Below are 144179 nucleotides of genomic sequence, written 5' to 3'. Positions count from 1 at the left end.
TCTGTGAAATGGTCTATTTTTTGAATTAAATGTATGATCCAGATATTGGTTCTATACTTAGTAGACTATTTATGAAAAGAAGTCAGCAGTGATACACACTTTTCCTAATTAACGAATACCTACATAGATAGTCAACTGTTACTCATATAAATTTAAATTCTTCAGGTGGAGAAAGTCAATGAAGTACAATTTAGATCACTGAAAAAAGTTCCGACATCTGGGGAAAAGGGAACATTTTTTCCACTCTCTCCGCAATACTCTAATGCAGTGTTCTCAACCTTGGCAACTTGGGAATTGAAATCCGGACATCTTCAAGTCGCCAAGGTTGAGAAACACTGCTCTAATGGGTCATATTGCATATCTGCAACCTGGAAATCAATGAAAATGTTGCCTTCTGAAAGGGAAAACTATGACCAAATCAACGCATGTTATTCAGAGAAAGATCTTAATAGGAATAGGCAAACATAGAAATGCATTAAACTAATCAAGAGGCACATTGAGCACATGCTGAGCACTTGGCAGTGGCCTGCCACGTCTTGCAGTCACAGGGCCACATTTTCTGTTGTTTTACTGCAAAAATGGCCCAGTCACAGTTGTTTAACCACCACCTCAAAAGAGACATGTATACAGCCACATGGTGACCTGCTTTATAACTATGACAAGTTACAAACATAATGAGCAGGTTCCATTACGGTTGTAAGTTGAGTACTGCCTGTCGGTCTATGATATATTTATGATAGCTTTGTATAGAAAACTTACCCTTGTGCTCAGCTATAGAAATTAATATTAGCCATTTGCTATAATTCTGGAGCATGGTTTTCTGTATTAATATTGTATCACCAGGTGAATAAATTTATTGTTCTAAAGCAGGAGTGTCGAAGACCTGGGGGCCGGATTCGGCCCGCAAGGTGCTTAGATCTGGCTCGTGAGGTTGCCCTGGAAACAGAGAAGGACCAGCCCGCCGTGCCTCTGCCAGTGAAAATGGAGCTCACGAGGGCTATTCCCGAGCTCCATTTTTGCTGGCAGAGGGTGGAGAAGGGATTGTATGGGGTACAGTTTCCATAATTCTTAGGGTGGCCAAATTTAGTACTGCTTTGGTGACTTATGACTGGTTCTCACACTTAACAACCAGTGCAGCATTCCCATAGTCACATGATCAAAATTTGGGCACTGGGCAACTGGCATGTTTTTATAATAGTTGCACTGTCCTGCAGTCAGGTGATCACCTTATGTAACGTTCCCTGCTGGCTTTCCCATAAGCAAAGTCAATGGGAAAGCCAGATTTACTTAACAAGATTCACTTAACAACTGCAATGATTGACTTAAAAACTGTGGCAAAAAGACTGCAAAATGGGGCAAAACTCACAGAAATGTTGCAAAGCAAGACTATCTGTAGTTAGATTTAGATGTAAGTGCAGATTCCACTATGGAACAATGTTGAATACATTGAATTAAAAAAAAAATCCTTCCTAAAATAAATTTTATTTCATTGCTTTTAAATTATCTTATTCTGGATAGTCATAAATTGAGATCCTGTGACTCAGTTTTGTTCTGGTAAAAACACGTGCATTACTTTAAAGCTTTCTGATCTTTGACAATTTCCAAATATGTGAATGTTAAGTTTCACAATTCCTGCAATTCTATAATTTATTTATTTTTTGCAAATAAATAGCAATAGCAGTTAGACTTATTTACCACTTCATAGGCCTTTCAGCCCTCTCTAAGCGGTTTACAGAGTCAGCATATTGCCCCTCAACAACAATCCCGGTCCTCATTAATAGCAATAGCAGTTAGACTTATATACCGCTTCATAGGGCTTTCAGCCCTCTCTAAGCGGTTTACAGAGTCAGCATATTGCCCCAACAATCCGGGTCCTCATTTTACCCACCTCGGAAGGATGGAAGGCTGAGTCAACCCTGAGCCGGTGAGATTTGAACAGCTGAACTGCAGAACTGCAGTCAGCTGAAGTGGCCTGCAGTGCTGCATTTAACCACTGCGCCACCTCGGCTCTATAAATAAATATTAATAATAATTATTAATATTAATAATAATATTAATAAATTCTGGAGCTTGAATTTCAGGCTCCAGGTGGAGATCACTTTCGAAGAATATTGTTTCTAACCAGATCATTGGTACATAAAAAGTTAAAAACACAAGGTTTTCTCAGTTTTAGAATTTTAGCTGAAATTCTACTGACCATCAATATATCCTGCTTCTTAAGCTGTGGTTCCTCTAAGCAACATTTTAATATTATTTTTATATCTTTCCAGCTTTTAGAAATTAACTGGACAGGACTGACCAATCTTCTGGATATTCCAGGACTCAAGTAAGCTGAAATTGAATGAATTTATTTCTATAGATATGTACAACTTATATGCAACATATGTGTTTGTCAGATTTTTGCAAAAAGTTACATGCATATCTTCCATCGGTGATCATTCAAACTTACGATGGTGCAGCAGCAGAACAAATGGTGTTCATGAGCAGTCTTCTGGCAGTCTCAAATCCCTGCAGTCATGTGACCTGGGCCCCGGACAGTTGGTTTGCAGTGTTAACAGTGTTATTCGTTATTGTTTGCAACTTTAACTGTCAATTTCCGGAAAGTAGGTAGAGGACGTTGCTATGCCTCCTTTACGCTCTCTCCCACAATCTGGCATTCCAAATTCTGAGGGCTATATAATGCTGCCCTGGGTTATCACCGGAAGGGTAGAAGTTTTGTTTGAGTTGGGAGTAAGGTTAATATCAACGCTTGGTCAGTTAGATGAGTATAGTATCTGATTTTGACCAAAGATGCTTTCTCAAGAGGCAATGGGACTTTCTGTTTTTTTCTTTAAAGACATTTCGCTTCTCATCCAAGAAGCTTTTTCAGTTCTGGGCTGAAACATCTTCAAAGAAAAACCAGAAAGTCCAGTTGCCTTTTGAAAAAAACATCTTTGGAACAACTGTGACCTGGATGATCTCCATGGATTTTAACTTGGAACACAAATGAAAAGCCTGCAGTTTCTAAAAGGATTAAACGGTACAATATGTAGGTGGTCCTCAACTTACAACCACAATAGAGCCCAACATTTCTGTTGTTAAGTGAAACTTTTAAGTGAATTTTGCCCCATCTTACGATTTTTCTTGCCACAGTTGTTAAGTGAACCACTGCAGTTATTACATTAGTAATGTGGTTGTTAAGTGAATCTGGTTTCCTCATTGATTTTGCTTATTAGAAGGTTGCAAAAGGGGTTCGTATGACCCCAGGACACTGCAAACGTCATAAATATGAGTCAGTTGTCAAGGGTCTGAGTTTTGATCAGGTGACTGTGGACATGCTGCAACAGTTGTAAGTGACTTTTTTCCATTGTAACTTTGATTGATCAGTAAACGAACTGTTGTATGTTGAGGATTATTTGAATAGGATTGTGAATGGCATTTTTAATTTATTAAGTCATTTTACAAGCTGCAGACTAATGGATAGATTGGGTTTTAGTTTTAGACTGTTGAAAAATATTTATTGGGGAAAGGTTTATATAATTATCAGTAACAAAATTAGATTTCCAAACTGTTCAGTTTTCTGGATGAATCAGCCTCTGCTGTCATCTTTAATACTGTAACATGCAGAAGAAAACAACATGTTTTTATGCATGAAAAGCTATTTTCATTTTAGCTGTCGTGTTCTAGTTGGGTCATGCTTTCAAAGAAAGACAGTAAGTCATTCCAGCTTGCGCTGCAATCAAACGATTTTAGACCTGAAGTTAAGGTTAAGTGATGAAGCCATTCTATACAATTGATGTGTACATTTCCACATACCTTAACAAAATGAGCAGCATTTAATATGTTGCAGCATGTTGCAGATATTTAATTAGGCTGAAATATTTCAGCTTCATCTTCTGCTTTAATCTGACCATTGACAGTACACAAAAAACAGAAGTTAAGCTTCCTAAATAAATGTGTAGCAACAATTCCATTGCTAATTCTGATGGTATATTTATAGGATTATATTTTTTGTTGTATTTGTAGTCATCTGCATATATAAGGTCAACGATGAATTCCACACTTGTGAAAATGTTTCTTATGGTGACATAAATTATAGATAGTCCTCAACTTACAGCTGCCCGTTTAGTGACCATTTGAAGCTAGAGTGGCACTGAAAAATAATGACACACACGAGTCCTCACATTTATGACTTTCATAGCATCCCAAGAGTCACATGATCAAAATTCTAGTGCTTGGCTACCGGTATGTATTTATGATGGAGGCATCATGATGGAGCATCCAGAGGCCGCATGATCATCATTTGCAAACTTCCCTGCCAGACAATCTAATTAGCAAAGTCAATCAGGAAGCTAGATTTGCTTAAGGACCATGTACTTCACTTAACAGCTAGAGTGATTCATTTAACCACATCCAAAAAGGACATATAATTGATGTAACCTGTTTAACAAACAGCCTTGCTTAGCAATGGAAATTCTGGTCCCAGTTGTGGTTATAAACCGTGACCCTTTTGTTCACTCATACCACTATTGCTACTATATGGAGCTGAATCATGGATGCTTAGCCAGAAATCTAAAACCTGGAAACCTTCCAAATGCACTTTCTCTGTAGGATACTTGGCATCACACTGATAGACTGAGCAAAAAAATGAAACCGTCAATCAGCAAAGCTGCAATCGGCCAACCGCAGCTGATGAAATCCAAAAACAGTGACTGACTTTATTTGATGCACCCTTAATAGAGATATAAGCATCTGCACAATTGTCTTCATAATTACACACTGGCCCTTTTCATCACCCTTACAATAAAAAGTGTCTGCTGTGGTCTCTTGTTTGGCCACTGGCCTCTTTTGAATTATCAGTGAGATGTAGTATCCAAAGCACCTGTTGATGATCTAATAATGTTTGACTGCATACAGAATTGCACTGCTTCTGGTAGCTGGCTTAATCTGATGAGTTGTGGCAACTAGAAGTGGCATGTGTTAACCTAAAGTAAAGCTTTTCCTGCTATGGGGGGGGATATAAATATTTTTATTTATTAAATTTAATTCACCCACAAGTAAGCTGGCTTCGTGGAGCTATCCTTCCTGATCCACCCAGAGATTTTTTACTTCAAAGGAGATGGATTGTTTCAGCAACTATTTGTAGTTTACATAAGGAAAATATCAATTTCAACACATTTTGTGTGTGAGAGAGATTAGGACAAAGCAGGCAGGCAGGTTTATACGATCACAATGAAGTTTAATTAGTCTTCATTGTTGACAGCTGCTCTGATGTACCAGATATTGTTTAAAATTTGTCAGTATGCATTAATTTAGAAGCGATTTGAAAGTAACTAAGGGCAGTCTGCAGGCATATTTTACAATTAAACAAACTAGCTGCATTTCATGTAAACAATTTAAATCCCATGGTACTTGCTGCTCTTTGATCTGAGCTGAAACCCAGCCAGATCAGAGCATTGTTTTCTTTAACTGAGATTTTGCTATAAACATGTATCTTGCAAATCCAGGGGAGCTCCAGAAACAGAGTTGGTGGATTCATGTTAATGAGAGTGCAGTATTGGCTATTTTCTTTCATCTGTTCCCATCCCTGTTGTCAATAATCTCTCTTTTATATTATACCTGATGTACATCTGCACACCGTCTGCTCTCTGCATTCCATTTCTTTGCAGCCAGCATATTATGTTGGATAGATACTGGAGGGCTTGTGTTTTTCCTAGCCTTTTTTTTAAATTGTTTTACTTCCTGGCTTGATACAGGACAACAGAAGTCTATGGACAGTATTTATGGGCAGGGAAGGAGATGACTCAGTCTTCATGTTTCATACCAATTCTATAAAAAGATATCCTAATTAGAATTAATGGATTGACTTCATTATTTCCTAATTCGTCATATGGAGACACTTCATTACATTCTTATTTCTCTCCCCCATGCCTTTCTCCAAAAAAGGTGATGGGGAAAATATACATAGTTGCATGCCCATATATTAATATAATTTCATAATGTTTGTTAATTTAACTTTATAGTATTTCCCACAATGAACTTTGTAATATTTATTTCTAAGCATAATTTTTAATAATTTTAATGTCTGTTTTAATCTTTTAATTATTTTTCATTTGGTTTTATAGTGTGTAAGCTATCTAGAGTCACCTTGCAGGGGAGATGGGCAATGTAGAAATGTAATAAATAAATTTTGTTAAGGTTAGGATTAGGGCAGGCCAAATTTAATTTTTAAATTAATTTAATTTTGTAATATTTGCCGTAATTAATTTAACTTCATAGTATTTGTTGTAAACAAGATGAAAGTCCTAAGGGAGCAGATTGACATTATTTCCAGGCATGCAGGAAGGCAATAAAGCAGTCAAACTGACAAGCCTGTTTTATTTGCTGGTTTGCTTGGCTTTTAAAAACAAAACAATAGCTTTTATATATGGTGAATATTAAACTATCGCTGCTTCATCTATTTGCACTGTAAGAAACAAAAATGCAGAATAAGGAACCTTTTGAGCTAATCAGTAAAACCTTCATATATCATGATGAAAGATAATGCAGGAAGGAAAGAATAAGGTTTATACAGACATAATAAGGCCATCTGTCTTCTTCTAAACAGCTGTTTCCATCTTGTGGTGATCAAAGGTATTGATGAAATTCTTACATGCTTTGGGGCTTACTTCCATTTTTGGATCGTTTGTGAAAGCAAATCATCGTCATTGCTTAAAGGGAATAGGGCTGTGCAAAAATTTATTTCTCTCCTGAAAATGTTCTGCAAGAAAGGGAGATGGGCAGGATTGTTCCTTATCCACATGATTCAATTTAATAAGCTGGTTGTTTGCTTGTTATTTTCCTTCCTAAATAATAGAGACAATCCATAATCTTTTTTAAATGAAAAAATTGAATGCCATATAAACTAAATCACAGAGGCCTGTAAAAGATGATGATAAGTCATGGAAGACAAAGACGGGATGTTTTCATATGTAGGCCTGTTGTAAAGTTTGTAAATTGTATAGCTGGTTTGTGAAATGGAAGATGAAAATGTATTGAAGAAGGAATATATTGATGGTGCGATATCCCAGACAATTCCCCTCGCAAATAGAAATCAGATTGAGCAGAAGACTAGACTGAAATAGAGAATTTCAACTGGTATATTTATTTTACGTATTAGAAGTGCAGCTTGTATGTAATTGTTTTCATAATGGCAGCATATGTAATTAATGCTAACCTTAAAATAACTTCGTTGACTTTTTTCCCTTTTAGTGGATTATCTGACACTATAATACTAGATATAATATCTAATTATCTAGTACTTCCAAATCGAATCACTGTTCCTTTTGTCAGTGATGTGCAGATTGCTCAATTGCGGTTCCCCATACCAAGGTAAGGTTTTTTTTAACATAAATTTTGACATAACAAAATGTTTATCAGAGTGTTTGCAGAACAATCTTGGACAATAATGGTTATAAAAGAGCTTAAAATCTGGATACTGAACAAATAATACATTTCTAGCAGCTAGGTAACAATTCTCCGAATGTGACTTTTAAGCTATTGTTGGACCATTAAATTTCAAAACAGCAGAAAACCTCTTTTCTGCACCATCGGGATATTGTCTGGACACCGTGAATTGTAACCAGTTGAATTCTTCCAGTTCATTTAAGAATGCTAATCTCCATCCAGAGATTTCCATGGCAGCATGAAAGAAACTCTGGGGAAGAGACACTTTTCTGAATACTTGTAACATGCAAAGTATTTGGTTTTGTTGGTCTCTGTAGTTGAGTTTTCAGATACATCTAAACATTGTTGGGTTTTTTCCGCTCCGAACCCATTTCCTACTATTAAAATTATGACATAGATGTATGTAATAACATAAAATTAATGACAACTTATCTCTGTGATGTTTTTTCTCCTTTATCCTAGTCTCAACAATGTCCACAAGGCAAAGGCGGGCACGGGGGCATCCTAAAAGTAAAAATGGAGATTACAATGTTGTGCTTAAGACCCCACTCTCTTAGTGCATATGCTGATGTCACACATCTGTACAAAGAGTGGGGGAGAACTTCAGTTCCACTGCTGTATCTTGATGCTTTACACACAGACACACAGACCTACTGTTACTTACTGTGCATCTTTATTAAAAGTGCAAAGATACAATTAGGAGGAAATGTGCCTTTATTTATTTTATTTACTCACTACCTACATAGGTTAACAATGCATAGTTACTATGTCTAGTCTCCAAAATAATTTTTAAAAATCAATTCAATACTGCTATGACTAGCCTCCATAAAAATTAAGTTAAAGAACCAATTTAGTTTTTAATCTAGAGAATTCATTAGGTCATAAACATTCAGTTATGCTGATGATACCTTACCGCTGAATGTTGTATGATGGTCAACTTTTCTTACCTCTTCTCAGGGTGTACTAAGAATACACTTCCTTGAAGCTCAGGATCTTGAGGGAAAAGATACTTACTTAAAGGGACTTGTTAAGGGAAAGTCTGATCCTTATGGAATCATTCAACTGGGAAATCAAATTTTCCGAAGCAAAGTTATCAAAGAAAATCTTAATCCAAAGTGGAATGAAGTTTATGAGGTATGAAACTACTGCCTGGTATTAGTTTTGAAAAATGTGTTTAAGAGTTTAGAACCTTCAAGACGGATATCATATAATTCTATTATAAATACATTGATCTGAAATGATTTTTTTAACTGTTGGAGAAAAATTGATATTGCACTTCAGTAGAACAGTTCAGATAAAATACCAAGCTATGTTTAGTATAAAAATGAGCCTTAGGGTTCGTATATGTTCTTCTTTCTCACCTTGTCTCTGATTTCTTCAACTGTGATTTACTAACAAATTGCAATTTCATCTATACCATAAAAACTGTGGAAATGGCAGTAAATGAATGGTTTGGAGTGAATACTATAACTAATAATACTAGACTGAGGCAAGAGAGACTCCAATTAAAGATCCTGCTTACTCATGGACATTATTGAATGATTTGGGGCTGAAATAGAATAACTAACACAATCTACCTTTAAAAGTTTTATAAGATAAAGAGGAGGATAAAAACCCTTGTGTGCTGCCCTGGGCTCACAGAGGAAAAGGCTTCCTAAATTTTTAATCAGATAAACAAATCAGAGAAAACATTGTATATTTGACAATCATCTGTTAATGTTTTTATCTAATTTAAAAACCTCGTAATCTAAGTCATACTTTTAGCTGAATTGGCTATCTTGTTATATTTCCAGGCCTTAGTCTATGAACATCCAGGACAAGACTTGGAGATTGAACTCTTTGATGAAGATCCAGACAAGGATGACTTTCTAGGAAAGTAAGTATCAAGCCATTTGCATGCCTTTTTTAAAAAAAAAAATTGAAATCCTATCCTGGAATCTACTATCCAGATCAGTCAATAAATGAAAGAGTAAAGGTAAGCTCAAAGAGTCAGAAAGAAGCTAGCAGACAAATATATTTCCAATGTATTTCTATTATTACTTGTGTGCATGCAAAATTCTGTGCCTTCAAAAAGTTAATACTTTTGGTAGAAACATTTTTTAAAAATACCATATGAAAAGAAAGCAAAGCAATAATGATTATAGTAGAAATAGCAATTCACAGCTCTAATTAATGCACACAGTTTCTTTTTCATTTTGAATATACAGTACGTTTGGCCTTTACTACGTAAGGAATAGACAACCACAAAACTGTTTATCCTTGCTTCTCTTCTCCCTCTCTCCCAACATCTTGTTCTGCTTCAAAGACCTAAAGTTTTCGGCAGCAGGTCCTACCATCTTATTCACAATTCTTAAAACAATATAAGCTTTATTTCATACCTCAATCACATGTCCTGTTTTTGTTCAGAATTGCTTTTTCAGGTTTTTTTTTCTAGTGTATTCACCATTTTGCTGCTACAAAATTCCAGCTTCAGGTTCTGTAGTTCAGATAATGGTCTTCTAATGCATTGCATTGTGTTTTTTTAGCCTGACGATAGACTTAATTGAAGTTGAAAAGGAACGCCACATAGATGAGGTAAATCTCTATTCAGCCTGGGGAAGACAGTGACAAGGAAGGTTGATAAAATAAATCTGCAGTGCCTATATTGAATCTGGATTGCAATTTCAGCAAAGGCTTCAGATTTCCTTAAATAGATTTTCTTAGTTTGATTATAGCATTTTGTGTTAACAAGTGAAATTGAAGGCAAAAGCCATGGGAGTGGAATACAAGCAGTCCTCATCTTATGGTCATAAGGAGCCTGTCCATCATGGTCATAAAACATGACAATCATAAAAAAGGTCAGTCATGTGGACCACCTTCATTTTATTACCTTTTTGCAGTGGGCATTAATCAAATCTCTGCTGTTGTTAAATGAATCCATGGTCATTGAACAAATAGCAATAGCAGTAGCATTTAGACTTATATACCACTTCAGAGTGCTTTACAACCCTCTCTAAGCGATTTACAGTCAGTATATTGCTCCCAACAATCTGGGTCCTCATTTTGCCGACCTCAGAAGGATGGAAGGCTGAGTCAAACTTGAGCAGGGGTGTCAAACTGAAGGCCCACGGGGTGATAAATTCTGGCCCTTGATGCTCAAATGCTTTTCGTTCATTTAGCTAGCCCACTGCCAGCGAAAATGGAGGCCAGGGATTCCCCATAGCCCCATTTTTGGCCCGGACAGCTTCCTGGCAAAAATGTGTTTACCCCCCTTCCTGGCTCTGTTTTGCTGGCAGAGGACTTCAGGAGGCTGTCCAGACCAAAAATGGAGCCCAGGGGGAGCATCCCCCCCCAATCCATTTTCGTTGGCAGAGGGCTAGCAAAACAAACTAAACGCATTTGAGCATCAAGAAGGGACAGGAAAAGAGAAAGGGGAAAAGGAAAGAAAAAAAAGAAGGAAAGATGGGAAGAGAGCATGATAGGAAAAAGAAGGAAAGGAGAAGAAAGACAAAAGGAGAATGAAGAGGCAAGGAAGGAAGAAAAGGAAGGAAGGAAAGGAAGGAAGGAAGGAAGGAAGGAAGGAAGGAAGGAAGGAAGGAAGGAAGGACGGAGGGAAGGAAGGATTTGGCCACAATAGACAGCAAGACTCCTCTGGAGTTCAAGGGTTTGGCACACTCCCTGGTCTTGCCTTCCTCCACTGGAGACAATGGAGTCCCCCAGCCCCACCTGGGCCACCATAGGTGCTCCTGACATGAGTGATGTTGAGCTGGCCATACCCACCCTAGTCATGCCCCCCCAGGTCAAACCCAACCCTGATGCGGCCCTCAATTAAATCGAGTTTGACACCCCTGACTTTGAGCGTGGTGGGACTCGAACTCCAGGCAATGAGCTGAATTAACCTTCAATATTGCATTCTAGCCACTATGGCACCACAAATGCTGTGGTTAAGCAAATCAATGGTTTGCTATGGACATGATTTTGGCAAACACTAAAAATAAGGACCAGTTTTTGGCAAAACAATCATAAAATGTGGTCATATGATTGCAGGATGCTGCAAACTTCTGTAAAAGTTCCTGTTAAATGTGTTTTGAGGTGTCCTAAGCTAAATATTCAGATGCTTAATTCTAAAAAGTCATTGTATGTATTTTATTATGAAATAATTTTACTATAGTTTTCTGGGTGAAATGCAGGAAACAGTACAATTCTTGCCTGTTTGATAAAATGTTTTTATTCTGTCAGCTACAATGCCTTTAGCTGTTTTCATATGAAATGTCCTTAGTTGGCTTCGCCCAGGAATTTGTATGTAATGTTGGTAAAATTTTTGCAGCAAATGGCTTTGGTTCTTACTGTACTTTATAAACTTTCCTTACAGTGGTTTTCTTTGGATGAAGTCTCCAAAGGAAAATTGCACTTAAAACTCGAATGGCTCACATTGAAGCCTACTGTTGAAAATCTTGACCAGGTATATTTTTCTATTCTTTTTTTTTTTGCATTTGAAGAGGCTGTCATTAAAAATGTGTCTTTAAATGTGTGGTTGTCCACATTCATTTAAATATGCTCTATTTCTAGAAGAACACAGAATAAAAAAACCCAAAGATTTATTTTGGCACAAAAATCCAAAGTTATTTTAGCAAGTCAAAAATAAGGGGTTTCATTAGGAAGTGTTTCTTTTCGACCTCTGGGTAAGACATGGCAGAGTGAAAACTGCTTTGCAAAAAACAGAGCCAATGACTGTGGCAAATGAGGAGACAGGGAGTAGACTGGCTCTTTGATAATTCCTCTCTGGACAAGGAGAAGACTTGAGGTTGCCCACAGATACTCCACTCAGCTGCTCCTCATGAGGAGACTGCAAGATGGTGGTCTTTGGTCTATTTGGAGCTGTGGGAGATGAGGGAACAGCCATCTTGGCAGCTTTGAAAGAATACTAAATTTGCATATTTTTCTAATCACTTTTGAAAATTGTGTGTTAATTGGTTTTCATCTATTAAAAATCTTTGAATCGACAAGTTTTATAGCACTGGGTGAGTTTTGACTTCAAGTTTAAGAACTTTTTTTTTATAAACAGCAAGAGTGATTAAAACTTTGATTTTAGAAAGTTACAAATGAACTAAGGATTTAGATAAATTTGAAGTAAGATTTTATTTTTACTTACTAAATCCATATGCTGTTCTCTCGCCTATAAGAAATTTATTTGGGAAAATAATTATAAGAAACCTTCCTCTGGGAAAGTGCTTTTGTCCATTTTTTAAATGTTTTATTTTTTAAAAAAAATTCAAAAGATAAAAATTTAAAATTAGACGCTAGAAGGAACTAAATGCTACAATTAAAGAAGAAGAACATTCCAACTAGACTTAAAGAATGAAGCAAAATATTTTACTACTGGACATACCGAAGGATACTTTTGAACAATGGACCCAGAAGCTACTGTATACATACATATGATATGAAAAGCAAAGTGAATACTGAAATCCTTGAATACACTTGCAAGTGTTAAGAAACACACTCAACTGGGAAAGTAAATGGCATAAAACATGAATTTGCGGAATTTATTACATTTGTGGAATGTTATCTAGAATCAGTGAATTTTTTTCAGTTCCAGGACACTTGCGTACTTGAGTTTCTTAAGTTTCTCTTTCCATAATGTTTTATAGACATAATCTATGTATATCATTTCTCATATGTAGAATAGTTAATATTGAAAAATAATTCCATGGACTTTTAGAAATAGCATTAGCAGCAAGAATAATGCGTAATTTCTTTTCAGATAAAGGTTTTTTTCATTCAAATCTAGTTTGGTTATGTTTGGAAATAATTAAATTATTTTACTTTAGGATAAATGTTGGCTACCTTGTTCTTTGATGAGGTATAGTAATACTTAATTTTAAATTATTATGTATAGCTACACTTTTATTTTCTAGTTTGCATGTTATAACTTGCTTTCTTTTTAGTTAGCGATAAAGCACGAAACTACAGGTTTTAATCATATTTTTATGATTTTAGGTGCTAAAAAGCATTAGAGCTGATAAAGATCAAGCCGACGATGGGCTTTCATCAGCGGTGCTTATTCTTTATTTGGATTCAGCAAGAAATCTGCCAGTAAGTTTTAGGTGACAATGAAGCTTCTCTTGAGTGATTCCTAATTTTCTTCAGTCACACATTGCTTACTACTGTGCCACTTTGCCTCACAAATCACGTTATGTTTTAATTACTTTTCCTCATGCATTCCATTACATTGATAATTTTTTATGATAAACATACCTCACGGCTGAATTTATTTTGCAGGATCAGTAATCTAATCACGTTTATAGAACAATGTCATTTTAATTTACAATAAATTTGCAGCATTTATTAATGTGGTAATCTTACGATTTAGTGGACACTTTCTGAAAGGAAAAATAGATAATTGGTGAATTCCAGCTTCAAATGAATGAGTACGCTTCTAAATCTGGAGCTATGGTGCTGTAGAACATGTGCCTGTATATTTGCTTTCAAATGGTGCTCTTTTTTTCTGTGAATGGAAACTCATTTAGGGTAAAATATTTAAAATCCAAACAATATATTGGGATGATCTGAGCAAGGAAGAATCCTGCTTCATTGTGGCAAATCAAAAGAGATAACTGAAAGCCAGCTTCTGATATGAATTGCTAATGAACATGACTTTTTTTCGTTTGCTATTCTAGACTATTTTTCATATACATAAATGTTTGACCAGGGTTGGTGTGAATGCTTTCCCACATAGGCTTGCAAGCTTATAATTAAAAGATCTGTTTACTGTCTCCAAATAGCAGTTCCAAGAATAGCTGTGGAAACACCTTTCACTTTGTAAAAATAAAATGTGCCCACACACACTGTCCCAGTTATACAGATTTTTCATTTCTGTGCAGAGAGAGAACCCAAATATGTATAATTGGAGTGCTTCTCAGAAAATTCCATATATTTAAACTGTAAATCATGGTATGTCTTTTAATTCCCTTTTATCCAGGATTAAATCAAAAATAATGAATGGTCCCCAAATAAACCCAAGGATGTGATGTTTATAACGAAGCATACATTTGCCTTCTTCATCTAGCCTTTAGGAAGGAAACTCGTAATGAAGTTTACTAATGTGACTTGAAGATAAAATATTAGACAAGGATCAATGGTCGTTATGAAGTTTTCTAATTATGATTTTGCCATTTCAAAAACAGAATTCCTCCTGAATACTAGATGAAGTTGGTAACAACGATAATAGCGTATATATAGGAAGTTGATTGGTAATATTATTAAAAACTTATTCTGGTAAAGCTTTTCTATTCTTTTCTTTGATAAAAACAACAACAGTGAATAATTATGTACAGGTAGTTCTTGACTTACAGTGATCCATTTAGTAACTGTTCAAAGTTACAATGGCACTCAAGAAAGTGACATGATTGGGTAAGTAGGTAGATAGGTAGGCGACAGACAGACAGACAGACAGAATAACTTTATTGTCATTTTGAATGTACACTAATCGGCATTCATTAAAATGAAATTTCATTGTATACAGCTCTCAAAGGGTCACCACCTCCAATATGCACTACATGACTGACTGACTGACTGACAAACAGACTCACTGAATGAATGAATACATACATACATACATACATACATACATACATACATACATACATACATACATATACCCACATATATTATATGACACAGAGAAACAACTTGGTCTAGTTTGGATTTATACATGTCCATGGCGAGAGAAATGATTCTTGCGAGTTTATCGGGTGGATGGTCTAGGGAACAAAACTGTTACCGAATCTGGAAGTCCTGCTAGAAATACTTCGAAACCTCCTCCCAGAGGGGAGCAACAGAAAAAGACCGTGAAGTGGGTGTGTGGGGTCTCTAGCAATGCTTCCAGCTCTAAACACTCAGCGTTTATAAGCAGCATTCTGAATGCTGGAAGTGCGCTTCCTGTAATCTCCTTGGCTGTCCTTATCACTCTCTATCTGAGGAATTGCTGCCACCAAACTAAAGAGTGATGCAGTTTGTTAAAAAAACTCTCAGTTTGCCTCTGTAAAAAGTGGCCAGGACAGAAGGAGAAAGATGTGCTTGCCTCATCCGACACAGATGCTGCTTTGCACATTTCACTAAGAATGACGTGGAGAAACCATATTATTTTTCATATGACCATTGCAGCATCCCTATGGATGCTTTATAACTGGAATGTATTTATGACAGTTGCAGGGGTCATGTGATCACTTTTTGAGATTTTTTTGACAAAGTCAATGGAAATTTTGGGCTCAATTTATTGGAGTATTTTATTCAAGACTGGCATAAATTAAGCCCAGTCCTTCAGGACAGTCATATCCTTGTCTTAAGTCCCTTGTGGCCTCCAAACCAGAAAAAGAGAGACATGTTAAATAATGAAGTGGCAACTCCTGTTTGCCTGGGATTAATCTCCCAGTTATGAAAAGTGGAAGGATGTGTTTTAATCCTTATGCCAATAAAAATGTTAGTATATCTTTGGCAAGACTTGTGATGGACATGAGGCAAAATCTTGGATTTGTTATTTTGTTTGTGTTAGTTTTATTTTCATTTTATGTCCTGGAACTCTTGAATAGAATACTTTTTCAAAAAAAATGTCAAGAAACAGTATGTAATAATGGGTCTCATTGTATCCTAATCATCTGATAGTATAATATAATTAAAATTTAAGAGAAATGACGTTTTTTTTCCCTTTGTCAAGAATGAATACAGATTAAGAGTACAACTTCTATATATTCAGAAAATCTCTCTCTTTTTTCATTTACAATGATAGCAACCGTATTGGTATAAAAAGATGGTGCATGAGTTCACTAAAAAGCTATCATTGAAAAGTGTGATTTTGTTATGCAAGTGGTGTCTGTAGCTAAAATACACCCAATTGCAGTAGTAGAAGAAAAAAAATTGCCTAGAAATGTCGATAAAACTAGATCAATAATGGAAAAATGTGCTATTGGTTTATCCTTTCTTTGTATGATTTTTAGTACTTAAGTTTTCTGTATCTATGCTAATGATAAAGCTGCTTGAGCCCCTTAGGCTGCCAGAATCCTATGACTTTCTGCTTTCTCCTTCCCTTTGCATTTTTCTAAAGAGTATCTACGAGGGAAAATTTGAGTGTGGATACTTAAAAGAGAGGAGAGCATCGGGACTAGTCTTTTGTGAAAATACTACCTCAGTCTATAGAGCACTATTTGTGAGTTTTCAGGTTTACGTGTTCTGTTGTTTAAAAAAAAAATAACTTTTTTTTAAACCTTGGTGTTCATAAACCCACTTTGCCCTAACATTGGAATGGAGGAGCATGCAATACTTTGTTTTTTAAGTGCATGGTTTTAGAAGTTTATATTGTTTTGGCTACATTTTCAGTGGTGTGATTAGTTTAGCTTCCAGCTAAATTTTCTAATTTTTTCAGAGACTAGCATGCTCAATTACCTACTTGAAAAAATGTGACGCTTGCAGAGAAATGAAATGGTCATGAATTGTAAAAATCAACATACTTTGTAATTGTTTTGGAAAGTAAATGCAAGTATTGTATGTGGCATATGTGAAGGCCCAGAAGGTCTTTAATTTGGTTCAAGTTGCATAATTAAAATTGGAATAATATGTGTTACAGAAAAAATACACTTCTTTGTGCAGTCATTAAAATATGGACCCATAAGTTAGCCGTTTCCATTTGAGCATATTGAAGTAGATTTTGCTGAGAGATAACAGCTAGTACAAAGACAGCCATTAAATTGCACAGTCAAGTAGAAATTTGAAACAGTTCTAAACATAAAATAAAATAGGGGTTGTGAATTCACATTGCATAATCATTTTAAGCTTGCAAGCCACCTACGTTCCTATTTTGTGGCATCTCATTATTGGGTTTACTTTGAGAATCTTGATTGTCTTGAGTTTCTGAAATCAGTGTAAAAACAGGCCTGGTTGCGTGTTTGATTCAAGTTGGAAAGTTTCAAATGTAATACCAAAACAGTATGTTACAATTAAATTCTCATATATTCTTACTTTGCTATCAGTCCTCTGGTTCCAGTGCATTGTTAAAACTTCCAACTCTATTAAGGCAGTTGAAACGATGTGTTACAGAAGTGAAGGTTGGTCAGAAAAAGAAACTTTTAACAGCAACTTGACCCAAATTAAACTTCACCTTGTCTTTTTTTTCTTTCTTTATGGAACTGGAATAGTTCCTTCTCTTTTTATAGCTTAAAGATTCCTTAATAAGCATTATGGCATTTGCATGACAGTGGCATGCAAGCCGCAAGCATCTCTGTCATCTGCTATTTTTACTCTGATACATTGGCTCCTCTTCATCAAAAGCAGCTATGGTGTTCATCCTAAATCAAGGAGAATTTTTTTAAAAAAATACAGCGTGAGGCAAAATTTCATGGCAGTCTTTAATGTGTCTGTTATATGTGTATAGCAAGAACAATTAGGAACTGAAAATTAAATGCTAATAAACTACATGGGGGAAGAAGAAAGAGAAGACTTTTTCCAGTCTAGGCAAATAGACATTTGGCATAAAACTACTACTAGCCCAAAGCTTTTGGAAACATAGAGAAAGGGAACTATTTGTAAAGTACATTGTGCTGCATCAAGTTGTTACAATACTTAATAGCCAATCAAACAGAGGATAAAATGAGCATACCTGATTTACTTTTTTAAATAAACCTAAGGATAAATTTAGAGAATAATACAAGGAGTCCTTGAGTTACCGCCGTAATGAAACCTACCTAACAACCATGGTTGTGACAGTCATAAAATAGATAACTCATGTGACTTTATACATTTTATTTGTGGTGGCAGTTAAACAAATACTACAGTGATTAAGCAAATCAATTATTCATTAAGAAGTTTTGCCCAAAAAAAAAAAAGAAAGAAAGAAAGTAAATGGCGGTTTTCAGCAAAATCGGTTTAAAATGCAGTGAAATGTTTGCAGGACCCTGCAGGTGGCTGTAAATGCATCACTGTGGCTGAATGCCCAAAATGCGGTCATGCGACTGTAGAGGGGGCTGATCATTGGAAGTGTGAATCTGGATCATAAGTACTCAGTACCCCTAGTTGATCTGTCAAAACGTTGATTGCTAAGTCAAGGACTGGCTGTATACAGTACCTTTATTTAAAAACGAGTATCCATAAATTTATAGTACTGCATTTTTTCCTGCCCATCTGATCTTATTATTATTTTTTAGAATTGTTTAATTAGAGAAAATGGGGAGCTGGTGCATCCCAAGGCAAAAGTGCCAGCCTTTAGTTCATCTTTACAACAACAATGTTCTCAAATAAACAGCCCGCATAAAGTTTCTTGAGGTAAATACTAGGTAGGAGCTTTATTTGGAAGTGTGGCTTCCTGACAAGAAGACAAGCAGAAATTTTGTTAAAAATGTCTACTCTAAATCTAAAAATATATAGAGAGAACTTTGGTGATTAAACGGAGTAAAACAATCTAGAAGCAAAGTCATTCTTAGTTTAAAAAAAACTTAAGTTAGTGCTCAACAACTCTTCAGTTTATCAGACATAAACTTTCTGTCAATTTTTGGTATAATGTTTCTGTGGCATGATGTATAATATTGAGACACATGTAGAAGTTTTTATAACATTTTTTCCCATTGAAAACAAGATTCACAGCAGACAAACTTTAAACAGTTATTCTGGAGGACAGAGAATTCCCTTTCCTGTTTTGAATTAGCTAGCATGCTTTGCCTAGCAATTTAGCTTAAAGCTGGATTTAACTATGTATTTATTCCATCTCAGAAATGTTGAGACAAAATGAAATTCTAGAATCCCTCTCCCACCCACCCCTCTCTCTCTTTTTAAGTGGTGTTGTTTTAATTCATTATAATTTGCCTGCTTTACCCTCAGGACGGTGCCGTTTTTCTGAAATAAAATTAGCAATTGTTAATGAAAATTATCAGCTGGTTAGACCTCTACTCCATTTTTGTATCCATATTATCAAATCCAATGCAATGGACTATTATTGATGGGGTGGGGGAGCTACTGCCAATAGGAGAATCTTAGCCTGTCTGGAAAAAGTCAGTGAAATATTGTAATTAAAAACAGAATAAGAAGGGAAAAAAAGGGTATATCAAGTTATTTTATAGTAATTAATGTTCAAGCATTTTTCTCTTCTGAGAATGTTTGTTTGGTCTGCCGTTGTTGTCCTGTCCTTAATTAACCAATTGGAACTGCTTTGTTGCATGTCATATTAACCCTCCGTCTGTTCATTTTCTTCTGGTTTAAAAGCATAATCCTTTAGATTATAATCCAGAAGCCTTGAAGAAGTCTGCTGTTCAGAAAGTCTTAAAGGTAAAAGTGATACAATTTTCCATTTAAAACCACACAATTAAATGAAGATTCTGGCTGCCAGTTTGGTCTATTGGTGAAGATACAATACTACACAAGTGCCTATGAGTTAGGCATGAGAGCCGTCTTTGGGCCAATCACTCACTCTCAGCTCAACCCATCTCACAGGGTTGTTGTTATGGGGACAATAGGAGGAGGAAAAAAAGATTAGATACGTTTGTCACCTTGAGTTATTTATAAAAATTATAAAGGCAGTCTTAAAATAATGGAAAATATTTTCAAATATTTTGAATTCCAGGAGATCTAAGCTTAGTGTCACAAAGTTTGAGCAGGACGCGATAACATTAATTTGTCTGTGAGTGGAAGGCACATTCCATCAGTGGTTGCATTACATAAATTATAGAAACAAATAATCTTTAATTTTAATCAATTATTTTTAAAAAGTTTGCATTAGAGAGTCAGCTGTATTATTACTATTAAACAAATTATTTAATTCTTCTAAAATGGTACTGAATATCCAATATATTTTCAAAAGCATGATTTTATTAAACCTGTTGATGCTTTTTTTTAATCCAGAGAATTTCTAAATTTCTTGATCCCTTTTTAATACATTTACTGAACTTGGAATGTAACTGCATATTGGCAATCAAAATATTCATAACAAAACTAATGTAAGGGCCACTAAGTCATCATGAAGCACAAACCCCATGTAGCCTTATTAATTCCATCCCTTTTGCTTCAGGATCACCACTTATAGATACAAACATGGAATTAATAAGACAAATTGCTAGTGGAAAACTAAATTTAGTCCTGCCACTAATGTGGAAAGTAGGGGCAGTGCTTTTTTGAAGATGCTGACAGCGCAGAATAGCTTGTTCATAAATTGTGCAGAGATACACAGCTCAGAATTGCTGGTTAAACTGAAAGGCTAGCTGTAAGCAAATATATAGACACTACATATCTGTTTCTCCTTACCTGTAGAAACTTAATTGGTAGCACATATAAAAAAGAAATGTGCCTCCCTGTTTCCTGAGGCAAGAAGTAAGACTTGAATCTTACTTCTATTATGGTTAGAAACAACTCTGGTTATATTAAAGGGATAGTGTATTATTTTCTGAGAGGTTTTTTGCCTGTCCCATCAGTTTTGCCATTCAGTAGTAAATAAATTGTCTAAATTTTACGTAAGCATTTTGAAAACCAGAAATCGATAAAGTTAAGAAAAACATAAATAAGAAGAATAAGTATCTGAACAGTCAATATCCAAACAGGCTAAACATTCAATAAACAATACATTTTATCAAATGAAGACATGATTGAGACCCTCTTGTATACATATCCAAAAATATGTCATATAAGGGAGGATGATATTGATGAAGATCCCTATGGCTCATATTTTGCCCTTGAAGATAATTTTCAGAAATGGAACTAATCTGGGAGAAAATCTGAATGAATTTTGTGCCAATTAAAAAATTTTCACAGCGAGAAATAATTAAAAGCGTATTGCTAGGTAAATCAAACTAAATACGTCTCCCCCTTTAAAAATTCAAAACAATATGTGTTGAGATAAGAATGCCCATGTCTTTAGTCTGCTATTTTTGTCTTAACATTGTTTTAACTTCCTTTTTAATCATGTTACTTTTTGGAGTTCCAGTTTATAAATTAATTATTAATAATTTAATTACTGTATTAACAGCATTGGTAGATGCTTCAGATTAACTTCTGTAATTCCTTTTTAACAAAAAGTATTTAACTGAGACATTGCTAGGGAGTCTATTAACAGACATTCATAATTTGAGTTCTTTAAAATTACTTTTGTAGTTTTAGTAAGAAAACTGGGTAAACTTACAATAGAAGCCATAGCATATCATTTCTTTTGTTACCCTCCAAATGTTTTATGATTCTGACATTCTGCTTAATCATTCCATATATGTAAGATTAGCTTTCTAAGCTTGCATTTTCTCCATATGCTCCTTTTGCTTCCTGACCGCAACATTCATTTATTTGTTGTGATGTTGCTTCATTAATTTGGGGAGGGGAGGGAATGAAATGCTTATTTAAAGATGAAACATTGAGCACCTTAAACCAATTCATTCAAAAACACAATACTTGTAAGGAGGTTGGAAACCTCAGTAATTTCTATGTGCAAATCTTTCAAGGTAAGTTATGCAGTTCCTTTATCTTATATATGTTTGTGACACAGAATAGATGGAAGGAAGATAAGAGTAATAGAATTATTGTTTTTTACATTTTCAGTCAGGGAAGAAAATGAACAGTAATCCAAATCCCCTTGTCTTAATGACAATTGGACATAACTCACAAGAAAGCAAGGTAAGTCTTAACCACTTTTGTCCTTTTCTGTAAAGCAACACGGTTCATACCATCCTAATTTTTCCAGGTTTTGTATATACAGGATCACATCAATCTGTGTAACATTTTCTTTCAAAGCTAATAGAATCCCTTACTCCCATCCCCTAAGCAATTTGCAGGCACTTGGATCTGAATTAGCATTGGGTATCATGATTTTTCTCAAAGGACATACTGCTGTGAGCTTCTTTGGATAAGAAGTACTGTACTTGTAAGCTGCTCTAAGAGGACAATATCCTTCACATTACTCTCTACCCCTAACTCATATTTCTGATCTGGATTGGGAGTGCAAGTGAAATAGAAGGTTAAATCTACTCTGTTGCCCATTCCAGAAATCTAATCAGGGGGAAAAAATCCTGATATCTGTAATTTGTATTGCGGGACAAAGCCCATTGTACAGTGTGAAGTACGGACTCACAAACCACTTTGATGTTTTTATGTATTTATTTGCATTTGTATGTTGAATATCCAGCTCTGTGATTTCCATTGTTGTCCAGTTCCCTTAATACAGGGGTCAGCAACCTGCGGCTCTGGAGCTACATGTGGCTCTTTCCTCCCACTGCTGCAGCTCCCTGTTGCTGGTCAGCTCCACAATTGATAGGGCTTTTGGTTAGGACAGGTAGAAGTAAAAAGGAGGCCGTGTTAGGAGGAGGCTCTATGGTAGGGGAACTGGACTGCCAGTCGGTTCCAAAATTGAATGGGGGGGGCTTCTGGTTCAGACCTTTGTGGCTCTTTGAGTGTTTAAGGTTGCTGACCCCTGCCTTAATATATTACCCAAGCACATGCAATTCTTGGAGCAAAGGGAGAAGAATGCCTGTGTATCTGTATAAGTAGGCTTTGTTTTTTGACATATATGTTAATAAAGAATCCTGCATTTGAATAGATCCGCTATAAGACCAATGAACCTGTTTGGGAAGAGCATTTCACTTTTTTTGTTCATAATCCTCGACGACAAGAGCTAGAAGTTGAGGTAGGTCATTCTTGTTATTGCCTGATCTGAGGTATCTTTTGAGGGCAGAGTGCCAGAATGGCTGCAGCATTGGGAGAATTACAGCAAAAAATGTTGTATTCTTGATATTTGCAAATGTTTTGCTGAATAGACAAGGGATCCTATCTTGGAAATAGTTGTAGTTCTGCCTATGCTGAATTGTTTGCTTAGTAAATTTGAGGCAGGTAATTAGAAAATGTTTTAATTATTTTGGTAATATATATGTAATATAGTGTAAAGCTTTATACTGAATAAAGCATAAATGTAATATCAAATTTGGCTTTCTCTAATGCTGGATTTAAGTGTGTAAGTGAGAAAAATTACAATACATCAAAATTCAGATTATAGGAAACAAAGATTCTAAGCTGATTAAGTTTATTAATGGGTCAAGAATCAGGTTAATTGAATAAAATTAAGGACTTAGTAATTTGTTAACTTTTTTTAATACAGGTTTTCATTTAACTGTAATAATTCTTTTTCCTTCTTCTATAGGTCAAGGATGAACAACATCAGTGCTCCTTGGGAAATTTTAAGCTTCCTCTTAACCAACTCCTTGCAAGTGAAGATCTAACTATGCATCAGAGATTTCATCTTAATAATTCTGGTCCAAACAGCACTGTATACATGAAGATTGCACTCAGGGTATATTACAACAGTTCCCTAAAATTTATTTAAAAATTAAGCATGTAATAATTGTGGTAATGGTAGTGATATGCAAATTATGTTTTAAGAAAGAAAGTCAGGAAAAGATTTTAAAAGGTGTGGTTGCTTGGGAATGAGAAGTTGTAAACTTGGTTACTTGATGGACACATTAAAAATTATTGACACCAAAGCTGCAGGCTGTGGTAAAAGTGTCAATATATTGCATAAAGTGAGTCTGTATTTCAGTGAAGGAGCATAATGTTTTGAATGCACGAGTTCAGTTACTGCCATGCTTCCCTTTTTTTGTCGAAAAGCAAAAGTGATTAAGACGACCTGCCTAATTTTTGGATAGTTTTCTCCCATCAAGTTAAGAAGTAATGCCCAGAGCTCTAATTTTAATGTGAAACAATTCCCTTTCTTATACCTGCTTAATCTAAAGGAAGATCTGCATTTGAAATGAGTAAAAATAACTATAATCATCCTTACGTCAAGATCCCTTTAAAATGGCAAGATTAAGAGGTTTTTTTTTTCAAATGTGCCATACTTCTAAGTGTGTGCATGTCTTTTTTAAAAAATAGTTTTATTGAACATTTTAATCTTTAAAAACAGAAAGAAAAACCCAACAAGAAAAAACAAAACACAAAACATACGTAATAATGTAAAGCAATTATACAGTCTTCTGTATTGGCTTTCATATTTAGCCTTTCTAGTTCTCCATTCTGCATTGCCTTCCTATTGCTTTTACTTTGTCCTATAATATAACAAGATTAAGAGTTAAAAACGACACACAGCATCATAATTAATTATAATCTTTATAAGAGACTGTAAATAAGGATATTTTCTGATGAGATAGAACCAATAGCAACAGCATAGCAATAGCATTTAGGCGTATATATTGTCCCATAGTGTTTTAGAGAACTCTTTGGGTGGTTTACACCGGGAGCATTGTTTGTATATTGCCCCTTACAATCTGAGTTCTCATTTTACTGACCTCGGAAAGATGGAAGGGTGAGTCAAGTTTGAGTCCCATTAGGATCGAAATCCTAGCTGTGGGTAGAGTTTGCCTGCAGTACTACACTTCAATCATTCACCACCAGGGTTCCTTTCATATATTACATCATATGCACCAGGAAAGGGTAATCTGGTGTCTCTCAGATATTTTGGATTGCCCTTCTATAAATACCAGCCATTATACCCAATAATCAGGGATTCTAGGGAATTGTATCCAAAACATCTGGAAATGCCAGATTTGTTACACAGTATATGTGTACTGCGTGTGTATGACAACAGATAATACCCCATATCATGCTATTCTCATACCTGACGTTATGCTCCGTGTAGCATCTTGCAGTCTCAATATTTTAGATGCTCCTTTTGTTTATCTTCCCCTCAATGTGTGAAATTAGGCGTTTTATAGAATGCCTAGGAAATCTATACAGTGCCAAAAATGGGATGTCAAAGTACGAAATGCTTAATATTTCATGCTTCCCAGGCATTCTATGCAATGCCAAAAGGGAAACTGGTAAAGTATAAAATAATTCGTTGAAAATGTCATCCTAGCCTTTCTTGTAGGTCAATGCTTTGTCTTTTTCTCTCTCTTTTTCAGTAAGAAAGTCCTGTACTTTATTTTATATTTCTTCTTTCATTTCCGTATATGTCCTAACCGTTTACCTAACCCTTTACATGACTTTCTTACTATGCTGCATAATGCCTAGGGAGATTATATAGCATATTAAAATAATGAAGGCATTTCATACTTCGCCTAAAAATGCCATGCTTTCTATAGATTCACTAGGCATTCTATACAATGCAAGCTTTTTACACATTCTTTTCAGGGATTAAATCCAGGGGAGATTGTAAAAGATTCTGAAAAAAACTTGATAGCAAAAATCTTTTAACTCTTATTGAGAGGAATATCAAGGTTGCCAGTGCTTAACAAATGGAAGAGGCTGGACTAGTGTGTATTTTTAATTCTCCACAGCCACAAAATGGAAACTTCCACCAAGTGAGATGTATAGATGTCCCATTGAAAGCTTTCCTTTTTGTAAAACGTAAGAGGAGAATACAGACAATCTTTGATTTAGGAATATAACAGGATCTGCCCTTTGTAGTCATAACTCATGAAAGTTTAAAAGCAGGTCATCATGTGATCAGTCAGATTTTATTACCTTTTTTATGGTGGGTGTTAAGCAAACCCATTGTTTGCTATGGCATGTTGATGATGAAAACCAGGGGAAAAAAACACTAATTTTCAGCAAAAATATAAATTGTTGTCACATTACCATGGGATGCTGCAAATGCAGGTCGATTGCCAATTGTCCGAAATGTGGACACATGATCAGGGGAAGTGGCTATTGGAACTTTTGCCGTAGGAATGTACGATTTAGGGGTCTGTCATAATAGACTCTGTGCTGGAAATAAGTTGAGGGCTATTTGTATTTCCTATCAATTAAGTTTCATTCAGGCAAACTTTTCTTTTTCTCATCATGGTGGAGATTAAGGGCAAACATTCTAGTTAGGCATAACTCTCCGGTAAATTACATACTACATGAGATTTTCCAGGCATGTTTTTATATAGAGCAATTGGAGAGAGGAAAAAATAGTCTCAAAGATAACTCTTCTAGGTTTGCTTTAGTTCTCTTTGTAATCTGTTCATTGTACTAAAGCTCCTTCCCCAATGTTGGGTTTTGCAACCTTTGAAACTCCATTCATTGATGTAGGCAATTTTTTTTCCTGAACTGTAAGAAGGAACGAAAGTGATCTTCTTGTTTGTTTTGTGACTATTAGATCCTTTCTCTTGAAAACCAAGAGAGAGCTCCAGATTACCAATATACGTCCAAAGTGAAGAGGCCTTCTGTTTCCAAAGATGGGAGGAAGGGTACTTTCAAGCCTCAGGTGCCCCCCTCTCCAGCAGCTGATGTGAGCAAAGCCCTAAGTTCTACACCTGTAGATGCCAATAAAAGGATTGACGGGATGGAAGCAGGCCTCCCCTCCAACCCTCACCCTCAATGGCCAGCAGATCTCAGCAGAAGTTCCTCCAGTCTTCTGACCTCCAATTTGAGTGGTTCTCCCAGCCACCTTTCAGTCAAAGAGCCTACTCCAAGTATAGCTTCAGACATCTCTCTTCCCATCGCCACGCAGGAGCTAAGGCAACGTCTGAGGCAACTTGAAAAGTACAGTCCCAAATTCTTTTTCATATTGTATCTATTCTTACATTGGCATTTTTACTTTAAGTTCTTTTCCTAATGATTCTAAGCACGATAATCTGCATTTTGTTTACAGTATCTGGGCATCGAGTTGACATTTTCATGACGTCTCCACCTTGACTCAGATATTTATTTACAATTTTAAAAAGCACCAGCCTCAGCACCCCACAATTTATTTATTGCCAGTATTCCCCCCCCTCCCCAATTTTCTGCACAATAAGCAGCTCTTGTTTTATATTGTTACTTCTCAAAACCAAAACATGTCTTCACAAATCAACAATTACTTAATATTAGTAATGCTATATTTTAATTGTGTCTGGAAAACCAGAATGTATTGTAAATTGTACGTACAGAACCTCATTAGGATTGTCTTATGTATGCAGGTGGGTTAGAATAGTAGTTTAGGGTTCTTATTGAAGTATTTATTTCATATTTTTTGTTACCTTTGGGATATAATATATCCCCAAAATCACAAAAGAAAGAATTGTTTTTGTGTCATTGTGGAAGCTCAATGCTGATAGTTTGTATTATCTTGATTTTTGTAGTGGAGCAACGTTGGGACAGTCACCATTGGGCCAGATTCAGTTAACAATTCGTCACAGTTCACAGAGAAACAAACTTATGGTGGTTGTGCATACATGCAGGTGATCGTATTATATATTTCTTGCATTTATCAGTTTATCTGTAAGGTACGGTAGCTGTGCTGGAGAACTGGGAAGGCTCTGCTTTCTTCTCTCCCATCTCGTCAAAAATGCTGAGTTTTATTCCTCCAGTCAAATCTCCCCATTTAACTGTGACTTTGACTTACCTGGATTCTCTTGGGAATCCAGGCTAAGGGCTTGTATCTAGGCAGATGGAAAAAAGAGATCAGCGAATCCTGGAGAAAGGGGTACTGACCAAGCATTGTCAAAATTTGCAGATGTGCTGCTTTATTAACTATTTCTGATCTGGATATTTTGTATTATTTCATTGTAGAAATCTAATCGCCTTTTCAGAAGAAGGTTCCGACCCTTATGTTCGAATATATTTATTGCCTGACAAGAGGAGATCAGGAAGAAGAAAAACAAGTGTTTCAAAGAAGAATTTAAATCCAGTGTTTGATCAGGCGTATGTTGCAATCTGATTCCTAATTTTACTGCATAAAGTTGTGAAATTGTTAAAATTTCTTTCTTTGCACTGAAATGTTACTTCTATTGATTTTTAAGAAGGCATCTAGAAAGTGGTTAATAATTCACTGTTACTAGAAGTGCAATGCAGGGAGATAAAGATAAATGCAGATTAGCACCTCTTGGTTTATTTTGTTACCATATCTATAAATAAAATTATTTAAAAATGAGTCTTATTAGTACGATCACAATATTTTTCTATAAAAAATAAGTTGTCAAAGCCTAGTCAGTTGGGTATTAATTGCTATAAAAATTTTAATTTAGCAAAGAAGAATTTGAAGCTAGGCCTTGGGGTAATATAGATATTAAAATGAGCATTAAAAAGTGGAAGGCAAATAATTTTGCAGAGGGAAATGTTCCTTATGTAATAGATATGACTTGAACAGTTGCAACCTCAAAAATCTCACTGATTTTCAGGGCTCCTTAGCCAAATATTCTGAAGCCACTGATCTCCTGATTTCAAAGTACTTTGGTTATATTCTGTCTGAAACATTTTTTCCTTCTCAGTTTTGATTTCAGCGTTCCGTTGTCTGATCTACAGAGAAGAACTTTAGATGTTGCAGTGAAGAACAGTGGAGGGTTCTTGTCTAAAGATAAAGGTCTGCTTGGTAAGGTGAGTATCACAGATGTAAAAAAAGCAGTGCTTGGATAATGTGGCAAATAAATGTGAATTGAAGTATTGTAGAATATCAACTAGTTCTTTTTTTTTTTTTTACAATTTATTTATTTATTTAATTTATATGCCACACGTCTCACTATCCAGGTGACTCTGGGCAGCTAACAAGACAGTAAAAGGAAGAGCATGCAAACATAATGTCAACTCATAAAACATTTGCATGTCTGTTATCAAATTGCCATGGTGCATACCTTCAGCTAGAGTCGGTGCTCAGATTACTACAGCAGGCTTGTGAGATGTGCACCTCATTGGAATATGTGATTTATGACACAGATCGAGGGGAGGGGAGAAATGGGCAAAGTTCAGTCATAATTTAAATGACGTCAGATCTGACTGCAATGGGGTATTGCTGAAATGGTGTTCCTAATAAATGACTGGATTTCTTTTGAAACTTGGCTCGAGGCTCATGAATTAATTAGGGCATCTTTCGGAAACCTGACACATTAAAAATATTAAAATTAACAGGAATTAGATAAAACTGGGAACCAAGTGCATGAGCAATATGGAGGTGGGATCTTCTTTTGTAATCTATTGGCCATCACAACCCCCATTGGGGCCCTATGCCAATTGGCAGAGTCATGTTCTGAGGCCTTTACAGAAAGCCAAGAAGGTGGTGATGGATTATGGGCATAATCCCATAAACCTTACATATAGCTGATTCTGAAACAGAATTACTTATCTCCCCCCCCCCCATCCCATGCATTCTGTAGCAAAATCTCATTGAGCTGATGTGTAAAGATTTGAATTGGAAAAAAAACAACAGACGTTACCTTTACCTTGTGCGATGTATCTCTTATAAGGATTTAAGATCCATGGATTTGGAGGGGAAGCTGTGAAACATATCCATAAAATAGAGCCATCTGTTGAATAGGTTAACTTTGTAATGGAATCACGGTTCAGATTTCACATTTGTAAGCAATGACTTTGTGCATACAGGAGGTTAGGAGTCAAAGCCAGAATCTAGGATGGCTTTCCACAGAAGCAAAGCATGTAGAATCTTGTGTCATAATTTAGTTTTTGTTCCCACAGGTATTGATACCACTGGCTTCAGAAGCACTTTCCAAAAATTGTACTCAGTGGTAAGTACAGCCATAGGATGCCTTTTCAATTTTACCTCATTGAGAATTTGGGGAAGAGTTCATTGTTTCTTTTTTCTTCTGTTTGTTTCGTAGGTATGACTTGACAGAAGATGGGACAAGAATTAACGTTGCACCTTAGGCAGCTTTGGATTCCAAAAGCTCCTGTTAGCATATTTTTGCCAATCTTTATGTTTTTTATTATCATTGTACCAATATTACTTTTTATAACTCTTAGTTACTTGGCCCATCACCCCAACCGTTTTATAATATCTTGAGATTTTGCTGTAGGCTTAAATCAGCTTACTTATAAACAGGTTTTTTTTTACCCATTTGTTACAGCAATTTTAATGTGCAATAGGGTTTATAGAATAAACATTTGTTTCATTAGGTCCTGTTATGGCATTTCTGTCCTTAAGAAAAATGGGCTATATTTCATTTTTTTTTACCTTATTTTTGTCTCATCAAGATATCTGCCATGTAAATAGATACTATTTTTTCAACTGCATTATCCTCAGAGGTGTGAATGCAGAAAAAAATGTCAAAGAAAACTATTTTCTTTGAAAAAAGGATGATATAAAAATCTTAAAACAAATTTGAGAATAGCATAGCTAGAAAAATGGACTTAATCTTACTAATATTGTGGATTTAAGAGTTTCTTATTTTTTAAAAAAATGAAAACTATTGATGTAATGATGTATGATTAAAGATTTGCAAAAAAGGGAAATACAAAATATTAACCTTTAATATTTATATTGAAAAATGTATTCTTTTGTTCAGATAATGCATATAATTCACAAATGCATATATTATATATGTGAAAATGAAGATTTATATAGTACAGTACTGTGTTTTTTTCCATTCACTGCTTCTTATTAAAAGTTTATTTGTCCTATCCATAATGCAGGGAAAATGCCTATGCAACAGAATGCTCAAGCTATATAACAAATTAGGATTTGGCAGCCACCCTGATACAAATTGCGATGTCACATTGATTGCTACCGATAGGAAACAGTTTATAACTGAGTTTTAAAGCATGTTTACAATTGTATGTGGAATACCAGCAAATAATGAGCTCAAACTGTAGAGACTTCTGAATTTCTGCTTGATTCTTTCACAGTTGTTTCAGTACTGTCAGCATTGGTGCCTTGAGCGAGTTTTTTATTTTTATTTTTGGATCAATGCATGTAGTAACCACATAGCACTGCATTCTTTATGAAAGTACAAGTTCCAAAGTTGATTCATTCACACATTATCAATAAGGAATATGACAGTACAGAATGGGAGGACAGAGTGTGCAAAAACAGCATTGAAGCTGATCCACAGTGCTTCTGTATAACAATAATGCAGGAAAAAAAATACTTCCAGTGAATCATTTAAAATCAAATATATCTTCTAATCAGTATAGCTTTTTTTTCCATTTGATTTTGTCACGCCCAGGAAATGCAAGAACAGTTTGCGAAAATGGGCTTGGTTATTTGAGTGTGAACATTTTATTCACTGTTGCTTTCAGAATAGAACCCGGGAAGGGGGAGCATTAATTATATTTATTCAAATATTTTTGAAAGCTTTCTCAGATGGTTTTAACAATGACACATTTTTTTGTATTTTAATCCAAGAAATGGCATAGTTCCATGGAAATTAGTAGCTACACATCATCTTGAATATATATGCAATGCCTTTCTAAGAATAATACAATAGTATAAAATAATAAAATGTTATCAGACTTTTGAAAGTCTTAGAAAGTTCTCTGGCCAAATGATTTCTATGGGTGAATAAACTTTAAGGATATTAGCTTTATAATAAAACTTACAAAATCTTAACTCTGGCTTAGACAATTTTGAAGAAATTCTCCAAGAGGAGCAGTCTTCACTGAAGCTTGAAGAGATCTTCCCATTGTGCCCTATAAATAACTAGACTATTAAGGATACCAAAGTGCCTGTAATATATGTAGCAGATTGTCTATATCATGTTTTGAGAATCAGTTGTCTATATTTCAGTGTGATGTACCTGCACACGGGCATGTATGCTTCTCCTGTGTTTTATTATGAATGTGCCTCATTAAGGTCGACTTTATAATATCATTCAGACATTGGCTTCATACAGAATAGCATGAGTAACTCTTATCACAACATAGCTTAGGTTAGCAGTCCTCACTTCCTTTTAAATGACAGAAATGCATTTACTGCATGGCAAGTTTCAGGGAAATCTAAAAAAGGGATGATATGCAAGAGGATGATTCAGCCATTAAATAGAGTTATGACAGGAAAACATATAAATAAATAAACCCATAATTTGAAATTTTACTGAAGAAAATCAATATTTCTTCTAACCTTTGTATTCTGTTGTGGCTTAAAGTGACATCAGTGAGTAAGAGTACTGTATGGTGGCTTTGCTTAAGTGGTAATTTATAAAGTTATATTTTAATTCTACTAACAAGGGGTAGCCTGGTGAGAAGAGGAGGCTCATAATATCAATAAATATATGCAGAATGATCTAGCACTTTGGGCTTCTTTTTTGCAATTAAAACTAAAATTAGCAAAAGGAATAAAAAAATGAGGAAAAACAAAGGCCCACTAATAAGTTGAAATAAGCCTTTTAGTTTGATGTTAAGATACACAAAGCAATGTTTTCTTCCTTATTCATCTTCTCTGTTCTTTCTAATAAGGCCACATCTCTTGAATTGATGCAATGCAAAATATATTGAAAATAGCTCTGCAGTAAAGAGATGGAGAAATTTTGGACCAAAATCTGAATGATGATTAAAACATTTTTTTTGCCTTTGAGACATAGAAACCGAGTGCATGAATAAATATGCTGTTCACAATTTAATGGTTCACTGAAGAATGATGAGGATTGATGAGATTCCAATTAGCAATTCTATATCTGAGTACCATCAGATTAGATTTCTGTTTTTTTTTCTATTCTGTGCCTTAAAAGAAAGCTTAAATATTTCATGTAATGAAAGCCAAGCTTTGTTCTCTGTATTTACCCATCTTTATGTGCTATTGAAACTGGTGCAGTTTTTTGCTGCATTTTGTATTTAGAGCTGCTGTAATCTAATCACCAATGAAGCTGTTATTTGACTTAGGGATTTAACATTCTTTCCTGTTTCAAACTCTCTATTATGATGCAGCAACTGGGGAAAAGAAGAGAGTAGTTTGACTACAGATTGAATTTTTTCGCTGATCTAATTTTGCTATTGCATGTATTTATTCAGTAAATGATTCATATGGAACTCACTGCCTCTTTTCATTCATTCAAAGACCATCTGCTGGGTTTACCTGACATAATTAGCAGCTTTTACTGCCCTCAGTTCACTTCCTAAAGCATTGTATCACATACAGATACACCAAAATAAAGAAGAACAGATACAAAATGATTGCATTTTTTAAAGAATCACAGCTTTTTTGTTGCAATTTGCAGTCCATCCATTGAGTGGGTTCTTAAGACTTTGATGAAAGTGTTCAAAAAGAAGAAAAATTACTTGACAAGTGTTGCTATGCATGTGAATTAAATTTTGCTTCTTCTTCTCTGTAGTTGATGCTACCTTTCCTTTCTTCCAACATTAGTTTTAGAATAGGTGGCCAATTAAAAAAAATATGTTTGCAACATTATGTATCCTTAATACCTGTAGATTCCTACTTGAAAAAATCCATTGTGCAAATTGTGACATTTAACTGAATGTGAATATTGTTTACTCATAACCAATCAGAATCTCAGAATCTAATTCTTTCATCCTCTAGACAATTAGTAATATAGACCACACTTCTAAAAACATAAGGGGACAAGACGGATATATAAATAAATAAATGTTCTGCTTTATAAACCCTTGGTAAGACCAGAACTGGAATACCTCATCCAGTTTTTGGTCACCACATTACAAAAAAGATGTTAAGACTTTGAAAAAAAAAGTGCAGAGAAGAGCAACTAAGATAATTAAAGGCCTGCAATTAAAATATATGAAGGATGGTTGCAGGAATTGGTCTTGACTAGTCTAGAGAAAAGGATTAGGGATGACATGATAGCAGTATTCCAATATTTGAGGGGCTGCCACAAAGAATAAAGAGTCAACTTATTTTCCAAAGCACCAGAAGGCAAGACAGGAAACTAATTAAGGGCAGAAGCAGCCTGTAATTAAGGAGAAACTTCCTAACAACAATTAACTAGTGGAACAGCTTGCCTTCAGAAGTTGTGGGTGCTTTCCACTTTTTTTAAAAAAAAACTGACAGCTATTTGTTTGGTTCTCCTGCTTGAACGGGGTTGGATTAGAAGACCACTAAGGTCCCTTCTCTATTCTGATTAATTTAAATACAATGATACAGTTCTGTGCAAACATACAAAAGGATCACACTTTTAATTATAAACTATTCACTACAGCATGGAATACTTAAGAGAATTCGTTGCCACTTAAAATCTGGATCATTTCACAGTCTACAATAAATGAATAAATTGAACCTAGGAAATTTCTATTATGTCTAGAACGGTGCAGCTGAACATTTCAATGAAAAATCTAATGTTAAAGGATGCAGAAACTATTTAAATACTCAAATCATTTTTGGAAATCAAGCCATTTTTCAGAATAATGTGCTGAAAAGTAACAACTATTAGAAAGTTTAAAATATCAACAATTCATCAGAGGGAATTGAATATTTTAACAATTTTAATAAGCCACCATAATCCATATACAGAAATCATTAATTCAAAACATAACATTGAGCTTGCTGCAGCATTTTGATGACTTACAAGTTCTTAAGTTGTCTCCAAGGGAGGACCCAGATTGTTGGGGGCAATATGCTGACTCTCTGTAAACCGCTTAGAGAGGCCTGAAAGGCCTATGAAGCGGTATATACCGTATTTATCGGCGTATAACACGCACCGGCGTATAACACGCACCCCCCATTTTAACACAAAAATTTGAGTAAAATTTTTTTTCATTAAAAATAAATGACTTGGAAGCTCGGAACTTAATGTTGGATTAAAATTTATAACATTAGAACATGAATTATAACATTAACTCCTCTTAAAAGGCAAATATGAAATGAAAAAACACCTCTTTGAGCAAAAAAACTTAATCAGAATCACTGCTTTTTGGAAAACCAAAAACCTCTTCCTCATCTTCACTCTCTCCCTCTTTTTTCCCTTCCTTCCCCCTTCCTCTTGCCTATCAACTTCATCCTCTTTGTCTTTCTGCTCTTTCCCTCTCTTCCCCTTTTCTTCCTACCTCCTTCCTTCTCCCTCCCTTCTTCTTTTTCTTCCTTTCTTCTTCCATCTTCCTCCTTCTCCTTCCATTCTTTCTCCTTCCATCCATCTTTTCTCCTTCCATCTTCTCCCCCCCTCCCTTCTTCTTTTCCTCCCCCCTCCCTCCTTCCTTCCTCTCCTTCCCTTTCTCACACACAGGAAGGGGAGGGGGGCTATCTAGTCGCTTTCACAGCATAATTTCTTTATCTAACTTTTAAAAAACAGTGTGCAAATCAAACGAGATTTTCGTAACCTGCGAAGCACCAAGTTATATTATGTTGTTACAAATTCGCAGCTACTCCATTCTTTCTGATAGGGAACTACATTTCCCAAGATGCCTCAGGTCCTCAAAGCGCTGAACGCAGCTTTGCAATTGACTCCAGCGAGGCCTGGCAGCCGCCGGCTAGGGTGGTTGTCAGGGCAATGCGGAGCGGACGCGCCGTTTGTTACTGCTTCCAGCAATCAAGACGGACAAGGGAAGCGACTGAAACGGACGCTGGCCGCAGGAGAGCGAGGCTGCTGCCAGCCGTTTCACCTTGCGCAGCGAATTTGACTGGGTCCCGGGGCTTCTGCCGGGTGGCAGAAGCCCGGGACCCAGTCAAATTCGCTGCGCAAAGTGAAACGGCCGGCAGCAGCCTCGCTCTCCTGCTGCGGCTTCTGTTTCAGTAGGGAAGAAAACTTCCTTTCGCTTCCCGAATTTGACTGGGTCCCGGGGCTTCTGCCGGGCGGCAGAAGCCCGGGAAGCGAAAGGAAGTTTTCTTCCCTATTGAAACAGAAGCCGCAGCAGGAGAGCAGGGCTGCTGCCGGCCGTTTCACCTTGCGCAGCGAATTTGACTGGGTCCCGGGCTTCTGCCACCCGGAGTATCGGCGTATAACACGCAGGCAGGGTTTAAGCTTGCAATTTTAGTTTTAAAACTGCGTGTTATACGCCGATAAATACGGTAAGTCTACTGCTATTGCTATTGCTATTGTCCCGTATAGAATGCGTCACAGTAGTCTAATCTAGCAGTCATCAAATGTTTTATTTATTTTATTTGTTTTCAACTTCAAGGCATTCTGGTCACGGTAGAATAGTAACTGGCCCTTGATCCAAAAATACCTCCTGCTCACAGTTTCTGCCTGCTATTTCATCAGGAATGGAGACTTCAAGAAGACCTTCCGAGTCATGAAACAAGATTTTTCAAGAGAAACACAAACTTGTCAAGAAGTGGGAGGGGGTTTATATTATTGACCAATATTTATTGACTTACACTAATTTCATCCTGGATGTTGTCCAATCCAGACCTTTACAGACTCACCTCCAGGACATTTTCATCTCAGCCTGAGGTGGCAGTCCATTGTTATCTGCTTCTGGATAACTCCTCATCTCAAGCCAATGGGGGAGAAAACCATGGGGAGAGAATCAAGACCACATCTCATTGCATAAGATCAGACCACATCTTATTGCATCCCCATGATCATCATGTGGAGTCCCTCACTCAGAAAGCAGAACCCCCACCCCCTCAGACAGTGTCGAACTGACTGCAAAGGATACCATGACTGATGTTATTGAGGGCTAGCAAATACACAAAACATGCATTCTCTCTACTGACATCCAGATGTGGCTCCTCTACCAGAGTGATCAGTGTATTCTCTTTCCCATGAGTAGGCTGAATCCTGGGATCAGATCCTTACCTAAACCACCATTGTTTCTTAATGTCCAGCTGAAAGCCTCTGCCCAGCATTAATCTTGTTCAAATAAGACATCTACAGCATTAGTTAAAGTGTGTTTATATTTAACATGCCACTAAGCCTGCATCTCAATTAATCTATATTGAATGGCAGCTTTAAGCCAGACAGATGGGGTCAACCTATTTTCTCCAAAGCACCTGAAGGCAGGCCAAGAAGCAATGGATGGAAAATAATCAAGAAGAGAACCAACCTATAACTAAGGAGAAATGTACTGACGGAACAATTAATCGGTAGAACAATTTGCCTCCAGAAGTTGTAGGTGCTCCAAACCTGGAGGTTTTTAAGGAGGGATTGGACAACCATTTGTCTGAAATGGTATAGGGCTTCCTGCCTGAGCAGGGGGTTGGACTAGAAAACCTACAAGGTCCCTTCCATCTCTGTTATTCTGTAGATCTATCATTCATATATTATCATCATCATCATGTCCTGTGCTAAGCACATTGCACTACAAATGTACTCCGCCTTCTGCCAATTACCTCCCTGCGACCAATTAGATCTCACAGATTGGGCCTCCTCCGAATTCCATCTGCCAGCCAGTGCCGGCTGGCAACTACAAGGAGGAGAGCCTTTTCAGTAGTAGCTCCGACCCTTTGGAATGATCTCCCCGTGGAGATTCGTACTCTCACCACCGTCCAGGCCTTCCGCATAGCCCTTAAGACCTGGCTAGCCCGTCAGGCCTGGGGACAAAGATAATCGCCCCTCCCGAATGATGAATGAATGTTGCTCATTATTTTACTCTATGTTTGTCTACGTTATTGTTTGTATTTCCCTCCCCTGATCTTATGTAAGCCGCCCTGAGTCCCCTCAGGGAAAAGGGCGGCCTATAAATGTTAATAAACCTCTAAACCTCTAAACTCCACAATTTTCACTCCGCAGCTACAGTCTCTGCATTCTTCCATTTAAGTTTGATTCTTTTCAGACCTTCCTCAAATAATTGGCATCAGGGTTGTTGTTGTTTTTGCTTTCCTCTTTTTCTCTGATTATCTAGTGCAGGGGTGTCAAACTCACATTGTCATGGCAGCTTGACATATCACAACTTTTTGCCCCCTTTGCTAAACAGAGCAAGGCCATGGCCAGCGAATGATACATCTGGCCCATGGGCTGTGAGTTTGATACCCCTGATCCAGTGGTATCCTGTTGATTGTGGTTTTCATTGTACATTGCTCACTTATGCAGAGCAAAGAGCATTCTCCATTCTGTCAGTATCTCAGTGAGTGTTTGGGAATTACTTATTGGTAGAATTTCATTGTTTGTGCCATAGTCCTGATATGAGATACACTATATTGCCAAAAGTATTCACTCACCTGCCTTTACTCGCATATGAACTTTCTGTAAGTGACATCCCATTCCTAATCCATAGGGTTCAATATGACATCGGTCCACCCTTTGCAGCTATAACAGCTTCAACTCTTCTGGGAAGGCTGTCCACAAGGTTCAGGAGTGTGTTTATGGGAATTTTTGATCATTCTTCCAGAAGCGCATTTGTGAGGTCACACACTGATGTTGGATGAGTTTACGTGGCCTACCACTTCGTGGCTGAGTTGCTGTCATTCCCAAACACTTCCACGTTCTTATAATACAGCTGACAGTTTACTGTGGAATATTTAGGAACAAGGAAATTTCACGACTGGATTTGTTGCACAGGTGGCATCTTATCACAGTTCCACGCTGGAATTCACTGAGCTCCTGAGAGAGACCCATTCTTTCACAAACGTTTGTAAAAACAGTCTGCATGCCTAGATACTTGATTTTATACACCTGTGGCCATGGAAATGATTGGAACACCTGAATCTGATTATTTGGATGAGCGAATACTTTTGGCAATATAGTGTATGAAGAATCTTTCTGAAACAACGTTGTTGGAAGATATTGACCTTATGAATAATTCTTGTTATAGATTTTCAGGTTTCATTGGTATAGATGGCCGTCGGTATGACAATGGCATTAAATAATCTGATCTTGGTTGCTGTGCTTATAGTGGAGGTGGTCCATATTGAGTGTTATTTGTTGGAAGACAGCAGTTGTTCTTTAGCTATTCAGCATTTCACATCTGCTTCTGTTCTCCTATCTTTATCCATGACGCAATCAAATTGTTTCACAAATTGTCTTACTAATGTTATTGGAATGTTCTCTTGAACATTGCCAGCTTGCATTAGATGGTCTTCAATAATTTTTAAGCCCACTTTACTTGCCTCTGCTTCAATTGATAGTTCTTATGCCATCAGCCAAATCTAGGTCATTTGCCTTGTTTATTCCACGAAATGCCAAAATCCAACTTATTCATTACCTGTTTCATGGCATGGTCCATGATAATCAGAAATAAAAATGGAGATAGGATACAACTCCCTCTTACACCAATATTAATTGCAAAGGAGTCAGTATTGCCATTTTCAGTTTTTACATAGCATCTAGTGCTGTTGGAAAAGATTTTTAAAAAAGATGTTAACACATCTTTTAAGGATACTATGTTAGTAATGTGTTTCATAATGATTCTCTATTGACAGAGTCAAATGCTTTTTTAAAATCAATAAAGTTAATTATCACTTGCTTTTAGTATTCTTTGCTCGGTTCAATGATATTTTGCAGTGAATGATTTTGCAGTTCACTGCATGAGTGACTGTCTGAATTCGGTTTGTTCTTCATGCATATATTGTTCAATCTTGTTTGGGAGTCATGTGAGTAAGAAAGAAGAAGGTGACAAGTAACAGGGAGAAAGCAGAACTATTTAACTAATTTTTTGCATCTGTCTTTACACAAAGGGATAAAACAGTCCAACCTATCAAAAACAACACCACAAAAATCAGATTAGGAACACAAGTTGAAATAGGGAAGGAAATGGTAAGTGAGCACCTGTCTACCCTAGACGGGTTCAAATCACCAGGACCGGATGGATTACACCCCAGGGTTCTGAAGGAACTGGCAGACAAGATCTCAGAACCACTGAACTATATCTTTCAGAGATCCTGGAGAATCGGGGAACTGCCAGAGGACTGGAAAAGAGCTGATGTGGTTCCCATCTTCAAAAAAGGGGGGAAAAATAGATATAGGAAACTATAGACCTATCAGCCTGACATCAATGTGTGTTGCCCGGCGGTGGGGGAGGCGAGGCCACGCTGAGAACGGCGGTAGCGTACTTCGGCGTCTTTCTCTGGCGGCGACGTCCCTCAGCGTTTTTTAAAGGTTTCGGTGTCCTCGTGTTGCTAGCTGCACCTCCTGGGGACTTTCTCTGTTTACCATCGCCCCGGAGTGTAAGCGGACGGACGGAGGAATTATTGGAACTGTTGGCAGCGCTTTCTGGGGGCTCTGCTCGGCCGCCATTATCTCGGAGAGAGAGCGGACTAATAAGAACATTGCTGAGGGTGAGCGTGTTGGCTGTGTCTCTTGGGGGCTTTGCCGGACTATTGCTGCTTCGGAGGGAGAGTGGACAGTCAGAACTACTGTTGGGACTGAGGAAGCTGGGCGGCTGGCTTTGCCTGGTGCCGTGGCAGTCCCTCCGGATGGCTCTCCCCCCCGTTTGGCTTCGTCTTCGCCCCGTCTCTGCCCCCCCTCCTCCGCTCCTGCCTGGTCAGGTGGCCCCACAGAAGCGATTCCATCTTTGCCTGCCCCCACTGTTGTGAGGCTTCCCCCTGTGGACTATCTCTTATTGTGGCATTCCAACATCCGGCCTTTTTCTGCCACGGCCTCTGGATTCCTAGGCTTGTTGGCACATTTCCATCTGGCCTGGATTATTGTCACTATTACTACTTTCTGTGGCTACCCTTGTGGCATCGCCCTGGACAGTGCCTGCACAAGAAAACCCTTTACCATCTTGGACTGTTCCGGCCGGTTGAACCTTTATAAATTTACAGAAGAAGAGGGGGGATATAAGATACTCCCCCATATACTTTATCTGAACTGTAACTGGTCTCCAGCCACTTCAACCACCTTGAACACTGAGAGCCAGTTATGTTATCTGATCTCGCATTTTTAATCAACTGCGCAATTTATTTTCTTTTCCTCCTTTTCTTTCATCTTTTTTCTTCTCTTTGTATGGGATATGCATGGGATACGTATGAGATGAATGAATGTCCCACTTTTTACTATTATATTGTTGTAATTTTTGTGTTTTAACTCTTACGTGGGGATTGCTTGGGGGAGTGCATGGGTATGTATGATTCGGAGGACCTGCCGGGGGATGCGGGGGCCATGGGGGTGGTTGAGGGGACCAGAGACACGGGAGAGGGTCGGAGTATCATGGTCGTAACAGGGAGGGGCAGATATGGCGGGGACTTTAGGGCAGGCCATTACCGGGGAAGGAGGGTTCGCTACATTACAGAGATCCCTCCTTCCGGCCCTATGAGTCCCACTCCGAGACCAGATGGCGCAAGTAATCAGGACCCTGGACTCAGGCTGCTGTCGCTAAATGCCAGGTCTGTAGTACATAAAGCTCCTCTCGTCCGGGACTTAATTTTAGACGAGAGGGCAGACCTGGCATGTATTACTGAAACCTGGCTGGGCCCAGAGGGAGGAGTCCCCCTCGTAGAGATGTGCCCAGAAGGATTTCAGGTGCTGCACCAGCCGAGAGCCCAGGGAAGGGGTGGGGGTGTGGCTATTGTTATCCGGGAGTCATTAGTTCCTCGTAGGGTCCCTGCTCCGGAGCTTGTTGGGTGTGAGTCTCTGCTGGTAAAGTTGGACCTCAAGGGTCAAGTGGGTCTGCTGTTAACGTACCTGCCTCCCAACAGCGTTGCAGCAGCCCTCCCCTCGCTCCTCGAGTCGGTAGCCGAGCTGGCAATTGAGTTCCCTAGGCTGATGGTCCTGGGGGACTTCAATTTGCCGTCGCTCGGTGAACACTCTGATGGAGCGCAGGAGTTCATGGCTTCCATGACGGCCATGGGCTTGACCCAAGTAATCCGGGGCCCAACCCATTCAGCGGGTCACATGCTCGACCTCGTATTTCTCTCGGAGCAGTGGATTTGTGATCTTGGTCTGAGGGGTAACGACATCATACCCCTGTCGTGGTCAGACCACTGCCTACTGAGGCTTGACTTCCGGAGACCAAACCCCCACTGTAGGGAGGAGGAACCGACCAGGTGGTTCCGCCCCAGGCGACTTATGGAGCCGTTAAGGTTCCAGACGGAGCTTGGGGTCATCCCTGATACTTTCGCCCACAGTCCGGTAGAGACTCTGGTTGCTGCCTGGCACTCGGAGGCATCGGAGACCCTTGACCGGATTGCGCCACTACGGCCCCTCCGAGGCGGCGGATCCCGGAGACCTCCTTGGTTCACCGAGGAACTCCGGGAGATGAAGCGCCGGAGGAGATGCCTAGAGCACCTATGGAGGTCCGATAAGTCCGAATCGAACCGAGCAATGGTAACCATCAGCACCAAGGAATACACCAGGGCACTTAGGGCAGCGAAAAGATCTCATATAGCCACCTTGGTTGCGTCCGCTGAGTCCCGCCCAGCCGCCCTGTTTAGGATAACCCGCTCCCTACTAAATAGGAGGGAAGCGGGGGAACCCTTACAGGGCAGAGCTGAGGATTATGCCCAATTCTTAGCGGACAAAATTGCTCGGTTTCAGTCGGACTTGGACTCCATCTCTGCAGTTCCAGCCGAGGCACAAGAGGATGAAGTAGACCACCTCTGGGTTGAGTTTCAGGATGTTGCCCCTGGGGATGTGGACAAGGCCATTAGGGCTGTAAGTGCCTCCACCTGTGTACTGGACCCGTGTCCCTCATGGCTGTTGTTAACAGCAGTGAGGTGACACGAGGCTGGATCCAGGCGGTTGTTACCGCCTCTCTTCAGGAGGGGAACTTCCCCGCCGCGCTAAAAGCGGCGGTGGTGAGACCCCTCCTGAAAAAGCCATCCTTGGATCCAGCTGTTCTTAACAACTACCGTCCAGTCTCCAACCTTCCCTTTCTTGGGAAGGTTGTTGAGAAGGTGGTGGCCTTCCAGATTCAGCGGTCCTTGGAGGAAGCAAGTTATCTCGACCCCTTCCAGTCAGGCTTCAGACCCGGTTACAGCACAGAAACCGCTTTGGTCGCATTGACCGATGATCTTTGGAGAGCCAGAGATGGAGGTCATCCCTCCATCCTGGTTCTCCTTGACCTCTCCGCCGCTTTCGATACCATCGACCATGGTATCCTTCTGCGACGACTGCGGGAGGTGGGAGTGGGAGGCACTGTGCTGCGGTGGTTCTCCTCCTACCTCTCGGACAGGTCGCAGTCGGTGTTAGTGGGGGGGCAGAGATCGACCCCTAGGCCCCTAACATATGGGGTGCCGCAGGGTTCGGTCTTATCCCCCCTACTATTCAACATCTACATGAAACCGCTGGGTGAGATAGCAATAGCAGTAGACTTATATACCGCTTCATAGGCCTTTCAGGCCTCTCTAAGCGGTTTACAGAGAGTCAGCATATTGCCCCCAACAATCTGCGAGATCATTCACAGGCACGGGATAAGATACCATCAATATGCGGACGATACCCAGTTGTATCTGTCCGCCCCGTGCCAACTCAATGAAGCGGTGGACGTGATGAACCGAGGCCTTGAGGCTGTTATGGACTGGATGAGGGCTAACAAGCTTGTACTCAACCCGGAAAAGACCGAGTGGCTGTTGTGCTTCCCTCCCAACAATTCGACCAGTACTCCATCGCTCAGGCTGGGGGGTCAAATTCTACACCCCTCAGAGAGGGTTCGCAACTTGGGAGTCCTCCTGGATCCACAGCTGTCCTTTGACCACCATCTGACGGCTGTGACCAGGGGGGCATTTGCCCAGGTTCGCCTGGTGCGCCAGTTGCGACCCTACCTGAATCGGGAGGCCCTCACAACAGTCACTCGGGCCCTTGTGACCTCTAGGCTGGAATACTGCAATGTGCTCTACATGGGGCTGCCCTTGAAGAGCATCCGGCGACTTCAGCTAGTCCAGAACGCGGCCGCGCGAGTGATCGTGGGTGCACCTCGGTTCACCCACATAACACCTATCGTCCGCGAGCTGCGCTGGCTACCTGTTGATCTCCGGGTGCGCTTCAAGGTGCTACTAGTCACCCACAAAGCCCTCCATGGTAGTGGGTCTGCGTACTTGAGAGACCGCCTTCTGCCAATTACCTCCCTGCGACCAATTAGATCTCATAGATTGGGCCTCCTCCGAGTTCCATCTGCCAGCCAGTGCCGGCTGGCAATTACAAGGAGGAGAGCCTTCTCAGTAGTAGCTCCGACCCTTTGGAACGATCTCCCCGTGGAGATTCGTACTCTCACCACCGTCCAGGCCTTCCGCATAGCCCTTAAGACCTGGCTAGCCCATCAGGCCTGGGGACAAAGATAATTGCCCCTCCCGAATGATGAATGAATGTTGCTCATTATTTTATTCTATGTTTGTCTACGTTATTGTTTGTATATCCCTCCCTTGATTTTATGTAAGCCGCCCTGAGTCCCCTCAGGGAAAAGGGCGGCCTATAAATGTTAATAATAATAAATAAATAAATAAATAATACCAGGAAAGATTCTGGAAAAGATAATTAAGCAACAAATTAGTGAACACCTAGAAGTAAACAAAGTAATAGCCTAAAGCCAACATGGATTTGTCAAAAACAGATCATGCCAAACTAATCTTATTGCATTCTTTGACAAAGTGACAAAATTAGTGGACCAGAGGAATGCCATCGATATAGTTTACTTGGACTTCAGTAAGGCATTTGATAAGGTAGACCATAACCTACTACTAGATAAAGTAGAAGAATGTGGGTTAGACAGATCCACCAGATGGATTTGTAACTGGCTGACCAACTGCACTCAATGTGTAGTCCTCAATGGAACTGCATCTACATGGAGGGAGGTATGCAGTGGAGTACCCCAAGGCTCTGTTTTAGGCTCAGTACTCTTTAACATCTTCATCAATGATTTGGATGAGGGAATAAATGGGGAACTCATCAAATTTGCAGATGACACCAAGCTGGCAGGAATAGTCAACACTCCAGAAGACAGGCTTAAGATACAGAAGGATCTTGACAAACTTGAACATTGGGCACTATCTAATAAAATGAAATTCAATTGTGAAAAGAGTAAGGTTCTACATTTAGGCAAGAAAAACAAAATGCCAGGTACAATATAGGTGGTACCTTGCTCAATAGTAGTAACTGTGAGAGGGATCTTGGAGTCCTAGTGGACAACCATTTAAAGATGAGCCAGCAGTGTGCAGCAGCTGCCAAAAAAGCCAACACGGTTCTAGGCTACATAAACAGAAGGATAGAATCAAGACCACGTGACGTGTTAACATTACTTTATAATGCCTTGGTGAGGCCACACTTGGAATACTGCATTCAGTTTTGATCACCACGATGTAGAAAAGTGTGCAGAGAAGAGCAACAAAATATGATCAGGGGACTGGAGACTAAAACATATGAAGAACGGTTTCAGAAACTGGGTATGTCTAGTTTAATGAAAAGAAAGACAAGAGGAGACACGATAGCAGTGTTCCAATATCTCAGGGATTGTCGCAAAGAACAGAGAGTCAAACTATTCTCCAGGGAGCCTGAGGGTAGAACAAGAAGCAATGGGTGGAAACTAATCAAGGAGAGAAGCAACTTAGAACTGAGGAGAAATTTCCTGACAGTTAGAACAATTAATCAGTGGAACAACTTGATTCCAGAAGTTGTGAATGCCCCAACATTGGAAGTCTTTAAGAAGATGTTGGATAGCCATTTGTCTGAAATGGTATAGGGTTTCCTGCGTAGGCAGGGGGTTGGACTAGAAGACCTCCAAGGTCCCTTCCAAATCTGCTATTGTGTGTGTGTGTGTGTGTGTGTGTATACACTGCAAAAATCTTCATTCCCTCCCCATTCCTGGGGGATTGATATTGCAAAATCTCCATCTCCATCCGACTCGGGCCAGCCAGAGATGATATTTGCCGGTTCTCCAAACTACTCAAAATTTCCGCTACTGGTTGTACAGAACCTGTGAGAACCTGCTGAATTTCACTCCTGGTCCAGGTGTTTTATTGTTCTTCAGTGCTCATATTGTTTTCTCAGTTCTGTTTTGGTCCCATATCTACAGATCAGTGGGAGGTGGGCTGCTAAAATTACACATCGGAATCATCACAATTATAACAAATTTTGTTGTATTTAATTGTACAATGAAAATAAAAGGTATGCTATATACCTTAAAATCAGTGGCTGATTCAATGTCTCTTTGAAATATCTCTATTCCCATGCATAGGAAACTGACTCCGCATCCTTGTAAAAGATATATTTTAATCTATGAAAATATTTTAAATACAAAAGAAAAAAATTCTTCCTAATGGATGGTCAGTATATGGTTTAAGTGTTAGATTTTGCTTCATATTTGATTGCACATAATGCTTGACACTGCATTTGGAAATGGAGAATTTCTTCTGTCACTTGAGTAATTCAAATATAGCACTAGATGGCGCTGCAGGGTGTAGTAAATAACAATTATCCCCATGAACATAGAGGAGAAAAGTTTTAGCTAATGAATGATTTTCTGTCTTTAATTTGGGCTGCGGATGTGACATCTATTGTCAACACTGAATCTACAAAAATAGTTTCTCCCTCAAAAGACAGCACAAATGTAAACCAGCCATACTTTCCAGCTTAAATTACTACCAAACAAATAAATAAAAAAGAAAGGAGGGAATCTTGACATTTTTTCATAAATTAGATATTATTTTCATCTATGCATCAGCCAATTTTAGGTCAACAGTCCTGACACATAATCCTTCAGGGCTGTCCATCCGCTATTCAAAGCTGATGAATCATGTTTTGAACTAACGTTATTGCAATTAAAAAAAAAAGAAAACACAGATGAATCATGCAATATTCCCAGAAGGGAAAATTATACTTTTCAAAAGCTATGTAGAGCACAATGACATTGGGTAAGTTTAATTACTCTGACACTTTAAAAGAAAAGAAATTTAAAATAGAAGTAGAGAAAAAGAATCAGCACAGTACATGCTGAAAACAAAACAAACGTAGTACCAAAATAAGAACATTTCCACAGAGGAAATAAAAACTTAGCAGTGATGTAAACAAACCTATTTTCCCAACCAGCCTTCTTGTTACAGGTAGTACTTGACTTAAAACCATAGTTGGAATTAAAGTTTCTGTTACTATGCAATGCAGTTAAGTGAATTTTGTCCAATTTTATGACTTTTTTTTGCCACAGTTAAGCAAATCATTGCAGTTACTGTATATACTCAAGTATAAGCCTAGTTTTTCAGCCCACTTTTTGGGCTGAAAAAAGCCGACTCGGCTTATACTCGAGTCAGTGAAAAATTTGCCCGAAATGGAGGAGAAAAAGGGGCGGGGCCATGCCGCTGGGTGAGGCTCGTGAATGGCCCGGCGCCCCTGTGAGTTTCCCCTCCCTCTGTGTCAGTTTGCCGCGCAGCGCGCACCGCACCATCCCCCTCCTCACGTTCTAATGTAATGCAGGGCTGTCTTATGATTCCCCTTCCTCCCCCTCCTGCCGCTCTGCAACGATGTCCCACCTCCTCCTTGTTATGGCAAGCAGCCACATAGCGATGTCCCACCTCCTCTGGTACAGTGATCCAATGATAGGAATCACTGTGCCGTGTGTCATAGGAGGCGGGACATCGCTCCCGCGGCTGCACGGGACATCATCATCACAGCGGGACATCAGCATCATGAGGTGAGTGAAGTATTTCATTGAATACACCGCTAGTTTACTGTTTTTCTTTGAAATAAATATTCAAAAACATTATTGGTATCTATTTTTATTTTTGAAATTTACCGGTAGCTGCTGCATTTCCCACCCTAGGCTTATACTCGAGTCAAAAACTTTTCCAGTTTTTTGTGGTAAAATTAGGTGCCTCGGCTTATATTCGGGTCGGCCTATACTCGAGTATATACGGTAAGTGAATTATGAGGCCAGTAAGGGAATCCAACTTTTTCCATTGACTTTGCTTTTTGGAAGCCAGCTGGGAAGAATGCAAATGGTAGATCACATGGAACGTGGCAATTGTCCTGGTTGATAAGTACCTGAATTTTGACCATGGGACTTTGGGAATGCTGTTGAAGGTTGTAAGTGTGAGGACTTTTTACAGTGCCATTGTAACTTTGAAAGGTTGCTAAATAAATAGTAAGTTGTGGACTATCTGTGGTTGGTATAATCCAGGGCAGTCAAACTCCCAGTCCATGGGCTGGATGCGTCACATACTGGCCACGCCGATGCCCAGTTTAGTGAAGGAGAAAAAGTCCTGATACGTCATGTGATGCTGCCGTGATGACATGAGTTTGACATGCCTAGTATAATCAAATGACTTCAGCTGTTATCTAATGTCACAATGGCAATATTTTAATTTTATTCCCAATTATTAAATCCTCACAACACAGAGACAAGTCTGGTTCACAATTCAGAAAGGTTTATTTACAGAAAAATAAAAAGCGTTTGCAAAGGTGGCCTCCAAGTCTCTTCCCAAGTGGATTGAGTACAAGGAGAACAAAGTATAGCATTCAAATAATACATTTTATAGACTCTACTCGTAAGAAACTTCTCCCCTTCTTGCTCATTCATTTATATCATTTCTTTCATCATTCCATATTCTAAAGGGTCAATTGACAATTTCTTGAGCGGCCCCTATCTCTTATTTGTTTTTTCTGGTGCCTTTCGTCTGAGCAGATGGCTTCCTATCTAACTTGTACATAAGCACCTGTAAACGGCTTGGAATAACAAAGGTTATCTTGTCCTGTTTATTGAACACATTTTGTGGTTAGCAAAAACACAATAATGTATTACACATTTTAGGCAAGAATATAATGGCTTATGCATTTCACATTGTAAAAGAATACAAAAGCAACCTTTTAACATTTTATAAAAGAGTAACTTAATATCATTTCCTTTACTAGAAGCTGTGAATGATATACAAAATCACAAAGTTTACCCCCTACACTGTTCTGAGGTGTTTTAACCTCATTGTGAACTAGGAAGAGAACTTGGTTAAGGAAACGAAAAAGAGGGATTGATGGCCTGCAAGCAAAAATGCATCTGTGGTTTTTCGGCAACCTTTGTGAGAATGGAACTCAAAAGACTACTTTCACTAGATTTGATAGGAGCCAGATAGGAAGGGTGAGATTCATCTAAAAGCCACTCATAATTCCAAACAACGTGAAAAATGGAAGACTGCAAAATTGTTGATGTACATGGACACATTATAAAAACTGATGCTTGGATAGTAAGTTCATGAAGCATTGTATCATGCTGTTTCTGCAAACACCATGCAGAAAAATCATTCTGGCCATTATCTCTTCATATCTGATTTTTACCCAACAGGCATACTGCTGATAGCTGCTTTCCAGACAAAATACACATTCTTGGATCTCCTGGTGGGAGAGCTTGTGTGTGTGTGTGTGTGTGCGCGTATGTGTAGCTTAATACATAAAGAAAATCAGTTTTGCAGCTCCTTAAATATTATACCTTTTCAGACATTATATTTTGTTGTCTTTGTGCTTGGGCATTTTGCAGTGGTTTGCCTGAATGGATAGGATTAGTGCTCACATATCCCGCTAAGACAAAAACTTATAAGATTGCAGTTTAATTTATGCCATCATTAATTTGCTACTTGTTTTGCTAAACAAATATTTTCCAATCCAACAGAAATTGGCAAGAAAGGAAGTAAAAGGACTTAGGACTCTTTTGCAGGGGTATCTGTGGAGTGTCAAAAAAAATATATCAAGATATCCCTGCTATCTGTCCATCCGTTTGATAGAAAAAAGCAGAAGAGGACAAATGTGTCCCACTCGGGAGGGAGGGAAGAAGCAGGCTTAGAAAGGAGTGACCAGCAACATTCCATGTTCCTGTCCAACAGTGCTCCCATTGGGTTAGACAGGGGGAATAAGTAGTCCTCATTTAGTGACCACAATTTAGACTGGCATGTGGTCATTAAGCAAGGTAATCACTTCTGTGCTTATGATCTCCCTTTCCTTTGCTGAACAGACTTGCAAAATTCATACATCTGATCATCACTGTCATAACAGCAAGTGGTCATTATCTGAGGCAGTCACTAAACAGAGATGAATTTTTCTACTCAGCTCCTAGCTGTATCTGGCTCATTTTCATCTGATTTGATCCTATGATGTTCTTTACAAAGAATGTCCTGCTGATGGGACAGATAGACAGACACACAAAGACAAACCGAGCCAACACCTTTACGTAATTGATTTTCAACTATCCACTGATTTACCAAGAATGCATTATTTGAGCAAAACCTCATTCTGCAAATATTGTACAATTCAGATTGGAGGTTTTGGAGGTTTCTACATTGGAAGATACCAACATAGGTGTCTAGTTGTCATCCTTCTGTTGATAAGACTTTGTCATATTGTCTGCCACACGTTATTTACCAGTATAAAATAAGCTAAAAGTGGGAATCTGGCCTGAGTCACAAATCAATTTATCAATCCCTGGCGCTGTCTTTATTGACCAGAATCACCACGGACAGTGTTGAGATCTATTTTTTTTAAAAAGCAAAAGAAAAAATAGAAGTGCAGTCTGGGGAACTTAACTGAGGAATTCTGGGAGCTGAAGTCCGCCCGTCTTAAAGTTGCCAAAGTTGAGCAAAGCGTTGATACATGGCACAATTCGTCCCAAATTAATAGTGCAGGTTTTTTTCTTTCTTATTGTTGTACATTTCTGGCTTGCATTCCAGCATGGGGATCATAGGAGTTGTAATCCATCCCATCCGGAGGGCCCTGATCGTGGGGAAGGCAGGCTTAAGCAATAAAACGTCATCTGCAACAGCGCCCGGCAAAAATAAGGCAAGTAAGTAAGTAAATAAATAAATAACAATAAATACCCAAGTGCGCATGCGCAGAAAGCCTTCGCTTGCCCTCTTGCAGGGCAGTAGAGTCAAGTTGTGCGCGCATGCTCAGTAAGAGTCATTTACCGGTGCCAGCCGCGGGAGAATTTGAATCTGGCTTCGGAAGCGCCAAATCGAATCGATGACTGTAAAGCCGAGAAGTGAGCCAGCCAGCCTCTGTCCATCGGAAAATATCGTATGTTTGAACGGACGCCAGAGGTGGCTGGGGTAAGGAGCGTCTCTCTCGAGATCCTGCAAATAAAAGGCGCTCAAGTTTCTAGGCTTCAAGAACCTGCAACGCGAAGCAGGAAAGCGGGTGAGTGTGCTTGAGTTTACTACTACGGCAGGCATGTGAAGGTCTCGGATTATGGGTATTGATATAGGAGAGGGGGAGACGGAGAAGAGTTTCGTGGTGCCTGGGATGTGAATTTAACGTCTCCCCAGTGTGATTCAGTTCCCTGATCATCTTTTATTATTTCTTTTCCATACAGTTTGATTGGTGACACTGTCTCAAATCACATCAGGAAGAGGTTTCTGTCAGATAGTGATCCACTGGATCTCCACGGCAGATGATTCTGTCTATATAGAACCCCAGATCCCATTATCCTCAAAACTTGCAAAATTTTGAAGTGCAATCCCAAGAAGTTGCTTCCTTCTTCACTTAGCATATGGTAAGTGCTAGTTACACAGTATTTGGTGGGTTGTTGTTGTTGTTGTTTTTTGAAAACTAGTGGCTGTCTTGGATGGAGCCAATACTATGAGTTTTATTTTTATCTTTTGGTAGAGCCATTCTTAACCTTGGCTTCTTCCTGATATATGAATTTCATCTTCCAATATTGATGATGGAAATGATGATGGTGATGCTGACGATGGTATCTGGTTGACTAATGCAAGAAAACAATCAAAGAGAATGAAGGACTCCATCACATTTATATGGCCGCCCATTTCAAAATGCGGCTCTGGGATGCATATAATAAAATGTTAAATTTAAAAAAAAATCAGTATTATGATTAAAAGGGAAAGAGAGGGCAGCAGTAACAGATTTCTTGGCAACTCACCAATTCCAGGCTTAATGACATAAACCTTTTTTTTTAGGTATTTGTGGAAAATTTCCAGGGATTGTTAGGAATTCTGCCAATTACCTCCCACAGACCCATTAGATTTCACAGGGTTGGCCTCCTCCAGGTTCCATCTACTAGCCAATGCCATCTGGCTACTACCCGGGGGAGGGCCTTCTCTGTGGCAGCTCCGGCCCTCTGGAATGAACTCCCTGCAGGGATTTGGACCCTCACCTCTCTCCAAGCTTCCAAAAAGCCGTCAAAACCTGGCTTTGCCGGCAGGCTTGGGGGTGATGAGTTCCCTCCCCTCCCGACTTGTATGATTGTGTGACTCTTGCTTATTTTAATTATTTGTATTCGTTTTATGTTCCCCTTTTTCCCCTTTTGAATTGTTCGCCGCCCTGAGTCCTCCCGGAGAAAGGCGGCATATAAATAATAAAATTCAATTCAATTCAATTAAAATCCATTTGTCTGAAGGCTGACCAGCTGGCTGTTTACTAAATTTAATACTCAAAAGTTATTTAAATTCATTTTGAGGTGTATTTTCACAACCTTAGAACTGAAATCTTGATCTGGTAATAAACTTTGTGTCCTATGAAATTAGAAATTTGGTTGAATTGCAATTCATTTAATTGTGCTATTGTTTGTTACAATATTTCCCCCCCTAGACGTCTGTGAACTGCAAATAGTATACCATGACAAAACGTGAGGCTTTCCTAAAGGCTGTGCATAACGATTCCATAGAAGAGTTTTTGCATTTCATCCAACTTCATGTAAGTAAATATGGCCAAACGTTTTGTGTCCAGAATTGGAGGGGAGAAGAAAGTCAACCTTGTTTACCCATATAAAAAATAACAGGTGGAGTTTTGATCACCATTGTGGCAACACCTTGACTTTTTTGCCCATATCCTACTGGCACCTCAGGTCTTTTAGCCTTTCCTGTCCCTATCCTTCATCATTTTTCCTTCTTCCTTCAGAATTTTCTCCTCCTACATGTTATATTAGAGCAGTGTTTCTCAACCTTGTCAACTTGAAGATGTCTGGACTTCAACTCCCAGAATTCTCCAGCCAGCGAATGCTGGGGAATTCTGGGAGTTGAAGTCCAGACATCTTCAAGTTGACAAGGTTGAGAAACGCTGCATTAGAGTTAAGGGCTAAAAAGTCTTTCCCAATGCTCCAGTTTTTTTTTAAACTTCTCTAGAGTTTTAAGATCAGAACACCCCCTTTTTGCAACCATCTTTTCTTTTTGATCTTTGGCCAGCCATACTTTGTAATTGCTTTTGAATCTTATTTGTACTTAAGTTAGGCTTTTTTCCAGCTTACCCTTAAATCTGAAGACCAAAGAAACCATCCTATAAAAACATAAACGGTTTTGCAAATCGATAATTTATAGGTAATAAAATAGCCATTGGGGAAAATCATTTCTCCCCTCCCCGTGTGTTTTATTGAAGTTCATAATAACAAAATACAATGAAAATAAATATTAAGAAAAAATAGGATCATTACTTGATTTAAGTGTATATTTAGATTTAAGTTGCTGATAGGCTTATATTCAATAGAAAAGATCAACCAAACAAATTAGTTGATGTTATTTTAGAAAAAGAAAGCTGCTACTGAAGAATGCTTTTTGGCATAAGTGATGATTTCCTGAAATGATTTTTTTCTAGATATTATACTTTTGTTGTTCAAAAAGAAGCATTTCCATTCAATCTTCTTTTTGTTAGGATTTTATTTTATCATTAATCATATTCATCCAGATAGCATTGATAGACAAAGTAACAACTTCAGCAGATAGTTATATTTCTTTTGGTCTTTTCTAAGACACTAAGTTGTCAATCAGAAGGTCTGCAGTTGAGAGGTTCGAATCCTTAGCGCCGTGTAATGCAGTAAGCTCCTGTTATTTCTGGAGCTTATGCAAGTAGAAAAATAGGAACCACCTTTGGTGGGAAGGTAACAGCGTTCCGTGCGCATTTGGAATTTAGTCATGCTGAAGAGTGCTGGCGCTTTGGTTTTGAAATGGAGACGACCCCCTAGAGTCAGGAACAACTAGCGAGGGGAACCTTTACCTTTTAGTATTGCTTTGTTAAGACCCAGTTTTGTTGTCTTTCATCTTTCCATCTTATGCAGGTGGTCCTCAGAATAATAGAGTTGGAAGGGACCTTGGAGGCCTTTAATCTAACCTCCTGCTCAAGCAGGAGACTCTATAGTATTTGTCTATACTATTTCAGACAAATAAATGGTTGTCCAATCTCTTAAACACCTTCAGGGTTAGAAGACCCACAACTTCTGAAAGCAAACAATTCCCTGATTAATTGTTCCAACCGTCAGGAAATTTCTCCTTAGTTCTAGGTTGTTCTGCTCCTTGATTAGTTCCTATCCATTGCTTCTTTTTCCTGCCCTCACGTGCTTTGGATAATAAGTTGATCCCCTCTTCTTTATGGCAGCCCCTTAGATATTGGAACACCACTATCATGTTCACCGCAGTTCTTTTAAATTAGACATACCCAGTTCTTGCAACCTGTATTTTTTAGCCTCCAGTTCCCTAATCATCTTTGTTGATCTTCTCGGCACTCTTTTAGAGCCTCAACATCTTTTTTTATATTGTATGACCAAAACTAGATGCAATTTTCCAAGTGTGGTCTTACCAAAGCATTATAAAGTAATCTTAACGGTTCACGTGATCTTGATTTTATCCCTCTGTTTATTCAGCCTAGGACTGCTTTGGCTTTTTTGGCAGCTGCAGTACAGTACTGGCACATTTTTAAGTGATTGTCTCTCTTTCAGTTACTATTATTGAGCCAGATACCACCTGCTGTCATCTCTGAAGCGAACCTGGCTGAAGCCATCTTGTGCTGCCATGAAGCCTGAGAGAGGGAAGGGAGTGGGGAAGTGGGTAGCCCAGCTTACAGTCAAAATAAAAAGTTTTCCTGTGGGAACCAAGGTCATAATAACAGATGGCTGGTGAAGGACGAGAGGAGCCTGCTAGCTATATTCATTGGACCATGTGACTGATGACATTGGGGAGGGGGTAAAGTTTTACTCTTTTAATTAGGTGAAAACCGTGGGGACTTTCAGAGTTGGTTTTTACCGGTTGTGCTGATATGATGTATTCAATTAGCATGTCCTTTGAGGAACCTACCTGCCTTGGGGTTCTGATTTTAATGGGTGCATTGCTTGGAACTCTGACATTAAACCAAGTCTAAATTTGAATTCATTGTTTTTGTTAGTTGCGAAGTTGTGTCCGACCCATTGCAACCCCTTGGACAATGTTCCTCCAGGCCTTCCTGTCCTCTACCATCCTCTGGAGTCCATTTAAGCTCATGCTGACTGCTTCGGTGACTCCATCCAGCCACCTCCTCTGCCGTCCCCTTCTTCTTTTGCCCTCTGTCTTTCCCAGCATGAGGCTCTTCTCCACAAAGTCCTTCCTTCTCATTAGGTGGCCACGGTATTTGAGTTTCATCTTCAGGATCTGGCCTTCTAAAGAGCAATCAAGGTTGATTTCCTCTACGACTGACCTGCTTGATCGCCTTGCAGTCCAAGGGACTCGCAAGAGTTTTCTCCTGCACCATAGTTCAGAGACCTCAGCTATTTGGCGCTCAGCCTCCCTTAAGATCCAACTTTCACAGCCATACATTGCAACTGGAAAAACCATAGCCTTGACTATATGCACTTTTGTTGGCTGGGTGAGGTCTCTGATTTTTAGTATGCTGTCTAGATTTGCCATAGCTTTCCTCCCCAGGAGCAAGCATCTTTTAATTTCTTGGCTGCAGTCCCCATCTGCAGTGATCCCAGTGGAGCCCAGCAGCTGACACCTATTCTATACCTGTGAATTTGGTTTTTCTTTCCGAAATGTAGAACTTCACTTTTGTTGCCATTGAATTTCATTTTGTTAGATCGACCCAGTCTTCAAGTCCGTCAAAATCTTTCTATATCTTGAGCCTATCTTCTGGAGTGTTGGCTATTCCCGCCAGCTTAGTGTTGTCTGCAAATTTGATGAGTTCACCTTCTATCCTCTGGTCTAAATTATTAATGAAAATATTGAAGAGTACTAGGCCTAAGACAGAGGCTTCAGATACTCCACTGCATATTTCTCTCCATGTAGATGCAGTTCCATTAAGGAGTGGATGTTGATTGTGATTGGTCAGAGACTTACGAATCCATCTGTTGGCGATGCTGTCTAGAAATCGCTCAAACTTACAACCGCAGTGAAAAAAGATACTTATAATTGGTCCTTGCATTTATAACCACTGCAGCATTCCCTTTGATCAAAATTTGGATAATTGGGAATGGACAGGTATTTATTATTGTTGCAGTATCCCTGGGGTCATGTGATCAGCATTTGTAACCTTCCCAGCCAGCTTCTAACAAGCAACGTGGGGGGATCTGGATTCACTTAATAACTGCAGTGATTCGCTTAACAACCATGGTGAGATTACAAAATTAGGTGCAATTCGCTTAACAACCATCTGGCCTAACAATGGAAATTCTGATCCTGGTTGTGTCAAAGATTGTCTGCAAGAGAGATCATCCAAGTGGACGTTTGTAATTGTAGGGATGAACCATATTTTTCGGAGTATAAGACGCACCGGAGTATAAGACGCACCAAGGTAGAGGGATAGAGAGGGAGAGAAAGAGAGAGAAATACAGTAGGTAGGGAGAGCGAGAGAAAGAATAGGTAGGTATGTAGGTACGTAGGTAGCTAGAGGGGGGAGAGAGAAATACAGTAGGTATTAGGGAGAGAGTGGGAGAGAGTAGGTACGTAGGTAGATGTTTCCAGGTGTATTTATCCATGTGCTGGAAAAGGAAATTGCTGACAATCTGCAGCACCTAAGACTTTGTTTCTGCTGGCACAGCACTTGATCAATGTAAATCTCATCAATCAGTTAAAGAGCTTTCCAAAAGGGAAGAAAAAGGTTTTGCACTCTGCAAACCTCCCAAAAACGGCTTATTTTTTGTGAAAACGGGCCTGTTTTTTTAAAAGGCGTGAATAGCCTTGGGGGGGAGCTTGCACAGAGTGCTCCTGGAGGGGTGCAAAAACAAGCAAAAAATGGTCCGTTTCTGCCCTCCCAGCCCCTGAAAGGCTCCATAAGAATATGCACAGCCATTTTGGTGAAGGGGTGGGGCTTTGGGAGGCAAAAAATGCTGTATTCGATGTATAAGACGCACCCAGATTTTCAGCCTCTTTTGAGGAAAAAAGGTGCATCTCATACTCCGAAAAATATGGTAATTTTAAATCCTCAAAATTAAGGTTTTTTTGTTTTTTTTAAGAGTTTCTATTATTTTTAAATATATTTTTTTTAATTGGTGCTTTTTAAAGCCCAAACTTGATTTTACAATATAGTGTATGTGTTGTATGAAATAATCTATTCTTTGGCCTATATTTTTAGAATGATGCGTCAGATTCCTTTGATCTACATGAACTCGTTCAAGAGCTATCAAGAAAGCAAAAGGAAACGTTGTGGAATAGATTAAAGGACTTGTTAGCCAAGGTTTTGCTGGATAATCCCATAGAAGAATGGCAAAGCATGGTGGATGACAGCATGGAAACTGAAGAAAATGCAGCACTGGTAATTTGTCCTGAATATACTAGTTACTATACATTTGGGTGCACGTGTCCTTTTAAAAGTAGGATTATTTTGGTGTAGTAGTGAAGATACTAGCCTAGAAACCAGCAGACTGTGAATTCTAGTCCTGCCTTAGGTGTGAAACTCAGTTGGGTGACTTTAGATCAGTCTCTCTTTTGACCCAACCCTCCTCACAGGGGTATTGTTGTGGGGAAAAATAGGAGAAGGAAGGAGGATTATGTATTTTCACATTATAATTAATATGGGATTTAAAAAAAACCTAAAAATATATATATACTGGACCATATTCTGGATTTTAGATATTGCCCAAGCAATCTGCGAGACCGCCTCCTGCTACATACCTCCCAACGGCCGATAAGAACTCACAGGCTGGGCCTCCTCCGGGTGCCGTCGACCAGACAATGCCGGCTGGCAGCCCCTCGGGGGAGAGCCTTTTCTGTAGCTGCTCCGGCCTTGTGGAACTATCTACCCGCAGAGATCCGGACCCTTTCCACTCTCGCGGCCTTCCAAAAAGCCACCAAAACCTGGCTGTTCCGGCAGGCCTGGGGCTGCTGACCCATGAATGAGGTCCATCCCCCAGCTTAGTCGAATGTATGGTGTGTTCCTTTTAAATTGTTCTCGTCTTTCCCCTATTTTGTTTTTGTTTTATCTTTGATTTGTAAGCCGCCCGGAGTCCTACGGGATTGGGTGGCATATAAGTTTATTAAATTACGAATTACTTTTTTCCCCCTTATAATATGACTGTACTGATTTACTTTGGATTGGAACAGTGATTTAGCTAATTATTGCCCATTTAAATTAGACATTCCCTTGATTTTCTTCCTAGAGGTATTTAATTTATATTTATATTCATTTATTTAAATTTATTATAGCTACCCAACTCTGGTGGATTTTGAAGCAATATTCATCCTCACACACAAACACCCTCCATAAAAACAGGAAGTATAAAATGACAAAGATAATCTGGATCTGAATTTATTTTATTGAATATTTATTGACCATACAGGACACACCTAGATATTTTTTTTAACATAAATGAATTTATATCCAAATAACACCAAGCCAAGAATTCTTTCAAAATCTTATTTGCTAGATATTTTACAAAAATGTGTTTGTTAGATCTTTTGAGCAGCTTCTCTTTTTTTAAAATATGTTTTTGTATCTTTTTAAAGTCTATATCTCTCTTTTTAATTGTCTCTGAATTTTCAGAAGCAAACTACAGCTGTGATTCAAGGTGTAGCAACTATAGTTACTGCATCCATTCCTACATTAGATGAAGATACTGACATCAAAACCCTTTTAGAATGTGCTGTGATATTAAATGGTATGTATTGTGGGTATGATGAATATAGATATGCCTCTGGCAATAGTCCTGGACTGATGCTTGTAGTTTTCCCCCCATGGAATTGCATATTTTCTTAAACTACTTTTAATTTATTGAGGTTGTGCTTCAGTGGTGCAATTTAGAATGATTGTATATTCTTCATAAATGCTTAGCTCTTGTTGTTTTGAAGATTCTCATAATAACAAGTAGTAATCTAAAATGTTGACGTAAATACTGAATCTGCTGATGAGTTTATCACTTGAATCTTTGAGTAGGGGCCTGATTTTCAAGCTTAATGTTCCTTTGATTGAATGAGTTTCAGATTGGAAAACATTATGGTTAATTTTTCAGAATCAAGGAGATTTGGTTGGACACCAATCTATCCAGAACTGCATTAATCTTGCATGATGAACCATGCTATTTCTTAAGGAATATGTAAATCTAGCTACATTCATTCTAACACTAAAATAACTTTCTAAATATGTTTTTTTACAACAGGCATAGTGATGTCTCAGATGTTAATGACTATCTAAACATATCTTAATTCTGCTATAACATATGCAAAATGCAGTCCTGATTGATCAATATGCTCAATTAATTCTACGATTTGTTTTTACTTTCACACATACAGATAAACACACACAAACTATTATAGCAATAGCACTTAGATTTATATACCACTTCACGGGCTTTTACAGCCCTCTCTAAGTGGTTTACAGAGTCAGCCTATTGCCCCCAACAATCTGGGTCCTCATTTTACCCATCTCGGAAGGATGGAAGGCTGAGTCAACCTTGAGCCTGGTGAGATTCGATCTGCCAAAATGCTGGCAGCCAGTGATTAGCAGAAGTAACCTGCAGTACTGCACTTTAACCACTGTACCACCACGGCTCAAATTATGACCATAAGTTGTTGTCTTGATAAGTCATTGCATCCACTTGACTGGAAGTATTTTTTTTTTTTTTTGGTGGCAGTCATTAGACAAACACTGTAGTTGTTAAGTAAACCCATTTATTTGAATGGATGGGGTTTATTTTGCAAAAGATGCAGCAAACTGGCCAGAATCATTGTAAATTGCAGTCATGTGACAGTGAAAATTAATAAGTGTTCCTGAAGCTGACTCGCCCGCTCCCGACATGTAGTCATACGGGTAGGGATAGCATGATCATTTACAGTGGCCAGGATTGCTTCACTGGCTCTAAAACACTCATTCCATTGCTGTCACAACTTTAAATCAGGGGTCATCAACCCTTCGGACCTCAGGGACCGCTAAATTCATAATTTTAAATCCCGTGGACCACTAATATGAATTAGTGAGGGGATGAGGTCCTTCAGGCACTTAGCTTGGCCGCCTGTTAAGTGGAGAGGAGTGCCCAGGGTCAACCCCAGGTTTGCTGTCCGTTGCAGCTAGGAATCTCAAATACAGCAAAGAATGAATCTTTGTCTTGTAGGCAGCCGGGGCACTAGATTGGCCCCCTGCAAACTCTGCCTTTTGAGGAGCTCGGTTGAAGTTTCACACACCTCTCACTGAAGTACCTGGACTCCCAGGGAAGGAGGTAGGGAAAGCCTGGAGCTACTAAACAGGCAGCCAACTAAGTGCCTGAAGGACCCCCATCCCTTCAGTGAGCGGGAGTAATTGCTTCGGCAGTCCATATCTGGCCCAGGGGCATAGTTTGAGGATCTCTAATTTAGTGCAATATAAAAAATGCATAAATGCAACAATTTTTCTGCAGACCACCAACATTTTCTCACGGACCACCAGTTGGTGACCACTGCTTTGAACAGTTGCGAAACAAGGGCTACTTTCATGAGCTGTACACCATAATCATCACAATTATGACAAATCATGGCTTGAACTATCTTGCTTTGCATGTAATGAGTCTTATCTCATATATTAGTTTTACCTTTTAAGTTGCATTACTGAAATAAATGAACTTTTGCACGATATTCTAATTTTTCGAGTTTCACCTGTAGAGATTCATCATGAACTGGTCTTTGACTATCATAAAGAGACTTGATTTCTAAGAGCCAGAGGAAAACTTTAGAGGCATATGAAGATTACACTCTAACTCTGTTACAGGGATTCTTTCGGTACTACCGGATTCTGAAAAATCTCTGTTGGAAGCAATTCAGCGCCTTTCAGAATGCTGGTGGGGTAAGGGATTAGAAGAAAAAGAACAATTTGGGAAAACTGCTTTTTTGGTGCTTCTGAGGAAGAGTCTGGGGAATAAAATTGTTCCGGTAAGCAATATATGTTCAGTGTCTAAATTTATATGTATATGTTTGAGATAGATCTCTTGAGTGCCACTTTTGTATTTCAATGTATACCGCAAATCATTTGCAGAGGATTAATTTTCTTTCCTCTGGATAAATCTGAGGGAAGTCAAATGCTTTTAGAAACATTGGCAGGAATGGATGCGTAGATAATAAACGGTATCTCTCTTGGGTTGAATAATTATATGCCAGGGTAGTGTAACAAAGCATCCAGGCTCCAAAATTTGCAATGCCAGCAAGAAGCTGTTCAGTGTCAACTCATGGGAACTTTCCACGGGGTCAGCTCCCAAACCAGAGCTTATGCGTGAGTATTGTGAGTATCACTGGTGATCACAACACTTGGCATTCCTCCTCCTTGTACTTTCTGCAGATTTACGTCTCTTGCCTCATCAGTGACATGAAATAATCTTACTCATCTCCTTTAGGGGGAAGTTTTGACCAGCCTATGTTGCCTTCACCGGGTTCTACTGTGTTTTGATTATGACTCAGACGAGAGTAATGAAATTAAAGATTTGTTACTTCGGTGCTTTATGAGCCAAGGCTACATTAAAAAAGAAGAGGTACGAATCTGGTTTTTTTTAAAAATGCGCATGAACTTCTTATGTGTGCACCAAAACGGTGTACTCGTTGGGTAAAATTGGCTGATATTTTATGCTGTGTTGTGTTATTTGTATTTTTAATTATTGGCTGCATTTTTGTTGTTTTTATTTTGCTGTTAATTGTTGGCCACTAAGAGTTATGTAATCAAAATGGGTGGCCTTATAAATGTATTAAATAAATTAAGTACCTGCAATGCAGATATATCTGAAAAATAAACTTTAAAGGAGGTGTGAGATTTAATATAGTTTAAATATGTTATCAAAAGTCGGAATAATGCAAGATAGGGTTCCCTGCCTTCTTGAAAAAAGAAGAGAAAGCTGCCGTATTTTTCGGAGTATAAGACACACCTTTTTCCCTCAAAAAGAAGCTGAAAATATGGATGCATCTTATAGACTAAATACAGCATTTTTTGCCTCCCACAAACTTCCCCACCCTTCACCAAAATGGCCATGCATAGCCTTTAGGTGGCTTTTAGTGTGTTCATGGGGGCTGAGGAGGGCAGAAATGAATGGAAAACAAGCCGTTTTTTGCTCAATTTTGCCCACCCCAGCCCCCAGGAGCACTCTATAAGCCTCCTAAAGGCTTTGCATGCCATTTTTGTAAAAAAAAAAAACAGGCTCATTTTCACGAAAAACGGGCCATTTTTGCTCGTTTTTGGGGGGGCCCATCCCCCAGGAGCACTCTACAAACCTTTTCGTGTTTGCGAAAAATGGGCCATTTTTGAGAGGTCTGCAGAGTGCAAAAACTTTTCAAAATTTGCCTTTTCAAAATCTTGGTGCGTCTTATACTCCGGTGCATCTTATATTCTGAAAAATATGGTAACTTTTTAGGTGCTTACTTTTTTATTTGCTTAATGTTCTTTAGAAACTTCTTTAATTATGCACTTCATTGTGAGCATATTTAAAAGTTTTCTACAGCATGTTGTACAATGTAATCCTACAGGTAGTTCTTGGTTATGACCATAACTGGGCCCAGAATTATGGTTATAAGTTGTGCTGATTGTTAAACGGGTCATCACATGGCTATGCTTAATTTTACAACCTATTCTTGGCAGTTTTAAAACAAATGTTTTAAGTGAACGCTAAGGTTGTTAAGTGAACCTATAATTTACAATGGATATTTTTTGCTTGAAACTGGAAGTAAACACTGGTCTCCAACCAAAAAATGTTATAAGATTATGGTCATGTGACTGCAGGATGCTGTAAACGTCCATAATTGCGGTCTGGTTCCAAAGCACCCAAAAAGCAATCATATAACCACAGACAACCCAGCGTGTGCATTTCCTGTGTCGGATGAGAAGAACACGTGTTTCTCCTTCTATCTTGGCCATTTTTTACAGAGGCACTATAGAGAGCGTTCTAACAAACTGCATTCCTCATTGGTTTGGTGACTGCAATGCCTCAGAGAGAAAGTCTCAGAGAGAGTGGTAAGGACAGCTGAGAAGATTATAGGAAGCTCATTCAGGAAACTGGTTATAAATGCTATGTGCTTAGAGCTCAAAGCATTGTTAGAGACCCCACACACCTACTTCATGGTCTGTTTCTGTTGCTCCCCTCTGGGAAGAGGTTTCGAAGTATTTCTAGCAGGACTATCAGATTCCGTAACAGCTTTGTCCCTATGCCATCCCTCTGCTAAGCTTGCAAGATTCGTTTTTCTCACCGTGTACATGTATGCATCCAAATTAGACTATGTTATTTCTCCATGTCATATAATATATGTGGGTGTATCCACAAATTTGGTATTTATTTATGAAAGTCCAGCCATTGGAACTTCAAACCCAGTTCATAAGTAGCCTGGGAGGAATAGAGTAGAATAGAATGGAATAGAATAGAATAGAATAGAATAGAATGCGAGGGGCCTAAATATTTTCACGGCCCTCTTTTTGATTCGTGCAGTGTACAGGTCCTCAATGGAAAGCAGGTTGGTCACAATTGTTTTTTCTGCAGTTCTGATTATCCTCTGAAGTCTGTGTCTGTCTTGCTGGGTCGCAGAACCAAACCAGACAGTTATGGAGGTGCAGATGACAGACTCAATGATTCCTCTGTAGAACTGAATCAGCAACTCCTTGGGCAGTTTGAGCTGCCTGAGCTGGTGCAAAACATTATTTGTTGGGCTTTTTTGATGACGTTTTTGATGTTAGGTGTCCATTTTAGGTCTTGAGATATGATCCATCATAAATTCAAATAGTTGTCAAACAACTGGTTGTAAATTAAGGATACTTGTATTAATAATATTCACTGAAGAATGAAATCCAATGACAATGATCCATATGTCCCCTTCCTTAATATGTAGGATTCTAGCCTTAGGTAAACAGAAGCAGTATGAACACTACAGTGTAGGAAATAGTCCTTGACCTATGACCACAACTGAGCCCAAAATTTATGTTGCTAAGCAAGGCAATTGATAATAATTGTGCCTCATTTTATAATTTTTTGGTGACACAGTTGTTAAACGAATTACTGCAGTTGTTAAGTGAATCATGTGGATATTAGTTGAATTTGGCTTCCCCGTTGACTTTGCTTGTTGGAAGTCAGCTGGAAAGGTTAAAAATAGTGATCACATGGCCTCTGGACAGTGCAATTGTCATAAATGCATATCAGTTGCCAAACACCCGAATTTTGACCACATGACCATGGGGATGCTGCAGTAGTCGTAAGTCTGAAAAATGGTCATAGGTTACTTTTTTCAGTTGTAACTTTGGTCACTTAAACAAATGGTTGTAAGTCGAGGACTACCTGTGCTGAGTTTAAAAGAGTTCGTATCTACTTAAGTGATGTTGTCTGGCTACTTTTTCAGGGAAGAAGATTCTTGAGCTTTCTTTTTACATGGAATGTAGATTTCATTAAGCTGATACATGGGACTATTAAAAATCAACTCCTATGTTTTCCTAGGTAAGTTTCTCATATACCAATAAAGTGAGTTGGGGTTTCCCAAATTCTGGTGTCTCAGCTGTAGGCAAGTCCTGCAATCTGTATAATGCCCGTCTTTGCTTACCAATTTGAAACACTAATAACTTTGCAGTAGTGGCAAATATCTGTGGCTCAAGTGTAGGGAGAGGGTGAAGGTTCTTTCTCTGAGCTTATGGATTGGTTTCCGAATGTTTTGTTACCGGGCTAGGTAACATCTTCAGCAGAGTTTAGGGGATGTCAGTGTCAGTGTTCTTCTGGGTGTGTCAAGTGAGGGTCTTCGATTGGAGCAACACAAAAATAATCGGCCATGGCACCATCCACCACGTTTGTGAGGTCATCAAAGCCTGGCACTCCACAAGCAATTCCATCAACAGACATTGTTGACCCACATTAATAGACACATTGACCTACAACCAGCCTACGAACCTTTCAGAATCCAAATCAACCACACTCAACCAGAGGCAGCTCTGACCCTCAACCAACCCACACAAGACCTCCCCCACCCACTAACAGTTCATCTCCCAATGACATGATGTCCTTATCACAAGGCTCATTGAAGACTCACAGCTCACCCATCACTTGACACACCCACACCTTAAAAACAAGAAAACTGACATCCCCTAAACTGCTGAAGATGTGACCTAGCTGGGTGACAAGATGTTGGGAAACCAACCCACACGCTCGGAGAACGAACCTCCACTAAAAAACTTGCAGAAAAATGCTTAGTATTCTATCTCCACAGAGATTCGCTTTACGTGTTTGGGTGCTTAAAATGGCGAAGGTATGAAGGTAACAAATGCTTCTTTAGACGTAGCTCTTTCTTTAGGAGCCTTGCAAGATATTTCCAGGGTTTATCTCAGTGGTGGGATAAGACCGGTATGTCTCGGAACGGGTGTACTGATGCCTGCTGGGAGCAACCAGGTACTGTTCTGGTACGGTGCTCCAGAGGGCTCGCCCGCGCCTTACCTGTATTTGAGCTGTTCAGGGCTTCTGCCCATGCACACAGAGCATATGGCGCCTGGGCGATGCTCTGCCGAGCAGCTGGAGTGTCACAGAGTTTTGTGGGTGGTAAGTACGCATGCGTGTGCTGAGCATGTTCATGTGGTGGCCGCCTGGCCCCATTGCACCATACCGGTTGCAATGGGATCCGGAACCCACCACTGGTTTACCTCAACTGTGAGTAGGAAGAAGAGCTAAAATTTTGGAAGCATGTGTTCACAAATACTAGAAAATATTAATCTAGTGCTATTAAATGTGTTATTAGAAGATGCAGAGTGAGATGTTGAACAGACTTGAACTTATAGCATTTTTAGTTTTAATGGCCATAGGGAATATAATAAAAAACTGAGGCTTAAGCCAAACTGTTTTATATTTTCTACCAGATTTCAAAAGTACTGAACTAGAATTTTAACTTAGGGGAGAAATTGGAAAAGACCTGGATGCCTTCTGAATCTAAATAAGTGTCTTTAAAGTTCACTGTACTATGACTTTTATTTTACTGATCCAGGTCCTTGATGAACCATGTCGCTGAGGTTTACTTCAGAGCTTGGAAGAAGAGTTCAGGTGAAATACTAGAGGTATAATGTTTCAGAATGATTATAATAATTACAAAATGGATTTAAGGAAAAATAAAAGAAACAATTATACATGTTTTTACCTCCATGGTCATGGGATCAAAATTGAGCAAATGTGATCGCTGCAGTGCCCAGGGTCAAAACAACTGAAGTAATTCACTTGACAACCTTAGCAAAATAGTTGTAAAATTGAGCATGATTCACTTATTTATTTATTTATTTGTTAAATTTATAGGCCGCCCAATCCCGGAGGAGTCCGGGCGGCTTACAAAGAAAGAGAAAAAAGAAAAGCAAAATAAAAGAATAATTTAAAAATTCCCAACACGCATACATTTGTGATCGGGGCTGGACCTTAACAATAAGGTTAACAGCCCCAGGCCTGCTGGAACAGCCAGGTTTTAACAGCTTTTCTGAAGGCCATGAGAGTGGGTAAGGTCCGGACCCCTGAGGTAGCTGGTTCCACAGGGTCAGAGCAGCCACAGAGAAGGCTCTCCTCCGGGAGCCCGCCAGCTGACATTGTCCGGCTGACGGCATCTGAAGGAGGCCCACCTGTGGGATCTTATCGGCCGTTGGGAGGTGTGTGGCAGTAGGCGGTCTCGCAGATATGCTGGTCCTGAGCAATGTAGGGCTTTAAAGGTGATAACCAACACTTAAAAACCACCGCTGTTGCTTAGCAACAGAAATTCTTCTAATTGTGGCTGTTGGTTGAGAACTACCTACCACGTATGCCTTTATAACACAGGTGTCAAGCCCAAGGCCCGGGGACCAGATCCGGCTTGCGGAGTGCTTAGATCTGGCCCGCGGTGCCTCTGCCATCAAAAACGGAGCTCGTGAGAGCCGCTTGTTGCCCCTCCCCCCAGCCCCCATAGCTCTGTTTTTCATGGCAGAGGGTTGCAGGAGGCTGTCCCAGCCATAAATGGAGATTGGGAGCCCATGTTTTCTGGCAGAGCATTCAGGCCACCACAGGTGCTCCCCCCACCCCAAACACAAGTGATGTCATGCTGGCCACACTCATCCTGACCATGCCCTCCTCGGCACCCCCTCGGTCAAACACAATCCTGATGCGGCCCTCAATGAAATAGAGTTTGACCCCCCCCTGCTTTATAGGTATGTCACAGTGGGAAATAGCTGGATTCATGTGACATGCATTTGAGTGGATATTGGTAAGAATACAATTTATTTGGGGCTTTAGAACATGGATTTCTAAATGTTCTAATACGTTCTTTTGGGGGCTTATTCAATAAACCATGGTTAAAACAAATTTGGCTTAGTACTACATGAAGTGAAACTTTGCTGGAAATCTAGGGCCCCAAATCAGTCTTAAATGCCATCCTGGATATGAATATTGCAGAACTTTATTTTCCTCTACAAAAGAGCTTTTAGGAAAATTGGCAGCGGTTACTTTTAAAAGGGGGACTGATGAGAGCAAATGATGGCTTGTCCCCGGCGTGGGTCGCAGGGAATCTGGAAGGATGGTGATTAAAATGATGGCGCTGACCATGCAATCAAAGTCTCTTTTGTACAGTGATTGTAAGTACCTCCAAGGAGGTCTGTTGTAATTTCAAGCTGTTGCCAGTCTTAACCTGAGGATTATCTACATGCCAGATAATAGCAAAGAAATTTTTCTAGGTTCTTTACTATTTGATAGGGATGAACTCCCAGCCTCTACCAGGGGAAAAGCAATTAAAAAAAAATTCAAGGTATTTCCTTAAAACATTGATGAGAAAGATGAAGTCCTGAATTGTAAATAGCTCTATCCTTGAGTAAGTATTTTGGAATGGTACTGCTGACACATCTTCAGAGCATCAATTGTTTCTTGAGTGTAGCATGATGATCTAACTGCACCAAAGACAAATTCTTTGTGTGTCCAATCACACTTGGCCAATAAAGAATTCTTTGCTATGCTACTCTATTCTGATTTAATCATTAATCTAATGCTCAGATTTAAGCAGTAAACCTGAGTAAGTTGAAGTTGAAGTGAGTGACTTCTGGGGTAGTAGAGCCGAGGTGGCGCAGTGGTTAGAGTGCAGCACTGCAGGTTACTTCAGCTGACTGCAGTTCTGCAGTTCGGCTGTTCAAATCTCACCGGCTCAGCGTTGACTCAGCCTTCCATCCTTCCGAGGTGGGTAAAAGATTTGAAGAAACCGGTTCTACCGAATAGGTGTGAATTGGTAGGAACCCACCTCTGGTGAAGGGTTAATGGCAGTGTCAAAAAGAGAATGACCACAACCATGCAATCAAAGTCCCAGTCTGTTTAACTGGTGCCACAATTTTCCCAATGAGAAGCAGCTCTAATGCTGAGGTGGCACAGTGGTTAGAGTGCAGTACTGCAGCCACTTCAGCTGACTGTTAGCTGCAGTTCGGCAGTTCAAATCTCACCGGCTCAAGGTTGACTCAGCCTTCCATCCTTCCGAGGTGGGTAAAATGAGGACCCGGATTGTTGTTGGGGGCAATATGCTGACTCTGTAAACCGCTTAGAGAGGGCTGAAAGCCCTATGAAGCGGTATATAAGTCTAACTGCTGTTGCTATTGCTATAGTATGATAGATGAATTAATACTTCCTGTTGATAGATGATTACTGGTAGTGCTTGAATTATGGCAGTAATGGAGCCTGGCCATTACAATTGTAAGTGGTAATGATCGTAAAGCTGCTCAACATACGACTGATCCAATTTTACAACATTTTTGTTGTGGTCATTAAGTGAATTCTGTGGTGAAGTGAACCCATTGTTCCCTATGGGGCCAGTTTTTCTGAAAACCGGAATAATGCCTGTTTTTCAGCAAAAATGTAAAATGTGGTCACACACAATGGCCACTAAATGCAGGCGGGTTATAAAAAACAGGTAGAGAATTAGGATGGAAGAAGAAATTCAATTATTGTCAGTAAATATTAACGGTTTAAATTCGCCAACAAAAAGAAAGCATACCTGGGAAAAATTAACAAAACAAAAGGCAGATATAATATGCTTACAGGAAACACACATTAAAAAACAAGATATAAAATACCTGAAATGTCCTAAATTAGGAAAATTATATGCAGCATCAGCAGAAGAAAAGAGAAAAGGGATAGCGATATATGTTAAAGATGGGATAAAGACAAATTTAATTTATGCAGACCCAAAGGGAAGAATATTAATGCTAGAGATATGGATTAATCAAAAATCAATACTACTGGTAGCAATATATGCCCCAAACAAAAATCAGAAGGACTTTTATAAAAAAATTACATGAAAAAATTAGAGAAATTGGAGTGAGGAATATCTGCATAATAGGAGATTGTAATGCCATAGTAGACAGTAAAAAGGATTATATAAGTGACAAAAAAACTAAAAATAAAAAAAAGTATTACCAACAACCTGTTTTGAGATGATGGAGGAATTAAACTTGATAGATATTTGGAGAAAAAATGAACCAGAAAAAAAAAACAATTTACTTTTTATTCCCACCCACACGAGTCTTGGTCACGGATTGATATGGCATGGATGAACAGAGAAATTGGGGCAGAAATACATACAATTGAAATATTACCAAATACTTGGGCAGATCACAACCCCATTAAAATAATCTGGAAAGGGGAAAAAAGACTAGGCAAAGATGGATGTTAAATCTGCAAATATTAAAAGAAAAAGAATTTATTCAAAAATGTAGAAACGAATTGGTGTTATTCCTTAAGGAAAACACAAAAGAACAGACATCTATACTCTAGGGGGAAGTGCTCATCTCTGTTTCAAAGCGCTGTCCGAAGACGTCTCCATGGTCATGAGGCCGGCATGACTAAATGCCGAAGACACATGGAACACTGTTACCTTCCCATCAAAGGTGGTTCCTATTTTTCTACTTGCATTTTTACATTGCTTTCAAACTGCTAGGTTGGCAGAAGCATGGACAAGTAACGGAGCTCACTCCATTACGCGATGCTAGGGATTCAAACTGCTGACCTTTCTGATCAATAAGCTCAGCATCTAAGCCACTGAGCCACCAAGTGGAAGAGTACTTGTAGTTAAATTGATTTTAAAAAGGGGGCTTCCCTGAAGATTTCTTGACCCAGTGTTAAGGGGCTTTGTAAGGGACATTGTGGATGCAAGTTGGAAGTCAGTATAATATAATTGTTTCTTCAAAGTCCTTTTTTCAACTTTTGAATATTAAGCAGATTGTGTGTTCTTATTTCAGGTAATTGAATATAACTGCATTCAGGATTTCATGCATCATGCAGTTCATCTTCCCCGGCGGTCCCCCCTAAACGCAAAAGTGCGAGAGGTGAGGCGTTTGTTATTTCAAGCCGTTCTTTCAAACCATCTTTTGGGATTCCTTCCCAGCATCAGTTTTGAAAGGATCTTTGATTTAGAACAATCCGTTATGTAGTAGATGGAAAGGCTGCTTGGGTACCAAGACTTAATTGTGTGAGATTCTCTTACTGGTTGACACACCTGTATTTCATTTATGTATATTACTCGAGAAGGAAAACAAATATATACCATATACAGTGGAACCTCCAGTCATGACCATAATCCGTGCCAGGACTTTGGAACGATTTGGTCAGAACTGGAAGCAAGAGTGACTGCACATGCACGGACCAAAAAAAAGATGTGGAAGGAGAAATCGCGGCAGGGAAAGTTGCTGCAGCTGTGATTTTTTTTTGGGGGGGGGGAGTTTTTTATTGTTTTAATTGAAATATATATTTCTATTAAAACACATTATATATATATATAATCATCTTTCATTGCATCTTGTAGAAAGCATGTCGATTGGTTACAAATAGTTTTTGTGCATTTCAACCACAATCATTACATATACTTCCTTCATATTGACTTATACAATTTACATCTGGAATCTTCATATATTCTACTACTGTCAATATATCACAATTCTCATTCAACTAAAATTATTTAAACGTGCTTTTTATCCGAAACACTTTGTATTTAAAAAACATAACTACCTACTGGCATTTATTAGCAATTTCAATAAACCTCCTGTAATATTACACTTTGTGACATATTCTAAGAAAGAAATCAATTAATAAAATATCTAAACATTCCCCCCACCCTACTGCCAGCACATGTAGATCCCATTAAACATCCGTTAACATTCCTTTGTGGTTATTGTAATTAATTAAAAATTATTTACTATATATATCACATCTTCACTCATCAGACCCAAGAAAAAATTCATTTTTATACATAATCCAAACAAAAATTTATTGCTTAAAAAATTTATAAGTCTTTTCCTGAGGTCCCAATTTACAGTTCATATCCAAATAGCTTTTGCTAGTCAAAATTATTATTTCATTATTACCATCATTATTGTTATATGTAACTAAAGATTATTTACTGTTTACATCACCTCTCCTCTCAGCAGGCCCAAGGAAAATTACCTCCTTATAGCAAATCTAAACAAAAGTTTATTAGATGCATTCATAGAAAAAAAAAATTTTTCCCCAGGTCCCAGTTTGCTATTTATATCCAAGATGTTTTATTAGTTAAAGTTATTATATCATTGTTATTGTCATAATGAATTACTTGTTAATAAAAAACACATTTAAAAACAATCTAAAGGAATCTACAAAGTACTAGAGTTCCTAGCTATTGGTCACCAAAAGTTAGTTAAGGTTTTTTTTTCCATCAACAGTTCATTTATCAGCCTGTGTCTTTCCAGTAGGAGAACAATCTTGTTTCTTTTGTCAGTTGTTGCATCATACCTCTTATTACTTCTTTTATAAGGTTTTTATAAACTTCTTTCAGCACTTTATTGCTTAAAAGATCTCTCAGATAGTCTTGTTGCCCTTGAATTGGTATTAAAATTAACATGTCTTTAGTTGTCAAACGTATTTCTAAAATGGTTTCTCTTCTTGACTCCATCATCATCAAGTCCCCCCCCCCCCCTTATATCTTAAACCGGGGGATAGAGCTCCAGGATATCGGATTCACTTTTACATGTTTCCTTCTTTGGAGTTTCACCCATGTTTAGTCCATCAGTTAGATCATCTATTGACTTATTTTGGTCTTCTCCATCTTCATTAATTTCTTTAATTTTGGGGTCTCCAACTCCATCATCTTTTGCTGTAGAGGACAATAGCCTATCCAACATCTTGTCAAATCTCTCAAATCCTTTCAATATCTTTTGAATTCCAGCCAACAAATCTTGAAAACTTAGGATCCCCTCATCTGAAAATTGATACATGATTCCAGAAAATAAAAAAAACAAGGAGAAAAAAGAAGGGGGAGTTCTAATATCTACTGGCACTTTAGCCTAAATCTCTTTTTTGTATATAATGTTATGTTTTAAATTGAATTAACCAAAAGTTCTTTCACATTCCTCAACAAGGAAAGGATCAATCTTTCTCTTTCCCTTTTTTCCCTTGCCAAGAGTGTTTCAAAAAGACACCTGTGGAAACATCCATGCCCTTGAAAATTTTACAGTTATAGAGTCAGTAAAATCAAAAACGGAAAGAACAAAGGATGCGATGTTTCAAAAAAAAAAAACCATGTTCTGGCTTTCAAGTGGCAGATTCGATTTTACTCCCTTTTGTCTCAGGCTTGTAAAAAAAAACCAAAAATCTTTGAATGTCTTTAATGGAAATCAATGAGAAGTAATAAAAATTATTAGGATAAAAGAGATTTAAGTTCAAGCAACAAGTAAGACAACTAAAAATAGGAAGACAAAAAAAACCCCAGTTCATTCCACTTGCAAAGAGAAACAGCAAACGTTGCAATCACTTCAATCCACAAAACATAATTACAAAGAAGAAAAAGGAAAAAGAAAACTCTTAAGGCAGTCCATTAAAGATAAATTGCGCCGCTTTGTTCTTTCCTTAAGGGACTAATTTATCTTTAAACAAAAGAATTCCTTTGGGCAATCATTCTCAAAGAAAAAAATCTCACCAGATAGACTCACTTTCACTGCCTTCTTTCCGGAGCCGTCTCCGACTTCGTCAGCACGAGGCTGTTTATCGCTAACTTGGAGACCTTCCCTTGGGTCAATCAGGCACTTTGCGATGTCCCTGATACCAGCAAGGCTTTGTTTCCCTGTCACCGTCTCTACGGGACGGCTTAGGTCCGTTGGGAACATGTAGCAATAAAAGAATCAGCGGCGGTCTTGTACCATCGAGACCGCACATCTGTATCGTTATGACGTTGGCTCCACCACTGCAGCTGTGATTGATCGCCACCCGAGGAGGTGTTTGTTAACAGAATGAAACATTTAGGGGATTTTTGGTCGGCACCCGATTTGGTCATGGTCCAAACTGTTCGTGATCCAAGATTCCACTGCACATGTTAGAGATCTCTTTTGCTGCAGAACATTGCACAGTCATATTTTGCAAGAAGCTGAATAAAATTGACTGGAGCTAATCTCTTAAATCATTTTAATTTATTTTCTGTTCATTAGATGCTAAACTATTTCCACACACGAAATAAATCTCGCCAAGGAGTTGAAGAAGTTCTTTATAGACTTTATCAACCTATTCTTTGGAGATCTTTGAAGGTAATTTATTTCTCTCTAACTGTCCTGCTTTCGTCCGGATAATTTTCAAAAGCTTAGACTAAATTTAATTCAAAATTCTGCTGTTGTACATTTATTTTATCAGGCCAGGAATCCTGAGATTCGTTCAAATGCAGCACTGATTTTTAGTGAAGCATTCCCTATTCTGGATCCCAGTTTTAACAAACATGATATGGAAAAAGAAATCCAGAAGCAATTTAATGAACTTTTTGTAAGTACTTTTTAAATTCTTCCTATCAACTTTGGATCAGTTTTATTTAATTTTTGTGTATCTCATTATCTGGATAGCTCCTCCCCTCCCCTTGTCCCTTATCCTCCTCTCCTCTCCTCCCTTCTCCCCTCCCCTCATTGTCAATTGGATTTTCTTATTCTGTATGCTTCAAAGGAAAAGTAGGGTGATATATATGAATAATGCTATGTTTTTTAGCATGGGAACTAAAACCTAAAACACCCAAAACCTATCAGTCGAATACTGAATATTATTTCATTCTTCACGAAGTAGTTATAACTACTTGATTCAAAATCTAAATTTCTAATGAGCATCTTAGTAACAAATAAAGTACACATTATGAGATATTTTAAAGATACAGTAAGTTGCACAGTAAAGTTGCACAGTAAGAGCACAGTAAGTATGGTAGGCTACAAAACTTTAGTACAATATGTCTAAAAATGTTGGAAAACATCCAGAATTATAAGCACTTTCCTTCTCTTTTCCATGTAGCCTCTAGCACAATGATGGCTAACCTTTTCGGCATCGAGTGCCCAATGTGCATGTGCAAATCCCCAGAATGCAATGTGTGTGCACCCCCTGCACATGCACCATGCTCCCCGTGCAAGTGCCATGCACCCTGTGCTTACACACACACACACACACACACACACACACGTGTATGTGCGTGTGTGTGCAGCCCGCCCATGCTTGCACGTCCCCGCGCATGTGCGGCAGAGACCCAAAGACCAGCTGGCCAGCAAGAGGCACACATGCATGCATGGCATAGCTGAGTTGGGACAATGGCTCATGTGCCCACATTCTGCGGGCAACCTGTGGCCTGCGGGCCATAGTTTGGCCACCACTGCTCTAGCAGTTCCTTAAATCTACTTCAAGAAGTAATCCCTGAATTTTCCAGATCAGATTTGTAGACCTGCAGAAAAGGAAGCTTAATTTTTTTCCCACCTGCTTATTGTTTCTTCTGCTAAAAGAAAGATTCTAGAAGGTGAAACCAGTTCAAGTTAATCTTGAGATAGTTTCCAGCATTTTTATTGACCTGGAGCCAAGTAGCTTAAATGCAAAATAAAATGTTGCTGTTTACTTGAATTGTATTTACAGGCTCTCTTAGAAGATCCTCAACCCGCAATCCGCTCAACAGGAGTACTTGCAGTTAGTAAAATAACATGTAAATATTGGAAGATGATTCCGGCAGCATTGCTTGCTGAATTTCTGAAAACTTTGATTGAAGATCTTGCTTTTGATGCAAGTTCAGCTGATGTCCGATGTACCGTTTTTAAAGTAAGAGAGTGAATAAAGTTGAGTTGAGTTGAGTTTATTGGTCTTGTATGCCGCCCACTCCCAAAGGACTCCGGGCGGCTTACAATAAACAAGGGAAGGGGATAAATAAACAAAACAACACTTTAAAATACGCAACATTCACAGTTACCGTGGGGCTGGATATTTCACAAGCCCCCAGGCCTGCTGGAGCAGCCAGGACTTGGTGGCTTTGCGGAAGGCCGGGAGGGTAGTAAGGGTCCGGATCTCCACGGGGAGGTCATTCCAGAGGGCTGGAGCTGCAACAGAGAAGGCTCTCCCCCGGGGAGTCGCCAGCCGACATTGGCTGGCAGATGGAATCCGGAGGAGACCCTAACCTGTGAGATCTGATTGGTCTAAGGGAGGTATCTTTTGTTTAGCCAAAAGTATCTTTTGTTTAGCCATTATCATCTCTCCTTGAAGAAAATTGCTTCATGTAAAATAACTGCAAATTTTCATTTGCTTAATGCATTTAGGCTTTAGATTGCATGTACAGCTAGTCCTCAATTTATGGCCACAATTGGCCACTTCCATTGCTAAGTAAGGCAATTGTTAATTGAGTTGCACTTGATTTTATGACCTTTTTGCCATGGTTGTTAAGTGATTCACTGCAGTTGTTAAATCAACCATGCCGTCATTAAGCGAGTCAAGATTCCCCAAATTACTTTTCGTTGGAAGCCGGCTGGCAGCCATATAACCCAGGAAATAGCAGCTGCCATAAATACATGTTAGTTGCCAAGTTCCTCAATTATGATCATATGACTTTGGGGATCCTGCAGTGGTTGTAAGGGCAAGGACTAATTTTAAGTCCTTTTCTCTAGTGCTATTGTAATCATTGTAAGATGAGGACTCTAGTAGCTTCTGCTTAGTATCAAATGTTTGATGCTAACATTGCAGGTGTGTCTTGCACAGCATCAAATTCTGGTTATGGCTGTTGGTTTGCTGCAATAGATGCAAAATGCTGTATTATCTAAGTCAGGGGTGTCAAACTCAAGACCCGCAGGCCGGATCTGGCCCGTGGGGCACTTAAATCTGGTCTGAAAATAGCAAAGGTCCCACCTGCCGTGCGTCTGACAGCCAAAATGGGATGCAAGGGAGGACCACACATTTTCGGCCTGGACAGCCTCCTGCAGCACTCTGCTGGCCAAAACAATTGCTTCAGGAGACCATCCCGTATCTCCTCCACTTCCTCTCCCAAGCTGGCCGGCCCGTGGAGGTAAGCTGCAAAGCTGATCCGGCCCTTGAAGAAATCCAATTCGACATCCCTGATTTAAGGGCAGACTATTGCAGCGAGTTAATCTTTAGGATCCTTGTTGCTCTCTAAGCTTGAATTTTTTTGTGGGGTGGGGCGGGGGAATACATTTATTTACTCAACTAATGGGTCTTTGTTTAGGAAAGTTATTGTCAAAACTGATGCTCTGAAATGATGAGTTAAGCTTCCACTGGCTAATATGAATCTATAATAGCTTCCTATCTTGAGTTTTGTAAAACAATGTTTCTTTTTAAGAAAAAGAAAGCACATTGCAAATCACGGGTGTCAAACTCGCGGCGCCACATTGCTGTCATGTGACATTTTACGACTTTTTCTCATTTGCGGAGCTGAGGTGGGCTTGATCTATGCGGGCCACCAATTTGACATCCTGGTTGTAAGTCGGAAACATGCTGCAAAGTGTTGGTGAGCTGTGAAAAAGTGCTATATTTCATTAGAATTTTAATATCTAAGCAACATTGTTTCAAGAACTCTAAATCAATGGGCACCTTAACCTGAAATAAAACACCAGCTGGACAGAGAACCATCTAAAATCATTAGTTCTAGATTCCTTCATCTTTATATCTGATTCCCTTTGTTCTGTTTTAGCAGCATATTCTCTGAAGGAATATTAATAGAGAATTTGTATCATCACCCCACATGCTACTTTGCATTTAAATGACATGTTTAATAATAATGGATTGTCTTGCTATTTTTCATTCCCCAGTCTCTGTCGTCTTAGCTTCAGGTATTTGGCAGGTAGAATAGATTCAATGCAAATAGCCCTGTTTTCTTGTGATAACCTTTTATTGATATTTTTCTGTTTCTCTTCTAGTGCTTGCCTATACTTTTGGACAATGTACTGAGCCACCCATTACTGGAACAGCTTCTGCCAGCACTGAAGTACAATCTCCATGACAATTCGGAGAAAGTTAGAGTGGCTTTCGTCGATATGTTGCTGAAAATTAAGGCCACGAAAGCTGCAAAGGTGGGATAAATTAGTTTGCTAGGTGGCAGACAGAAGGCATAAAAAAACTAGGCAATTTATTCTGAAGTGTGTGCAATCATCAATATTTTAAAAGGAAAATAGTCCAAAGAATTCATTAACATTTCAACCCAAACAATTTGCCATTGTTACCTTTTTAAATTAATCAATAAGAAAGAACTTATAATATTCTTTCTTCCCTGTAGTTTGACTAGCAGTTATCTTTATGGAAGGTCCAGTAGTAAAGTAACAGCTAAACGGTAGCATTCGTTTATATTCTGATGATTTATTTTTTGAAATCATGCGCTCTTTCTTTGTAAGGGATTCAATTTATTTATTTTTTCAGCTGCAAAGTAGCATCCTGCTGAAGGGATGGCAGGAGTTTGAGATGCCACTGAATAACCTGAGAAGGTAGAAAATAAGTCAGGGTGGTATTGTTGATTTATTCTCTACATCAACAAACAGATCAGTGAAGATCAGATCAGTAAAATATTTTGTCTCATAAAAGTATCTACGGTCCAGATTCCACTCCTGGAAGATGTGCAATTATTCTAATACACCTGTATAGTACTTCTGAACAATGAATTGATTTTGGAGTATGAAAGTATGAAGTATCCCTTGCTTAAATATAGGCTACCTTTATGGAGACAATATCAAAAGAATTCTGGCTGTGGAGGAACAAATGATTAGTTATTCTTATTTTAATCCACGGCATTTTCCTATTTAATGTGGTAGTCCCCAATTACAGGCAGTACTTGACTTAAAACCGTTCATTTAGTTACAATAGAAGTGGAAAAAAAAGTCTTACAGCTGGTCCTCACATGATGGTAGCAGCATCCCCATAGTCACATGAACAAAATTTGGACACTTAGCATGCATTTACAACAGTTGCAATGTTCCAGGGTCATGTGATTGCCATTTGACTTTTGTAGCCGGCTTCTGATAAGCAGTGTCAATGGAAGAAGCTGGATTTGTTTAACAACCACATGGTTTACTTAACAACTGTGGCCAAAAAGGTCATAAAATCAGACATAGCTATCATCCCACTTAGCTATTGAGGTTTTGGTTCTAACTGTCATAAGTCGAGAACTATCTGCATACAGTATCATCTCTATGTTGGAGATTGATATAATACTGCTCTGATGTTCTGTCCACAAGTGGCTAATCTGAAATCAATGGGTACAATGCAGATAAAGGCAGATAAACTGTCTTGATTCCTGAGCAGTAAAAGACAAATCGATGTTGCAAAATGTAGGCTGCAAATGTAGAGGTTTGTAAAAATTTGTGGACAGAAGAGACAACTTATGAACTTGTGTAAGAATGCAGGGTCTCATATAATTATTCAGCAGGAAGTTCATCTGAAGGTACTTCGACTATCAAATCTAATCACAATAACTTTGTTTCTCTCCGATTCCCGTCCTCTCCAATCAGTTTTGGAGAATTTGTCCTGTAGAGCACCTCTTAGCTCGCCTTGAGATTGATTCACGGCCTGTGTCCCGACGGATAGTAAATCTTCTGATCAACTCTTTCCTGCCCATCAGTCAACCAGAAGTGTGGTGTGAACGCTGTGTAACACTCATCCAAATGAATGCACCTGCAGCTAGAAAATTCTATCAGCACGTTCACGAATACACTAGTCCCACCAATATAGGTAATTGTGTAGAATACAACTTTTGAGATGCTGACCTGGGATATAGAACAATTGATGTGTTACAGGTAGTTCTTGACTTGTGGCTGATCACTTGGTGACCTAATGATTAGTTGCGGCTTACTCTCCCTCCTCCTGTAGTTGCATGAACACACTTCAGGCCCTTAGCAACATATTCATATTTATGATCCTTTGCAGCACCGTGCAGTCACGTGACCACATGTTACTATGGTTTTGCTGCAGAATCATGACATGGAGAACAATGGGCTTGCTCAACAACTATAGTGTTCTCTTAATGATTGTGGTATTTGCACAGTTTGCTTAACAACTGCCACAAAAACATTGTAAAATCATTAGCCATGTGAGTGACTGACCCCTTTTGTGACTTATGACTGTAATGGGCATGCTCCATCTGGCTTGTATGTCGAAGACTTATATTTCCACCCTTTCACAAAGAAGCCCTCTATTGCTTTTTTGTAAATGACCAAGGACTAGTGGTGAGTTGCAGGCGGTATGCCCTGGTACAGGCGTACCGGAGCATCAGATACCGTTCCGAAATGGTGCTCCAGAGGACCTACCCAGCCGCCCGAGCTCCTTACCAGTCGTTTAAGTCTTCTGCGCATGCTCATGGCGCGTACAATGCCTGTGCGAGTCTCCGCGGAGCAGCTGGAGCGTCATGGAGGCTTGCGGAGATGCTAAGATGCATGCGTGCACTGCACACATGTGCATGCGCGCTGCGTGCGTCCATGTGGACACTGCCGGGCCTATTCCAACCGTACCAGAACCCACCACTGCTAAGGATGTACCATATGTTTCAGAGTATAAGATGCACTCTCCCCCCCACCTAAAAGAGGCTGAAAATGAGGGTGCGTCTTATACGCAGAATATAGCTTTTGAAGCTTTTTCAGCCCTAATGAGTGAAGCAATCTTTTGTGCTTTGCCTGCTTTTCTCATTGCTGCTCCCTCTGATGATCAGCTGTGCTTTTAAAGCTGTTTTTCAGCCCTAATGAGGCTCTAGCAAGTGAAGCAATCTTACGTGCTTTGCCTGCTTTTCTCATTGCTTCTTTCGCCGACGATCCGCTGTGCTTTAGATGCTGTTTTTCATCCCTAACTAGGGGATAAAAAATGTTGGCGTGCACGCACGCTCAAAACCAGCAAACCTATATGCTGAAGCTGACCAGACAAAGGACAAAGGCCAGATGAATACCTGGTAGGCAGTTTTCCTCCCCACTGCTCTTTTCCTCCCCCAAAACTAAGGTGCATCTTGTACTCTGGAAAATACGGTAATTGTTTCTGAAGAATTTGGGCTAAACTGAATGAGTTAGGAAGAAAGAAGAAGCATAACTTGATTGTAATGCATGCATAAAAGATGCTAATTACTGGACAGGTTTATTTTAAAATGAAAATAGTACTTAACTTCTCCTCAACCTATTAGTCATTGAGTGTTAACTACAGTCCCGTTTTAAATAATTTATTTTGATGTGGTTTTAAGTTATATAAATGTGAACATGCTGAAAGCCATTTACAAATCTATTGGATTCCCTAATGTGAAAAATGGTTGATGAAATATTAATCTAAACAGCTGCATGCATTTATTAAATTACTTGTATTTATTTTGCTGAAGTGTGCATATACTATGCTACTTTTTTTAATGAAGCAATATTTGGGCCAGTATATTTACTGTCCACACTGACACTTGCCATTTTTCATAACTGAGATACTTTGTTCTTTAATTCCAGCTAAGCTCATAATTGCCATTCGGAATTGTTTGAACGGCTCTATCCAACAGCAGTTAAAGGAATCTGAGAGTGGAGATGAGCAGAACGAGAAAGAAAACATAAGTGTAAGATCAGTGTTTTAATTGAAAATGGTTTTATGACAACTGGCTTGGATTTGTGATGTTCTATGGATTAATACAACTACATATTTTGCTGCTTTATCTAATGAAAATTTTTCTCAGCATTACAGCCTTCCATTTCAGAAAGGTTCTTACATAAATTGTGTTAAAAGGTTTGTTGTTTAAATTTCAATCGTGTCTTGAGTGAGTAGCAGCTTCATGAGTTGTTACATAGTGCATAACTTAGCAGGAATGTATGTGGGCTATTATGTTATTTTTGAGGAGTGTTAGTTAATAATTTTAAAATTTTATGCATAAAAATTCCCAATCAACACTGCCCTTGGCAATCATGATAGAAAGCTGATATTGGCAGTTGGTCTTACCTGAACTGCATGTTTAAGAGTAGGTGTGGGAGGAGTAGCCAATGGGTATTAACCCAGCCTTCTTGCCCTTGGAGTCTGAGGATAATCTTTTGAAGCCAGGCCTCTGATCCTCCTCTTGCTCTCCCAGATTAACCGATAGTCGTAGCAGAGTCCTGGAAGGAAAGAACACAGAACAGTGCAAGCACCTATCCTTCTTATTGACCCTGAATGACCATGGAGCTAACTCAGGCCCTGGCGCGGGCGTGCTAAACAAGGGGGGGAGTGACTCCTCCCACACCTACTCTTAAACATGCAGTTCAGGTAAGACCAACTGCCAGTTTCCAGAGTGAGGTGTGGGAGGAGTAACCAATGGGACATACCAGAGCTAGATGTCCTAGGGAGGGATTATTGGGCCTGAGACCCTCAAGAGTCTGGGACTCCCTGCAGCATCCTCCTGCCAAAGGCTGCCTCCGCGGAGGCGGAGGCATCTAGACGGTAATGTCTAATGAATGGGGAAGGAGACGCCCAGGCGATGGCCCGGTAGATCTCTTCTATGGGGGCCTGGGTGGCCCAGGCTGCTGAGGTGGCCGCACTCCTGGTGGAGTGCGCTGTGATGCCCTCTGGGACCTGAATACCCTGTGCCTGGTAGCCCTGTGAAATGGCCGCCCTTATCCACCTGCTGATGGTGGCCGGGGAAACCTTAGCGCCTCTGGTGGAAGGTTGATATGGCACAAAGAGGGCTTCTGAGCGCCTAAAGGGAGCCGTGCGCTTAAGGTAAATGCGCAAGGCTCTCCTGACATCTAACTTGTGCCACGATCTTTCCCTATCCCCAGAGGGCTGCGGACAGAAGTCCGGCAGAATTATCTCTAGAGCCCTGTGGAAGGGGGAATTGACCTTGGGCATGAACGCGGGGTCCAATCTGAGGATTACCCGGTTCTTTAGGAATGTGCAAAGGTCCGCTCTGCTGGAGAGAGCGTTGATCTCAGAAACTCCTGGCCAAGGTGATGGCAACCAGGAAGACGACCTTAAGGGTCAGAAATTGGAGGGAAACCTCCCTCAAGGGTTCGAACAGTGCCTCCGTCAAGGCCTGGATGACCGTAGATAGGTCCCAGGAGGGAAACGATGGACCGCTGGGGGCTTGAGATTCGCTGCTCCTTTGAGGAAACGCTTGAGGACCGGGTGTTGGGATAAGGGTGGAGCGTCCACCCCTCCTAGAATGGTGGAGAGGGCCGAGACCTGTCTCCTAAGAGTGCTGGGGGCGAGGCCCTTCTCCAGATCTTCCTGCAGGAAGTCCAGGACCTGAGGAACCGAGGCCGCCTCGACGGACGCCTCGACGGTCCTAATGACCTTGGTGGAATATTGGGCCTCTCTTAGCTGTTCCCGCTCAATCGCCAGGCGGTCAGATGGAGCCACTCCGGGTCCGGATGCTCCAGAGACCCCTGATGTAGGGACACCTCCCCCAGGGGGATCCTCCAGTGGGGAGCTGAGGACAGCTCCACCAGGTCTGCTAGCCAGGGGCTAGCAGACAAGGGAGCTACTAGAATCATCTCTGCCCCCTCTGACACTAGCCTCCTCAGAACCCCGGGAATGAGGGGACGGGGGGGGGGGGGGGAAATGCGTAAAGTAGATTTGGTGGCCATCTGCCCGGAGGGCGTCCGTGTCCATGGCTCCTCTGGAGGGAAACCTCGCTATGAAGTTCGGCAGCTGGGCATTCGCTGGAGTTGCAAAGAGATCCACCGTCGGTTGTCCGAACCTTTTGCATATCCACTCGAAGACGCTGGGGTGGAGCTGCCACTCTCCGTTGTCGACCGTCTCCCTGCTGAGCCAGTCCACTTGGTGGTTCTCCGTCCTGGAGATGTGTTCTGCTCTGATGAACTGGAGATGTCTCTCTGCCCAGTTGCCTAACCGGAGGGCCTCGTCGCGAAGGGCCTTGGAGTGGGTTCCCCCTTGCCTGTTCACGTGGGCCTTGCCTGCCACGTCCGTCAGGACCAGGATGTGATGACCGGTGACTGTGGTCTTGAAGTGTCGTAGGGCCAGGTGGATGGCTCTGAGCTCCAACCAGTTGATGTTGTTGCGCAAATCTGTTGGAGTCCAGCGTCCCTGGGCCATCTGAGCTTCCAGGTATGCTCCCCAGCCGAACAGGCTCGCGTCTGTCGTGAGTATTTTCCTCGCTGGCTCCTTGAAGAGGGATCCTTTGGTCAGTGCCGGGGTCAGCCACCAACGGAATGAGAGCAGCACCTGGGGCGACACTCGGATCTTGGATCTGGCATCGCTCGTCCCCGCCTTCTGGTATGGAAGCAGGAACCACTGCAGCTCCCTGGTGTGTAGGCGAGCCCAAGGCACGATCCCTATACAAGAAATGAATTTCTCAAGGAGCCTGGAAAGAACTACAGGGACAGATCGTAATTTACGAACTTCATGAATTATCTGCACAATGCTGTCCCTTCGCTCCTGGGGAAGGAACACCTCCCCAGACACCGAAACAATAATAGAGCCGAGGTGTTAGAGCGTGGTAGATGGAACCAGCTGGCTCTTCTCTAGGTTGATAGAGAACCCCAGGGACCTGAGAGTGTCAATGATGGTGCCCAGATCCTGTCTGGCCATGGCTGGGGACCTGGCTAGGACTAAGATGTCCTCTAGATAGCAAAATAGACAGACTGGTAGGGAACGCAGGTGACCTGCGGCTGCAGCCAGCACCTTGGTAAAGGTCCTGGGAGCTGAGGCCAGCCCGAAAGGGAGGGCTCTATATTGGAAGTGATTTCCCCCATGTGAGAACCTAAGGAAACTGCGATGTTCCGGGGCGATGCTGATGTGGAGGTAGGTCTCCGTAAGGTCGATGGAGGCCATAAAGTCTCCCTGTCGTATGCCTTCCAAGATGGACTTCAGGGAAGTCATCTTGAATCTACGGTAGACTACCCTGGAATTGAGTTGTTTAAGATCCAGGATAGCTCTCCACCCTCCTGAGCTCTTGTGAACCAGAAACAGGTGGGAATAGAATCCGGAACCTCTCTCCCCCTCTGGGACCTCTTCAATGGCCTTGATGTCCAGGAGGTGTTTGATGGCCTTAGCCTTAAGGGCTTGGCCGGATCAGCAGAGGAGGTGAAGGTGCGGAACCTGTTAGGGGGTTGCGAGCGGAACTCCAGATGTAACCCGAGCTTAACCGTCTGGAGGACCCACTCGTCAGAGGTGATGCATTCCCAGACATCCGCGAAAAGGGCGAGGTGACCGCCAATGGGGTGATCCGTGGCTGGATCACTTGAACATGCGGAATGGGCGACCGCCTCCTCCTCGAAAGGGCTGTTTGCCTTGCTGCTGGCCCCTGAATCTGTCCCTAAAGGACTGCCTGTCCCCTTGCCTGTGGAACCTGGAGGGTTGATACCTGTGAGACTGAGCCTCCGAATCAGGCTGGCGGAAGGATGTTCTCCTGGGGTAGGGGGCGTGTCGGTTATCCGACCGTCTGGTCGTGGCTGGGAAGACCTTCTTCTTGTTTTTGTCCTCCACCAGAAGCGGGTCCAGCGAGGCGCCGAACAGTTTGTCCCCGACGTAGTCTGCTTCTGCAAGGTGCCATTTGGCTCGGGACTCCACCTCCCAGTGGCACAACCACAGTAAGCGCCTGGACACTACAGAGGAAGATAAAGCTCGGGATGCATACTTAACTGCATCCAGGGTAGCGTCCGCAGAGAATTGTGTGGCTGCCAGTTATTGCCTGAAAGGTTTTATGTATCACGGTCTCCGCCTTCTTATCCTCTGGCTTGAGACAGTGCAATGTCTCCCATCACCACGGATGAGGCTGAGGCTAGAGTGACGATCGGGTTGTCCACCTCCGGGAGCTGGAGTGCCTGGTCAAAGGTGGGGTTGAGGTTATAGAACCTCCGCTCGTTGCCCCCCGGATTGGGGAAAGTCCCTGGTTTAATCCACTGGGACTTTAGGACCTCCATAAACATCTCTGGAGTTGGAATCTCCTCCTTTTTAACCGGTGGTCTATGAAAGGGGCCCTTTTTTCTCCTTTTACTGGTGCTAGGTGTGGTAGTGGTCTGCGCGGGTTCTGGAGGGGGATCCAGGTCTGCTGTGTCCCTGGCCTTACGGAGTAGGAAGCTAAATAAGGAGGGAGGAAACAGGCCCGTGATGTTGGGGGCGTCTGTAGACTGAGCATCCTCATCCTCAGAGAACCCCACATCCTTCAGCTCCCCTTCTTCTAAATCTGAGGCTTCACTGGCAGTGGAGGGAGAAGGGGACCTGTACTCTCTGGCCACAGAGGCTCTGGGAAGGGCCTGATGATCTCTGGGCTGGTCCCGGGATGATCCCTGTTGTGAGGTTGGTGCTGCATCCCAGCGGCCATCACTTGTGCTAAGGCCCTGGCTAGAACCTCCTGGAAGCTCTCAGGTAGCTCTGGGAGGGCAGGGCGGAGCTCTGGGGGCTGTAAGTGATCCCTTGCCTCTGGGGAATTTGGTGCCAGCCTGGGCCTAGCTAAGCTGGAAACCCTGTGACCAAAGGGATCCCCCCTTGTTTCAGAGGAATGAGCAGGCGAAAGGGGGGGGGCGAAATGGAGCTATGCCTCCTGCCTGAGCCCCTGGAGGAGCCAGGGGAGGGAGGCTGGGCCTCTGCCAGTGCAGGGAGCCTGCAGGGGGAGCGTGACCTGGAAGTGATGGACTGATGGTGTCCCTAAACCTTCTTGAAGAGGCCCTGGTGACTCGGCTTCCCTGGGAGCAGGGCTCCTTACTGGGTGCCCTGGGCTTTTCTCTTTTGTCGGGGGATCTCCCTCTGGGGCCCCGGGAAGCTCCCTTGGAAGACCCCTCGCCTGGATCAGAGTCCCCTGGTCTCGGGCCTGCACCCCCATGCTTCGCCGCCTCCGCCATAACACTCACAGTTTTGTTGCTCACTCCCTCCTTGTTCTCTACCGGCTGATCTTCTCTTTCCCAGCCGGCCTGCACCGAGGCTTCTAGGCCTTCTGCAGATCCACCAGCAGAATAGGGCCGCTCTAGGCCTCTTCCGGCCTTCTCGATGCTGTCTGAGCACTTTCGGCTTCCGTGGGAGGAAAGCTGATCACGCGCTCAACCATGTGCTCTCCTCAAAATGGCGTAGATCCAAGATGGCAGCCGCCAGTCTCCGCTTCAATTCCCAGCTGTTTGGGAGTGCCGGGGGGAGATTCCTCGGCTCCCCGGTCCTCCGCTGGGCTCCTGGGTGCAAGGGGACCTCCAAAAGGCCCGCACGGCTTCTTTTGCCCTCTTACGCAACCCTTCAGTTGCTGGGGATCGCTGAGAGCACAGCAGGAGGGGTGAGTAATCCACAGAAATCTTCTTTAAGAGAAAAAACGCTGTAAGGAAAAAAAGCCTTAATCCTAAGGCAAGGTGATGCAGCCTGTAGAATCCTGGGGATTCCTAGAGGCTGCAATCCTAGAAAAACCTGAAGGAAAAAAACCCTAAACTTTCCAGGTGAGGGAGAGTCTGGAAAAACACTCCTTCTGGGCTGGAGTCTGAGGTTAATCTGGGAGAGCAAGAGGAGGATCAGAGGCGTGGCTTCAAAGGATTATCCTCAGACTCCAAGGGCAAGAAGGCTGGGTTAATACCCATTGGTTACTCCTCCCACACCTCACTCTGGAAACAGGCTATGCTTTTGATGTCACCTACCTGTTCATCTACCTTCTTCTAAAATATATTATCAAGATGATATCGGTATGATGTGAATCATATATCTTGTGTAATGATGACATGATATCATCATACAAGAAATATAATTCATACAAGATATATAATTCATTGCTGGTTTGTTAGAAATGGCAATGAACTTATTCCTTCACACAAGATTCCGTTAATGTATCTTTAAAATAAAGTTATTGGTGATGCTTCTGGGTCTGCTGCTTGTCTGGACTACCTCACAAAGCTGACCTGGATATTGCAAGTCTCAAAATATGGAGGTAGTCCGCGACTTACAATTTTTTGGTTTAGCAGCTGTTCAGAGTTCTAGCAGAATTGAAAAGAGTGATTGGCCCTCGCACCTATGATTGTAGCAACATCCCCATAGTCACATGATCAAATTTCAGGCACTAGGATTACTTAACAACTGCAATGATTTTTTTTAAAACCATGGCAAAAAAGATAAAGTCGGCTGTAACTCACTGAACAATTGTCTTAGCTACAGAAATTGTGCCCCCAATTGTGGTCATAAGTTGAGGACTACATTTATCGGTTCCCCTCCCACTTTTCAGACCAAGAAATTAGGGAGTGTCTCTTCTAAGATGCTTGCTATTCCGCCGTTCTTCTGCAGCTCTTCCTCCTGTCTCCCAAGGTTATTTTCACATACCATTATACAGGTTTTGAAAATTCCCCCTGGGAACAACCCTAGGAGCACTGCCAATTACCTCCCACAGACCCATTAGATCTCACAGGGTTGGCCTCCTCCGGGTGCCATCTACCAGCCAATGCCACCTGGCTATTACCTGGGGGAGGGCCTTCTCTGTGGCAGCTCCGGCCCTCTGGAATGAACTCCCCGCAGGGATTCAGACCCTCACCTCTCTCCAGGCCTTCCGAAAAGCCGTCAAAACCTGGCTTTGCTGGCAGGCCTGGGGGTGATGAGTTCCCTCCCCTCTCGACATGTATGGTTGTGCGACTGTTGTCTACTTTTATTATTTGTATTTTGTCTTTTTATGTTCCCCTTTTTCCCCCTTGAATTGTTCGCCGCCCTGAGTCCTCCCGGAGAAGGGCGGCATACAAATAATAAAATACAAATACAAATCCTGCCTTAAATAATGCAAGCCTTCTTAGTACACATATTATTCCATTTTTAAAGTAACCTTAATTTGAGGCATATTATTTAAGAATGGCACCACCTTAATTATAATCTACTTTGCATTTCAGGTAACAGATAACTTATTTTTGATTGATGACCTACCTTCCATGGCTGGCTTGCTTGAAATTATCGTAATTCTCTGGAGGAGTATTCAGAAACAACTTGATTGCAATGAAGAAGCAAAAAATCACATTGTCCAAAAGTTTGCTTCTGTGCTACCAACATATTTAAAAAATTTCAAGGTAAATGTCAGATAAGATTGACTTAATTTGTAGATTATGAGTATTATCAAACTGTGGTTGACAGATGAGAACAAAACATCAAGTTTCAGTTTCAGATCCCATGTTTGCTACCATGAACTGGAACAATCTATATATTCTCATTAAACACATGAGTTTAACTTAGCAGCACATTGCCAATATAATGGCCTGAGTTGCAAAGGCTTAATGCCATTCATGAAAGAGATGAAAATATAAGAACTAGCATTTCTAGCACAATCTCTGACTAGGCCCAAATTAGGGATAGGGGTGGGAAGAAGCATAGTTTCGAGATTGGGGAAATACAGGAAGTTCTCCAGTGCACTGCTCAGAGAGCCCAAATGCTGGGTTAACACAGCCTATCTGCCCTTGGACTGAGTGATGTTTTTCTTGACCACGCCTCCCTTTGCCTGCACATGCTCAATTCGAAAACTCAGTCCGCCCGAGTTAGGACTGTTTTGGGAGAGCTCCAGTCTAAGAGCAGAAAGGCTGGAAAAAGTTTCCCAATTTGGACCACGTTTAAATTCTCAGATAGAGGAAATCACGCTTCTACATCAGGTCTGTCTGTTTGCCTCCAGTGAGGCTTCCGTCGCTTTAAGAGAAGGGCTGCCGGGTTTCCCTGCTGTTGCTAATTGCAAGCACTGCAGGGGGTTGAAAAGGCTTGCACAGCGGGGGCTGGCTAGCAAGGGAGCATTTAGTGGGATAAACCAAGTTCCCTGTTGGAACAGGGGCGTCCCAGGGGGAGGAAAAGTCCAGCAAGGCTCTGAGAAGGCTCTAAAGCAGGTGAGCCGGATTGCTAGGATTCCCTCGCCTGCTCCATTTTGCCCGGCAACAGCAGCGACGGCTGGAGCCTTCGCGCGCCTTTCAGGGCTGGAAAGAGCGGGAAGCGGCTGCGTGCGCACCCCCCGCCATTTTGGATCGCTCTGACTCACTGGGCAGAGCGGCAGAGCTCAGAGCGTGCGAGGAACAAGGCAGCAAGAAGAGCCCAGCCAGCCAACGGAGCCTCAGCGAGCCCTCAATGACTGCAGAACACCGCGGGGAGGCTGGGGGCTAGACTGGGAAGCCAGCTAGTCTCTCCCTCCGGAAAATAAGCTAAGTCTCGGGGAACCGAGGGCGGTGGGAGGAAGGAAATCCGACCCCAAGGCGGCCCTTCCCTCCTGGAGATTCTGCCAGCGCTTTTGGACCGCAAAGGCCAGCGCGTGCCCATCCCAACTCCAGCTATCTTCCAGGCCTCGTGGGGACCTGAAATGGCTGAGGAATGCAGGGAGGCCTTAGGGGATCAGGTGGGGCCCTCCAGCAAGCGCTGCAAGCTGGATCCCTCTGTAAATAAAGGCAAGGGGCACAAAGGCTCACTTGAAAGGTCTTCTCCAAGAGCCACAGTGGATCCCAGGGAGGTTTCAAGGCCCCTTCAGCCAGAACCTAGCCCAGACCGTCGCAGCAGGGAGTCAGCTTCCCCTGATCGTGAGGCCCAATCCCCCGGGGACAGTGAATTCTTGTCTGGGGATAACTATGCATCCAGGGATCCATCTCCTGAAGCATCTTGGGGGTACCCCGACTCCCCTAGCTCCTCCATCGGAGAGGAACGAGATTCTGTCCAGAATTCCCCCTTTGGGAAGGGTGGATCCAGCTCAGGCAGGCCTAGCCAGCGCAGGCCCAGTAAGCAAAAGAAAAAAAGGGGAAAAAGTCCTGCTCTTTCAGATGAAATGAGGGAGGTAATTTCCTTAGCCATCTCCCAAGGGATAGCTGAAGGCATTAAGCGCAAGGGCTCTCGCAAGGGCAAGGCCCCAAAGGAGAAACGCAAACCTAGGGCCTCCACCTCTAAGGAGCCTGTATCCTCTCCATCTTCAAGCCCCTCTCACTCTGGGCTATCAAGTTCTGAGCAGGAAGAAGGGGAGATTTTCGCCCTTTCCGAAGACGAAAACCCCACCCCTGACAAGCCAAAATTCTCTGGCCTGTTTCAACCGTCATTATTCAAGTCTATCTTGCACAAAGCCATGACGGCCACAGAGTTAGGCCCCACTTCCAGACCTGAGGCCTCTCAGGCTTCCACTTCCAAGGATCTTAAGCATGGGTTGTTCAAAGAGACAGTAGAAACTCCCGAGGTTATTCCTGTGCCAGACCTATTTATGGACGCGGTACAGCGCCAGTGGCTACAGCCGGGCACCCTGACCAACCCCAGTGGGGGGGATAGAACTCTATAGGCAGTAGAAGATAAAATGGAGGAAATCCTCAAATTCCCAGAAGTAGATGCCCCAGTCGTGTCTCTGACTTCCAATTCCAACCTGCCAGCTGAGCTCCTAGAGGGACTTAAGGCAGAAGATAAGAGGTCGGAAAAGGCATGTCAGAAAACACACATGGCGTCTGCCTGGGCCATCAAGGCATCCACCTCTGCCTCCTTTTTTATTAGGGCCACCCTATTCTGGCTGCGCCAACTCAGGTCCAGACCCCCGCCCAGGAAATCTAGGTGGCGCCATGAGCTAACCAAGATTATTACCGCTGTCGAGTATTCGACGGATGCCACCTTGACAGCAGCAAAATTCTCTTCCAGAGCTCTAGCTTCCAATATCACCTCCCGCCGCCTCCTATGGCTCAGGCACTGGCAGGCCGAAATGAAGGCTAAATGGAAGCTGGCATCGGCCCCATTTAAAGGGGGCTTTCTGTTTGGAGAGGCCCTGGACAAGTTTGTCACCGAAACCAAGGACAAACGCAAGATCCTTCCGGCAACCTTTAAAAGGGGTGACCGGAAAGGGGCGGGGTCCTTTCGTAAGAGACCCTACAGGAGCCAGGAAACAGGGCAATCTTCTCACCCTTCCTCGTATCAGAGGCCCTTTCAGGCAGGGGGGGATAGGCACCAAGACAGATCCTTCGGGGCTCGTGCCAACCAATCCCAGTCTTCCTTTCGGAGACCATTCCGAGGAGGAGGAAACAACAGTGGTGGATCCCGGCCCTTTCGTAAGGGAAAGTGACGGTCACAGGGATCCCCCCATCGGGGGTCGGCTACGGCTGTATGCCGACAGGTGGGAGGAGATAACATCGGACAAGTGGGTCCTCAACACCATTCGCAAGGGCCTTCTCCTGGACTTCCTATCCTTTCCCCAAAGAAAGTTTATCCTCTGTCCTACCCCCAGGAACCCAGAAAAGAGGGAACGCATGAGGGCAGAAATCTGCCATCTCCTAGAGATAGAGGCGATAGAGCCAGTCCCCAGGGATCAGCAGGGGAGGGGCTTCTATTCGATCCTCTTCCTAGTGCCCAAAAGTTCAGGGGGGTGGAGGGCCATCTTGGACCTCAAGAGCCTAAATCAGCATCTGGCTTACAAGAGGTTCAAGATGCAGTCACTCCACTCCATCCTGGGCTGTGTGAGGGAGGGGGACCTATTGACATCAATAGATCTCAAAGAGGCCTACCTGCATGTCCCCATCCATGTGGCCCACAGGCGGTTCCTGAGGTTCTACGCGGAAGGGAAGCATTTCCAGTACAGGGCTCTTCCCTTCGGGCTATCATCTGCGCCCAGAACATTCACCAAAATTCTGGCAGTGCTAGCGGCTCATCTCCGCAACCATCCGGTTCGTCTGGAATGTTATTTAGATGACATAATCATTCACTCTCTCACCACCAAGCAGGCACACCGCGATGTTTCTTTAACTGTGCAGACCCTGCAGTACCATGGCTTCTCTGTCAACATGGAGAAGAGCCAGTTCCGACCATCCACCTGTATACAGCACCTGGGTGCGGTCATCAACTCCACCTCCTGCCAGGTATTTCTTTCGCCAGACCGGCTGTCGAACCTGAGACGCAGAGTGAAGCACTGCAGCCTTGCCAGGTCGGTACCCATCATTCAGCTGTCCCAGCTCCTAGGGATAATGATCTCGTGCCTGGGGGTGGTTCCCTGGGCTCGCCTTCACGCCAGGGAGCTGCAGTGGTTTCTGCTGCCAGTGCAGAGGGCCAGGAACAGCAACTCACTCAGGCGGGTTCGGCTCCCACGAAAGGTGATCCGGTCTCTGGCATGGTGGAGGTCCAAGGCAGTCAGGAAGGGCTGCCTGTTCAAGGAGCCGGAGAGACTAGTTGTCACCACGGATGCCAGCCTCCTGGGGTGGGGCGCCCACTGTCAGGGCCACCTAGCCCAAGGCCGATGGACTCAGAGGGAGGCCGCCCACAGCATCAATTGGCTGGAACTGAGGGCAGCTCGCCTAGCGCTGAGAAAGTTCGCATCTCTAGTAAGAGGGGCTCATGTACTGTTGATGACAGACAATGTGGCGACAAAAGCGCACATAAACCGGCAAGGGGGCACTCGATCAAAGGCCCTCATGCTCGAGGCAGAAGCGCTGGGCAGGTGGGCGGAACGTCATCTGGCTTCTCTCAGTGCAGATCACATCTCCGGCGTAAGCAACCGGGAAGCAGACTGGCTGAGCCGCCAACGCATCGACCACTCGGAGTGGCGCCTGCACCCGGACCTGTTCCAGCAGATCGTGAGGAGGTTCAGCAAGCCACAGGTAGACCTGTTTGCCACACACAACAACACACAGCTCCCACGCTTCTTCAGTCGCTACCACTCGCCCCAGGCGGAGGGAACAAATGCTCTGAGGTCAGCGTGGCCTCAGGGACTTCTGTATGCCTTCCCTCCACTTCCGCTCATCCCTCAAGTGGTGAACAAGCTCCTGACCGAAAAGGCAGACCTCATTCTGGTGGCTCCCTTCTGGCCCAGAAGGCCCTGGTACGCAGACCTGGTCAGCCTCTCAGTTCAAAGACCTTGGAGAATCCCCCGGGACAAGATTGCCCTCAGCCAGGGGGCCATCATCCATCCGGAGCCCCAGTGGCTGCAGCTAGCCGTTTGGCACTTGAAGGGGAGCTCCTGAGAAAGCAAAAATTCTCTGACCAGGTCATTCGAACAATCCAAGCGTCCAGGAAGCCCTCTACGACTAGAATCTACGATGCCACCTGGGCCGCCTTCTCACGGTGGTGCAAGACTAGGAACATAGAGGCCTCCTCAGCCTCGATCCCCCAGACCCTAGACTTTTTGCAAGAGGGTCTGGATAAGGGCCTTGCAGTCAGCACCCTCAGACGCCAGGTTGCAGCGTTGTCTACCATCCTGGCAAAGGGCTCCTCTCGCTCGCTGAGTCAGCTCCCCCAGATCAAGAGCTTTCTCAAGGGAGCAGCAAACATCAGCCCTCCAACTGTTCACCGGTATCCGTCATGGGATCTTCCATTTGTGCTTAAGGCCCTGACCAAAGGCCATTTGAGCCTTTAAAAAAGACCAGTCTGCGCTACCTCACCATCAAAACCGCTTTCCTGGTGGCCATTACATCCGCTCGCAGGGTAGCCGAGCTTGCTGCGCTCTCTGTCAGGGAGGATTTGTGCGTAGTTCACCCGGACAGAGTAATATTGAGACTTGATCCGTCATTTGCTCCGAAAATTAACTCCCTGTTTCACAGGACTCAAGAACTTATTTTGCCCAACTTCTGTCCCCATCCTTCTCACCCTAAGGAGCGTGAGTGGCACAAGCTGGACGTGAGATGGGCCGTGCGCACGTATGTAAAGAGAACAAAGGACTACCGCCGGTCAGAGGCTTTCTTTGTCTCCTTCCTCCCTGCGTCCCTGGGCCGCAAGGTCTCCTCTCACACTGTGGGACGTTGGCTACGTGCTTGCATCAAACTGGCATATGAGCACCAGGGCAAGACGGCTCCGAGACGAATCACTGCTCACTCCACCAGGAGTGCTGCAACGTCTGCAGCCTGGGCAACCCAGGCCTCTATCCTAGACATTTGTAGAGCGGCCACCTGGGCTTCCCCCACGGCCTTTATTAGAAACTATAAGATTGACACCTTTGCCTCAGCCGAAGCCTCCTTTGGCAGAAGAGTATTACAAAGAGTGGCTGAAATGCCAGAGGCTTCGGCGCTTCCCCACCCTGGGACTCAATAGCTTGGGCATGTCCCAGCATTTGGGCTCTCTGAGCAGTGCACTGGAGAAAGACCGTTGGCTTACCTGAACGGTCGTTCTCGGGGCACTGCGAAGAGAGCCCAAACCCACCCGGGTGTTAGTATTGAACGATGTGGCTGTATTGACTGTAATTGATTACAGGACGGTTCCTTCGTTTTCGAATTGAGCATGTGCAGGCAAAGGGAGGCGTGGTCAAGAAAAACATCACTCAGTCCAAGGGCAGATAGGCTGTGTTAACCCAGCATTTGGGCTCTCTTCGCAGTGCCCCGAGAACGACCGTTCAGGTAAGCCAACGGTCTTTCTTGATCAGTGGACAGGAATAAGGAAAATAATTCTGTCAGTGTTCTATGAAATCACTTTTGCTTATCATACCTTGTTGTAGATACCTCTTATTTGATACAGTAATTGCAATCCTCATCTACATTTGATAAATCTTATTCTAATTTAAAACATGAGTAATACTTCAGCCTAGAGCTTTTATTATTAATGGAGCTAAAATGAGTAGGCTCTTTTTTTATACAGAACTACTATAATTTTATGAAAATGCCTTTAAGAGCAATTATCCAGCTGTGAACATTTTCATCCAAACAGAATGTAATTTCCAATAGGGTTGTTAGTTTATGTTTGTGGCACAGTCTAGACAGCCCAAATTATTGGGTAAGTGCTGCTGTATAAGAAGATGCTTTAATAAGTGTCAAGCTCACACTTGCTGATTTATTTTTCTGAAAGCTTATTATTATGCTTTAAAATACAGGGATACTATTTGATATAGTCTCAATTCTTCTGGTTAACAAAGATTTCTAGTGGGTTTCATTTTGTGTGTATGCTTCTCACAGGACGACCGTTGTGTGTCTCCAATAATTATCCTGGCATCTTTCATCCCACCTGCTGCTATTCCTACATTCAGGTATGGCTTATTATTTTGTAAAGCTGAAAATGTAGATCAAAAGCTCTTTGAAAAAAGGGCTCTATAGGTTTCATTAGCGAAAACAGAAGTTCTATAGCTGAAAGGCTGGATATATATATATATATATACATAGAGAGAGAGAGAGAAAGAGAGAGAGAGAGAGAGTTTTCTCTTTGATCTAATTGAACGCCTCACCTTTTCTCTACTTGTCACCAGTTGTGGTGTGGTTTCAAAGCTGAAGAAAATGGAAAATGGTGTGACTGAAAAGAAGTATTCCACCCTACTTGACTGTCTGTGTCGCTGGGGCAAATTAGGACATATCCTTGAATTAATCTGCGATTGGATAACAACTGAGCCAAGGAATAGAGAGGTTTGCTGTATAGATTTGTGCAGCTTCTGGGGTGGGTTGGTTTTATTGTTCTCTATTTCATGCTTACAAATAAAAGGATGTTATTTCCTGTTCTTAGACTGATGAGACTGAACGGCGAGTACAAATCCAAGAAACGGATGAGGCCAAACCGGAACTGGCCCTTGATTATTTAGAATATTTACTGACTCACTGTATGAACCAAAACTGCCTTTTGTCTCTCTCCAGAAACAAACTGAATGAGCTTCTGAAAGTTCTTGAACGCGGAAAGGTCAGCTCAGCGGTGAAATTCATGTTTTTTACCTATCGGCTATGTGGGCGTGGCTTGGTGGGCGTGGCAGGGGAAGGATACTGCAAAATCTCCATTCCCACCCCACTCCGGGGGAAGGATACTGCAAAATCCCCATTCTCACCCCGCTCCAGGGGAAGGATATTGCAAAATCTCCATTCCCTCCCATTCCAGGGGAAGGATACTGCAAAATCTTCATTCCCTCCCACTCCAGGGGAAGGATACTGCAAAATCTCCATTCCCACCCCACTCCGGGGGAAAGATACTGCAAAATCCCCATTCTCACCCCGCTCCAGGGGAAGGATATTGCAAAATCTCCATTCCCTCCCATTCCAGGGGAAGGATACTGCAAAATCTTCATTCCCTCCCACTCGAGGGGAAGGATACTGCAAAATCTCCATTCCCTCCCACTCCAGGGGAAGGATACTGTAAAATCTCCATTCCCTCCCACTCGAGGGGAAGGATACTGCAAAATCTCCATTCCCTCTCACTCCAGGGGAAGGATACTGCAAAATCTCCATTCCCTCCCACTCCAGGGGAAGGATACTGCAAAATCTCCATTCCCTCCCAACATCCCAGAATTTCCATTGCTAAACAAGGTGGTTGTTAAGTGAGTCTTAATCTTTTTTTTTTGCCATGGCTGTTAAATGAATCACTGCAGCTATAAATAGTTGTAGTAGTTAAGGTGGTTGTCGGGCGTGCATGTGCGCTAGAACCCAGAAGTTTGGCTTTTCCAGAGCACGACCCCGATGAGCGCACAAACAAGCATGCGACGTTTCCAGGTGACCTTTTCAGCACTCGGTTTCTTCTAACACAGCACTCAGTGCTGAAAAGGTTCACCATCATTGCATTAGAAGAAAAGCAGTCTGTGCAGCCAATTCCCAGTTTCTTTATTATTAAATGGGCAGCCACCTTGCTGCTTATAAAAACTATCAAGCAATCTACAGAAATTATGGAACTAGAGAATATAAAGCCATAACACTGAGGTCATTGCCGTTAAAAGCAAAAGCAAAAATTAAAACCAACCCCCATTAAATATGATCCCAGCCCGTGGCACGACATAACCGCGAACGTCAAAAGCGCGCCGACAACACCGCGGTGCTAAAACCGCGATGTCAAAAGCGCGCCCACAACAGTGCGCCGACAACAGCGCGCCGACAGAAGCGCGATTTAACTTAAGATAAGGTTTAGGGTTAGGTTTAGGGTAGGTTTAGCGTTAGGGTTAGGGTTATTTTTAGGGTTATGTTACAGTGCGCTTCTGTCGGCGCGCTGTTGTCGGCGCACTGTTGTCGCGCGGTTTTGATGGTGCGGTTTTGTCACCGCGCTTTAGTCACACGCGCTTTAGTCTACCGCGGTTTTGTGGTGGAACCATCCCAGCCTTGTATATTTTTAATATTGGAATATTGGACATTTCTGTTTCAAAAGACAATATAAAACATTTTGAAATAAATAAAACATCTACAAATTTGAACGAAACGGGAAATATACCAATATTTCAAACCACCTATATATAGTGGTATTTTCTTTCTTTTTTAAAAGAGAGTTTAAATATTTAACTGATTTAATTTAATTTTAAATGTTAATGTTTCTTCTCCCAATTTTTAGGATGAGCTAGATTCTTACATTCAAGGATGCAACCTGGCATATTGTGGCTTTTATCAAGCAACAGCAGTGAGAGCCTTCAGCCTCTACTGTAGGTTGAATATACATCTTTTACATAAGGTACCTCTCCGTTTAAGCAGAATGAATCTTAAACCCTGAAACTCCATGTTAGCTGCAGTTTCTTTCTCTTAGCAGTTTCTTTCTCTTAACAGTTTGTCTCTGAAGAACAGGATTATCTCTCAGCTTTGGAGAAGACGGGGACCTGGATAGAAATCAGCATTCTGCCTCATTTATTGTTAGAGGAAGAAGAGGGTTACTTCAAGCCATCCAGTGAAATCTCTCAATGGGTGATTCAGGTAGTGTGCGCATACATTGAATGTGATAACAGTCATCCTTTGTTCTACATTGTGTTCTCTGTATTTGGGCACCTGGGATGCGTGCCTGTGGAAGGCTGGTTTCAAACCTCCTGCCATTTACAGAATCATTTGTCAGGAATTGATTTTAGATGCCTTGATAATGTTCCCTCCTGTTTTTTTCTTTTTTTTTCTCTCAAACTAATGATTTCTAAGCATTCATTCTTTCCTTGTATAGATCGTTTTGGTTGCTCTGGTTTGACATCTCTTTTAAATCCTTTTCTCAGACATGACAATTAGAACTCTTCACATTACTCTCAGGATTGGTGCACCATAAACTTGTATAAAGAAATTACAATGTTGCTGTATTTATTTTCAGTCCCATCACATTTCCTGGCATGGCATTTGCCTCTTTCACAGCTCCTATACAGGTAGTCCTTGACTTAACAACCAGTCATTTTGCAACCAATCAATTGCAGACCCCAAAAAATGGGCATTCGATCCGGATTGGAAATTTCAATAGTTGGGGTGGGGGGGCATGGCCAGTGGTGGGATTCAAATAATTTAACAACTGGTTCTCTGCTCTAATGGCTGGCTGGGTGGTCATGTGACTGGGTGGGCGTGGCCAACTTGATTGGTCTCACCCTTAAGAAATTTATCCTTAGTCCCACTCACAATAAAATAGCACTGTTCCAATATATAGAATAGAATAGAATAACAGAGTTGGAAGGGACCTTGGAGGTCTTCTAATCCCTGCTTAGGCAGGAAATCCTATACATTTCAGACAAATGGTTATCCAATCTCTTCTTTAAAACTTCCAGTTTTGGAGCATTTACAACTTTTGGGGACAAGTTGTTCCAATGATTAATTGTTCTGTCAGGAAATTTGAGGGGGTCCTACAAAAATGAGGGGGGCCAAAGCACCAAAAGGCATAACGAAAAACAATTGATGGAAAATAATCAAAGAGAGAAGCATCCTAGGGCTAAGAAATAATTTCCTAAGGGTGAGACCAATCAACCAATGAAATAGCCTGCCAGTACTGATGCCAATAGGAACCCACCCCTGATTGCAACCCTATTCCAAATTAATAAAATCAATTCTGCTAATTAGAATGTGTATTTTAAAAGGTATAAGAACTCTGACAAGAAACTCCTGCTCTCTATTAATATTTTAAATTGGCCTAATCCTGTCAAGAACAAGGTTTTAGTTTTAGCCTAAAAATAAGGAGGAATTGGTGAGAACAATCAACCAATGTTACAGCTTGCCTTTGGATGTTGTGGGAGCTTCATCACTGGAGGCTTTCACGAAGCGATTGGACCGCCATTTGTCTCTTCATCCATTTTAGAGAGATTCTTATGGAGGTTTTCTGATTCATGTTTTTCACCACTCTGAATAGTGTGATATTTGCAGGCTTAGTTAGCTATGGAGTAGTTGCAGTGCTCATGAACTTAAAAATCAAGGTCTTTTAGTACTATTTAGGATGAAGTGAAGAATTTGTTCTCTCAGATTCTTATTTACCTTCACAGAGAAAAATCCCTATTTTGTTTCTATTCTTTGTTTTTTGCATTTTAACCAGTTAGAAATTCATAAAATGAGAAACCCTCTTACCTCATGGTCTCTAAGTTAGCCCAAAAGCTTTTGATGAGAAACTTGATTAAAAGTATTTGAAAACTGACTTGCCATATTTTTCGCTCCATAAGACCATAGCTTTAGAGGAGGAAAACAAGAAAATAAAAAGTCTGCCTCCCAGCCCCAGCACATGGCTCGTCAGGGCTCTGCTCTGTTGAGCGACAGCTGCATCCCAGCCTCTCGTGGCCTCGCTGATTAGTGGGCTGGCTGACCGGAAACGGCGCCATTGCTCCTTCCTCTGTGTATACTGTCTCCGCCAGGGAATGCTTCAGTCTTTGCCAGCATTCTCTGCTGATTGCTGTCAGGCAATCTCCGCTGCCTTGAATGGTTGTTTGGCGGTATTCCGGGAGGCTGATCCAACCGCAGATAGGTAGCTGGTCTGTGATGCAATATTCGCTCCATAAGATGCACTGACATTTCCACCCACTGTTGGGAAGAGCGGGAGTGCGTCTTATGGAGTGAAAAATACAGTAAGTACCTCAATATCTACAGTACTTGGTCACCTTCATCCATATACTTACAGACACACTAAAAAAAATCACTATTTTTTTCCTCTGCAAAATCCATACTGTTTTTCCTTCAGTAGGGTTAGTATGACATTAAGAAACTCTCGGATTTCTAAAAATGAATCAGATGAAAGCATTTAAACCCCTTTTAGTATTTTCTACTTCATTGAAAACTAGTAACTTTTGTTTCTGAATAAATCATCTGAAAAGTGACCTAATCTTAGCTGTGTCATTTTAGAAGTATACAAAAGGTTACGTTTTTTGATGGTTTATAAATGTAAAATATACTGTTTTTTTGTTTTTTGTACAAAGACTTACCTATTGGTGTGCAAAGATCTTATAGCTGTTGGACTTGGTGATTTCGGATTTCAAGCTAGTCTTCTGAACTTGGCATCTAGGATCATATGCAGAGGTATGAAAATATATACACATACATACATACATACATATAATTTTTCTATTCAATTGTATGAAAATCATAGTAAAGGATAGTATGAGATCAATGACAGACATCACAATCTATAAATATAGTGACAGATAACAGAATTCTCAAAAGTATTATATATATATATATATCAAACAATACACATTCAACAACTTCTAGGAATTAGTAAATTTATAAATTTATTGCCCTCACCCTAGTGGGCTCTCTAGATATCAATTTAAGAATTTGAAACCATCAAGATTGTTGCTGAGAATTCCGGGAGTTGAAAATAGTTGAAAAGTGATCATATTGGGGAAGAACAATATATCTGGAATGGAATAATTACGTTTGCTGTCTGCTACACATCTTATTTCTTCATAGAATGTAAGGTTGAAAATCATTTAGTGAACTCCTCACACTGTCCAGGAATCCACTACAGTGGCATCCATGACAAGTGTTATATCTGCACACATTCAGCAGAGGAGAGGTTACTGCCTCCTAAGGCAAACGTTTGAGCAACTCGTGCAGCTGTGGGGTTCACCTACCTTCCCTACCGGTTTGCAAATATGAGCATGCGCTTGCACTGCGTCTGCGCATGCGTACTGCCTTCTGCATATGCTCTGGTCGCGCATTACATCGGGGCGGATACGTGGAGCCTCCCGTAGCCGCTGCTACTGGTTCACCAGAACCAGCTGAATATCACCTCTGAACTCGTGGGATTTATTTCCGGAACCCAACCAAAAGTAATTTCCCTGCAATTTTAACCCATTGTTTCTTCTTCTATAACAATTCTGAACTGTTCTACTCCACCTTCAGGTAGCTTATCACCTTGTTTCCTCTCCCAAGGATCCCCTCCAGTATGTTCAACTTTTTCTAAAACATAAGTTTAATAAACAAAACAACTGAATAAAAATTACAAAGATAAAAGGAAGGAGAGGTCTGATCAGTGCCGAATAGACAGATTCAATTTCTTTTTTGATCCAAACCCTACACTTTTGAAGATACAACCTTAGAGTGTGCTTATATTGTTTTTTGCTGCGCCATCATGTTGTTTTGTTTTCTTTTGTTAGGAAAAGGCGCCATTTTCATTCCAATGTTGCTCTCTATCCTGAGAGAGATTGTTGAAGCTTTCTTAGCCTGTGACGTTGTCAACACTGATTGCATAGCAGAACTTGCAAATAATGTTCCTATAATGTTCCAGAAAATTCTAGAGACCATGGCACTTAAGCTCAGAAGACAACAAGAAGAAGGGATACAGGTACTGGTTGTATCTAAACTTGGCCATAATTTTATGTTTTCCTCCCCCCTGGTTTGAGTTTTTTCATTTCAACAGAATTGTTCTTAGTTTTAATAACCCATCCCGTTCTGATCCTTGTGTATAAAAGAAAGAATTCTGCAGCCGTAATTGGGAGAAATGATCCTCTACCATAGTTCCAGACTCTTAAGTTTTGCTTTGAACATTTCCAGTATATTTCAGACTTTTTCTTCCTTTTAAAATACCAAGATGCAATTACTTTCTAGCCAACTCATATTAGCAAAGGTGTTCAGCTTTTTAATGAAAAAGTTGACATTGGGTGACATTTTGTGACAGAACTAAAAGTCGCTCAGAACTTTGGTAGTGTTTTAAGTGGGAGCTTTGACAACTTCGCATGAAAAATCATTATACAGTCCCACATTTTCAGATATAACACTTTACCCTTGCTTTATTTTTTATTCAAAAATCACTTTGTAGAAAGGGCCAGTGATAGGCAGGGCAGGAATGTAAATGCAAAAAAAAAAAAAAAGGCTTTAAGTTTCAGAGATGATAGGGTAACTTTTCATAGATAGATGATAATATTGTTCAGAAAAATAAAATTATTGCTTTTTAAAGGGACAGCACAGGTACGAGGTACCGTGATAGGACTTGCAATTATTTCATATTGTGCTACACAGTTTCTTAATTTCTTTTCGAGGACTTGCCTATAATTCTGAGTCAATGTTAAAGGTGGACTAGGTTAAAAAATAGATTTTGTACTGTTTCATCCAGAATATGTCATCTTTTATTGTCTCTGCCACCTGCCTTTCATATTTCCAATTCATTGTAAGGCTATTAAGTTATTTTTCTCAACCTCAGTTGGTGTTCTTTTGTTTTGTTTCAGATTATAAAGATTCGTGACTGTTTCTTCTTGAGCCTTTTAATACCTCTTTATATTGGAAAATAATTCCATAAAATGATTGCCCCTGGACTCTGATATTGATTTCAGCCTCATTTAAATAGTCCTAGGAGAATTGGAATGTTTGGCTGTTTCGTCTGAAGTTAGTGCTGTACTGACGTAAGGGAAAGTAGATACGGGCAGTCCTCAATTAATGACCAATCCTTTAACGGCTGCACGGGGTTTATAACAGTCTTGGAAAGAGTGCTTTGTGGCCCATAAAACAGCTCCAGCCATCTTAAATGTTGCACTCTCCCTACCCCATTCCAGCAGTTATATGACTGCATTTCAGACACATGGCAAATGGCTCATATTTACAACTGTTTGCAGTTTCCTGCAGTCATGTTGTTGCTATTTGCAGGTTTAGTGGGTTTTTTTTTTTTTTTTGGTCATTTTCCAGGAAAATCACCTATTTGGGAAAACTGAGTACAGTCACGTGGGTGTCATGACTTACAACTGTCACGACAAAGCCAGGGGTCGGTTGCTGGAGGTTCTCAGGGGTTCGGGAGAACCTCTAGCTAAGATTTTGTGCAGTTGAGAGAACCCCCCAAATCCCACTCCTGGCTTGCCCACCCCACCCTCCCAGGAATCCCCACATGGCCCATTTTGGATGCAGATAAGTGCAGAGTGTGCACGGAGGCTCGGGGAGTGCGAAAAATGGGCCTACCGGAAGTGTGGGAATGGACCCATTTCTGGTCTCTGGAGCCTGGGGAGATTTTTGCCCTCACAGAGGCTCGAGGAAAGACTCCTGAGCCTGTGGAGGCTATATTTTTCAGAGTATAAGACACCAAGATTTTGAAGAGGTAAATTAAAAAAAAAAAGGTTTTGCCCTCTCCGGCCCCCAGGAGCACTCTGCAGTCTGTTGTTGTTTTTTTGAGGAGGGTAAAAATGCGACACACGGGGGCTCTATCTTCCTAAAGAGTAAGGCTTTTTTATCAATCTCAAATCCACTTTTCTCTTCCCTTCCCATGGCAGGGCAAGACTTTGTGCTTTACTTCCTCCTCCCCCCTTCCCTCTGATCCGGAGAGATTGGGGTGGGGGATGGAGGAAGGGAAGAGGAACAATCTTTCTACGAAGACTTTTCTCAGAACGCTAGATTGGGAAATTAAAAACATGGAATGGGATACAATCAAGCTTGATTCAAAGGCTTTGGCTCCTGAGATTGCTGTGCTGCCACCCGAAAATGCTATTACCGCGATCTCTGCCGCCTGGAATTGCCTTGAGAAGGGGCAGGTAAAGCGGGCGCTGCAGAGATTGCGGTACCAGCATTTTGGGTGGCAACACAGTGATCTCAGGAGCCAAAGCCTTTGAATCAAGCTTGATTGTATCCCATTCCAGGTTTTTAACTTACCAATCTAGTGTTCTGAGAAAAGTCTTCATAGAGAGATTGTTCTTCTTCCCTTCCCTTCCTCCAAACCCCCCCCCCCCCCAAAACTCTCCAGATTCTCAGGAGTCAAAGCCTTTTAATCAAGTTTGATTGTACTCCATTCCAGGTTTTTAACTTACCAATCTAGCATTCTGAGAAATCTACCATCTCTGAGACACCTTTCATTTGCAGCAGGAGGGGGGGGGGGCGCGACTTAAAGCAGCGCCTCCTTAAACTAAAGCCTTTGAGTAACTGGAAAAGAAAGCCGTGCTTTTCAGGTGGCAGTTTTTGTCAGGTTCCAAGCGCGGCTTTCTTTCCCAGTTACTCAAAGGCTTTGGTATACTCCGCCAAAGAGATTAGGCGGGCAGCTCAGGGGAGACAATGGCCACAATGACTTCACTTCCCAGCAATGTGAGGAGCCACTGCCACCGCTGCCATCACCTAAGCCCTCCCGGGAGCCAAGCTGAGTGGGAGCCCCGAAAGCGAAACGTCTCTCCTTTCCAGCCATCACGATCTCTGCAGCGCCCGCTTCACCTGCCCCTTTTCCAGACAACCCAGGCGGCTACATTTGGCGTATAAGACGTACCCAGATTTTCACCTTCTTTTTTGGAGGGTGGAGTTCTTATACTCTGAAAAATATGGTAGGTCACGCCGACCATGATTACGCCCACCCAGCAACCGGGCAGAGAACCCCTTGCTAAAATTTTTGAAGCCCACCCCTGCAATAGGACCGAAATTCCAGTTCCAGCTGTGGTTGTAAGTTGAGAAGTACAACTACTGTCAGCTCATCCCTTTACAAAGCTTAAGACAGATGCTAGATTTGCCTGGTCCCTTCCGAGTAAAGAGACTTATTTCTGTATGAAAATAAAAGTATTTTACAGCAGATTTTTTAGGAAAGAACCTGAAAAGAATGCAGCTTTTAAAGTAAAAGTTTTTTCTGGAAGCCGTGCATGTTTTAATCTGTGTAGCTGTGCATTTTTGTCTCGGTTTTTTTAAAAGACATATAGGCATCCTACAGGCTTGATGACAATAATGCTGTTTTTTGTTTGTTTTTTGTTTCCTAGTTAATTCACTCTGCTCAAGGGCCTCTTGGAGAATTTGTACACGTAGTCCAGTCCTGTGTGTTGATTTTCCCAGTGATTTATAAAGGAGTTATTTCTTCTCTTTTAGCCGCAGTAGTGGTTGAGATAAATTGCAGCTTGAAAAAAAAGGTAATATGGTTAGCTTTAATATTCTGGCAAATATGCTGTGTGTGTATATCTAAGAATGGGTTTACGCCAGTGTTACTTCACCTTTGTGGTTTGAAGATGGGTTTGAGGATGTGTGGACATGAGCTTTCAGAAGCCTGGCTGAGGAGTTCTGGGAGTTGACATCCACATAATTTCAGGCTTCCAGTGAAAAACATTCGTCTAAGCAAATATTCAACCGTTTATCAGATGTGATGGAGATCAGACCTCTTGAGGTTCATCAGTACAACTATATAGCAATAAGACTTACTTATATACCGTTTCATAGTACTTTTACAGCCTTCTCTAAACGGTTTACAAGAGTCAACATATTGCCCCCAACAATATGGGTCCTCATTTTACCCACCTAGCAATCAGCTGAAGTAGCCTGCAGTACTGCACTCTTAACCACTGCGCCACCTCGGCTTTCTAATATCACGTGCCTTCTTTCAGCCACAATTAAAAATAACCAGGGAGATCACAATGATATCAATTGCATACTGTGCTATAATGTACAGTGGTACCTCGATACTCAATTATTTCATAACATCAAGTTCGGCACTCAGTGAATATTGGTACAAAAATGTTGTCCTGGTACCCGTCATTTGTTCGATGCACTGCAATAGAAAGAAGGGGATGACCACAGAGAAAGGACAGGAAGTTGGCCATGCCAGGAAGGTCACTGCAAAAGGAAGTGGGGGATAGCCACAGAGGACGAACAGGAAGTCAGTCATGCTGGGAAGTTTTCTGAGATTGGAAAAGGGACAAACATAAAGTCCTTCCCAAACTGAAACCAAGGGTCACATAAGTCACATAGTTTGTTTGATACTCATCATTTTTGGTACTTGCTACACCTCTTGGAACCAATTAATGATGAGTTTTGAAATGCCACTGTACTTTGTTAGGGTCTTAGCCTGTTATATGAATCCATACATTTTTATAAGGTATCCATACAAGTTTATAAGGTATGTTTATGGCTTGCTGTAATGTGTGAATTTAGCAAGAGTTTAATTTTATGATCTGGCTGGATATGATAGTCAAACAAGCAACAACTAACTTGCTATGCTGACTAGAGAATTCTGGGAGTTGAAGTCCACACATCTTAAAATCACTGTGGTGAGAAATACTATTCCCTACTCACACAGAATCACGGGCGATGTCAAATATCTTTCAGGGTCTTTTCAGCATGGAATATGTGGGGAGAATTCCCAGGAGTGGCTAGAAATGGAAATAATTTTCATCATGTCACTGTAGCTCAATATTTTCTATGCCTTTTGGGCTTGGCATGTTAAAAATTCAGAAAAGACATACCCTGACTCACTGTGTCACAAACATACACATACACGCACACTGTGGACAAAAGATGCCTCTTGATCTCCTATTTGGATTCTCATCTCCTGCTCTCCTCTCCCAACCCTCCAAAACTGGCTAATCTTTTAGTCCTCGCATGCCAAAATCGTGTGCATGACAGCGTGTGTGTGTGTATACCTACACCTGTAATGCACATGCACACACGACCCCCAGTCATCTCCCGTGCATGCACATGACTCCTCGCTGTGGCCCGTTTTGGGCCTAGTAGGCCTCCCTGAAGCCTCCTGGGACCAAAAACGGAACTCCCGTGCTCCCCCGTCCATGTGCGCGCACCCCCATGCATGCGTGTGCAGGCCCCCACATATGCGCGCATGTCTCCCACATGTGCATCAAACCTTAAAAATCAGCTGGCTATTAGGTGTGCACACATGCGTGGGGGAGCTGACCTGTGGCATGCGTGCCATAGGTTTGCCATCATGGCTCCAGAACATGGATGCTCAAAAAATCATGTGAGAATGCTCATGTAATTTTCAGATTCCCTGCAGTGGAGGTTCCTAATTGGTACTGACCCATGGCCAGTTAGCAAACAGACCACGCAAGCGGTGGGCAAATGAGCAAAGCCCCATCTGCGCATGCACGGGATCTAGGTTGTGTCCCTTCCTGGTTTATGGAAGAGAGTTTTTCTTCTGAAACCTGTCCCTGGTGCCAGAAAGGTTAAGGGTCACTTTAGAGACTGTGCGAGGGCAAGGTCCTCTTGTGTGGCTTCTAGAGAATCTGGAGACCTCTTAATCCTTGGGAAGCTGCATACAAAAGTCCTCAGAAAATTGTGTGAGAATGTTTGTGCAATTTTTGGATGCCTCTGAGGCTGTGCAAGAGCAAGGCTTTCTGGCAAGACTTCCAGGGTGTTTTGAGGGCTGACACGCCACCAAAAACGGCCTGGCGTTCTACCTGTGTCATAGATTTGTTATCACTGCTCTAGCTAATGCTGTAGCTGTGACTTATGTGACCCTTGGTTTGAGTTGGGAAGGACTTTATGTCTGTCCCTTTTCCAATGTTAGAAAACTTTCCAGTATGACTGACTTCCTGTCCGCCCTCTGTGGCTATCCCCCACTTCCTTTTTTGCAGTGACCTTCCCTGCATGGCCAACTTCCTATCCTTTCTCTGTGGCCATCCCATTCTTTCTATCGCAGTGCATCGAGTACCAAACAAATGACGGGTACCAGGACAACATTTTGCAAAGGCAGTGTACTTTTGAAAGGCTGTTCTATGCCTGTGGAAATAAGGGCTCCCAAATTGTTAGGTGGCCCTTGTTACTGAATGCACATCTGCTGTAAAAAGAAATCTTCACTGAATATTTTGGGATTGTTCCTGATGGTGTAAAGGGGCTGAGCAAAAAATGGCTGGCTCTACCCCTTTTCCCAAAGTCTCAAGATGACAGGTGCTGAGCTGTCAGCCAAGCTTTGAGCCTTCCAAAGGGGCTGATGTTGCATTCCTTCCAGAAAGCACAATTGCTGTTTTGCTGCTGTTATTTATTTGCCTGTGGGATTATCTGCCTGTCCTCCTCCTCCTCCTCCTCCTCCTCCTCCTCCTCCTCCTCCTCCTCCTCCTCCTCCTCCCAGACCTTACTTATTTCGATGATCATAAAAGACTGAGGAAAGTAATACCAAGTGCCAATTGTTGTTCTTCTGATTTGCTGGAAACACTTCTTCCTATTTCATTTGTTTTAGTTATTGGCTACAGAAGAACTAATAACACCGAAGACATTCTTAAATCTCCCACCACTTTCAAGCGTTATAATGGCGATTCTGAATAACTCAACAAAAGGGGTTAGGTAAGCTCTCCTTTTGTTTTTTTTTATATATATAAATTTTTATTTTAAACACATAAACACATCAACAAAAACAAAGCTCTCTTTTAGGTAGGGCTGCTTATTCCAATTTTTCTGTTTTCCCATTGTTTCTGTCCTCAGTAGGCATGCTGTTGACCAACTTTTGTATGCATTTCTGGTTTCGAGTTGGATTTTTATTTATTTATTGAACGAATATATCCTACAGATGCTTCTCCAATCTCATAATTGCAGTCTACTTGCAGGTAGCCCTTTCTTAAAGTAAGATCTGCAATTTAGTAGTAGTATATACTGAAGATTCATTAAATGCTATTAAAAAACAGAATTTAAACCTTCAAGCATTTTTATTACATTTAACATGAAAAATAAAAACAAAGGGCCTCTTGAAATAATTAGTATTTCTGAGTACTTATTAGTATGGAGCAGTGTTTCAGGATCTGCTATATAGCTTCTTGGGAATATAATGTGTTGATAACATTTATCAAGTTTTTAGATTATCTGTGATGCTATTCCAGCCAATTAGATCTTGCTCCAAAGCTGAGCAGTGTAGGTAGGCCAGTTTCAGTATAACAATATGTCTCTCTCTCTCTGTGCCTCCCTCTCCCTCCCTCCCTCCCTCCCTCCATATGTCTCTGTACCTCTCTCTCAATCTCCCCCTCCCTCTCTCCATGTCTCCATCCCTCTCTCTTTCCCCCTCTCTGTCTGTTGGTCTATCTTCCTCTCTCTCTGACTGTTGGTCTCTTCCTCTCTCTGTCTTTCTCCCCCACTCTCTCCCTCCCTCTATCTCTTCATCCCACCCCAACTCTCCCTGCCTCTCCCTCCCGCTGTCTGTCTGTCTCTTCCTCTCTCTTCCTCCCTCCCTCCCTCTGTCTGTGTCTTTCCCCCCTCTCTTCCTCCCTGTCTCTATCTCTCTCACCCTCTTCCTTTTCTGTCTCTCTTTCCCCCCTTCCTTCTCTCCCCCTCCCTCCCTCTTTTCCCCCACTCGCTCCCTCTCTCTTCCTCCCTACCTCTCTCTCTCTCTGTCTCTATCCCTCCCCCTTTTCATATAAAAGGTTCTTTTTTAACTGAAAGGATGTTGCAAACTTACTTTTGATGTTTCTAAAGCCTCAGTTCAGCTAAATAAATATGGCATGCTATTGCCTCATCTGAATATAGCTTTTGATCTCTGGAGACTTGCTGATTTTGTGATTCTCAATTCCAGAACCCCCATACTTTTTCAAAAGCATACATTACATTATAGAAATAAAATGCCTTCTATTCTGTCCCATTCACCTCCTTCAAATATGTTAGAAGAAGCAGCAGCAGTAGAGATTGTGAATGGAAGAGGATGATGGCTTGAATGCTAAAGGTGGAAGCAATGTCCTTTTGAGCAAGAAGTGTGCTTCAGGAGGTGCAATATGAGAGCAAATAGAAGGAAATGTCTAGGACCTAAGTCTAACAATCTTATGAAGACTTCATAAAAGATTCTAAAATTAAACATTCTGCATGGTCATGAATTCATACCCTGTTTCCTCGCCAGATAATAAGCCCAATTGGGCTTTTGAGCGCATGCGCTGAAATAAGCCCTCCCTGAAAATATTTAAGTGCATGCGCAGCTGGTCCCCGCCATTTCCTCTGGCTGCTTGCCGTGAAAACAACACGAGGTGAGGAGGCAATGCAGTAGAGGGGGAAACACGCCCCATACGCCCTAATCTAACAGCTGGTCCTGCAACCCTAGCCATTTCCTCTGGCTGCTTGCCGTGAAAACAACACGAGGTGAGGAGGCAATGCAGTAGAGGGGGAAACACGCCCCATGCACCCCATATGCCCTAATCTAACAGCTGGTCCTGCAACCCTAGCCATTGTGTTCCTTTTGTCACGCTAGTGACCACCGCAAACTGCGTGGCAGGCCCAACGATATGTCTCGCTGCTGCAGCAGCGCAACACAGCAGCAGACATGAGGTGACCAGGCTTGCCGCCACCTGCACCTCAAAAATAATAAGACCTCTCCGAAAATAAGGCCAATCATTTATTTCATGGGTCAAAAGAAAATAAGACCCTGTCTTATTTTCAGGGAAACACGGTACTTTGACAGTTAATCTGTTTGCCTTTAATTTCTGTATAGTTCATGTTTTTGTATATTTCATGCCATTTTATTCAGGTCTTTTCTAAATGAATTACTGGAATACATTGAGTCTGAAGAATGTGAAGGAATTATTAGCCTTACCACTAGTGTGTACATTGTTGCTTTAATTAAAGGTGAGTAATACCCCCAACTCCCCAATCCAGTGAAGTCATACAGGCTTAATTCCCATTTCTAGATTTCCAAAGTGTTTTTGATGGTTCAGAGTGAAGGAATGGAAGTGATTACTTCTTGCTTCGCTTCAGGGGAAACCATGAAACTTCACTAGGCTGTGTATAGGGCTGGTAGCGTTTGTTTTAAATAGTATACCTTCAGGTGAAATAATGAGATTGCTACATATACCTAGTTATTTAGCACAACAAACACCTAAGTGGATTGGGAAATGTCACGGAAAGATTAGGCACATACTGTTTAAAAAAAAAGTATACAAAAATATTTGTATAATCATTGATGGACAATGAAATGAGGCTTCAGTCTTCAGAAACACCTATAGGTGTTAAACAACAGTCATAAATCCTTGATTTATGATTGTAATTGAACATACAATGTCAGACTTACGCTCTGATGATTGTAAAGTGGGTCACCATGTGACTATGCACATGCAGCAGTCATTAAGTGAGCATTGTGGTTGTAAAGTGAACTCATTCATTGTGGGGTGATTTTTGCTGGAAACTGGAAGTAATAGGAGGAAGAGGAAGCATGCATGTTGCTGCCTTGGTTAATTATATTGTGAAGTAAATTATTGCTGGTTCCAGCAAAAACATCAATTAGTCACATGACTGGGTTGCTGAAAATGGGTGTAAAAGCAGTTGTAAGTCACATGACTGGGTGGCTGTAAATGGTTGCAACAGTTGTAAGTTGAGGATTACCAATAATAGGTTTAAAACGCATTGCTGTTCGAGAAGAAGAGAAATCTTCAGTTTTTAATTTGCTGTAATAGAGAACAAACATTTCTCTTTTCCAATAAGACTCAAAAGTCTTCAACATAATCATGTGTTTTTGACAGGTAAACGAAAACCTTCCTATATAAAGGCCATTGCAGCTACTCTTCAGGAAAAAATAATGATGTATAGCGAAATTACCAAGGAAGACGTGGAAAGGTAATTTGAAAGGATTTTATTTCTTTTAAAAGTTTTGTTTTATATACTTATTTGTGCTGGAGATAATGCATGGTTTCTGGACTGTTAAAATGATACAATAGTGTTAATAGCTTAATATCACTGGTTTTATGTGCAATAATAACAATTGAATTTTTGGAATTCAGTTATCTTATTTGAAAAATAAGAAATGAATTTTTTGAAATTCATTTGCTGAATCTAAATTGGTGGACCAATACTGAGTTTTCATCTAGAAGCTGAGCAACATCTATGATTAATTTCATGCGAAGCATATAATTCCTTTTAATAAATCATGTTTTTGTTCATGGGGAAAAAAGTCCACCTCTTTTTGCTACATTAGAGAAGAAGAAAGAAATGTTCTTTTCTTTTCATCATGTTAAACCACAATTCAGCATGGTCTCTCAGTATAGTCAATGACTTGGTTAATGCAAATCATAAGCCAACTGCCCCAAATCTGGGCTTTTTCTACATTTGTGAACGCTGAAGAGTCTCAAGCAATGGCCATGTTAGATGGAGAATTCTGGTCCACAAGTTGGGAAGACCAGGTTGATCTGTCATGTTCTTCCACTTTGACTTAATTGGATATGTGAACTCACACATCAAAGTTTAAAGCTGCAAATCAAGTCAGGGTGATCGAGCCAATCAGGAATGTTTTCAAGAATCCTTGCTTAGGATTGAACTCAGCCACTATTTTATGGTTATAAGAAGTTTGAAACTTCTTGGCAACCTTGGATCCACCAAAGTCAACCAGACAAATTCCATATACTTGGCCAATAAAGAATTCCTGTTCTGTTGTGCTCCATCCCGTCCTGTCGCATCCCATCCCATCCCATCCCATCCCATTCTAGTTTTTAGAAGCCCTTTTATGCTGATCATTACATACAGACAGTGATATTTATCTGGAAATGCAATGTGAAATAGGTTTTGTGCATAGAGCTTCTACCTATGGCATGCACACAACTCCCATCTCTTCACAAAGTTTTTTCATCCATTCTTGCAAATGGGTGAGATCCATTAAACAATACACTTATTGCTAATAATGGAGCCATAAAGTAATTATTTTTGCTGATATTCCTGTATTAGAAGTTTACAGTTAATGAAAAATAAGTGTACTTACTGTCATACCTTATACAGTTGTTCACTATTTTTATTTTTCAGGGTGCTCTGTGAAACTGCTTTGGGCATTGTGAATGAAATGCTGGGTCCTTGATCACGTAGACAAGAGAATGGGATGGAAGATGTATTTTAAACTTCAAAGAGAACTACATGCTTTATCATTTTTTGCCTCGCGTAAAAAATGTATCGTTTTAACTGGTTTTTCTTTGAAATATTTTTAATAGATTTTAATAGATTTTAATAGATTTTAATAGATTTTAATAGATATTTTTAAATGAGTTGTGGTTCAAAAATTGATTTTATTAAAAAATGTACATATTTTATAAAATGCTATTATATTATGCAATAAGTGGTTGTGTTATTCCTTGTACATATATTTTAAAGAAGGCATGACCAAGCTTTTGGCTAGCCTGGGTCAGCCTGAAGAGGATTTGTCTTACGCCGCACACAAAATATCAAATATACCTAATGTATATAAATACTGCTATAATAATGTTAAAAGTTTCTGTAAGAAATGAGCAGGCTGAGCCCAAGGGAGGAGTTAAATTCATCATAAGTCTTCAGTCCGGCCCTCCTTGAACTTCATTTTGCTTTGACCATTAGCAGCTCAGATTTTTGTAGCGAGTATTTGCATGCAATAAATCCATATTCATTTGAACCACTCTGGCTCCTGATTTCTTACATTTGACAGTTTATAATCTTGTGGGGCCACATTACTATCTGTCCAGGGTGGCATGCAGCCTACAGATTGGACACTCTTGTGCTTTGAATAGTTGGAACTTTTCTCAATAAATCTTATTTTTGAAGAATAGCACAAACTCAAAGCACATATTTTCAATTACTAATGCTTAGCTAAAGGATTGCATATATTAAATACTGAGTAATTGTGGTTGCTGGTAGGATTGGTGGTAATAGACAATTTTCATTCCAATAACTGATACTAATAATGAATAAACTTTTGAACTACGTGGTGTTTTGGATTCATTTTCAAAACTGGTTCAAGTTATGTGTCTATTACTTGTCCATGACTCTTTAAAGCAGCTATGTCTTTTCTTATAAAGATGCAATTTTCCCTTGATCCTAGAAAAGAACAGGGCTCCTTTAAAGAGTTATAGACAAGTTTTACTTTTGTACATATTTTATAAAACCTTTCCCTGATTATTTCTGTAGCATTATACAGTCCTGTAAAAAATGCATGCTATCTGTAAGAAACATTATTAGAAGAACATACTCTATAACAGAGTTCCCCAACCTCTCTGGGTTGGCAGGCGGGGGGGCGGAACAAATGCCTTTACCTGCGCAAGTGAACAGGGGCATGAACATGTGCAGTGCAAGTGGAGGGCATGCACAATGGCCAGCCACTAATGCGCCCAGTGGCTAACAGGCCATAGCCCGGTAGTGGGCCATGGCCCACCATGATCCCTTCTCAATAGTTGTTCCTTGATTACTTAACACAAAGAGAAACTACCTTTTCTCTACATCATGGAAAGCAAGAGGATCATTGGTCATAGGTCACTAATAGAGCAGTCATTGTTGAGGATGGGGGCTTTGGGATTATCAGATTTGAAATTGTATTTTGATCCTTGTTTGGTTTGGCTAAAAGTGGGTGAATCTTCAGAATAAGATGCATGACCTAGAAGGTCATGAAGTAAGATTTGGATCGCATGGCTACGGTGGTATGACAAGGTTAAAGTAAATGTTGATTTCAACAACCACTTTCTTAGACGTGCCATTCTAAAAGTTGGAATAAATATAAAGGTTTTTTATGAGATGCCTTTGGATTTCCCTACAGGAAGCTTTTTTAAAAAGAAATGGTGGTGAAGCTGGACTGGTGGACATGGTAAAATAATATCTTTTAATTCTAGTTATCCTACCCTCAAGTCTAAAGAAGAGCTAGAATCAGAAAGACATATCTGCTATTGGTTTACATATCTACAACTGAAAGACAAGAATAGTTAAGGGTTTGACTTCATTAGAAATGAATTGGAAATTTTACTGTGTGGTAGTGATGAGCATTTCGCTAAGGTCTAAAACATTACTGAATTTAAATTTGGAAAGTGACCATGTAAAGCATTGTATGATTCAACAGGCAAGGAATTTTGGACATAATGTAATATGTGAACAAAGGGACAAAATGTGGAAGAAAGGTTTAAAATGTACAGTTAAAAAAAAATTTCTATATGATGATGTATCATTGGCATTTAACTCCAGACAAGTTATCAAGAATTCATAAAGATATTTCAAATGAGTGTTGGAAATATAAAGAGGAGACTTTTTATCATTTATGGTTGACATGTGACGAAGCAAAGAAATATTGGAATAGGATTCATGTTCTAATACAGAAAAGTCTTTAAATGAATATAAAGATAAAACCAGGCACTTTTCCTTTGGGTTTAATGAAAAAAGACTTGTGGAGAGGGGGAAATGGAACTTTGCTGCATGTTGATGGGAGCAAGACTATTCTACACACAAAAATTGAAGGACATTTTGACCCCAACACGGGACGAATGGCTGCAAAAGTTGATGAGGTTGGCAGAGATGGCTAAATTGACTGCTTTGAGCAAGGAAAAAAAAACTTTTGTCTCTGGAAACCGTTTCTGGAATTTATGCCTGAGGTAGGAAAAAATGTTGACTGGGTTTTACTGATTAGAAAGAATCGTTGTTATAGAAATGGCTAATTTAAACTATTATGTAAAAGTACAAAGTTGTGGTTTGATGTTACTCATCTCCATTTCAAAGCTGAAGAGTCAGCACTGTCCAAAGATTTCTCCATGGTCATGTGACCGGCGTGACTTAATGCCAAAGGCGCACTGAACACTGTTACCTTCCCACCAAAGGTAGTTCCTATTTTTCTACTTGCATTTTTACATGTTTTTGAATTGCTAGGTTGGCAGAAGCAGGGACAAGTAACGGGAGCTCACTTCGTTACGCGGCACTAGGGATTCGAACTGCCAATCTTTCTGATCGAAAAGCTCAGTGTCTTAGCCACCGAGCCACCGTGTTCCCTTTCTTTAAATATAGGGCTACTTTTATATGATAATCTCTATGGGTGAAATAGATTGAACTCGGAAACTTGCAGAAGAAAAGAGGTGCCAGCCAACATCTGCAGCAAATACTTGTGCATAGAGATGGGGAGCAAAACACTTGACAAGACAAGGTACTTTAAGAGCAAATCCCATCTCCTTTTAGTACTGATGATGGTATTCAGCCAGTTCTGACAGGTTCTGAAGAACTGGTAGCGGAAATTTTGAGAGTGGGGAGGGAATGGGGATTTTGCAGTATCCTTCCCCTGCCACGCCCACAAAGCCACGCCCACAGAACCATTAGTAAAAAAAAAACTAAATCCCACCACTGTTCCATTCATATTTATTCTCATATTTATCTTGACTGCTGCAATAGTGCTACGACCACTACCTCCCTGAAATGCCTAGCCTGCTATGAGCCTGCTCTTCATTGTCCACTGAACTTTAGGTAACTTTTATTTAAAATTAGCTTAAGGAAGGCTTCTAGGCTTAGCAGCTTTTACAAAGATAAATTGTTCTAAAATCTAATCCTGATATGAAATGGTAGTAGGCTTCTCCCACAGTCATCATTTTGCGCCCAACCATTGTGCTATCAACTTGACCTTTGGATCTTCATCGGAATTTGGGAATCTGGGTAATGTGACTGATACAATTTTTTTGACTTTCTGTTTGGCAGTCGTTAAAAGAATCTACATCAACATTAAGTGAACCTGAGTCTTGTGAAAAACATGCTCATTAGGCGAATTAATTCTCCACAGTGGGCGTGGGAACAATGGTCACATGATTGCAGGATGCTTCCAACAGCTGTAAATGTGTGTTGTTGAGCACCTGGAGTCATGTGACCATGTGCTGGAGTGGGACTGACCATTGGAAGTTTAGATTTGAATCACATGTCCCCATTTTTGCAGGTGTCATAACTTCAGTCAGTCGTAAGCCGAGAGCTACCTGTATTTTGCAAGATTAAACTGTCCATTTTGCCTGTTTTATTATTTTCTTCTATAATGCTTTCTCAATTTCTATGGTTTAGAGAACAATGTAAAGGTAACAGGAGTTACCTTTGTCGGGATGCGTTGGCTCAGTGTCTAAGATGATGAGCTTGTCGATCAGAAAAGTCAGCAGTTCTGTGGTTCAAATCCCTAGCGCTGCATAACGGAGTGAGCTCCCGTTACTTGCCCCAGTTCAAATTAGCAGTTCGAAATCATGTAAAAATGCAAGTAGAAAAATAGGGAACCACCTTTGGTGGGGAAGTAACAGAGTTTCATGTGCTTTTGGCATTTAGTCATGCTGGCCACATGACAATGGAGACATCTTCGGACAGCGCTGGCTCTTTGGCTTTGAAACGGAGATAAGAGCCAAGGTGGCGCAGTGGTTAAATGCAGCACTGCAGGCTACTGCTAGATCAGCAGTTCAGCGGTTCAAATCTCACCGGCTCAGGGTTGACTCAGCCTTCCATCCTTCCGAGGTGGGTAAAATGAGGACCCAGATTGTTGGGGGCAATATGCTGACTCTCTGTAAACCGCTTAGAGAGGGCTGAAAGCCCTATGAAGCGGTATATAAGTCTACTGCTATAAGGACTGCCCACTAAAGTTGGGAACAACTAGTACATATATGCGAGGGGAACTTTTACCTTTACCTTACTAGAGAACAATGATTCAGCTTGATCAATTTTGAATGCAGCTGGAATGATTATTCCCCTTGATTTGTAAGTGATACTTATAAGTATGTGCAATTCTTGTCATCTTCACCCTTTTTTGTGTGTGACAAAAAGAGTATTTCAAAAATCCATGGAGACAAATACCACTTTAAACCAAAACAGCCTGAATTGTTCTTCCTATTGTTTGCAATATGCCTATCTCTTCCCTTTTTCTTTCTGTTGCCTGGAATGACTAATGGAGGCTATTCTGCTTTGAAATGTGTCTATTGTTCATGCTATCAAGAAGAAGCATTGTCTACAGATTTATAGAACCATTTCCTTTCTGAGCACAACTGCGTGGAAAAATCTTAGCCCTCTTTGTTAGCCTAGTGATGACAGTGATTGGAAGCTTAAGCTACAAAAATGCCACTATTTTGGTGCTTTTAAAAAACATCCTTATATAGGTAGTCCTTGACTTATGACCACAACTAGAACCGGAACATCTGCTAAGCTATACCGTATGTGAAGTATGTGATTAGGCTGATTTTGTGTACTTTTTTTTTTTTTTGCCATGGCCATTAAATGAATCGCTGCAGTTAAGTGAATCTGACTTCCTGCGTTAACTTTGTTATCAGGGGAAGGTTACAAATGGCAATCAGATAATCTCAGGACACTGCAACCATAATAAATGTCATGATCGTATGCGTGTGGGGACTGCATGATAGTTGTAAAAGTGAGGAGTGGTCAAGTCACTTTTTTCAGTGCCATCATAATTTCAAATGGTCATTAAGTGAATTGGTTGTAAGTTGAAGATTACCTGCAATTGTAAAAAAGAACAATACAGATACAGGGGGGGGAAAGTTAGATTAAAAATAACCAAACATCAAAGGTAAATTTTGAAGCCTACTCTGTGTGGGATGGATATAAATGTTCTGGTCCACTGGTGGCCTGCAGAGCTGGCAGCAGAGTCCGACAGTGAGGAGGTTGGGGAGGTACATGGGCCAGTCCTGGAGTCTGGGGAAGGCTTGGACGAGGGCTCTGCTTCGGAGGCAGAGAGGGGGCCATGGCCATCTGCTGCCTTCAGGGTCTGATATCACCGAGGCAGAAGAACAGTGTGAGCCTGTTTCCAGTGTATGCATGCACAGAGCTGCCAGAAGGCAAGAACAATTAAGGAAAAAAGGGGGACTTGGGATTAAGGCTGGGAGATGATTAGCCCCTCCCATAACACATAAAAGAGGAGTAAACGGATGTGAGCCTTTGCAGGAAGCAATTAGTTTATATAGTCAGTTCAAGCTCTGGAAAGTCCTGTTTGACTCTGTGCTATGTTTGGCCTTGCAAAACTAATTGGCAATTAGGTCCCTGGAGATAAAGGTGGGTGCTTATCAAGCAGACATCTGTTACTTTTTACAGACTTTGTGAATCATTATGGGCTGTGAATATTGGCAATCCTCACCAATATTCCTTTTTAGGATAGCAATAGCAATAGCAGTTAGACTTATATACCGCTTCATAGGGCTTTCAATAGCAATAGCAATAGCAGTTAGACTTATATACCGCTTCATAGGGCTTTCAGCCCTCTCTAAGCGGTTTACAGAGTCAGCATATTGCCCCCAACAACAATCCGGGTCCTCATTTTACCCACCTCGGAAGGATGGAAGGCTGAGTCAACCCTGAGCCGGTGAGATTTGAACAGCCGAACTGCAGCTAACAGTCAGCTGAAGTGGCTGCAGTACTGCACTCTAACCACTGCGCCACCTCAGCATTAGAGCTGCTTCTCACTGGGAAAATTGTGGCACCAGTTAAACAGACTGGGACTTTGATTGCATGGTTGTGGTCATTCTCTTTTTGACACTGCCATTAACCCTTCACCAGAGGTGGATTCCTACCAATTCGCACCTATTCGGTAGAACCGGTTTCTTCAAATCTACCGAACCGGTTAGAAAAGGTTCCACCAGTGGGCCCGGAAAGCAGGCCACACCTACAAAAGAGGTTCCAAATTTTTTTGAAACCCACCACTGGTCCTTGGATATGATTATTCTACACTATCATGCTCATATTTATGAAACTCAGTGCCTCTGTGAAAGGGAAGGATGACTACTGCGTTTGTGGTGCAATCAGAACATTGCGTGTGTTGAAGTTGTTTTAACGCAAACCAAAGATGCCTTTTAAAAAACAATTTTACATCGTATTCTTATGCATGCCAGTGCTGTGTGTGAGGTAATTTAAGGTGGTTCTGACAAGTGTCGTCGGCATCTTCATATCCGGTCAAATGGGCAGCAAGCCACTCCCATCCGGTCACATGGGCGGCAAGTCACTCCCACAAAGGAGGCCACACCCACAGAGTAGGTTCGAAAAAATTTTGAAACCCACCACTGCCCTTCACTAACAACAATACAGGTAGCAATAGCAATAGCACTTAGACTTATAGCAATAGCAATAGCAGTTAGACTTATATACCGCTTCATAGGGCTTTCAGCCGTCTCTAAGCGGTTTACAGAGTCAGCATATCGCCCCCACAGTCTGGGTCCACATTTCACCCACCTTGGAAGGATGGAAGGCTGAGTCAACCTTGAGCCGGTGAGATTAAAACCGCTGAACTGCAGATAACAGTCAGCTGAAGTGGCCTGCAGTACTGCACCCTAACCACTGCACCACCTTGGTTCTTATATACTGCTTCATAATACTTTACAGCCTTCTAAGCAGTTTACAGAGTCAGCCTATTGCTCCGCCAACAAACTAGGTTCTCATTTTGCTAACCTCAGAAGGATGGAAGGCTGAGTCAATCTTGAGCTGGTCAGAATCAAACTGCTGGTAGTGAGCAGTGCCTGCAATGTTGCATTCTAACCACTGCGTCACTCTGGCAAAGATAGCCATGTCTGTTTTACAACAAGGATAAGAATGAATAATATGCATGGAAACAACGCCCAAAGTTAATAAATTCATAAAACTTGGTAGTGCTATTGTACTTGCATAGCAACTCATAGAAGCCTGGAAATGCATAGCATAAAAACATGCACATTCAAAGAATGACTTGGCAAATAAAAACTATAAGTAGTTATTGACTTAGGGCCACAGCAGTGGTGGGTTACGACCGGTATTCCCCAGTATGGGCTACCGGTGCCTGCCGGGAGCACCAAGTACCATTCTGGTACAGTGCTCCGGAGGGCCCACCCGCCTGCCCGTGCTCCTTACCGGTATTTGAAGTTTACGGGGCTTCCACGCATGCGCACAGAGCATATGGTGCCTGTGCGACACTCCGCCAAGCAGCTGGAGTGTTGCGGAGGCATCTCAGAGCATCGCAGGCGGTAAGTACACATGCGTGTGCTGCGTGCATTCACATGGTGGATGCCTGGCCCTGTTGCACTGTACCCTGTTGCACCGGGATCCGGAACCCACCACTGGGCCACAGTTGGGGCTAGAATTTCCATTGCTAAGCATGTTGGTTTGTTAAGTGAGTTCTGCCTGATCTTACAATCCTTTTTGGTTTAAACAAATCACTGCAGTTGTTAAATGAATCATACATTGGTGAACTTAATCCAGCTTTCCCCATTGACTTTGCTTATGGGGAGCCGGCTAGGGAAGGTTGCAAATGATAATCAGATGATGCTGAAATGCAGCGAACATCATAAGTACCAGTGGCCAAGTGCCCAAATTTTGATTATGTATGGTACAACGTGAGGGCTGGTTATAAGTGATCTTTTTTCAGTGCCATTGCAACTTTGAATAATCACTAAATGAATGGCTTCAAACTGCGGAATATCTAGAGAGTTAAAAATATTTTAGAGAACCAACCACCTCACAATTAATCACATCTTTTTAAATTGCTGGCATTAACAAGAGTTGGGAGAGTCTCAAGGTTATCATAACGCTACTGTATACCAGAGTGTCTCATCCTCAACAAATTTAAGATGTGCAGACTTCCCAAATTCCCTAGGCAGCATGAGGATTAGAAACTTTCTGTTAAATTGTGGTCAGGTATTCAGGTAGCTGTACTTGTTCTGATTTCTAAATCAGAGGGGAGTCAGGTTTGAAAACATTTCCATGGTTTTAAATTTAGTTTCTCCAGGGAGATAGTAAACCTGCAAATGACTTTCCTAAAAAGTCCTTCATTCCTAATAATTCCAGAAAGGTTTTAGTTAAGGTTGGTTCTACTGGAAATATCCTAGAGTAAACATTAAACAGATGCTCAGGCCTGTGGTTAATTCTCATTTATAATTAGCATTTTCATTAGATACAACTCTTAAGTCTTCTCTAGATTTCCTCTTAGGTAATTACTAATTACACTTTCAGAAATAAGAGAAACTCCCTTTTAATGCTCTTTTCTGGCTGCTTTTTCAAGACTTTGTGGAAACATCATTATTTAGCTGTAGCCTTGAGAACAAATACCGGTAGTTTCTTAAAAATCAATATTTTTAATACTTCACTGAACTCAATCAACCAAAATTTCTCAATTTTCCCTCCCTCAGTAAGCTATTTGGCAAGAAAGACAATGGAATGTGCTTCCTGACTTAAGGTGCAAAGAGAGTTATTTCTGATGTGGTTTTAATGAGCTATTCAGAATATTAGAATCTCTTCAAATATTGCAGGAAATCTCAACCCACTCCTACCATTATGAAAACAATTTTGCAGCATTTTCCCATTTGGATGATAAATGAATTCATCATAATTGGCGGTAAAACTCTAGAACAATGCAAGACTAGATTTTAAATGTATCTTATGTCCTCCTGTGGTTCATTACAGTGGTAAGCCTTAAGACGTTTTCAGCTTAATGTGACTTCTGCTGTCAATATTTGTAAAAAAAAAAAAAAAGAACCTTATATGAATTAAATTAAGGGGATGGGTTTAATTTAAGATGATCCTCAGTGTGTGCATGTGTGTGAGAGAGGGGGAGAAGAAATAAAATAATGGGCGATATGTATGTGTGTGTGTGTGTGTGTGTATGTGTGTGTATATATATGCCATGATGTATGAATAAATCCTACTATTTTGTTCCTTCCTCCTAAATTTTTCAAAAAAAGTGGCTTAGGACACTGGTTAATCATTGAAAGGAGGACAACTAGGAATTTTTATCTTCCATGAAAGATGATCTGGATTTACATCTGGTAAGAGTGAGGAAATAGCTCTAGCTGTGACATATATGACACACTATATTAACTTTGTGTGTAGTATTTCCTGCACCCAACATTTCATCTACCGTATTTTTAGAGCAGTGGTTCCCAAACTTTTTCAGTCCACTGTCCCCTTGGTGCTACAAACTGATCCTCAGTGTCTCCCACCCAGTGGTGGAATTCAATTTTTTTTTTGGTGGGTGTAGTTGGGGGGAGGGGTCATGTGACTGGGAGGTTTGCACGACGGAAGGAAGATAGTAACAGTAAAATTCAAAACTGTAACAATTAATTGCACATTTATTCAAAATCCAATTTAAAAACCTTTTTAGTTAATGTTAATTCAACAAAATTGTTGAACATGATCCAGTGATACCAGGTTTTCAAAGTCTGATAGTCATTTATCAAGAACCTTAGTAACTAGTAACTTAGTAAACTTAGTAAAATTTAGTAACTACTTCACTGTTCAGTAAATTCTTAATGTGATGGATGGGCTTGATGAAGTGATACCAGTTTCCCAATGTCTGGTTTTAAGTCACTTAGCAGAGTGCAATGTTTTCCAACCTTGCCAAGATTGAGAGACACTGCTCTAAAAGCATCAGAACTATTTTCCTCTCCTCTCCTATTACGGTATCAGAGGAGGCTTTTCCTGGCTCGAGTTTCCAGTAGTTTTGGGGGATGGTTTGTCTTATAAGACACTTTAAAAGAGTGGCCCATTTTCTACCAGTTTGCCCCTGGAGTTCATGCAAAACTTGTTTCTTCATCGCCCATGTCAAAATTCCCTTTGGCCATTGCCCCGCTGCCCCCTTCGCACCCAAGGAACACCACCCACCACCACCTTTTTTGTGTCGCCGGAGGATTTTAGTTACCACACGCACTTATGGGGATCCCCAGGTCCAGGGATCGCCCTTCGTGTGCCCACAGAAAAGAGGACTCCCTGCCTGCAGAATGCGGTACTGCCACCCTTGGTGCACAGCACGTGGATTGATGGAGCACACACCGACCGACTGGCTACCCCGAGGAATGCGCGCTATGCAAGAGGCCAGAAGCAACCATTTGTCGGGATGGGGAGGATGGGAGTGGCCCTTGTCTACGGTGGGCTCAGGGAGCACGCACGTTCCGAGCCGTGGCGCTCGGTCCAGAGGGGGAGGAAAGCCCTGAGTGGCGTATGCCTAGCCGCCGCATGGGAGCGGCTTGGTGTCTTCCGATTTAATTGTTTCGACTCCCACTCCTCTGCTCGGTTGCACGCTCTCTGTATGCCCCTCTCTCTCTTCCTGGGAGGTGGTTGAGGCTGCTAGTAGTTAGGATCAATTCTGCTGTTGCTTAAGTTGCCACGGCGGACAGCAGCAGCAACAAGAAGCAGCAGTGGTAGTATCGAGTAGATCAACGAAGAAGAGGCATTTATGGCAGGCTGGCCAGCTGAAGCTGTAGGCTCAGTGCTGCTTCTTCTCTGCCACCTGCTGCCCCCCTTTGCCCTGCTAAGTTATCCCACCGCCCCCCAGGGGCGGTATCGCCCACTTTGGGAACCACTGTTTTAGAGTACAAGACCCACCTTTTTCCCTCAAAAAAGGAGGCTGAAAATCTGGGTGCATCTTATAAACTGAAGACAGCATTTTTTGCCTCCGAAAACCCTGCCCCCTTCACCAAAATGGCCGTGCATAGCCCTTAAAACCCTTGCAAAGTGCTCCTGGGGCACAGGCCATTTTTTGCCCTATTTCCTCAATTTACCCTATGTCCAACCTCTGGTTTCCAATGTGGTCTTCCATTCAAGTATCAATGGGTCTAATTAGTATATATGGTTTAGTTATAGGTAAGGTGACCAGATTTTCAGATTGGTAAAGAGGGACACCATTGACCGGAGGGGGTGGGGGTGGGGCGCCTTGATTAAAAATTTTATATTTTGTCAAAAGATCACACAAGGCGATTATATGACCCCAGGACACTGAAAGCATCATAAATATGAATGTTGCCAAACATCAAAATTTTGATCACGTGACCATGAGGATGCTTCAACGGTTGTTAAGTGTGAAAAATGGTCGCTAAGTGTGAAAAATGGTCATCAGTCACTTTTTTCAATGCCATTGTAACTTTGATCACTAAATGAACTGTTTGAAAGCTAAAGCTAGCTTGCATTATGCTAGCTTACATTTTCAAGAGACATAAAAAAAATAGAATACATTCATCAAGAATCATAAGCTACAACACTTAGTGATAGTCTCTCTCTCTCTCTCTCTCTCTCTCTCTCTCTCTCACACACACACACACACACACACACACACACTCCTCCTCTGGATTCAATGGGACTTTTAGAAAATCCCCACTCCTGTGCACACACTCCCTCTCTCTCTCTCTCTCTCTCTCCTACTCTGGATTCAATGGGACTTTTAGAAAATCCCCATCCCTCTGCACACACTCCCCCCCTCTTTCTCCTCCTCCTCCTCTGGATTCAATGGGACTTTTAGAAAATCCCCACTCCTGTGCACACACTCCCTCTTAGAGATAGAGATAGGAAAGGAGACAAGAAATGAAGGAAAGAAGGAAGGTGATAGGAATAAGAAGGAAAGAGGGAAGGAAAGGAAGGAACAAGATGAAAAGGGACAGAGGAAGGAAGGAAGGAAGGCTCCTCAGAGGCAGATCTTCAGAGATCTACTGCACATGGGAGAAGTTCTGACAGATGGGATGGAGAGAGCCAGAGGGGTGTGTGGGGCTTACAGGGCTGTCTGGAGAGGTGAGCTTTTTGGAGGCTGGTCTCCCGCACCCCACGCCCTCCCCTCCAGCTGGGCAGCGCCACCGAGCTCTTTGCCACCAGTGACTCCCGATGCTGCTGGAAGAAAGAGACGGGCATGGAGTTTGGCCACCTCCATTGCCCGATCCTCACTGGCCCCGCAGCCCCCGCCAGTTCCCTTTTACCAACACCACCTCCACCATGCCCCTGCCTGGGACAACCACCGCCGCTCGTGGCTCTGCCAACCTCTCGCCCTCCCCTCGTCCTGGGCTCTCCTCATGGTCTCTCATCTTGTTTCCGAAGGGGAGGGGTCCTTGGCCACCCACAGCCTGTTGCCCTTTCACCCCCCCCACTTGTCCCCTCCTGAGAAAGGAAGGAAGGAGGGAGGGAAGAGAAGGAGATCGAGAGAGGGATGGAGATAGGAAAGGAGGCAAGAAATAAAGGAAAGAAGGAAGGTGATAGGAATAAGAAGGAAAGAGGGAAGGAAAGGAAGGAACAAGATGAGAAGGAGGAGGAGACAGAGGAAGGAAGGAAGGAAGGAAGGAAGGAAGGAAGGAAGGAAGGCTGCACATGGGAGAAGTTCTGGCACATGGGACGGAGCGAGCTGGAGGGGGGGGCTTACAGGGCCGTCTGGAGAGGTGAGCTTCCTGGAGGCTGGTGTCCCGCACCCCACGCCCTCCCCTCCAGCTGGCCGCCGCCGCCAAGCTCTTTGCCACCAGCTGGGAGCTGCTGGAAGAAAGAGGCGGCCATGGAGTTTGTCTGCCCCCCCCCTGACTCCACCTTGCCCGGTCACACCCCCTTGCCCTGCAGAGGGCTTGCCCGGTGACGAAGACGCCTGGAGCGTCGGTGCCAGCAGGCCAGCAGGCAGGCGGGGCACAGAGGGAGGGAAGCGCCGCTGCAGGTAGCTCGAGGAGGCGCGCCTTGTCACAAGCGGCTCTCCAGCCACTTGGAAGGAAACAGCAAGTCGAAGGGTGGGCTGTTGCACCCCGCGAGCAAAGGGGCCGCTGCCCCCCCGCAAGACTGCTTCATTTCTGGCGGGTAGTTCTAAGTGAGGCGGCAAGAAAACTATGTGCAATTCAGTAAGGCTTACTCCTTAATATATTAGTTCAGGACTTACACTTAATGATGTCGGTTTTTCCATATTATATCTTTTCAATTTACTACTGCATAGCAACGTTGTGAGTTATAGTGCAAAATCCCGATGCTATCGCCAGTAGGATAAGTCTTCCCTTGAATATCTAGGCTTTCTGCTTTCCGAAAGCATTGAACTGAGAGATTAAATATTTGTCTCAACGGATTGGGATGAGTGACATTCTCGTTCCTACAGAGACGGCTATTCTTTAGGCAAAGCTACAGCGCTTTTTGTCCTTCTTTGGAAGCCATCTCTCGTGATGTTTGCGAGCCAATCAAGAGTGTGGCTTTGAAAACCTGCGGCGTGATCGTGCTGCGTGGGAGCGAGTGTCTCTCCCTGAATATGGAGGACGTAGTAGGCAACTTGTATGTATCCTAGAAAATCAGTAAGACCCGCTGGCGGCCCCTATCTGCCACGGCCTTGCAGCCTCTTTACATTGGTAAAAATAAAATTTAAAAAAAATCGGGACTTTTTAAGAACGTGGTGGGACGCGTGACAAATTGCAGGAAAGCGTGCTTGTCACGCTGAAATCGTGACGTCTGGTCACCTTAGTTATAGGGTTGTAGGTTGGTGAAAATGATGGCTTAATAGAAAACATTAGCTCAGGGTTTAACAATGTTCCTGGTACTTTCTGAGCTTGGTTATTTGTTTGCAGACATTTCATTACCCAACTAGTTTACATCATCAGTGCTAAAAGGAGGTGGGATTTGCTCTTAAAGTACCTTGTCTTGTCAGTGTTTTGCTCCCCATCCCTATGCACAAATATTTGCTGTAGATGTTGGATTTGGCTTAGTTTGTTCATTTGCTGCAGTCACTGGGATGAAAATTTCATCCTTTTTCAAGAATGCTTTACCATATTGCCATTTTTCTCTCTTTGCTTGAATGGATGTCTGACCAATACAGCCTCTTTTATTTTGTATTAACTTTCAGAGAGAATCCGTGCACTTTCTGCAGTCAAACTGAGGCAGTACAAAAATGACACAAACCAATAAAAATATTGATTTTTCTAGGGTTTTTTTTAAAAGCAGTTATCAGAAAAAGAAACCATTTCAGTAACGATCTCAGATCTGGTGGTCTCCACTGTAAAATATTTTGATTTAAAAAGGGTTGTGATCTTTAATGCTAGTTGACATTCCAGCCACCCTCAAATCTCCTGGGTTTGGCACAAGAGTTTCACTGTTATTTATGAGTTTGTATAATCCAGGTGGCTGCGTAATGCTGAACTAAATGTGCTTTCTTTTCTAACTCCCTCATGCCAGATGTCTCCAAGCTGCAGTTGAAGTATTTGAGAGAACCTGGAAAAGGATACGCGCTACTTCTTTTATTCCTATAAAGTACTGAGATTTTTTTTTTAATGCCATCTACCATCTGGAAAACACCACAAAGTAGTCTTTTGAATAAACAGAACTACTTTATCATAAATAGATTATATAAATATTATATATATAAATATTTAATGGCATATCTGTATGTGTATATAAAATTATGTAATATATATGCTTATTATATAACATATACCAGTGATGGCTAACCTTTTTGTTGCTGTGTGCTCAACATGTGTGCCAGCGAACTCATAATGTGCATGCAACCTCCCGTTCACCCCACTCCCGTGCATATGTGCACTCCCCCCACGCATCCCTGGCCCCATGCATCCATATGCGAACCCCCGCATGTGCCTCTCCCCCATGCACACACATGGCCCCCACGCATGCATGTGCAACTCCATGCTAAATCCCCATGTCTCCCACTTACTCCCCGCCTCCCCCCACATGTGCGGCAGAGACCCAAAAACCAGCTGGCTGGTGGGAGGCACTTGGGCGCGCATGTGCAGTGGAGCTGAGCTGGGGCGATAGCTCGCATGCCCACAGAGAGGGCTCTGTATGCCACCTGTGTGCCACACTTGCCACAGGTTTGCCATCATTGATATATACTATAATGCAACAGATGTAATAATAAGAACATTTTATTTAGTTGAATAAAAATAGATAACGAAAAAGCTCTCAGTGGCCTGCACAAAGAAATTAAGACATTTGCAGTACAATGATAAAGATCAAGAATGCAATCTTACAAACCTAAAACCATCAATATGGCCATCCAATTGCCAAACAGCTAATAAAAAGGAGGACCAATTAATTAATCACCATATTATAAGCCAGGGACGTGCAGTCAGGGGAGGCAGGGGAGGCAGAGCCTCACCACTGTCATCATGAAAAGAAAAAAAATGTAAAAGGAAAAAGGCAAGAGCTGAGGTCAGGCTGAGCTAGTTGCTGCCAGAGTCACAGTGGATGACTCTGCTTAGTGCTTAACTGTTTAAAAAAGCCTCTAAAAAGTGCCCTCTACAGGAGGAGGCAAGAGAACGACGTGCCTCATCTAGTCTGACTTAGGCGTTTTATGATCACTTGAGCAGAGTTAAGCAAGGGTTAAAAGCCTAAAAATTCCTGGCGTAGGTGAGGGGACACACACACACACACACACACACACACACAGAGCTGGATAAAACTATATAAGCCCAGCTTCACTGATTACAAGTTTGAAAAGGCAACGTGGCTCTGCCTGCAATCAAAGGCTTGGGTAGGCTTCAATCCAACTTCTGTGTTCGTGTTTGTTTGAGAGAGAGCGAGTGAGAGAAGGAAGGGGGTAGGAGAGATAGTCCAGTCCAACTTCTCTGTGTGCGTGTGTCTGTTTGAGAGAGGGGGGAGGGAGGGAGAGGGGGAGAAGGAGGAGGAGGGAGAAGAAAAAGAATGAAGGAAACTTTTTTGCAGAGGAGAAAAACAAATGCTGTCGCTTTAAATCAGAACTGAGCTGCCTGGCTGTGGAATTCTGGGAGTTGAAGTCCATAAGTCTAAAAAAATTTGAAACCCACCACTGTGTCAGTGCCTCACCAGCCATAACCCTCACCACACGTCACTGTTATAAGCTTGACAATGGCCAAGCCACAATCCCCAGGCTTCTCCAAAGATATAGGGGTGTATCAAACCTCCTGCAAAAGCAATGTTTCTTAACATCAGCAACAGAGATGGGTTCCTACTAGTTTGGACTGGTTCGGCCGAACAGGCAATAACTTAGCAGCCTGGGTCGCTGGAACTGGCACTGACCCAGGCCTGCCATACCCCCAAACTGGTTTTCTCAACGGCACCTATGGTGCCGCTATCTTGTTTTTGCTTTATACGCATGCGCAGAACCATTTTTTAGTACAGTGCATGCGTGTGTAGAGTGCATTAAGTGCACACATGCATGTGAAGCATGTGGCATGTTTCTCAGCGAACCATCAGTAGCAGCAGCCAGAACCCACCCCTGGTCAGCAACTGTAAAAAATGTGGACTTCAGCACCACAATTTCCAGTGTTGAAGTCCACACTTCTTAAAGTTGCTCACATTTGGGGAAACACTGGATTAGAGAGTTCTGATCCCAAAACACTAGCTAGGATTTATGGTGCACACAATATTTACAGTTTATTTAGCATTTCCTACTTCATTTTCTGGTGGTGAAAGGAATAGAATAGAATGAATGAGCTGGAAGGGACGGAGGTCTTGTAGGAGAACGTGTACCATTTCAGACAGGTGATTGTCTAGACTCTTCCTTAAAACATCCAGTTTTTTGCAAACCGGTAGGAAAGGTAAGTGAAAGCTATGGTACCCCTGGTCAGAAGCCAGCTGTGAAGCACAGAAATGAGGATTGCTTGACTGTAGGACACTGCAATCATAAATGTAAGGGCTGGCTGCAAAGCTGATTTCCCCCCAACTATCTTCAAAAGGTCATTAAACAAGCGGTTAGTAAATGAGGACTACCTGTACATAAATAAGGGACAAAGTTAGAAGAGAATATTTGTATGTGACAGTTGTGGGATCTTTGAGCTTTGTTGCTTTCTTGCAGATGTTTACTATAGTATGGTAAATTGTAACTGATGATAATAATAAATATCCTGTCTTCTCACTGTTTACCGTATGCCACTGGAATCATTTTTCCCACTCTGTGTTATTTCACACTGGCCTCCCCCTGTCCCCCCCAGCCATATGGTTCGCTCAGCCCATGAGAATTCAGCAATTTACCTTTCCATAAACCCATTTTTCATTATGTCCTTTCTGTATTGCTTATCTTTGCAATGTTTTTTTTTTAATTTCTGTTAGCTATTTTCAGCTTACCTTATTAAAATTACATACTTTTCTACAACAGCTTTTATCTAAATCTGTTTTTAAAGCAGTTTTTAAAAAATGCTTACTATTATTTTCCAAACGTATATCCAGGAAGGAAACAAGAATCATACTAAGCCAGCACCAAGGGCCCAACTTAGACTATTATATAATACAACTATCTAAGTTTCTCTAAGTTTAAGTAAATAATATCAATACCTAAAAAAAATTAAACTATTAATAATATTTAGAAAACAATATTCATATTCTTTATTTTACAAAAACCTATTAATTCTCCTATCTGTAGATCAATCATAGCCATATATTTGTTCATCCACAGTATTTATCATATCACATTAAAGCAGAGGTAGGTATTCAGCCGGTTCTGACCAGTTCACCAGAACCGATAGTGGAAATCGCGGGTGGGTCCGCCTCTCTGCCCCGGATCTATGCTTTAAAATTTAGGCAAATTTTTAACCCAAAGTGCATGCGTGGATGTGCATGCGCTCACATTTGCAAGCCAGAAGGGAAAGCAAGTGAATACCACCACTGCCTTAAAGCTAATCTTCAAATCCCAAAGTCATTTTTATTTTTCTCCCCACATATACCAGTGGCAGTGGCGGGTTGCAGACGGTACGCCCTGATACGCACGTACTGGTGCCTGCCAGATGCAGCAGCCACCGAACTGGAAGAGTGCTTTGGAGGGCCCGTCCCCCTCCCTCGTTCCTTACCTGTAGTTGAAGGAAATGAGCCATCTGCGCATGCACACACAGTGTACAGTGCCTGTGCGATGCTCTGCCGAGTAGCTGGAGCGTTTCAGGTGGTGGGTGTACATGCAAGCACAGAGCGTGTGCTGCGGTGCACGCCCGGCTCCCGTTGCAGTGTACTGGTTGCAACAGGAGCTGAACTCACTACAGAGCAGTATATATACGTTCCTCTTTCCATCTTTGTGCCTATAATATCCATGCAGCCTATGATATATGTAAAAATATAATCCAATTTTCCTTTCCATCTCTTTATCCACCATGCCTAAAATAAAAACTCCACCTCTGATTTCAGAATGTTTTTTTCTGTATCTTTCATTGTGACCCACAGCCCTAGGATATTCTATTGGTCTCCTGTTGAAACCCTAATCCAATTTAACCCTGCTTCATTTCAAAGCCCTTCAGGTTCTACCACCAGCTGAGACAATCTTGGATTTTAGGTAGATTTTTAAACATTTCATTTTGTTTTTATGATTTGTAAACTGCCTCGCGGGGTCTGCTTGTTGGCAGTCTACAGTATAAATGCTTATTAATTTTTGTTTCTTTTCATTGATTTATATCCCACCTTTACTGGTGTTGTACATATTGTGAGGATGAGAGTAGAATGAGAAAAAAGAGAAGGAGGAAGGGAAGAGGAGGAGGAGAATGAGGGAGAAAAGGGGGGAGAAGGGAGGAGAAGGGGCAGAAGAGGGCAGAAGGGAGGAAGAAGGGTGAAGAAGGAAGATAGAGGAAGATGATGAGAGAGGGTGAGAGGAGGAGAGGGAGAGGGAAAAGGAGGAGGGGGAGGAGGAGGATAAGAATTCAAACATGACTTGGGTAAATACCTTTTAATACCTTTTAATACAGGGCGGGGCATAACCTTTTCCTAGGGGGTCACAGCAAGATCGACAGCAGTTTACAACTTCCGCGACACCTCATTTTAAAGCCCATAAAAAACTGAATTGAATGAGCTATTAAATGTTAAATTTGCTTTAAGAATGGCTGGAAAATTCGATTCGGAAGAACAAAGGATCATTGACAGAATAAAATGCATTGCCTTTCGAGAGGCTCGCGATGCTGGAGCGACGTTTATCAATCGAAAATGGATTGCAAACAAATTGAAATGTCATCCGGATTGGGTTACTGATAATTGGAACAAAACAGCCCAAGAATGTTTCACAAAATTTGGAGAAGGGCGTCCTCTGCAACTGTCCCAAGAAAGCAAAGCCATCATTGCAACTGGCAGTCGCAAACAACGAAAAGGAAACCGAAAAGTGGCCCAAGAAATCCTTCAAATTCGTGGAAAACGAGTTGATCAAAGGACAATCGGCCGATATCGAGAACGAGAAGGTTTGAAGCCATTCCACGTCATTTGCAAACCATTGAAAACTCAAACACACGTTCAAGATCGGCTTTGGTTGTGCGATTGGTTGTCTGAATGGACCGAGGAAGATTTTCTTCATTTGGCGCCATCTGACGAATTCTTCGTTTATGCCATTCGAAAACCGAATTTCCAGAACAATCGAATTTGGGCTAAAGACGTCGACGACATCGCCAAACATGAACGATATCGACAAATCGTTCGCAATCCGACTTGCATCGGGATTTTCGTCATTTTCACAGCCAAGAAACTGCATTGGGTTTTGAAGGATAAAGGGGAATCCTGGGATGGCAGTTATTTCCGTGAGAAAATTTTATTGGAGAATGTCATTCCATTTCTCAGTGATCCAGACAATGTCTTGGTGGTTGGTGAGGCTGTCTTTCTTCATGACAAAGCTCCTTGCATGCGTGCAAATGCGACTCAGCAATTGTTAAAGGAAAACAATGTCGAATTTTGGGGCAATGACGTCTGGCCAGGAAATTCGCCAGATCTCAATCCGGCAGAGAACATTGGGGCCATAATTAAGGATGAAGTGGAAGCTCTGATGATTCAGGAGCAAGGTCAAAATCGATATTCGGTTGAAACTTTGAGAATGAATTTGGAAACTGTGTTGAAAAATCTGGAAAATCGAACGGAACTGTTTGAAGATTTGTTGTGTTCTTATCCACCTCGTTTGAATGCTGTTCGAAGGGCTAATGGTGGTCATACTGACTATTAAATCGTGTCAATAAACTCAGTTTTTGATGGGCTTTCGAATGGTGTATGAATTATTTGTGTTGTTATTACAAGTGTTGCTGTGACCCCCTAGGAAAAGGTTATGCCCCGCCCTGTACATACTCAACTTGACTTGGCTCCCTTTTTGAAATCTTTACTGAGACATGGATACAAGGAAGGTGCCAAGAAAGCCAAGTTGATGCTTTAATAACATGGTCAGATAGTTGTGGCTGCCATCTTGCCTTTTTTGACCTTCCTGCTCTATTGGAAGACTGCAACGTGATGAGCAAAGTCTCTGGATAGATTCATATGATCTCAGGCTTTCATAGATAATTTACAGAACTTTTCAAAAACTGCAAAAAAAAATGGCTGGACTTATATTGGTGAATTGAATGTTCTGAAATGTTCAGGCAAGATTGCAATAATTTTAATTATTTGTTAGGTTTTTATCCCACCTTTATTACTTTATAGGTAAGCACACCTCTTCTACACCTCTTTTAACTTACGTCATATCAGGCCCCAAATGAAACTAACTCTCTACAGTTCAGAACAGGTGTGTCCAACCTGCAACCTATGGACTGTATGCCACTCTGGACAGATAGTAACACCACCCCACAAGATTACGAAGTTTTAACTTTATGTAATTTATATACATTATCAGTATTACATATTTTATAGGTGGCCCAAGACAATTCCTCTTTACTCAAGAGTGGCCCAGGCAAACTGAAAGGTTGAACACACATGGCTTAGAATGTAAAATAAGTGGTTTCTTTTATTTGTCTACTATCAACTACTATCAGGTAGTAAAATCCTTGCTTCTAATATTACAAAGTTCAGAATGTCTGCTGGGCACAGAGGTGGTATTCAGCCAATTGGCACTGGTTCACCCGAAACAGTAGTGTAAATTACGGATGGGTGAGCCTGCCCACGCACTCTGGCTCTATGACATCCTATTTAGGCATGTTTCCAAGGCATGTGCATGCGTTCAAGCCACACAAACAATCAAAGCGCATGCGCGGAAGGGGGAGCGCATCCATGGATGCAGCACACTGACATTTGTGAACTGGTAGGGAAAGTAAGTGAATATCCCTGGCAGGGCACCAATAAGATAATCAAAAGTGACTCTTATGACATATATAAATAGGGGAGGGGGCTTCAGTTGTATTTCCAGAACTGCCTCTTCCCTTTTTTAAGTGGAAGAGGAGGAGGAGGAGGATTTTTTCTGAAAAATTAAAAGTCTGGTAGAATCTTTTCCAACAAATACATTTTATTTTTATTTTTTATATTCTTTTTTTTAAAAAAATATTTTTAATTTTCAAAGCAAACACAACACATAAAATCTTCCTTCTTTACATACTGTAGAAAGTGTATCAGTTGGTTACAAAAGGCTTTCGTGCATCTCTTCCATAGTCATCAAGCATAATTCATATTAACTCAAGTATTTTAACTCAGATATTTATACGTTACCCTTATACCTCCATTTTTATTTGACTATAATTGTTTAAACATCCTTCATCATAAAATATACCAAGATTTAATACATAAGCATTTCATTTAATATTTCTAAAATCCTCCAATAAAACTGAATCCTTATGTCCTATTCTAGCTAAACATCCATAATATTTAATAACAAACTTTTTAAATCCTCCTTTCCAAATCACTGTTTATAATTTTCATCCAGTTTCCTTATGTTATACCCATACATATATATAGGTTGTCATCATTATCCCTCCTTTATTTGACTATATCCTGTATCATAAAATTTCCCCCCTAATAATCAAAAATTAACTGTATCTAACTTAGTTCTTTTTATTAACCTTTGTATATAATCCAAAAGGATTTCTAATCTTCCTTTCATGGGTACCATTCAATATTCATATCCAATTATTACTTATTATAACACTACACATTGTATACATTATTATCATTATCAATTATTTATTTAACTATATCTTATCACTAAATTTCACTAGTTTTAAGTTATATTCTTCCATCTGTCAACCTGTATCTTTCCAATAAACAATCTCATATCTTCTGCCATTTGTGGTACCAATCCTCTAATCATCTTTTTGATCAGCTTTGTATGGACTTCTCTTAGCAACTATTTGCTTATAAGCTCTCTCATATAATCTTGATGCCCTCTTTCTGTTTTCTTATTCAGTTTGTCTTTGATTGTCAGCAGTGTTATCAATGCTTTTGCTAATGGAATTTCTTTCTTTAAGTCCATAAATTCTTTAATTTTATCTTCTTCTATATCTTGACCTTTGGAATAGATTTCCTCTCCATTTAATTCCTCTTTCTGTATTCCATTCTTTCCGTTTTCAGGTACAAACCAATTACCATACATATCAGCAGGTTTAGTCTCTTTATATTCATTTTCCACTTTGGTTTTTTGAGTTTCAATCACCCTGTTTTGCATTTGATGAACATTTTCAATTTTTTCATCATATTTTCTTGTTATGTGCTTTAGATATTCCAGTTTTTTCTGTACTATATTTGATAATTTCTGTAGTTCTGAAAATATATTTTGCAAAGTTAAGACCTCTATTTTTTCTTGAGATTGTGTAATTCTAACAAACACAGCTGCTATAGCTTGGAAAATTAATAAAATTAAAGCATAGATTCACAAAGAACGTTATTTTCACTTTTCTCTAGGTGAAAATATACTTCAAAGGGACATCTGTGTGCTCTTATCACTCTGTAGCCAAACAGTAAAACCTTGTGGTGCCAAGTCAAATCAATCCGTGAAAGAGAAAAAAAAATGTTCCATTTTGAATACACAAAGCTCTGATCAACAAAACCTCTCAGCCTCTGGAGCGGAGACACTGTTAAAGAGTTTCTTTTTGTATCTTTTTTGTATTTCATGTGCGAAGGAACATGGCTGCCGGGCTTTTCGCTCCGGCGTCTACACGGGAAAAATAGCCAAAGAAGGAGAAATTGCCCCGAGAAAATCGAGCTTGAGAGAGACCAGGGCACGAGCGATTTCTCGGAGGGTCTGGTGCTGGCAGCGGACTGGAGAGTTTTTGCTCTCCAAGGCTGCCCTCCACGAAAAACGCCGACGCCGCTCGGAGGTGCCCGGAAGAAGCCGCGGCCCAGCTGATTAGTGAGGCGCTTAAAGACATCGCCCGGGTGCCGTTCGGAGCCTGAAGAGAGACCAGGGCACGAGCGATTTTACGGAGAGTCTGGTGCAGGCAGCGGACTGGAGAGATTCTGCTCTCCGAGGCTGCCTTTCGCGAAAGACGCTGATGCCGTTCGGGGATGCCCGGAAGACGCCGCGGCCCAGCTGATTTAGAGCAGCGTTTAAAGATACCGTCCGGGTGCCGCTTGGAAGGCGTTGCGGCCCAACTCGGCTAGAGACGTTGGGTAACTATTGTTGGAGGTTCGTCGTGACCTGTCTGACTTGAGAGAGCCTTAACTCTCCTCCACTTGCTGGCTGAGAGAATCTCCCCCCCCCTTTATGCTACTTTCTTTATCCCGTCTGTGTTTGGTTGTTGTGGACTTGCATTGGACTATTCATCGCCCCAGGGAGAAGGCGGTTAGCCTGGAACAGCACTGGGAGAGAATGGGAGGCTGTCTCCATCTGTTGCTATTGCACCCCCCTTCCTCTCCCCTCGGCTTGGCCTCCCCTGTTGGTGCATTCCCCCCTCCACTAGGCCATCGCCATCGCAGGGCCTTTTGCTGGGCGAGATTAGAATCCTTTTGGAATGCGGCTTTTGGACTTTTTGGAGTATATCTTCATCTGCTCTTCTATTTGGACTTCCATCTGCCACGGCCATTGTTGCCTGATGCCGCCTTGGACCTGCTAACACAGATAGCGCCATTACCGGCCGAGCGGGGGTACTTACAGTACATAGAAGGCCCTCTCCTTGCCTCAACCATCTTGGACTTTTTTGGACCTTCCCAGAACTATTCGCACTTTAAATTAATTAATTTTTTGCGCAATTTATAATTTATAATCTCTTTCTTTTCTTTCATCTTTTTCTTCTTTCTTTGTATGGGTTATGCATGAGGTACGCTTGAGATGAATGAATGTCCCACTTTTATGATCATATTGTTGTAATTCTGTGTTTTTAACTTTTTACGTGGGGACTGCTTGGGGGAGTGTATGAGTATGCGTGATTCGGAGGACCTGCCGGGAGTTGCGGAGGCCACGGGGGTGGTTGAGGGGACCAGAGACACGGGAGAGGGTCGGGGTATTGCGGTCGTAACAGGGAGGGGCAGATACGGCGGGGACTTTAGGGCAGGCCATTACCGGGGAAGGAGGGTTCGCTACATTACAGAGATCCCTCCTTCCGGCCCTAGGAGTCCCACTCCAAGACCAGATGGTGCAAGTAGTCAGGACCCTGGTCTCAGGCTGTTGTCGCTAAATGCCAGGTCTGTTGTACATAAAGCTCCTCTCGTCCGGGACTTAATTTTAGACGAGAGGGCAGACCTGGCATGTATTACTGAAACCTGGCTGGGCCCAGAGGGAGGAGTCCCCCTTGTAGAGCTGTGCCCAGAAGGATTTCAGGTGCTGCATCAGCCGAGAGCCCAGGGAAGGGGTGGGGGTGTGGCCGCTGTCATCCGAGAGTCGTTAGTTCCTCGTAGGGTCCCTGCTCCGGAGATTGTCGGGTGTGAGTCTTTGCTGTTAAAGTTGGACCTCAAGGGTCAAGTGGGTCTGCTGCTAACGTACCTGCCTCCCAACAGCGTTGCAGCAGCCCTCCCCTCGCTCCTCGAGTCGGTAGCCGAGCTGGCAATTGAGTTCCCTAGGTTGATGGTCCTGGGGGACTTTAATTTGCCGTCGCTCGGCGAAAACTCTGATGGGGCGCAGGAGTTCATGGCTTCCATGACAGCCATGGGCTTGACCCAAGTAATTCGGGGCCCAACCCATTCAGCGGGACACATGCTTGACCTCGTATTTCTCTCGGAGCAGTGGATTTGTGATCTTGGTCTGAGGGGGAGTGACATCATACCCCTGTCGTGGTCAGACCATTACCTACTGAGGCTCGACTTCCGGAGGCCAAACCCCCACTGTAGGGAGGAGGAACCGACCAGGTGGTTCCGCCCCAGGCGTCTTATGGAGCCGTCAAGGTTCCAGACAGAGCTTGGGGTTATTCCTGACACTTTCGCCCACAGTCCGGTGGAGACTCTGGCTGCTGCGTGGCACTCGGCAGCGTCGGAGGCCCTCGACCGGATTGCGCCACTGCGGCTCCTCCGAGGCGGCGGATCCCGGAGACCCCCTTGGTTTACCGAGGAACTCCGGGAGATGAAGCGCCGGAGGAGATGCCTAGAGCACCGTTGGAGGTCCGATAAGTCCGAACCGAACCGGGCAATGGTAACCGCCTGCACCAGGGAATACACCAGGGCACTTAGGGCAGCAAAAAGATCGCATATAGCCACCCTGGTAGCATCCGCTGAGTCCCGTCCAGCCGCCCTGTTTAGGATAACCCGCTCCCTACTGAACAAAAGGGAGGCGGGGGAACCCTTGCAGGGCAGAGCTGAAGAATATGCCCAATTCTTAGCGGACAAAATTGCTCGGTTTCGGTCGGACTTGGACTCCACCCCTGCAGTTCCAGCCGAGGCGCAAGGGGACCAAGTAGAACAGCTCTGGGTTGAGTTTCAGGACGTTACCCCCGGGGATGTGGACAAGGCCATGAGAGCTGTAAGTACCTCCACCTGCGTCCTGGATCCGTGTCCCTCATGGCTGGTTACTAACTGCAGTGAGGTGACACGAGGCTGGATCCAGGCGGTTGTAACCGCCTCCCTTCGGGAGGGGAACTTCCCCGCCACACTGAAAGCGGCGGTGGTGAGACCCCTCCTGAAGAAACCATCCTTGGATCCAGCTGTTCTTAATAGCTATCGTCCAGTCTCCAACCTTCCATTTCTGGGGAAGGTTGTTGAGAAGGTGGTGGCCTTCCAGCTCCAACGGTCCTTGGAGGAAGCAAACTACCTAGACCCCTTCCAGTCAGGCTTCAGGCCCGGTTACAGCACAGAAACCGCTTTGGTCGCATTGATGGATGATCTCTGGAGAGCCAGAGATGAAGGACGTTCCTCCATCCTGGTCCTCCTTGACCTCTCAGCGGCTTTCGATACCATCGACCATGGTATCCTTCTGCGACGACTGCGGGAGGTGGGAGTGGGAGGCACCGTGCTACGGTGGTTCTCCTCCTACCTCTCGGACAGGTCGCAGTCGGTGTTAGTGGGGGGGCAGAGATCGTCCCCTAGGCCCCTAAATTATGGGGTGCCTCAGGGCTCGGTCTTATCCCCCCTACTATTCAACATCTACATGAAACCGCTGGGAGAGATCATCCGCAGGCACGGGATTAGATACCATCAATATGCGGACGATACTCAATTGTATCTGTCCGCCCCGTGCCAACTCAATGAAGCGGTGGACGTGATGTGCCGGGGCCTTGAGGCCGTCATGGACTGGATGAGGGTTAACAAGCTTGTGCTCAACCCAGAAAAGACCGAGTGGCTGTTGTGTTTCCCTCCCAAAGATTTGGCTACTGTTCCACCACTCAGGCTGGGGGGTCAAATTTTATACCCCTCAGAGAGGGTTCGCAACTTGGGAGTCCTCCTGGACCCACAGCTGTCATTTGACCACCACTTAACGGCTGTGACCAGGGGGGCGTTCGCCCAGGTTCGCCTGGTGCGCCAGTTGCGACCCTACCTGAATCGGGAGGCTCTCACAACAGTCACTCGGGCCCTTGTGACCTCTAGGCTGGAATACTGCAATGTGCTCTACATGGGGCTGCCCTTGAAGAGCATCCGGCGACTTCAGCTAGTGCAGAATGCAGCCGCGCGAGTGATTGCGGGTACACCCCGATTCACCCGCATTACACCTATCCTCCGCGAGCTGCGCTGGCTACCTGTTGATCTCCGGATGCGCTTCAAGGTGCTATTAATCACCCATAAAGCCCTACATGGCAGTGGATCTGGATACTTGAGAGACCGCCTTCTGCCAATTACATCCCTGCGACCGATAAGATCCCATAGATTAGGCCTCCTCCGCATTCCATCGGCCAGCCAGTGTCGGCTGGCAACTACAAGGAGGAGGGCCTTCTCAGCAGTAGCCCCGACCCTTTGGAACGAGCTCCCCGTGGAGATTCGTACCCTCTCCACCGTCCAGGCCTTCCGCATAGCCTTGAAGAACTGGCTCGCCCGTCAGGCCTGGGGATAGGATAGTTGCCCCTCCCGAATGATGAATGTATGTTGTTTGCTATTTTATTACATGTTGTCCTACTGTCTGTATTCCCCCCCTTCCCAGTTTTTGTGTGAGCCGCCCTGAGTCCCCTCAGGGAAAAGGGCGGCCTACAAATTCTAATAAATTCTAAATTCTAAATTCTAAATTTCAAATTAGAAAAAGAGATCCAACCTTTAAATGAATTGGAAAAATACCCACAGCAATAAAAGAGGAAAAATTTAGCTTGTAAATTACAGAGTCACAAAGAGAAGGTAGAAGAAGTAAACTTAATCCATCCATTTCAAAAGGTTTGCATAGATTCAATCCATGAAAATAACATTTAAAAAGTAAGATAACCACTGTCCAAAACCATTCCAAATTTAATTCCGCCACTTGATTCTTCTATTCTTCAATTTAAATTGATTTTTGAGTTTTTATAGGCAGTCTCTTTTTTAAAACAATAAAAATTCCTCAACAGGTGGAAACACTTTCTCTTTCTGTATCCTTCCGTTTTGAAGCCACTCCAACTTTGTCAGCCTTGACTGGATTTTTTGTCGCGGGCTTGAAAAACGTATCTTGCTTCTTTCAGGGATTTTGCGATATCCCCGAGATCAGCAAGACATATTCTTTCTGTTCACCATCTCTTAGGGATGGTTTAGGGCCGTTTGGATCACCCAGCAGCAGAAGTGCATTGAGACCACACAACCATATCGTCGTGACCTTGGCTCCTCCCAAATACATTTTATTAAGAGCCATAAAGAGGTTTTTCTAAGCTGTGGTTTATTTCATCAGTTGTACAGAATGGTTTCATGTAGGATTTAAACTGGGATGGGGTCAGAGATGAAATTCAATTCTTTTACTACTGGTTTGTGGGCATGGCTTGGGGGCATGGTGTGACTTGGTGACTGTGGCTTGGTGAGCATGGCAGGGGAAGGATACTGCAAAATCTCCCTTCTTACCTCACTCCAGGGGACGGATACTGCAAAATCTCCATTCCCACCTCACTCCAGGGGAAAGATACTGCAAAATCTCCCTTTCCACTTCACTCCATGGAAAGGATATTGCAAAATCTCCATTCCCATCCCACTCCAGGGGAAGGATACTGCAAAAATCTCCTTTCCCACCTCACTCCAGGGGAAGGATACTGCAAAATCATTCCAACCTTATTCCAGGGGAAGGATACTGCAAAATCTCCATTCTCACCCTACTCCAGGGAAAGGATATTACAAAATCTTCCTTCCCACCTCATTCCAGGGGAAGGATACTTCAAAATCTCCCACCTCACTCCAGGGAAAGGATATTGCAAAATCTCCATTCCCATCCCACTCCAGGAGAAAGATACTGCAAAATCTCCATTCCCACCCTACTCTGGGGCCAGCCAGAGGTGGCACATTTGCCGTTTCTCCGAACGACTCAAAATTCTCACTACCGGTTCTCCAGAGCGTGTCAGGACCTGATGGATTTCATCCCTGGATGGGGGTGGTGGAAAGAGGTTGGTTAGGCAAATGCAGGTTGCATGTGAAACAAATTATTAGGTCATGGGTTAACAAAATTGTATTTTGGAATTTTTCCATATTCCTTTTCTGATATTTTAAACAACCACAGATGGACCCAGGAGATAATTTCTAAAGTAACTGACTTTCATAAACACTCAATATGATCGTGAACTCTTGCAGTCTGTTTCCTATCAAGTATTGATAATCTGATTATATGAAATGCTGGGAAGCATCTCCTTGGGGCTTCTGTTTCACTTGCCAGCTTTTAAATCAGAGGTACTTCTGGCCACTAGGTGACAGCACTGGGCTGAACTGGTAATGCCTGGTTGGGAGAACACCAGGTAATCCAAGGGTTGCAGATTAGACTGGGATGTTCTGTAAAGCGATGGAAGCCATTTTCATATTTTGCCTAGACGTGTTTTGTGGAGACATAGAACTAAATTTGATTCAAAACATACTTGACTCCTGAGTGACTGAATTTTAAGACGCTTATCTTTAGATTTGCATTACTAATACAGCTTGGGGTTTTGCACACAGCTAGTAGTCTGTGAAATTTAGCGTGGTGAAAAGTAAGAAATTTAGTGCCTCGCCCTCAAATCTGGTAAATAGACATCTATTGCCACATCTGAGAGTAAGAGCCAAAGCCTAGTCTGATTTTATATTTACATTTCATTTGTAAATCAAATGAGATGTAATTGATCGGAGATCCTTCAGTTTGCTCTGTCTTCCACGTTTACAGCACGTTAAAAGTTTAATAATGACTTTTGATGTCCTATATTTTTGAACAAACATTTCCACGTTGGAACCTGCTAAATTAAGAAGGATGCGGAATATGAGAGGGGTGCACTCTTTGCAGAATCAAAGAAGGCACGAAGATGGCAAAACGAGGGGAGCTCCAACACAATACCACAGTGGTGGTGTTGGAAGAAATGTCCTTCTAGGTTCGCTTCCAACTGGGGAAAAAGACACTGGAAACATGGAGGCTGTTTGGAAAGATGGTTTTAATGGTGGACAGGATCACATGGCTTGAGCTCATGAGCAGAAAAGGGGGAATCACATGCTTCCAGATGTTGGGAGAAGAAGAAAGAGAGAGTGAGATGCTGAAAATTCCTGGCTTTATCCCCTCTCTGGCCTTTGATCTTGATCTTGTATTCTGTAAGTTTCCCATGGGACCACGCAGGGGCAACTATAGGCTGTGCTTTGAGTCCAAATTTGGTTGAGCATTGCTTCTTCCCAGGTGCCCTGTGGTGAGACGGGTAAAGGGCTAATACCATCCGGCTTTAATCCCATCATCCTGGAACTAAGGGGGGGATCTTTGCTATGTCGAATAGACTGAATCGGGCATTTTAATGGCCCATTGACAAAGGTGGGGGCTATTAAGAGTGGGTCAGTTTCCTACCTAAAAACATGTTTCTCCATTTCTGATCCAGGGAAATATAATATTCTACCTTTTCAATATTCCCCAGGGTATTTCATTTTTCTAGAAGAAGGGTGGGTTTTAATGTCCTTACATGGCTCACTGGTGCTCTAAGTACTGATAAAACTTGGTGCCCTCCTCCTTTATACCTACTATACAAATCTTCATTCTTTTTTTCTTTCTCAACTTTGTGGTGCTCCCTTGGGCCTTGGGGCCTACCACACACCCTTGCATTTCCAGCTCCACAGCTTGACTTCTTCTGACCAGGCGCTGCGGGCATCCTCGGGTCGCATCTTCCTACTTCCAGGTTGCACTTGCCGGCTTGCTGCGAGCACCAAGCGAGGAGGAGGAACTAAGGAGGTTCCGAGCCTGGTTCTCTGCAGAGTCTCACACGTGGGGTAGAGAAGCGCTACACGCGCTTCTGATGTCCGGCTTTCCAAACGTGTTTTTTTCTGAAACAAAATGGTGCTTCTTCCCCCAAGTGAATTTACGGTAGTCCCAGCCAAGGCACTCCGCCTTTTGCTTACACTCAGGGGCATGCGGCACAATTTTGAGGGTGCGGAAGGGCGTGGAGACAGATCCAAGGCTTGGGTGGGGTGAGGATGGGAGGGGAGGCACCAAGAAGCGAGAGCGGGGCCGTGGGCTCCCCAATCGAAGGCCCCGGGCTGCCAAGTCAAGGCACGGTCGAAAGTGCCGGAGCCCTGCGCTTCCATTTTGGTCGAGGGGCTTCTCGGCACCCGCGCCTCGAATTGGAGCGGCTCAGAATTCGGGGGAGGGAAGCGGGCAGCTGGGGCGGGGTCGGGGGGCTCGCGCCCTTCTCCCGCCTCGGAAAGGAACGCCTCGGCCAGCCGCGGGACGACGGGAGCATCCCCGTCGCCGGCCGTTCGGGGCGAGGGCGTGGAGGAGGCGCCTGCGGGGGGAAGGAAAGAGGGAGGGGCTGAGGCGGGCGAGGGACGGCGCTGGTCGCTGTCCTGGGTCTTGGAGACGCCGGAGCCGGGTGGCGTTGCCAGCCTTGCCCAGGGCCAGCCGAGCAGCGGCGCGCATGGACTGAGTGGTGCGCCGGGGTTCGGGGCCAGTACCAGGCAGCCGCGGGCACTTGCCATGGGCCACGCATGACCATGGGGTCGCTCGGCTCC

The 144179-nt window shown here is 41.8% G+C and overlaps 2 protein-coding genes across 2 annotated transcripts in view; both read left to right on the top strand.

The window, feature by feature from the left end:
- ESYT2 (extended synaptotagmin 2) overlaps positions 1 to 33066 on the top strand; it is a 67205-nt gene extending 34139 nt beyond the window's left edge. Inside the window, exons 7-23 of the mRNA XM_032237989.1 lie at positions 2271 to 2326; positions 7231 to 7349; positions 8381 to 8559; positions 9219 to 9301; positions 9951 to 9999; positions 11777 to 11866; positions 13405 to 13500; positions 19651 to 19713; positions 21964 to 22038; positions 22958 to 23044; positions 23555 to 23704; positions 26492 to 26877; positions 27456 to 27554; positions 27886 to 28017; positions 28584 to 28689; positions 29782 to 29831; positions 29925 to 33066. Coding sequence (XP_032093880.1) covers positions 2271 to 2326; positions 7231 to 7349; positions 8381 to 8559; positions 9219 to 9301; positions 9951 to 9999; positions 11777 to 11866; positions 13405 to 13500; positions 19651 to 19713; positions 21964 to 22038; positions 22958 to 23044; positions 23555 to 23704; positions 26492 to 26877; positions 27456 to 27554; positions 27886 to 28017; positions 28584 to 28689; positions 29782 to 29831; positions 29925 to 29970 — 1866 coding nt within the window. The 3' untranslated portion in view covers positions 29971 to 33066. The remainder of the gene's footprint in view (positions 1 to 2270; positions 2327 to 7230; positions 7350 to 8380; positions 8560 to 9218; positions 9302 to 9950; positions 10000 to 11776; positions 11867 to 13404; positions 13501 to 19650; positions 19714 to 21963; positions 22039 to 22957; positions 23045 to 23554; positions 23705 to 26491; positions 26878 to 27455; positions 27555 to 27885; positions 28018 to 28583; positions 28690 to 29781; positions 29832 to 29924) is intronic.
- A 17647-nt stretch (positions 33067 to 50713) lies between these two features.
- Positions 50714 to 113065, top strand: NCAPG2 (non-SMC condensin II complex subunit G2). Its single transcript, XM_032234762.1, has 29 exons — positions 50714 to 50921; positions 51097 to 51276; positions 52332 to 52436; positions 57051 to 57230; positions 58458 to 58572; positions 60651 to 60811; positions 61270 to 61404; positions 64241 to 64335; positions 65861 to 65930; positions 70098 to 70184; positions 73311 to 73406; positions 73510 to 73635; positions 74752 to 74931; positions 77031 to 77183; positions 78612 to 78831; positions 80568 to 80671; positions 87882 to 88055; positions 94842 to 94912; positions 95129 to 95282; positions 95380 to 95550; positions 97174 to 97290; positions 97383 to 97526; positions 99971 to 100070; positions 101153 to 101340; positions 104705 to 104851; positions 107905 to 108008; positions 110164 to 110261; positions 111152 to 111245; positions 112422 to 113065. Exons 3-29 carry the CDS (start codon positions 52359 to 52361, stop codon positions 112471 to 112473), a joined length of 3414 nt encoding a protein of 1137 aa, XP_032090653.1. The 5' UTR covers positions 50714 to 50921; positions 51097 to 51276; positions 52332 to 52358; the 3' UTR covers positions 112474 to 113065.
- The last annotated feature ends 31114 nt before the right edge of the window (positions 113066 to 144179 follow it).

Source organism: Thamnophis elegans, chromosome Z, assembly GCF_009769535.1.
Source record: "Thamnophis elegans isolate rThaEle1 chromosome Z, rThaEle1.pri, whole genome shotgun sequence".
Taxonomy (NCBI): Eukaryota; Metazoa; Chordata; class Lepidosauria; order Squamata; family Colubridae; genus Thamnophis; species Thamnophis elegans.
Note: the sequence above shows the minus strand (reverse complement) of the source record. Positions and strands in the feature narration are given on the sequence as shown.

What these genes read in the sequence shown, in the direction of transcription:
- NCAPG2 (XM_032234762.1), top strand. Translation starts at nt 52,359, where the DNA reads ATGACAAAACGTGAGGCTTTCCTAAAGGCTGTGCATAACGATTCCATA. An exon ending in CTGAGCCAAGGAATAGAGAG is followed by an intron (nt 95,283 to 95,379) that starts GTTTGCTGTATA and finishes TCCTGTTCTTAG; the next exon opens with ACTGATGAGACTGAACGGCG. An exon ending in ACCAAGGAAGACGTGGAAAG is followed by an intron (nt 111,246 to 112,421) that starts GTAATTTGAAAG and finishes TTTATTTTTCAG; the next exon opens with GGTGCTCTGTGAAACTGCTT.